The 144,179-nt window shown below is 41.8% G+C and overlaps 1 pseudogene; it reads right to left on the bottom strand.

Moving 5' to 3' along the window:
• Positions 1 to 40,091: 40,091 nt before the first annotated feature.
• On the bottom strand, positions 40,092 to 141,500 carry LOC141121974 (legumain-like; annotated as a pseudogene).
• Between the last annotated feature and the right edge of the window lie 2,679 nt (positions 141,501 to 144,179).

The raw sequence follows: 144,179 nt of genomic DNA, 5'->3' as shown, positions 1-144,179 counted from the left end.
ATTGATAGGAAGGGGTGAGTCATATTTAAATTAGGGGGTGCAAAAGTTTAGTCAGACCTCGGGCAGCACAAAACCTAAATACACCTCTGATTGCATGGGTAATGTTCCCTGGACAGCAGTTAGGGTCATTGTTCAAATCACATACAAATGGAGTGTACTAAGATAAAAAGCATCTCTAGCCACAGACACGAGTCCCACAGCTTTGTTCAAGTGAAAGTTCATCCCCAGATTAGAATTTATTATAATCCCGGCATGTAGCAGATTTAGGAGCAGAGATGCAGCTGCCTTCTTTTCCTTGGTATGAGGATTCCAGTGCAAGGCCATCATCAATGTATTCAAAAGCATTATGTGTCCATCCTCTATTCCATCCATTGTTTCCATAGCTCTTCCTGCAATCCACAAGATCCTGTTTACTCAGTGATTAGCTTTCCTGTCCTCTGCTTTATCTGGCATTCCAGAGAGCTTGTTGCACTGAAAGCAGAGCAAGAATTAGTTTCCTATGTATTGGAGAGAACGGTGCTCTCTCAAAGTGGAGAGAACGGTGCTCTCTCAAAGTGGAGAGAACGGTGCTCTCTCAAAGTGGAGAGAACGGTGCTCTCTCAAAGTGGAGAGAACGGTGCTCTCTCAAAGTGGAGAGAACGGTGCTCTCTCAAAGTGGAGAGAACGGTGCTCTCTCAAAGTGGAGAGAACGGTGCTCTCTCAAAGTGGAGAGAACGGTGCTCACCTGCCCTCTGCTTTATCTGGCATTCCAGAGAGCTTGTTGCGCTAAACGCCTAACATGATCCACAGTTTCCTATGTAATGGAGATAAAAGTGCACGGTCCAGTCCCGCTGATCCCGCTCTGGTGGATGCCCAAAGGAGCTCCTGGCAGTGCTGGTGGCGCCCAGCTCTTCCTAGTAGGTTTTCCATTATTATTGGTTGCGTATCCAATTGCCAGTACTGTATGGGTAATGTTCCCTGGACAGCAGTTATTAGGGTCATAGTACACACCATTTGTATATGATTTGAACAAAGCTAAAGAACATCTCTAGCCACAGACACGGGTCCCACAGCTTTGTTCAAGTGAAAGTTCATCCCCAGATGAGAATTTATTATAATCTCGGCATGTAGCAGATTTAGGAGCAGAGATGCAGCTGCCTTCTTTTCCTTGGTATGAGGATTCCAGTGCAAGTCCATCATCAATGATGTATTCAAAAGCATTATGCGTCCATCCTCTATTCCATCCATTGTTTCCATAGCTCTTCCTGCAATCCACAAGATCCTGTTTACTCCGTGATTAGCTTTCCTGTCCTGCTTTATCTGGCATTCCAGAGAACTTGTTGCACTGAAAGCAGAGCAAGAACTACAATTTCCTATGTAATAGAGATAAAAGTGCTCATCTAGTCATGTTAAGCCACTGCAAAAAGCCAGTCCAGTCCCGCTGATCCCGCTCTGGTGGATGCCCAAAGGAGCTCCTGGCAGTGCTGGTGGCTCCCAACGCTTCCTAGCCACACACCCTTCTAGGTCTGGTCAGTATTGTCATAGTACAGGCCGGGCACACTGTCACTATAAAGAAGGAAGATGCATCCAAGGATGACACAAATAATATTTATTTTATTTAACCAAACCACCAAGGATTATTATGAGGGTGTTGCTCGGATTAAAAGACATGGACAATATGCAGGAGAAAGGGCCCCCCCCCCACATTCTATATAGTGCAGAGAGAGAGATGGGGGGGGTGTTTCCGTGGGGTCACTGGCGATCATCTATAACCCCATACAGCGAGTCTGACCTGGAAGGGATTTGCAATAGTTTACAATTCTGGAAAAAAAAGCCAGGGTCATACACGGGAGCTCAAGCAGAGGTTGCTGGGGACAGGACAGAGGGAACCAGGAGACGGAATGAGCGGGTAGGAAGGGATCAGGCAGCAGGGTTGGGATCTGGGTCCAGGAACAGGAGACAATATGCAGGCTTCAGGAACACAGATCAGGGGCACATGGAGGAAATACCAAGGCGATGAGTAACAGCATGCACCAGGTTTAAATACACTTGCTGCAATCAGCATCAGGTGATTCTTGATTGCAGGAGATGCCAGCTTCTGACTGCTGAGAGACACCTACTGGTGGACACCGGAAATGCAGCCCATAGATCTGGGAGCCACAGTGCCACCAGCAGGTGAATCCTTTCCTGACAGTCCATTTCACTTAATTGCTGAAAAAAACTCTCCATGTTTTATTCCTCTGAGATGTGGAGGTTGTCACCAGAGGTGCAGGTACACCTGAGGGAGGTCTATCTGCTTAATGAATTTGATTCACCCCCCTGTAACAGATGTCATAAGACCCCCCCCCCCACAGGCTGACAGAATAGAATGCCAAGGATGATGGTGGGCAGTAATCCCGGGTCCAACCAGCCAACTTACCTTCTAGATTTGCACTCTTTCTGTATTTGTCCCAATCTACAACACATTGACCGGATCATACTCAGAATTAATGGTGGAAAGCAGCATGTTTTTTGTAAATGGTGGAAAGTTGTGCATAAATCTCATTAATTATTTGAAAATAAAAAGGGATCAGATGTAGGATGTTTTGCTTGCCTGAAGAAAAAGAGTTTGGCCTGCAATTAGTGTATGTAAAAAATATATTTTTCTTATTTGCTCCCTTCTGATGAAGATGTTCAACTTTTATTTACTTCCATTAAATTGTACCCCCTTCTGTTCTTGTTGCATTTGTACAGTGGGCAAAAAAGTATTTAGTCAGCCACCAATTGTGGAAGTTCTCCCACTTAAAAAGATGAGAGAGGCCTGTAATTGTCATCATAGGTATACCTCAACTATGAGAGACAAAATGTGGAAACAAATCCAAACAATCACATTGTCTGATTTTTCAAAGAATTGATTTGCAAATTATGGTGGAAAATAAGTATTTGGTCAATATGAAAAGTTCATCTCAATACTTTGACCTCTGTCATTGCCAACAAAGGATATATAATAAACGTTTTCTGTAAGTCTTCACAAGGTTGTCACACACTGTTGCTGGTATGTTGGCCCATTCCTCCATGCAGATCTCCTCTAGAGCAGTGATGTTTTGGGGCTGTCGCTGGGCAACACGGACTTTCAACTCCCTCCAAAGGTTTTCTATGGGGTTGAGATCTGGAGACCGGCTGATACACACAGGATCTGGTGCAGCTGTGCCTAGTAACCAATCAGCTTCTAGGTTTAAGTCCCCCGTTCACACTGGTGCAAATTGACAGTTCCAAATCGCATGACAAGTCGCACCCTATTGTCAGCAATGGAACTGTTTCAAATTGGTGTGACTGAAAAAAAAAAGGTTCCTGCATTTGTTTTTGTGATTGCAGGTGTGTCTTGTATAGATATCTGTGTATGAAGTTGCACAGATGTCAGGCAAATTCGAACCTGAAATCGCACTGACCTGCGGCTTTAAAATTGAAGTGAAGTAGCACGCTTTCAAAGTCGCATTCAGTGTGAACGGGGGGATTATTGTCAAAGCTTAACTGAGCAAGTTAGAAGATGATTGGTTACTCTGCAAAGCTGCATCAGCTTCTGGGGGGAGATTCACTAGAACTGGAGCATGGAAATCTGGCGCAGCTCTTCCCAGAAACCAATCGGCTTCCAGGTTTTATTGTCAAAACATAATTGTTAGAAGCTGATTGGCTACCATGCATGGCTACCCCAGATTCTGAGTGCTCCAGTTTTAGTAAATTCCATCCCCTCTGACCCCTGAACGTGAAAAGAGGCAGGGTTCATCCAATCAGCAACAGCCTAGGAGCCCCCCTTACCCGTAAATCTCACACTCCTGGGTACAGAAGTGCAAAAATAGAAATAACTTAAAAATAAGAGTTAAAATAACACAAAGTCCCCTCCTTCCCAAGATGTGGTTTTACAACCCACCATAAAAACCAATAAAATCTATTCATTATAACGGCTCCCAACCTGGGAGTGCATTCGGTATAACCAATCAGAGTGCACGGTGTGGGGGAGGGGAAGGGCCTGGATACAGAGGCCTCTATTCGGTGTACAGCTTCAACCCGCAGCTCCACAAACCCTTCACATTAGGTGACATTTCTTCTTCTTGGTGAAGGACGGAGTCTCCATACGATCGATTTCTTCTATGATTTTCAATAAAACCAGTTTCCTTTCCTGTAAAGGAAATATTGTGATGAGTTACTGAAAACTTTGTAGAGTAAACAAATTCCTCTTTCCAAATCTGCGATTATACATCACGATTAACCACTTCAACGCCGGACACCCCGCCCCCCCCCCCAAAAAAAAAACAAAACCTTTCAGGCTTAAGATGTATCTCCCTCATCACCCCCCACCCCATATCTTCCAGTCCTTAGATATGTCTGTCCTCATACATTCTAGGCCCTATGATTTCTTCTAATCCTTAGATGTGAGGCAAAATTCACAAGGCCTATCCCTAGTAGGCCACGTGACCTTGCCCTTAAACCAACCAATCCTAACCAGGCTCTCTGCCTGAAAAAACAGGCCATGTGCGTTTTGCCGCTAACTCCTATAAGCCATGTGACCTCACCTCAGGCCACTAAACCTAAACAAGGCTCCCTGCGTGCCTTGAAACTACCTCCTGCCATAATTCCATGAGGAAAGAGCAGACACACCCAAGGAAGGTCTATCTGCTTAATTTATTTGGTTCACACCCCCCTGCACAAGATCATAGAATAGAATAATGACCAAAAGAATCAATGAACTACGAGAATGCTCACCAGCACCCCCTCATATTTCATTGGGGACTGCAAGCTATCACCTGAACAGGCCGTCCATACTTGTAGTTTCTTCATTCAGAGAACTCTGAATGAATGTCTGGACCGTGTATATGGTGGGGTCAGTTTTCTTAAATCAAAATGTATTATATCAGCCAAGAGAGAGAATGACATAAAAAGGGTTAATCTGTGAAAGGGAGGGGCTATAGCTTAGTATGAATAGCTAATGAGGGAGAGGTCATGTGATTAGCAAGTGGGAAGGGCTGGAGCATATTCATTGATTGGTATTGGTCATGTGATGAGTGGGCAGGGTCAATGGTGACTATAGCTGGGTGGAGAGGAGAAGCAGTCAGCTATTTATGTGTTTGGGGGAGGGAGGTGTGCTGGTTAGGGTGATTATACTAACATACAATGACATTGAAGATGCTTGTGGGGAAAATCTTGTTTGATATGCAGAGATATAGAAGGATAGAGATTACTTTTATCTCAGTATAGGGAGAGAACCAACTTGTATATGAGTACAGGGAGATGTCTATATCAGAGACAGAGCTCAATCCAGGGAAATTATTCATAAATAGGACTTTGTTGTCTCTTCTGAGCTTCTAGAAATAGGAGAAGATCTAGAAAGTAAAGTGTTCTGTGTAGGGAGCCGCTGATACAAAAGTTGAAATACTTGGAAGGAAATCCTGAAGGAAATGTTACACAATTATGAATGGAACCTCCACCCAGTGTGTGTAGAGAGCTGTATGGGCCATGTGGTGGTGGGGGTGTGTGTCTATAGCGCTCTAAGTGCTGTGCAAGCTTTAATTTGCTTGAGGGTCCAGCCTTAAAGCGGTAGTAAACCCAGCCATAAAACAGTTTAATTTCCGGCACGTGCCGGAAATGCAGCACTCCTATTGGTTGTGCTCTCAACCAAACTGTCAAACCATCCAATGGCTGGTGTCATAATTGATCACATGTGCAGCATCATGGCAGTTGTAGATTAAACAGAGGCAAAGAATGGCGGCTTCCTTGGCTGAAAACAGGAGGGTTTACTTACACTTTAAAAATTCCACCTTGTATGAGGTTGGGTATTGAGGTATAGAAATTGATTTCTCTGCCCCCTTGTGCCTTCAGTATAAAAGTTATTTTGCATTCTAGTCAATCTGGATAATTGTTAAAACTGGAAACCAGAAATGAAGTCATTTCTGGTCTCATTTGCCTTTTCCATCAATAAATACAAAGCATCATCCTCATCACACCCCTCCCCCATACACACTGCAGGCAATAGTGATGGGTTTAGTCCTTAGCCTGGGGGGGGGGGGGTGGGGTGGGCTCATTAGCCCTCTGTGTGCTCCTAATTGCTCCCCTCTACTTCTCACCATCTCATTATATTGTGTCCAGCAGCTCCAATAATGTGCAATACACTTGGTGACCTCCCTCCTTTGTTAACAGTCATTGCTCCCTTTTATAATTGTACGGTGATAGAAAAAATGAAAGGTAAACCCTCATTAGTGTTTTGGTGTTAGAACACATCGGTGTCAGGGAATTCCTCCATCACCCATCACCAATGGACTGGAATGACATTATACAGACACTGGTAGCTTAGTCTAACTCGAGATGTTTCCCCGTCATGTCTAATGACCCTGGCCAATAATATATTCATGTTTTAATACTTTGTACCATCAGACACTCTTCACCTCAGGCATGTCCAGGTTCTGATATATTAAAGATAATCAGGATTTTATTATAACTATTATGGACCTTCAGCATAGTACACACACCCAAATATCTTCATCTGAATAGAGTAGTAGTTTGCCCTGCTCATGTGAAGGAGCCCTTAATTAGGACAATGTTCCTCCATTCACTAAACCTGATATTGGAAAGTAAGTGGTAAGCAATGCATCATATTACCATTCTGATTTCTTTTCCCAAAAATATTGTAGAGCCAAGGGGGTATGAAATATACCTGGGACATACAGGACACTTCTGTGTTCAGTACAGGCTTGATAATAAAGGTCCCCATCGCAGATGTGGAATATATGCAATGTACCTCTTTCCATTGTCTTTGGAAATGAACCAGCATTCTGGCCTTAACTTCTCCAATACAGACCCAGGTAACCAACCACAAAACGTGTGCACTCTGATCTCCCAACTCTGCCACCAGATGTCAAGGATGCATGCCCGTGGTAACTTAACTGGAGCAAGAACCTTGGTTTGGAGGTGGAAAGCTTATTATAGGAAATATAAAAAGTTATTACAGCCTGCAATACCACTGGCCACAGAGATTTGGGTGAGGACCTCTATCTGGCTGGACGCACACAGGCAGATATAAAGCTTGCATACAATCTGAGGAATCTCCGATGTGTTGTGGGATTTACTTGGCTGCTCCACAGCCCTTCAAGTGCATCAAACCATTCTGAGGTAGAATGCTTACATTATTACTTATCATACTGTCCACACACAGATCCCTGTCTGAGCATACACACACTGCCTGGCATCACACACCACTTGCACATTGGTTATGAAAGCTAACTTCTCTTTACCTGGGGGCCCTGATTGCAGTATGGGTACAATCATTGGCCCCCAGGATCAGAGGAAATTCAGCAGGATTGTAGAAAGCCACCTTCACATCATTCAACTCCTCTTCAGTTTGTGGAAAGTGGATGAAATGTGGACATAAGGGCAAGAATGGCATCGATGACCCGCATAAGCACCCTGGACACTTTTGGTTAGCTGATCCCAAGTATGTCAGAGGGGCTGTGGCAGCTTCCAAACCACAAGATGTAGAGGGTAGTCAGCAACTTCACCATCCCTGGTACTGCATGGCTTCAGGCTGTAGATGGTGCTTGTTTCTCCTCTGAGAATTGCTTCTCTCATCTAGTGGAAACTAGAATGGATATCTAAGTCCCACATGTTTTTCAAATAGGCAGAAGATGTGAAGAGTTGTGGTTGGTGAAGGCGACAGCAGCATGGGCTTCTGCCTCCCCTCGCTCCAGTACTTGATCTACTAAGGCTCCTGCTATTATGGATACTTCTAGCACCATGACATCCTTTATAAATCAGAGGATTCAGAGCCTCCACAACATTATGATGCTGCACCACCAGATAAGAAATGAACATGTGCAATAAGTATGGCCATGGTACGGGTGTGCACATTTTATGTTGCAGACCATTGATATATAAGGCCTGGTCCACACTTATGAAGATTGCAGTTTGCATATTCCAGGTGCATTTTGTGTTTTTTTTTTTTTTTTGTTTTTGGTTTTTTTTTTCAGTACACATTTTTCATCCATTGAAGTCTATGGAACCAAAAACCAGAAAAAAGTCCCTTGCCCATTTCCCAAAAATGCACAGATGGGAACGAGACCCATAGGAAACCATGTTAAATGGACTGTAGTGTGTCTTCTGCAAAACTGAAAATGCACTAAAAAAAATGCATAGGTGTGAACTGGGCCTAAGTGGAGTAATATCAGGCTAAAAGTGAAAAAAAAATTACATAGCAGACAGTGTCATTCACAAATCTACAGGCTCAATCTCCTTAACCACTTAAGGGCCGCCTCAAGTACATATACTGCAGGGCGGCCCTTAAGCACATAATCGTGTGTGTGCTCCCACTGTGATTTGATACAGCAGGAGCCAATCAGCGGGTTGAGCGCATCCATGCCACAATCGGGCTGAATGGCTCCCAGGATACCAAGGAATTGAGTCTGCCGTTGGCCGTCATCAAGTCCGTCCACTCGTTTGTGGAAAGGGGATACCTTTTTGGTCAAGTTCAAGAATGGCATCAATGTCCTGCATAACACTCTGGACACAGTTGGTTGACTCAGGCCACAGATAATGCCAGATAGGGTTTGGAAGGTGCCACATTTCAAAATGTAGAGAGTAGCTAGCAACCTCCCCATCCCTGGAACTGCATGGCTCTAGGCAGTAAATGCTGAAATTGTTCCCTCCTAATCTACGATGGCTATCAGAATCCTGCATGCTTTCTAAATAAGCACAATGTGTGAAGTGCTGAGGTTGGTGAAGGCGGGGCAGAGGAGCAAAAATGTGGGCCTCTACTTCTGCCTCAACTAACAGGGCTCCTGATACCAGGGATATTCTGCCTGCACAATATCCTCACAGCTCTAAGGATTCAGCTCACGGTGAATGCAGCTGCACACACATGCCATATGCACAGCAATTTACAGTATCTCCCAAAAATGAGTGCACACCTCACATTTAAAAAAAAATAAATTCTTTTCATGTGACAACACTGAAGAAATGACACTTTGCTACAATGTAAAGTAGTGAGTGTACAGCTTGTATAACAGTGTAAATGTCTAAACCGCTGGCAACAAAAGTTAATACACCCCTAAGTGAAAATGTCCAAATTGGACCAAAAGTGTCAATATTTTGTGTGGCCATTATTTACCAGCACTGCCTTAACCCTCTTGGGCATGGAGTTCTCCAGAGCTTCACAGGTTGTCACTGGAATCCTCTTCCACTCCTCCATGATGACATCACGGATCTGGTGGATGTTAGAGACCTTGCGCTCCTCCACCTTCTGTTTGAAGATCCCCCACAGATGCTCAATAGGGTTTAGGTCTGGAGACATGCTTGGCTAGTGCATCACCTTTACCCTCAGCTTCTTTAGCAAGGGAGTGGTCATCTTGGTGGTGTGTTTGGGGTCGTTATGTTGGAATACTGCCCTGCGGCCCAGTCTCTGAAGGGAGGGGATCATGGTCTGCTTTAGTATGTCACAGTACAGGTTGGCATTCATGGTTATCTCAATCAACTGTAGCTCCCCAGTGCTGGCAGAACTCATGCAGGCCCAGACCTTGGCACTCCCACCACCATCCTTGGCTGTAGGCAAGACACACTTGTCTTTGTACTCCTCACCTGGTTGCCGCCACACACGCTTGACACCATCTGAACCAAATAAGTTTATCTTGGTCTCATCAGACCACAGGACATGGTTCCAGCAATCCATGTCCTTAGTCTGATTGTCTTCAGCAAACTGTTTGTGGGCCTTCTTGTGGACCATCTTTAGAAGAGGCTTCCTTCTGGGACGACAGCCATGCAGACCAATTTGATGCAGTGTGTGGCGTATGGTCTGAGCACTGACAGGCTGACCCCCCCCCACCCCTTCAACCTCTGCAGCAATGCTGGCAGCACTCATATGTCTACATCCCAAAGTCAACCTCTGTATATGACGCTGAGCACGTGCACTCAACCTCTTTGGTTGACCATGGCCAGGTGTGTCCTGAACGGAACCTGCCCTGTTAAGCCGCTGTATGGTCTTGGCCACTGTGCTGCAGCTCAGTTTCAGGGACTTCGCAATCTTTTTTTAGCCTAGGACATCTTTTATGTAGAGCAACATTGCTTTTTTTTTTTGCCATGAGGTGCCATGTGGAACTTCCAGTGACCAGTATGAGAGAGTGAGAGCGAAAACACCAAATTTAACACACCTGCTCCACATTTACACCGGAGACCTTGTAACACGAACGAGTCACATGACACCGGGGAGGGGAAATGGCTAATTGGGCCCAATTTGGACATTTTCACTTAGGGGAGTACTGACTTTTGTTGCCAGCGGTTTAGACATTAATGGCTGCATGTTGAGTTATTTTGAGGGGACAGAAAATTTACACTGTTATACAAGCTGTACACTCACTGCTTTACATTGTAGCAAAGTGTCTTTTCTTCAGTGTTGTCACATGAAAAGATAGAAGAAAATATTTACACAAGGGGGGCCAGATCCACTGTGCAGATGCCCCCTGAATACTACATTGATTAAATGCCTATATACTAAAAAAAAAAAAAAGTATTAAATTATGAATCTATCAACTTACCACTCATCCTAAGGGGAAGAAAATGTAGTAATTCACTTTAAATCCCAAGCCAGACAGTCTCACACGGCTCCAAGGCAACTGCTCCGCTCAAAAGCCTCTGCAGAAGTGACCGAGGTTGGGGTGAGAACCAGCCATGTATTCAAAGTTCATGGCTTCCTCCAAGATTCATATTTATAATTCTGTGCTTTTAGCCTTCAGGTTATAGTTCTACAGATAAATGCAGAGTTATCTAATGAGCAATCACGTTTCGCTCTAATGCATTCCCCTAGAGGGATCGCCCGTATCGTATGTACTGGATGGAATCTTGTGGCCAATAGCAAGAAGTTGCCGGCACAAGCCTTACGATAGATGTGAGTGTGTGTATAGTCCCTGTCGGCCTACATCCCTCTGGTGTAATGTTCTAGAAAAATGACTAAAGATTCAAATGATTGTACCCTTTTGTAACTTGTCAATGACAATGTTGTCTGGAGGACCTTCCCATATAAGGAGCAGGTCATCTATAAACCGACCGTACCACCCAATGCAATCCATATGGGGGGGTTGAGAGATGAGGACAAAAACTTCTCCTCCCACCACCCCATATAGAGATTGGATAAGGAGGGATAGAAATTGGCTCCCGTAGAAGCCCCCTAATCTGCAGGTAACACATGATATGGGGGGGATACAGCGAAAGGCAACAATTAGGACATGATACAAATGCAAAGTAACGACTCCTACCCTGCGACAGCGAGCGAGACTTGATTGAAAAACCATGAATGAGCAACCGCAACACACTCTGTTCCGGAACAACAGACTCACAAATGCGAAGTGAGCTAAAGAGTCGGCCTGGTGACGTAACGAACCGCGCACTGGATCCGACAAAGCATAGGCGAGTGGGCTGCCTAAATATCGCCCCAGACTCCTCCCATAAACTCAGGGCACCTCTCTGGGGGGGGCTTGCTGATCTCGGGTTCCATAACATTTATACCATCAATGTATCCAAAGATTCCTCACTCCATACTGCAACGATGGAATTAAGATCTTTATTTCAATCATTATGTCCATAATATACTTACTATACATGTCTGTTACAGAACAACTGCAAAACCCACATTTTATTACACATGACAATAAATAGTAAAAGAGAAAATAACCCCCCCAAAAAAAAAAAAAAACATTTGTGCAGATATATCCAGCAGTTAGAGCTACATAAAGTCAGCAGTCTTCTAAAAAATTTTGATGTTCACGCAGGATTTTAGCATGTTCATTATCCATTTTCTGGAAAACATTTCGCACAATCCATTTTTTTTTTCTGCCGCTTGGAAACTCCAAGTTTTTTCGTCCCACCAAAACTTCCTTACCACTGTCATCATATTTTCTTTTTTTTTTCTTTTTTTTTTTTTGTCAGAGCCGGTTTACGGATCACATTATGATTGTGGCTTAATGCCGCCAATTTTGTTCTGGCATCCATTGAATCAAATTTATAATGAATTTGTTTAGGACGATATTTTAGAATCGTACTGTGATACGTTTCTATCACACCAGTTTGACAAAAAAAGTGAGATGTTTCTAATGTCCTTTTCTAATTTGGGATCCAAAACAATTGTGGATAATGCATGAAATGTAGGTGACTGTTGGATTAGTCAGGGAACCTTTTGGAGCATCCACATCAATCTCATCGTGCGAGCATTTGTGTTCTATATCTCCAATTTTCCATACATGAACATTTACTATATGATGTAATAAAGAATGCCAAAGTTCTTTAAAAACTTCCTCGTTTCCTTGACAAGCTCTACTACACCAATAAAAATGGTTTAGTATGGATCCAATCGAATACTTTTAGGTTTGATAGGTAGGGCCAAATAAAGGTCCCCTGTAGCAGATTCTTATGTCAAGTGTCTTTTGAAGTCAGCCAGCATTCCGGCAAGTTGTTGCCAAAACAAGCCTCAAAATTCTCCAATCTGGACACCACTAACCTCTCTAAAACACACTCTAATCTCCCACCAGATGTCAGGGATGAATGGTCCATGGCTATTTGCTGACTAGAGCATCCTTGTTTAGTGGAGAAGAGAGCTCTTGGGTTGCGAAGGTAAAATCAGTTATGAAAGTTATCAAAGCCTTCGAAATACAGCTGGCTGCCATTAGAGGAACTCCTCCAAAATCTATCTGGCTGGACACATCTTGCATACAATCTGATACTGAGATTGCTCAAGCTATTCTGTGTGCGATAGAATCCTTGTATTATGTCTTCTCCCACACACAGATCCCTGTCTGACAGATCTGCACTCCACACACTGACACTAATCTACATGCAATCAGCGGCCACACAATACAGATGAACAAATAATGTATACCGAGCCTCCAGACACTAATACAATGCACCAATCTCTCTAGGAGTATGCATTCTTAGCTTAGTGTTATGAAGGCACCCATTCATTTTAGGAGTTAAAATAGAGGTATGGTGAACATTAGTATACTTAACACAGAGGGTACGACAGTTAAAAAAAGGGCATCATGATGGCGTGAAGCAGATTCTCTCCAATGTGATATTTTGTGTGAAATTTGTATTACACCCCCCCACCCCCCCACCCCAGGGTCTCTGCTAGGGGGTTCTAAGTTATCTTCTACTGTTTTTAAACAAGAAGTGAGAGAAATAGGCTTGGTTCCTACATGGTTAGATTTTGTGTGGACTATTACAGGTACATTTTAGTTTCTTCACTGATAAATGGACTAAATGTTAATTTTAGTTACTGACACTCACAAGACTATAAGCCACAACAGTCTCAATACAAAATATTGCTTTACTAATACCCTGACCAAAATAAACATAAACCACGTAACTGCTCACATTACAAATATTTGCATTGTGTAATGCTAGGTCAATGTGTTTATTAACATGTAGTCAGGAGGATTATTTAGTGGGACTTTATGGGTGCCGGGAGAAGAGATTTCAACAGACATCAAGGTAAAAAATAAAATTCATATTTTATTCACCATATACAAAATTTAAAAATTATGTTGGCTAGACATAGTAACATGAAATGACATACAGCAGTACATATTAGATTGGAAGTAAACAGTCACTCAGTACTGTAATCCCTACATGTTTCGCCCAGTGGGGCTTCCTCAGGGGATATGTTGAGGGACCAAAGTGGATATGTAGCTGTATAAAATAAGATACAATTAGAAGCCATAAAAATATTCACAAAGAAATAGATTTATAGAAAGAAAGCATAAGCAGCTGTCCAAAGCTGATTTGTTTTTGGGGAATCAAGCCAGGTGTAGGAGAACGGACTTTGCTCTGTGCTGAAGAGGTCTAGTCTGGGTGGGCCCAGATGGAGGCCGTGAGATCTGTGGCTGCCATATAAGGAAAGGGGTTAGAGTGGAATGGGGAGGGAGGAAGGACGGTTGGAGGGGGAAAGAGAAGGTGAGGAATTGGGGAGGGAAAAAATGGGAGGTGGGGGAAGGGGGGAAAGAAAAAGGGGGAAGGAAAAGGGGATGGGAGGGAAAAAAGGGAAGAAGGGAGAGGACTGAGAGGGGAGGAAGGGGGGAGAAGAAAGGGGAAGGTGGGTGCAGGGGAAGGGGGATATGTGTTTGAAGGTGTGAGACCCCACTGGTGTGAGGAAAGGGGGTATGTGTTGAAGATATGAGACCCCAATAGGGTAGTGAGCAGAGTAGGAACATGCTGTATTGAAGGAGTAAAAATAGTGAGAATGGGCTAGGAGAGCAAAAGAAATACTTAGAGAGCCCGGCTATGTCTAAAGGAGAGCAAGGGCTGCCAGGTAATGATGTTTATCTAGTAGATTAAATATAATGATAGTAAGGGCTACAAGGAATGACTGCTGAGTGTGAAGAAGAACATGTATATAAACTATAGTAGGGTTGACACTAAAAGTTGTAGATGCTAGTTAGCAGATAAGAATATTAGTTGACCAGATTAAGGACAACCAAAGTCCCATTTACAGATCCTCTCCCCCATTTCAAAAGGGGGAAATTTGGAGATGGTAACAGGTGTTTAAAAGATATGGTTATTTGGCATAATGATCATCGCTACTTTGGAAAGTGAAAAAAAACAGTTGTTGACAGAGTTGTTGAGGCACGATTTCACATTCAGAAAAGTAGTAACCGCAAAGAAGAGATAATTAAATTTACCTTGTGTGGAAAGAGATCCCTGGAATGGCAGCCTGTCCGTGATCTGACCTGGTGTATAGTAAGGGTGTTTAAATATGCACGTACGTGCAAGACATGTGTCCGCCCGTATCCAATGAAAGAGAAGAGGCGGGGGAGCGGCGCGAAGAGCGTGTAAGGAGGAGTGTAGAAAACTACACTCCCCAGAAGGCAATGCGAGTTGTGTGGGGATAGGGAGGGGCGGGGGCTTGAGCAGCTGACATAGCCCAATTAAGTGGGCGCGCCTCTGTCCTCCGTCTCTGTTCACAAGATCGCAGTAATTGAAGTAGAAAAGTAGTGAGATAGATACAGGGGAGTGTAGGTGATGTGCTGAATCAAGTGAGTAGGGAAAGGGACAGAGTGAATGGGAGGGTAAATACATTGCTAAATCGATCTCCTCACTTGTATGAAAATGTTAAACATAAATGACAATTTGGAATTAGCATGGGGAAATTGATGGATGAGAGGGCAGACAGCTGTTGGACAATCGGCAAGCATAGATTATACAGTATATAGACAACACACTTTATATATTTTTTGTCTATATATTGTCTTACAGAAAAATAAACAAAAGTACGTACTACATTACAGTATATATATATCAGTACGGGGGAAATATATACAATGGTATTACATATACATAAATGAACAAGGTGCCATTCAATTGATACAAAGAAAAATGACAATTGTATGGGCAATAGGGGGGAGATAGGACAATGGGGAAGGGGAGGCAGATGATGGAGGAACAGGACGGGGAATGGGTGAGAAAAGGGGCAGGATGAGAGGGGGAAGGACGGAGGGGATATACTGACTCTAACTGGTGGAATAGGTAGACTACAATGAAGTCATAGAAAAGGCTTGAAACTACTTCAATTAGAGGCCAGATGGATACATGACCTCCAAGCCATGATCTATCCTGGCCTCAATGAAACAGAGTATGATCCACACTGCCTTCTCTGGCATTGAGGGGCAAATGGTCAAGAGCGGAAAATGAAATCATGGTATAAGCCTACATGTGTGCTAACGGCCGTTACCATTTTTCTTTTGGCAATGGGACCTACATGGTCACGGATCCTCTTGAAAAAGGGGCGTTTCGTTTTACCAATGTAGTAGCACCCACATTGGCACTGCATAATGCAAATTACACCGGGGGTTTGGCATGTCACTTTATGTCGAATAAAGTGAGTTGTGCCATTGGGAAGATGTATACCAGAACTGTTGCTGACAAACTTACATACATTGCAGCCCCCACAGGAAAAAGTTCCTGTCAAACGAGGGAATGAGGTGGGTGTTATATTATGGTGGCTGTGGACTAGCCTGTCCTTTTAGGGATTTGGTTCTCTTGAAAGTGATAACCGTGGTGGGGTTGGGTGTATTTATTACAGGATCTGTTGAATGTAAGGGCCAAGACTTTATAAGAATTGTACGGATTTGTTGATGCTGCCTACAGTACGGGGTGATAATTCTAATGCATTCGTTTGTTTTCCTATTTTGGTTGGAATAAATCAGAGAATTCCTATTTTGCCTTTGGGCTTTGTTGAAGGCTTTCTTTAGACAACTGTGGCCATATCCTCTATTATATAGTCTTGATTAAAGATTACAGGCTTCCCTATGGAAGTCTTCGTCGTTGGAACAGTTCCTTTTGTATACGAAGGTATTGGCTGTATGGTATACTTCACTTCAACGGGACCGGATGTGAACTGGTTGCGTGTAGAATGATATTGGCAGCTGACAGTTTACGGAAAAGAGAAGTACGCAAAGAGCCATCACTATTGAGAAAGATTTCAAGAGTTGACTTTGATAATGGTCACAGTTCATCGTAAACTTGAGGTTGTAGTGGTTGTTTCCAATGATGGTCATGAAGAGGTCCAATTTGTCCCTCGTGCCAGTCCAAAACATCAATATATTGTCGCTATATCGATGCCAGGTGGCAAAGTGCCCAAGTAGGGTGGGCAGATCGTCCCTGATGAATAGTTCCTTCTCCCACCCCCCCAGGTACAGGTTGGCATACGATGGGGCACAGCGTGTCCCCATTACAAGCCCCTGCACCTGGAGGTAGTGGGAGGATCCAAAAATAAACATTCCGTGTAAGAATGAATCTTAGGAGTTCAATGACAAATTTGTTATAGTTGGCTAATTTGCCTCTATCCTTTTAATTGACCTTCAGTGACTGCTAAACCTTTTTCGTGTGGGATGGTGTTGTAGAGGCTTTCTATGTTGATAGTCAATAATTATGTATTTGGGGGAAGGATGGCACCTTCAATATTTTTAAGCAAGTCCATTGTGTCCTTTTATATAGGAAGTGACTGACATAACATGTGGGTTAAGATATTGATCAATAAGACTACTAGCATTTTCAGTTAAGCACTCACACCCGGACATAATGGGTCTGCACGGTGGTGAGACTAAAGATTTATGAGTTTTTGGAAGGGCATAGAAGGTTGGAATTTTTGATATAAAGGAAATTCCAAGTATTTACATCGATGATGCCTTGACGGTGGGCTTTCGTGATAATGTTGTAGTATTCACTATTATAGTGATCAATCACAGTTTTGGTAATTGGCCTGTACCAATCTCTATTTTGCAAAATCTTTAAGCGCATAGCTTCATAAAATTTAACATCCATTATTTCCAAGTTTCCACCCTTAACGGCTGGTTTTATTATTATTGATGAGTTATTCTGCAAAAGAAGATAGTGCACGTTTTTGTTTAAGAGACAGATTATGAGATTTGGTTTCAAGCCATTTGATCTTTTCAATTTCCCGTGTGGTTTGTTGTACAAAAGCCCATATATTGGGATTATTGTTCAATAGTGGAAAATTGCAGGATTTTAGCTTAAGAAGAGGGGGGGGGGGGGGGCTGTAGCCTCCAAACTGTCCAAGGAGAATTCCTCGGAATCAGTATCGGTCCCACTACAGCCCTCCTCCCAAAGTTCCATAAGATTGTCTAATGCACGAAGTTCCTGTAGGGTATAGATGCCTGAGTCCGGACCATTGGTGCCAGGACCTTGGAGTGAATGAGTGGATTTGTCATACATGGTTTTAAACATAAGTCTGCGTTCAAATAAGTCAATGTCCTTGATGATAGTAAACTTATCCGCATGTCAGTCCCAGCTGGAGGACCTGGCTCTCCGCCTCAGGCAATTGCTGCGAAGACAAATTATTTCAAATTGTGTTGTTCCACTGTCTGTTGGGGCATAGCATCCGGAGACGGGCAGTGGTCCATCTCCTGTGCTTTCCCCAAAAAAACGGGAGCTAGTTTAGGATCAGAGTGTGAGGGGTTTGAAGAAGGGAACATAGTGTTCAAGGTGCCCACCTTGAAATGTTCGATGCCGGGCATGCGGATGGAGCTAACGTTGAGTCTGTAATTAAGGATGGTGCAAAAGTGCCTAGTGCAGTATTGTATAATGGGGGCTGTGACGATTGCGATTGTGTATTCATTTGTGGATCAGAGGGTCTGCAATTCTGTGTTGTTCCAAACATACGTTTAAAGGACTCTAGGGATTGACTATCGGGGTTACTTTTTCTCTTTTTAGTTATTCTGTCCTCAGATCACAGTAAGATGTAGACTGGCTAGAGGAAATTGAGGATGTGGAAGAGATGTTGGGAATTATATTTTCCTCATTTCGAGGTGCGTAAGTTCTCTTTCTAGGGAAGTGTTTGGGTTGTGTATGGGAATTACATTTGTAGGCAGAGCCACCCTCCTTGTGCCAAATATTCCCTCAGGAATTTAGATTCTTTACCTTTATTGATCTCGGATGTATATTTTTCAATGGTTTCCTTCACCTCCTTTTTTTTCTTTTTGGGCAAAGACAGGAGAAGTGGCTATCGAAGAGTGTTCGACAGCCCACTTCTGTATCTGCTCATCAAGCACAGAAATTTCATGTTCATATTAGGAGCAGAGGATGGCAATCATCTGAGAGGAGCAAGTCTGTAAGTTAGATTCCCACATTAATTTTAAATTATCATCAAATTTTTTGAGGTTAGGGAAAATTTGAATGTGTAACCCCCAGGGTGTGATGTTATGTTCAAGATATTTTTCAAAATATTTCTTATGCCAGAAAATCTGTACTTTTTTCCCTACCAGGTGTTGAAGCCTAGTAAAGGACCTGTCAAGGTCCTCTTCCTTTATACCAGAGGTTTGATGGGGTAGTTCTATTTTGGTCATCAAACCTTCCCACGCTTAACCACAAAAGTCTGCCATAGTATAGAGAGAAATCCAAGTAGACAAAGGAGAAAAGGGGTGGGAAAAAGGGGGAAGATGGGGAACACGCTATTAACCCTATACAAAACTTGATAACTACTATAACATTAATAAACTAATATATTCATTTTACCAAAAAGTTTGTAAGTTTCCAACATATTGTAGCAATATCACAACAAAATGAAAAGAATGAGAAGAATATTGAGGAGCAGTGTCACCAATCCAAAGAATTTTTTTTTTTTTTGGGGTTTATTAACATATTTTCCAAATATATTGTTTTAACTACACCAATATCCCTTTTGGATGTAAGGTGTCACATAGGACATTGTAAAATAATAGTTTGTAGTATTGCTGTTAAAACATAGTTATCTAATATTTAATAAACTAGAGGTGTAGAAGTACAAGAGCACCACCCAATGCACAGGAGGAGTAACAGGATAGTAAAAGTTACTACATTATGCAGCTGGGGGGGACATGATGATCTCATAATGTTATTCCATCAATGTATCGAAGGATTCCTCACTCCATCCTGCAACAATGGATTTATTATCTTTTAGTTCAATCATTATGTCCATAATATAATTACTATACATGCCTGCTACAGAACAACTGCAAAACCCACATTTTATTACATGTGACAAATAGTAAAATGGAGAAAAGACCCCCCCCCCCCCCCCCAAAAAAAAAAAAAAAAAAAAAACCCATGCATTTGTGCAGATATATCAAGCAGTTATAGAGGTACAGAAAAAAGTCAGCAGTCTTCTAAAAATGTTTACGTTCACGTAGGATATAAAGCTTGTACAAGTCCCAGAGTACATCCAATACATCTGTCTTCTACTCAGGTGACCAAAAATGATGATTAAATGATTTCCACCTCCTCTAATATTGAGGGAGATTAATTATCTTTTGATCTAGGAGACATGAGGCTCCATAATGGACACCATGCACTCAGTTATGTTACACGTACTACCATATTCCTGGACAGATTCTCTGGAGGCATTTCTGCTTTCCATGGTAGGTGGACGTATTTTAAAATGTCCAAAGCAGAACACCTCTGAGAGGCATTGAGGGCCAACATGTCCAAGAACATCTGCCTGGCTTCAATGGGGAATAGTCACCACTTTTCTGGATGCTAAGGTCAGATCCTTCTTCATTTGCCACCAAGCAAAGTTCTGATACACGAGATCATGACCCCCTGCTTTTCAGGGTAAGGACCCGGTCATAGATGTGTATACCATGACACCAAAGGCCCAGACGTCAATGCTCGGGTGCAGCAGCAACTTTTCCCCTTTGTTGTAGGGTGCACAATTCCGGAGCAGTGTACGGTATAAACCAGGACATAAAGGGTGCGATAGAGAAAAAGTAAGTATTTCTGCGCTGTGTCAACAATAATGCAAAGAAGAAAAAAATTATCATGAAATGGTATAACTTGGTCAATTACAAAAATGAATATAAAAGCCAAAGCATATAGCAACACATAAATAAGTGTCAGGATATATCTAGTAGTTACCAGTTCAGTTGTGTGTGCGGGGACCCTCTTTGTAACTTGGAGTCAAAAGACTAATTTTGTGCTCAGGAATTCTTTAGGAAGGGAATGTAATAACCTTTGACCAGCATTGATGGAAAGGTGTATCTGCTGCCAAAATCATATTTCTGGCAGATACTGTCATGATAACACTAAACATTTGGGGGGAAAGGAAAATATATTGGAACACACACCTCCCTATATATAAAAAAAATAAATGGTGTGTATACAACATGTCAAAAAGAGAGATACCGCAAAACAAGTTGGCTACTTCTATGCAATATGTATCCGCTTCTTCAGGGCTTACTTGCTTTGTAACTGACTCAGTATCTGTGTTCAGACAGAACATAAACATACATATCAGTAATTCTATACATTATAGACACAGCTGGAGGATTAACCTCCTGGAAATAATTTTGCCAGTCAACATATTGTTTGTATCCTTCATCATCAAGCATGGCCACCCGCCAAGGAAACTTCTGTGAGTAGGCAGTAGATGACAACACCAAATGCCCACATGTCAAGGCTGCCATCTACAGCCAGTCCATCTGAAATGGTCACGTTACACATCTCTGGGACCATGTAGGATTTGCTTCCACACCTTGCTCTAATAACTGTCCCTGTGACTTTAGTAAGGCCAAAGCCCGTGATCTTAACACAATGGCAGTCCTGGTCAAACACCAGAACATTTTCTGGCTTGAGATCCATGTGTACAAGTCCTTTCTCCAATATGAATTCCAGAGCACAGAGGTCTGCACAGCACACCTCTTTACTGCGTCTTCTGGATTTCCCACCTAGAAAAAAATGCAAAGACATAATAGATGGTAAGTACAGACTGGGAAAATCTCCCCCCAGTGGGGTTTTTCCGAAGCAAAGTTACAGTCATTAGAGTAGTATTAAAAAATGATTTTTATTGAAAAATTGACAACAATGCTTATACACATAAATGTTAATCTTTTGTTGGTTTCGTTGGTTGCCCTTTGAGTGCGGCACCTTGTTAGTCACATAGGGGTGGAGTATTCTCCCTGGGAGCCTGTGCTACACAAGGTACGGGATCATCTGATAGACTTTTAGAGGAATTCTGGTCTGGAGAGTGTCTACATACATCCTTTGTTGGTAACAATACCTCAGATATTCTATGTTTCCTTGTGAATACAAGGGACTTTATTTGTACATGTTTTGTGTGCTAATATGTTTAAACAATGTTACAGATAAACACGTGGTCGGTTCTGAAAGGAATACTTCTCTCTTTACTGCAGGATGTTAATTTATTCTCTGCAGGGTATTCAGTTATTCTGTAATGTTAATATATGAAATGCTAATAAATTATATTAGGTTACAGACCCTTGCTAGATTGTGTAATTTGGAAAATAGCCATATAATCAACAATTCTTAGTCAATAAAGCAATAAAAGGGATAGAGATCTACACCAACTGAAAAGTAATCCTCTTTCAATTGATTCACTACTATAGATTGGTAAAAAAAAAAAACAAAATAAAAATAAAAACTGTTCCTATGAGTTGCTGCACTAAACATATAATAATTAGACTGGGCAACTTCCTAATAAAATGGATCTGTCAATTCCCATTTTGCTATTAAATATATCCGATTTCACTTTTAATACTTGTAACTACAAAGCTTAACTCCACCAATCTGAGATTTGCTAACAAGAGTTCCATTATTGGCATACCTCCCAACTTTCGGAAATGAAAGGGAAGGACACATAGCGCAAAGTATGTTGGCATAGAACACACTCCTGCCATGCTTGCAACAACTTAGAGATTGGATGAAAGTTAATTAATTAGTACATTTTTGATAGAGAAATTTAACATCTGAAGAGCGAACTGAGCAGGACAGAAGGATTTGGTTCCAAAAAAGGGGTAATCCCTCTAAATGCAAAAAGTTGGGAGCTGTGCTGTGGATTGAGATTCCATGCCTTTAGTAAAAATAAAATCAGTGGAGGGATATAGTAGTGCAAAGAGTAATGACTACACACTACTAAAAAATACATATGGAATGTTATGACCCCTTTTTTTTCACCAAAAAGCTGCATACCTGAGAAGGTTGACCATATGTGATGTTCTTTCAGGTGCTCCATCACCTACCATATCTCATTAATCCAATATCTACTTCTGCATCAGCATGTAAAGAAAACTCATCATCAAACATGATTATACCCTCTACCATGTTGTCCTTCTGTGGCCCTGGAGTCGTCTCACACTGGGATATAGAGGCATCTATGGTCAAACGGTCAGGCGCGGAGCTGCAAGCTGACATGATGGAATCACTGCTGTGCGAGGAGTTCAGGTGGGAAGCCTCCAACAAGGGTTGATCAGATTGCACACCAGAATAACTTTTTATAGGATCCTTACCCTCTTGTTTGGGCATTCTACTTTCCAGCTTTCCCTCATGTATTTCAGCACTTGCATAGTTTGACTTGTTTAAAGTAAATTGTCCAAAAAAAAAAAATCACTGAACATCCTTTGCATCCCAGAGGGCACTTTGGTCAATGCTTCAGGAGGATTATCCATCTGGAAGTTTTGCCAGTCAACAAAATATTTACATTTTTCATAGTCTAGAATGGCATTCTCCCATGGAAGCTCCCCTGTAAGTAGACAATAGAGGACTACTCCAAACACCCACACATCAAAGCTGCCTTCCACAACCAAGCCATCTGAGATGTCAACTTTGCGCCTTTCTGGAGCCATGTAGAACATGGTGCCACACTCTAATCACTGTCATTTGGACCTTAGCAAGGCCAAAGTCTGAGATTGATGGAATGGCAGTCCAGGTCAAAAAGCCGCCTTTGAAGCCGCCATCAAGTGGATTGAGCACAACCCAAATGATCGTAGGCAATACATCACCACCCTAAGGTTTGAATGGCTTTGATACACACCAGGTATTTGATGAACAACGCGATGACGAACATCCACATACAGCACAACTGTAACGTACCTAGTGATGAGCCTAGAATGCAGAAGGATACCTCTCTTGCATCCCTGACTCGCGGATCCTGACAGTGGGAACAGGAGGCATGGGAGTCCAATGTAGCATGCGTGCCTGGCAGGAACAACAGCCGGTGGATGGATCAGGAAGTATTCAAGGAGCTGTAACTGGATCAACAGATCTTGGCAGCAGAAGACAGGAGCCAGCAGGAACCAGGGATCACACAGGAACAGGTGAGTTGCACTGGAGAAAGTGCACAGGAAGGTCGGGTAGGCCGGGTCAAACCAGACGATTGGTACAGGAACAAGTGCAGAAGAACAGAGTCACAGAGCAGGCCGGGTCGGTAACAGGTGGGCATGGATGGACCAGAGGATGAGGCAGATGCAGAGTCGTAGACAAGCCGGAGGTCAGAGGCAGGCAGGGAAGGTCACAGGTCAAGCCGGGTAAACACGAGATCAGATCAGGTCAACAGATGAGGCTCAGGAACGCTGTAGATCAGGCAGCAAGGTCTGAGGGGAGAGCTGTGTTTAAATAGCCCGCCTGGCGCCGGTAACCGTGCGTGCGCACGCTCCCATGCGCCTAGACGCAGTAGATGATGACACCAAACACCCACACGTCAAGGCTGAAATGGTCAGGTTAAACTCTGGGGCCATGTAGGATTTGCTTCCACACCTTGCTCTATCACTGTCCCTGTGACCTTAGTGAGGCCAAAGTCCGTGATCTTTACACAATAGCAGTCCTGGTCAAACACCAGAGCATTTTCTGGCTTGAGGTCCATGTGTACAAGTCCTTTCTCCGATATAAATTCCAGAGCACTGGAGATCTGCACAGCACACACCTTTTACTGCGTCTTCTGGAATTCCCACCTAGAACAAGTTCAAAAACATAATAGATGTTAAATACAATAAGGGAGAATATAAGGATAACAAAGATTCAGTTGAAGCATATATGTATGGCCATAAAGTATTGTATTTATTTATTTTAGGCTGGGGATAGATTTTATTGTTGAAGGTGTCCCCCCCTGGGAAACTTGCTTTGTCTTAATGACATTGCTTACCTAGACATTTTAAGAAAGTGATGGAAAATTCAAAATATTCCTTTTAACTCTATTTAATCCTTTAAAAAATAAAAATAAAGAAATGGCCATACCTAAAACTTAATGTACTTACATTTGTAAAAATCATGGAGAACCGATCTCCTCCAACAGGTGCCAGTTCTTGGGGAAAGACAAAGTAGTCAATGGTGGAGAAGAAGCCAAAACATCCGATGATATTTTGGTGAGGAGACAGTAAGTATGAAATACTGAATTCATGGAGAAAAGACCACTGACTGGTTCTGTCCTTATCCATAACTTTCATTGCCATTCTTTGACCTGTGAAAAAATGAAATAACTTAGATCAAGAACTAGAAATGTTAAATTGGTAATTTCTGTATGTTTTTAACTTGACAATATCTAACATTTATATAAGATATGCTCCTCCAAGATTGTGAATGTATCATGGACATTTAAAGCTAAACTTCAGCCTTACCAGCACTCACCTGTACAGGAACCTCTCCAGATAGAGCCCATGTCATTTCCTGACTAGAGGACATCCAGCATCATTAGCATGGTATCATCCCCAGGCTGACTGTTCCTAGCCCCTTCCTTTTATTCATTGGACTCAACATTACATGTGATCAATATTTCATTTTGATATTTGCATAACTCCTAAGAAACAGCCCAATGCTTAGGTCTCTAAATCATTTTTCCAACATGAATGTTTGAAACAACATTTTCTATTTATAGAGATGTAATAAATGTATGTATTGGGCCATATTTGCTCAATACATTTACCTGCTATTCTTTATTACGAGTGTTGCACAGTGATTCTACTATAATGCTCCTTTTATTTTAGACTAAGTCTATAATTAGTGACCTCTTGGAAAAAGCCTTTATCTTGCATATCAAATTTACATCCATATACATATTCATAGAGGATACTGAAATAGCGGCTAGATTAATTCACTCACCTGTTTCCTTGTCCTTCACCAAGAATACATTTCCATATCCACCTTTTCCAAGCTCCTCCTCAATGAGGAAGTACTCTTCAAAGTCTATCTGCTGTAGTCCTTGTGCATAGAAATAGACCATTTTATCCAGAAGACCTTCCACATTATGGTCAGAAGAGGCCATAGTATCCTGGAGAGCAAAACATTAAACTTGTTACAGTAATAAGCAAAAAAAATAACCTTTGTAAAGAAACTTTAGAAATGTGTCAAATATGAATATTGTTACCTGCAGTTATAAAACTATAAAAACAAAATGACTAATAGACCACCATATCTACATGTATAAGATTTGAGAATACATGTTGGACACTAAATAGAGATTGAACACAACAGAAATGCATTTAGTATAGCGAAAAGACCTTAAGCAAGTATCAAAAACAAAAAGGAAAAACCAAGACATATATAATACATAAATAGCAGGACATATCCAAGAGCTTCCATTTAAAGTGTGTGTGTGTGTGTGTGTGTGTGTGTGTGTGTGTGTGGGGGGGGGGGGGGGGGGGGGGCTCTCAAGAACTGGTTCAAAAGACTAATTTTATCTTTGTTACGTTCCTTTCCTGAAGGACACTTCAACATGTGGTGTATCTGCTGCCAGGAGCAGCTTGGTGACCTTTATATTTCTGGCAGACACTGCGGACACTTCTAGCTACCTAGAAATACATTTGGGATCCTTGTTAGATAAACAGAGGGAAATATCCCTTAGCTGGTGCAAGCTCCCCCTGTCGGTGGTAGGGAGAGTGAACTTAATAAAAATGATCTGGGCCCCACAATTGCTGTATATCTCTCAGAACTCCCCTATGTGGATCTCCAACAAATGGTTCAAAAGCGTGGATACCCAGATGCGGGATCTCATCTGGAAGCAAAAAGGAGCTAGAATCAGTTTAAATACCCTACAATATAGTAAGAATAGAGGGGGCCTGGCGGTACCACATGCCAAACTATATTTTCTGGCCTCCCAAATGCAGCAGATCACGGGGTGGGGAAGAGATGATGCCTTGGATGATCCTATTGTACGATTAGTAACCCGGGCCAACCCAGATTTGAAAGCCGGCTCTCATTTGGAAATTTATCTTCCCAGTCTGCCACCGACCGCCCCAATGGTGAGTCTCCTTAGAAAAGTGTGGGAGGCAGCCCGAGAGGCACTGAGGGTCGAGGGCCCCCTGGGATTCACCCCTCTGTGGAACAATCCAAGATACCCAGAACTTAATGAACTGGAGTGATCCGCCCTATGGAAATGCACGGGGATATGTTTTTTTTTTCCATAGATATAAGCAAGGGAATGTATTGAAATATTTTGCACAACTTTGCTCAGAATGTACACTCCCCACTAGATGTTTTTATTAATCTCTCCAACTCTGACATGCTTTACAGGCTCAGGGACAGATAACCTCCCTGACTGCGACTTCAAACCCACACCTAATGGAGCTAATTCAAGCGAAAGCCAGGAAGGGGCAGATTTCAAAAATGTACTCAGTACTGTTGTCTTCCACCCAGGACCATGCCTCGTTGAAATGTAGAGCTAAATGGGTCAAGGACATTGGTGAGATTGATGGTGATGAATGGGACATGGCATTTGATTCAATCCCTATGGTTTCTATTTCGGCCTCCCATAGGCTATTGCAACTGTTTATTCTCCATAGAACCGGACGCCAATGACACTATATACATGGGGCCTGAGGGATTCACCCCTATGTCCAAAATGTAAAACACAGCAAGGTGATTTCATTCATATGCTGGGGCGATGTCCAAAGCTCAACAGGTATTGGGCTGGGGTCACACATAATATCTCCCGGCTGGCACAGGTACTGGTGCCCTCCACCCCTCTTATGTCTATTGGGAGCGATTGATGAGATTTATCAGAGGTAAATGTACATTATGATTACTAGACTACTATACCTAGCTAGAAAGACATTGGATGGCACCTACTGTACCTACAGGGAAACAATAGATTGTATATAAACTCACTCCTGATTAGGGAACAACTGCCCTATCATCATAGAAATGCCGTGACCAAATTTGAAACTATCTGGCAGCCATGGCTGGCTGATCCAGCTCTCAACCCCCCCCCCCCACAGCTAGTAATGGATAGACTATTGCAACTCTAAAATTGCGAAAAGTAAATGGAGAGAAGGGGTTGGGGGAGAAGGGAGGAGAGAACAGTTAAATGTTTCAGTTTTTTTTATGTTAAATACTTGGTTTAGCAAAATCTGTTAGAAAAAAGAAAGAAAAAAGACTGTGTCCAGATTTTCAGGTTGTTCAACCAAGTGCTAAAAGTTTCCTTTTAACAGTTATGTAATGGTGCATTGCAACATATATGGTCACATTTGAAGAATGTATAGTATGTTTTTGACAGATTGTTGCTGTATTTGGCCCTGTCAATGTTTGCTATATACCTGTATGATTATTTGCTGCACCAACAAATAAAGTTTTGGTCAAAAAAAAAATGTTTGAAAGAACTGCTTTCGATGGGATCCTCATCCTTTTCTGAGGTTTCTCCTTTCCAGATTTCACCCATGTATTTTAGGACTTATACACTCTGACTTCTTTTAGTAGAGTCAATGGCCAACAGATCAATAAACATCCTTCGTATCCCAATGGGAACTTCTCTCCATGCTTCAGGAGGATTATCCACCTCAAAATTCTTCTGCCAGACAACAAAACTTTTAAATTCTTTGTCAGGGAGGGTGTCCTGCCATGGAAACTTCCCCGTGAGCAGAACGTAGATGGTGACACTAAACGCCCACACATCAAGGCTGCCATCTACAGCCAGTCCATCTGGAGGGGCAATTTCATACATCTCTGGAGCTCTGTAGGGTTTGCTGCCATGCTTGGATCTAATCACTGTCCCTGTGACCTTTGCCAGGCCAAAGTCTGTGAGCTTAATGGAATGGCACTCCTGATCAAACACTAAAACATTGTCTGGCTTCACATCGAGGTGTACTAGTCCTTTCTCCACTATGAATTCCAGAGCATTGGAGATATGAACAGCACATCTCTTTACCACATCTTGTGGAATTCCCACCTAAAAGAGAAAATAAAATAACTAAGACATCTGTTAACAAAAAAATACTTTAGATGTTAAATACAATAGAGACAATATAAGAAGAAATTCAGAATACGTATCCAGAAACAGTTAGGTTTTATGTATAACCATACTTTTTCTTAAGTTTTAGACTAGAGATGTATTATATTGCCATATGTACAGTATGTATATACCTGCCCCATATCCACTTTCATCAACTGTCCTGGGGACCACCATCATTCAGAGAAAGTGATGAAGTTGTCAGAACAAAAGGTAAGTGTAAATCCTCCAACATGGACACCTGTACTAATGTCAACCAAGAGAGCTTCCTCTCGCTTCTTGTTGCAATCCTTGGCACAGAAATTGAAGGGAAATTTCTCCAAAAGGAATGGAATGAGGTTTAACTGTTAACTCCTCATACTTTATGGCCAAATATGTTTTTCCAAGTTTTGTATAGTTATATCTTAACATACTTACATTTGGTACAATCAGAGACAACAGATCACCAAGAGGTGCCAGTTCCTGGGTAAAGACGAAGCAGTTGAAGGTGGTGAAGATGATCTCACAGCATTTGATGATGTTAGGATGAGAAGAAAGTAGGAACGAAATGGTGAACTCCCGTAGGAAGGACTCCCGGCTGGTTCTACTTTTATCCATGACTTTCAAAACCATTCTTTGACCTGTGTAAAAAAAATCAAGTTAGATTAAGAATAAAGAGAATTTTCGCTGGCAATTTTTTATGTTCATTTGAAAATCTCAAACATTGTAATAAGATCTGCTGCTTCCGGGTTGAGAATGTATTATGCTGCATTTGAAGCTAAACTTCAGCTTTACCAGCAATCAGCAGACAGTTGTACAGGAACCTCTGCGGTACTAAAATTTCTTAATACATTTTCACGTACACTGCAATTCTCACAATGTGCATTAGAAGCTTCAGCAAGCCAGACGGAGCCAACCTCATTTCCTGGCTGGAAGACGTTTAGCATCATATCCTCCCCAGTCTGACTGCTCCTAACTTATTCCTTTCATTCATTGGATTTCTGTTTGCTTTAGGCCCGTTTCACACTGATGTGACAATCGCTCCGACTTTGGATAATTTGTCACATTGGGCCCCATTATGTGCAATGGAGCTGTTCTAATTGATGCAAGTTGAATGAATAGATAAGGAAAAATGGATTTTAACGGCACGTATAGAAAAATTACAAAATATTTTAATAGTTCATATAAATTCCAGACATATACAGTATACATTTATAAAAACACATATTTTAGACATAGAAAAAAAAAAAAAAACATTGACCCATGGGGAATACCACTTGTGTACTTCCTGTGGGGCTATACTATTTGTATCGAAAAGGCCCACACTAAGATATAGCATTGACTGTTGGGTTTTCAAAGATCCTTAATAATTTAAAATTTGCTCAACATGTTTTGTGATTTATAGTTTTGTTATAGTTTCGCTTCTTCAGGAATTTATGTATTTCTGGTTAGAGAAATAAACTTCAATTAGGTTGAAATATTGGTGATAAGATGTACAATTGTTGTAATTCATACACATATGCATAACCATATAGACAGAATATATGAACTCACCACAAATGATGCTACAAAGGGTTTCAACGCTCGCCCATGCCAGCAGAACACAGCAGCAGACCCACCACCTCTCCAAAGGGAGAGGGAGACCACAAGAACAAGCGCCGAGACAGCCTGAAACCAGCACATAGGGTGGGGTATGGGGATGCACCAGATAGATATAAGTATAGAGTATACAAAAAATGTACAGCACGGCTGACCTCGGAAATAATTCCTATCCAAGATTTGCCAAAGTGTCCTCGGGCCTTTTTGTCCGTTTCCAATGCTCTCCGGCGCCCCCCGCCTCTAGCCTTATGCGGTATTGCATCCCATTGAAGTCAATGCAGAACAAATTATTTTTGTTTACATTGACTGCAATGGGAAAACTCGCTTTGATATGCAAGTACATTGGATTATGAGCATACTCCTGGAACGGATTATGCTCATAATCCGAGGTTCCACTGTATCATGTTTCAGTACAGCAGCAGACTCTTATCATTAACTCTTTGCATCCCTGGCTCAGCCTGCATGCCAGCCAGCTCTCTTCTTCACAGCAACAGGTGATTTCAGTGTTACAGCCTCTCCAACAGCTCCCCCTCCCATTGAGTGAAGAATGTGTAACTAAAGATGGCGCCTCCATCCGGAGCTACACCCAACATGAGAAAGGGACACCGGTACAGTGGGACTTTATGGGCGAACAAAAAGAAAATCCTATATCATAAAATATAATTTATTTAGAAATGGTTAAACATGTGGTGTGACCCAACACGACAACAGTTTATACAGTGCATTTTATGTGAAACAACAAAAAAGTTTACACATGATACATTATTTACAAATTCAAAATGAGCGTAAATTTCCTCCATTAGCCTGACATGTTTCAGGAAAATTATCCCTTCCTCAGAGGCATTTTTAGGAGAAGGTATAAATACATATAACATGGAATTGTAGAGGAATATTTTTAAAACCAACTTTGCATAGAAAAATAAGTTTGCCGCTGTTTTGCCCATCAAACTATGAGCCCTGTCTGGGCTCAGAACAGCCCTCACAAAGGTCCCCACGGGAAGACCACCACGGCGCAGCCACAGGAAAAACCTTTCAGCGGATGTGTAGACACTAGTAGCTGGGACGTTGTTGGTCCTGAGAGGCAACATTTTGCCTCTCAGGACCAACAACGTCCCAGCTACTTGTGAAATTCAATGTCAGATGTATTCATACCTTCTCCTAAAAACGCCTCCTGAGGAAGGGATAATTTTCCTGAAACATGTCTGGCTAATGGAGGAATTTAACGCTCATTTTGAATTTGTAAATAATGTATCATGTGTAAACTTCTTTTTGTTGTTTCACATAAAATGCACTGTATAAACTGTTGTCATGTTTGTCATCACACATGCGTTTTAACCATTTCTAAATAAATTATATTTTACGATATAATTTTCTTTTTGTTCGCCCACAAAGTTCCACTGTACCGGGGGGTGCTTGTGTCCCTTTCTGGGGTCCTTTATACAATAAATTTTTGGGATGTTGGCAACACTTTATTGAGAATAGAACAATTCTCTTTGTGGTTCACCACTTATGCACCCAACATGATGACTCCCAGATCCTGGAGGAAGTTCACCTTGCATGGACATGACCAATCAGAATCTACGAGTATCTAGATAACGCTTTGCTTATGATGCACTTGCCCAGGACGCTCCCCGCCCCCTATATAAACCCCCATGCACCCAGTAGCAATAAAGAGAGAGTATCATCAATCTGAGCATGGTCTCAGTGTGGTTCTTCTCATGCATGCACTAAATCATCTAGGCCTAATTAGGACGGGGGCAGATATTCACCACACGATTAGTCTGATCCAAAACATTGCCAGTGGACAAAGATAATTATACAAAAAAAAAAATATGTTGTTACAATGGAATGTTATCAAAGTATTAAGACAAATCATAGGACAGGAAAAGTTACAGAAAAGAAAAGAGAAATAAAATAATAGGGTAATGAAAATAGGACACACAGATCTACAAATCTCACATTACCATGCTTGCCGGGAGCCACACAGAGCTAAGAGAGAGCCAGGGGTGTGTATTCTGATATAGATATAAAGATTATTAAAATACACACACTTGTATTCCCCCCCCTCCTCACCTCCCTTCCATATGCTAAAACTGCTACATTGAGCCAATGGGGGTGGGGGGTGCTCTCATAAACTAGGACACCAGCTACCATTTTAGGACCAAGTTCTTCCTGTTCCCTTCACACCTCCTTTTGAAGTGACATTATTATGCTACTAAATGGTCAGAGAAGAGGCTTTTTACTCCAGATAAAATTCCACAGCTGGGTATGGTGTCTCTGTTTGATTCTAAACATGTTCTGAAATTATAGTCTTTGAAAGATCACTGTAAGTCACATTAATAATAATAGTCTCTATCCTTTTCAGGGCTTAAATTTCCACATGAGTTCCCCCCTGAAGATCATTCTTGAGCTTATGCCCTCCCTCAATGATTTTGTACCCAGGGCCGGTGCTACCACTAGGCAAACTACCACCGGTGTTCCTTCTGATGTGATTCTACATTTGAATGCAGCAATGATGCTGTGGAGTCCTCTACAGGGTTTGACCTCCTTTGATCTTCATAGTTAGGCACAGGCAGTCTAAATGCTCTATTCTCTTGAGCTCTTGAAAAAAAAAAAAACTGACCAGTTAAGTTTTTTTTATTAATGTATTCTAATCCAAAACAATGTATTTTGTGCAGAGGGCTAAATGTTAAACTTGAGGGTTTAAGCAAGAGAGGGGAAGAGGGAGGGGCGAGAGAGAGAAGGGGAGAAGGTGAGAGCGATGGGGCAGGGGAGAAAGAGAGGGTGAGAGAGATGTGGCAAGGTAAAAAGAGAGCAAGAGAGAGGGCGAGAGAGAGATGTGACAGCGTGTCAGACTGAGAGGGACATGAAAAACTGGACTTAAAAATCCCTTACCCCATCCCCTTTATATTACCCATTACCGCCCCCCTATACAAACTCAACTGCTTTGGCAATGCTCTAAATGTATTTGGTCCTGCCAATAAAACTTAATTGAATTGAGAAGGTGAAAGCAAGAAGGTGAGAGAGTGCAAGAGAGAAGGTGAGAGCAGGGCCGGTGCTACCAATAGGCAAACTAGGCAGCCGCCTAGGGCGCCCGGCCACTGGTGTTCCTTCTCTCTTCAGCAAGAAACTAAGTCTCAGCATCAGCAGACAGACGCCTGTTCTGTTCCACACAAGAGAAAAGTAAACGCAGAAAAAAACTAAAAAAAAAAAAAACACATTTGTGTAGATATATCTAGCAGTTATAGAGTTACAGAAAAAAAGTCAGCAGTCTTCTAAAATGTCTTGCGTTCATGTAGGACATAACGCTTGTACAAGTGCCAGAGTACATCCAACATATCCATCTCAATAGGTGATCAGAAGGGTGTTTAATGAGTCCCACCTCCTCCAATATTGAGGGAGATTATCTTTTGATCTAGAAGATATAAGGCAGCACTTGATGAGGCTCCATAATGGACACCATGCACTCAGTTATGTCACACGTATTACCGTATTCCTGGAAAGATTCTTTGGAGGCATTTCCACTTTCTATGGTAGGTGGACATATTTTAAAATGCCCAAAGCAGAACACCTCTCAGACATTGAGGGCCAACATGTCCCAGAACATTTGCCTGGCTTCAATGGAGAATTGTCACCACTTTCCTGGTGCCGAGGTCAGGTCCTTCTTCATTTTGCCACCAAGCAAATTCCTTTTTTACATGTGGTTGTGACCCCCTGCTTCTTTCCAGGGGAAGGACCTGGTCATAGCTGTGAATACCATGACACCAAAGGCCCAGACGTCAATGCTCGGGTGCAGCAGTAAATGTTCCTTTTTGTAAGTTTCACAGTTCCGGAGCTGTGTACAGTATAAACCAGGACATAAAGGGTGCGATAGATAAAAAGTAAGAATTTCTGCGCTATGTGTCAACAATAATACAAAGGAAACATAATCCCAGCAGCTGACACATAAGTAGTATAGTCAACTTAAAACATAGATGAGGGAAAAGGTGTAGCGCCCAGAGATAAAATGTCACATCGTTCAAAGTACAGATAGATAACAGTCCTAATATAAAATATTGTTTGATAATAGAAGATAGTCCATGGAGAATGTTATATTCTGGAGATCAAAAAAGCAATGTGTAGTGGAGGCCACCATCCCAGTGATCGTGTCCAGACAGATGAACCGTCACCAACAGTAAAATTGCACACTCAACACACTTATTGGCTGCTGTTTCAGCACCTAGAGAGATTCAAACACATGGAAACATCTCTAGAAGCATCACAGTGAGTCCTCAATGCCAGCAATACAGGACCGGATCAGACTGGGAATAAAAAAAAAAAAAACTGATACATGTGGTCATGAGCCCCTGCTTTCCAGGGGAAGTACCCGGTTATAGCTGTGAATATCATGACACCAAAGGCCCAGATGTCAATGCTTGAGTGCAGAAGCAACTGTTCCCCTTGTAGGCTGCACAGTTCCGGAGCTGTGTACGGTATAAACCAGAACATAAAGGGTGCTTGTGTTCCCCAGAGCATTGTCAGTCCAAAATCTGCCACTTTCACTTTATTACATTCAATGTCCATCAAAAGAATATTGTCCAACTTGATGTTCCGATGGACCATTCCTCTGCTGAAGATATAGTGAAGACTTTATGCACATTTAAGACACTGTCGGAAGAAAAATACAAAATTAGTCAATGGACACAAATATGGCGAAATGTTACCCAACATATGAACCTCATCTTATCTCTTGTTAAAAAAAGAAAGAGAAAACCTGCGCTATCAAGCAAAAAATTAATATAACTGCAGCTGCAACAAAACCACAAATATCAATGAGGTGAAAAATTACATACAAAAAAAAATTGTGCGCTTGCATTAGATATTTAAATCTATATTACTACATGATTATCATAAGTAGATAAACAAATAAACAACATCGAAGTTCATTGTGAGTGAATTAGAAAGTCGCTATGCTACAGAGCAAACAGCGACATGTAAGTCAAATACTAATATTGACCATTGCATACATATAAACCAACAATAAAGTTATAAACTGGTGTGCAAAAAAGAAAAAACAAAGGTTATTTCACCCAAGTGCAAAGTCATAAAGTTCAAAATTGCATCCTGAGTCGCAGGAAAAACGCATATCCAAAGTTCATGAATTGTATTCCTTAGTGTGCATAAAGGAATAAGGGGACGTGAAGGGACCTCCAACCACCAGTGGATCCAAAGGTTGATAAAAGATGTATCCTTACCAGACACGTTGGACCTCCTTTTATAGCAAGGTCTTAGAAGCATGCAGATTTAGCCCTCTGCAGGGACAGTAGATGTCAGCTCACCACACAGCTGGAGATGGTTCCGACACTTCCGCATTGATGTAAACACTCCCTCGTTTGGACTCGTAGGTAAAGAAGGGGAGAAAGAGAAAAAACTCCAATGGTATAGTATGTAAAAAAGGGGAATTTTATTGCCTCAGACAACTAGGCATCTTTAAAACATCCAAAACATAAAAGCTGGCAAAATATAAAAACAACAGAGACGCCCGTGCTAGGTTACATGGGGCTCTATGGCGATCTGGCGTACATGGCGTAGCCACGCCCTATCTCTTGTACAGGGAAACAAAACAAACATTATCTGAAAACACAAGGAGTAAAGTGTAAGTAAACTCCCCGATCAGTTTCAGCCAAGGAAGCTGCCATCTTTGCCTCTGTTTTATTCTACATCTGCCATGATGCTGCACATGTGATCAGTTATGACACCAGACATGGGATGGTTTGACAGTTTTTGGTTGAGAACACAATCAAGGGGAGTGTTATGCCGCGTACACACGAGCGGACTTTCTATCCTACTTGGTCCGGCACACTTTCCGACGGACTTTGTCCGCCAGGTGCGCCGGACTTTAAAACGGACGGACTTGCCCACACACGCCGGGACTTTCCGGCGGGCTAAGTCCGCCCGTCTTTCCGACGGACTTTCGCCGGAGTTCCGGCGGACTTTCAGAATGAACGGACTTGCCCACACACGGACAAGTCCGTTCATTTTGAACGTGACTCAGGTGCGACGGGACTAGAAAAGGATGTCAATCTTGCCGCTTTTATCGGCGAGATTGACACCTTACTAGCCCCGTCGCGGGGCATACCAGGCCCTTAGGTCTGGTATGGATTATAAAGGGGAACCCCGCTACGCCGAAAAAACGGCGTGGGGTCCCCCTAAAATCCATACCAGACCCCGATCCGAGCACGCAGCCTGGCCGGTCAGGAAAGGGGGTGGGGACGAGCGAGCGCCCCCCCCCTCCTGAACCGTACCAGGCCGCATGCCCTCAACATGGGGGTGGGTGCTTTGGGGGAGGGGGGCGCCCTGCGCCCCCCCCCCCCAAAGCACCTTGTCCCCATGTTGATGAGGACAAGGGCCTCTTCCCGACAACCCTGGCCGTTGGTTGTCGGGGTCTGCGGGCGGGGGCTTATCGGAATCTGGGAGCCCCCTTTAATAAGGGGGCCCCCAGATCCCGGCCCCCCACCCTATGTAAATGAGTATGGGGTACATGGTACCCCTACCCATTTACCTAGGAAAAAAGTGTAAGTAATAAAACACACTACACAGGTTTTTAAAATATTTTATTAAACAGCTCCGGGGGGGGGGATCTTCCTCCGGCTTCGGGGGTCTTCTTCCGGCTTCGGGGGTCCCTCCGCTTCATCTTCTCCCGGCGTCCGGTTGGTTCTTCTCCGCTCTCTTCTCCCGGTGTTCCTGTTCTTCGGCCGGCTCCTCTGCTGTCTTCAATTAGCTCTCTTGCCAGCAGAGGTCCGGACTTCTGGGCTTCTGGGCTTCTCTTCCCCAGATGTTGACACGACGCTCTCTCCTGCTGGACTGCTCTCCGAGGGCTGCGTTGTGACTTATATAGGTGGAGACCCCGCCCCCTTTTGATGTCACAGTCCCTGGGCATGCTGGGACTGTGACGTTTTAGGGGGCGTGGTCACTGGGTGATGTTGACCACGCCCCCTAAAACGTCACAGTCCCAGCATGCCCAGGGACTGTGACATCAAAAGGGGGCGGGGTCTCCACCTATATAAGTCACAACGCAGCCCTCGGAGAGCAGTCCAGCAGGAGAGAGCGTCGTGTCAACATCTGGGGAAGAGAAGCCCAGAAGCCCAGAAGCCCAGAAGTCCGGACCTCTGCTGGCAAGAGAGCTAATTGAAGACAGCAGAGGAGCCGGCCGAAGAACAGGAACACCGGGAGAAGAGAGCGGAGAAGAACCAACCGGACGCCGGGAGAAGATGAAGCGGAGGGACCCCCGAAGCCGGAAGAAGACCCCCGAAGCCGGAGGAAGATCCCCCCCCCCGGAGCTGTTTAATAAAATATTTTAAAAACCTGTGTAGTGTGTTTTATTACTTACACTTTTTTCCTAGGTAAATGGGTAGGGGTACCATGTACCCCATACTCATTTACATAGGGTGGGGGGCCGGGATCTGGGGGCCCCCTTATTAAAGGGGGCTCCCAGATTCCGATAAGCCCCCGCCCGCAGACCCCGACAACCAACGGCCAGGGTTGTCGGGAAGAGGCCCTTGTCCTCATCAACATGGGGACAAGGTGCTTTGGGGGGGGGGGGCGCAGGGCGCCCCCCTCCCCCAAAGCACCCACCCCCATGTTGAGGGCATGCGGCCTGGTACGGTTCAGGAGGGGGGGGGGGGCGCTCGCTCGTCCCCACCCCCTTTCCTGACCGGCCAGGCTGCGTGCTCGGATCGGGGTCTGGTATGGATTTTAGGGGGGACCCCACGCCGTTTTTTTCGGCGTAGGGGCTTCCCTTTATAATCCATACCAGACCTAAGGGCCTGGTATGCCCCGCGCTCGCCGCAATAGGAAAATGTGTTTTTCCTATTGCAGCGAGCGTGAGATGCAATACCCTGCCCTCGTGTTGTATCTGGTCCGTCGGACCAGCCTACACACGAGCGGGCTTTCCGTCGGACCAGCACACACACGAGCGGACTTTCCGCCCGAAACTGAGTCCGGCGGAAAGATTTAGAACTTTCTTCAAATCTAGGTCCGGCGGGCTTTTGGGAAAAAGTCCGCCGGAAAAGTCCGCCGGTGCCTACACACGGGCGGATTGTCCGGCACACTCTGGTCCGCCGGACCAAGTATGCCGGAAAGTCCGACCGTGTGTACGCGGCATTACATTTCTGGCACGTGATCCACCCCAGAATGCTTTTTCAGAGGGGCAGCAAGGTTTGCTACATGTGTAAACTCAAAGTAATACTATAGGTTCACGTTTAAAAAAAAAAAAAAGAAAATAAACAAACATACCATACTTGCCTCCACTGTGCAGTTCATTTTGCACAGAGTGGCCCCGATCCTCCTCTTCTGGGGTCCCAAAGTGGCTGTCACGGCTCCTCCCCGCAATAGATAACCCCTCTGGGAAGCTCTCTCCCAAGGGGTTACCTTGCGGGCGCGCTCCTGTGTCATGCACTCGGTGTGCATAGCCGCAGAGTGTATGACTCGGTCCCGGCAGCTGCATTATTGGATTTGAATGACAGCAGTGGGAGCCAATGGCTGCGCTGCTATCAATCTATCCAATGAAGAGCTGTGAGGAGAGTGACGTGGAATCGCGCCCATGGAAGTTTGGGGCTCAAGTAAGGAGTCTTGGGCTAGAACATGGGTAAAGTATAACCCTAATGTGGTGTTGCAGTGATTAAGAAAATGATCTATTAGCTGTGGGGGGCAGCTCCATATGATGACTGTCATCTATGTACCGGCCATAGTACCAACGCACTGAAAATCAGAAACGACCGAACAAGCATGGACTGAAAATCAGAACGCACTGAAAAACAGAGAAGAACCGACAAGCACGAGGCTGAAAAGCGTAAATCACCACTCATCAAACTCCTACTAACACGAGATAAACACCAGATTATCAGAAGGAGCCCAAAGGGTGGCACACGACTATTGAACTTCCTTTTTATCAGCTTGTTGTACGTCTTGTACGTCACTACGTTCATAATTGTTGGCCAACATTTATGTGACCATGTGTATGCAAGACAAGTTGGAGCCAGCCAACCCCCCCCTCGAACAAAATTCCACGGTTTTGTTGTCGGAAAGTCAAATCATGTGAACGAGGCTTTAGAGTAGAGATTAGGTTTGAGGCAGCAGCTTTAGAGAGGGTTAATCATCACCCATGCCCCCTTCTACTGGAATGGAGAAACGAAAAAGAACAGCGCCCTCTAAATGCAGTATACAGGCTGGTTTAATCGATAAAAAGGTTTTAAAAACACTCACAATAATGAAGAAACAATAGGCATGAATGATCATCTGCTCCCGATGGCCGGGTGAGAGTGGGGGGGTGTCCGTGAGATGTGGCGGTGTCTCTTGGATCCGCTCCTATGCCAGTCACACCGCTGGTACACTGTGCTGTCCGGTGAATAGGAGAGAGGATCGGTGGTTGACACTGCTCGCTGTAGCGGATGTCACTTCGGGGTCGGGTCAGCGGGAGGTGCTCGCATTCGGGACATGCGTGTCCCTTCCTCGGGCTTGGATGGTGGCTATCTTCAGTATGGGCATGTTATAGCCACAAAATACACTTGCAGACTATGGGTTGCAGGAAGTGGTCTAGGTAGATGGAGAAATAACTGGTGACACTCTCCGTAGCTGCCACTATTGGCCTGCCCGGAGGGTTGTTGGAATCTTTGTGCACTTTCGGGAGGTGGTAGAAATAAGGTCTTTTGTAGAAGTCATGCTTGAGAAAGGCAACTTCTGATTTGGTGATGATACTATCATCTGAAGCTCTTTGGATCAATTCATGTGCATCAAGTAGAAAATTGGGTAAAGGACAGATTTATTTCCTTCGTATTCTTACATCTGGTTCTAACTGTTTGTTTTTATATCATTTTTTATGTATTGTTTTTAACTATTGTGTTGTGTCACTGTTCACCATACAGTGGCAAAACACTATCCGTAAACCATTGTTACATTGCTTCATGATTTTAGATACTTGATTGTTGTAACCTGAGAGCGCCATATTGCCCTATTCCTACCCCTTCTACTGGAAGACTTTGTGTCGCCAGCTGTGTCAGTGCAGATTTTGGCAGACATTAATCATAGCATGTGATGCTCTCCAGTGAGTATCCAGATTCACAGAGTGTACAACTGTCTTATGGAGTATGAATACAGGGAGTTGTGCCAGTTAAAGCACTGGTTCTTGAAGTGCACAGTTGCTGTGGGGTAACATGATCAATCATCATTCATTTCAGTCTGATCAGTGAGAATCTCTTCTGCCAACTCATCAGACTCTGTCACCACAGGAGCAATTTTCTTCACTGATTCCTTGATCAAGGCTGTGGCCTTTTGTTGGGCCTTTATCATGGTCCGTACATCCCGGGCCTTAATAATTGTATACTGGCTCCAGGGTCATGTGAGGGACCACTGTTTTAGTGCTACCCTGGAACTGGCTCACCTTCATCTTGAAAATAGTCCAGTTTGCATACTGCATCACATGACTGGTATTGGTGTGTTGCTTTAACAGTATAAACTGTGTAGTGTCTCCTTGAACAGTTTCTCCATGTCTGAGTCCTCCATCCAGCTGATGCTGTAAAGATTGCTAAAGTATGTCTCGCTCCTTGCCATAACAGGCCTAAGCAGACTCTGTAGGGTTGGCGGATGTTTGTGGTGGCGTAAACCTTAATGTTGTTGGGGAGGCAATTCATCATGGACCCCAATTCACAGGCCTCAATGTATAGAACCATCTTTTTATACTGAATGGTCTGGTCTTGTTCAGTTCCTTCAGGGATGCCTTTCTTCTTGACAATTTGATAAGTGTGACACATATCAGCCTGATGTCTGTCGTTGTAACAGCCATTGAAGCCGGCCACCAGGACCACCCAGTGCTTCCCCCCCATCTTCTGGGTCATTGATGGGCATGGATGTGGTCAAGACAGCGAGGCTGAGGATTTGTGGCACTGGAAGCAGGCCATGAATTTGAGGTCATCAATGGGACCCAATGACCCATCTTCTGATCCATTGATGGGCATGGATGTTGCCAGGACAGCGAGTCTGATGATTTGTGGCACCAGAAGGTGCTGTCTGCAGTCCAGGTGTTATCACAGCGGTGAGACCACAGATTGTGACTTCTCAACAAAATACAAATGGAGACATGGATGGATGGGAGAGTTTTTCCTTTTGAATATTAAAAATGAATTCATGAATGTTTTTGAATTGTGGCGCTCAGATCCAGTGAAGATCTGCTTTAAGCAGGCCATAGACAAGGCAAAAACCAAATGAGAATTCATGTTGATAGTCAGATCATCATTAATCTTTTGCATCATTAGTGTGCTCACTACGATGTGCACTTTTTAGGCCGCAGCTGAAAGTGCGTAATCCAACATGTTGGCCTTATATTTGCAAAAGAATAATAGAGGGGGAGTTTGGGACTTTAAATGAAGCACACGGTCTGTGCCTCCATCCCTGGTTCAGGTACAAGAAAAAGGAAGGTGGAACTTTAAATGAGGCTATTGATTTATGGGGGTGAGATAATTAGAAAGTATATTTAATTGGCATATGGAGTCTGACAATACATAACAATGTTGCACATACTAGAAAAAGTTTAATATGTATACACACATACATGGTATTGACCTCATGAATGCATTGCATATACATGTCAAAGGGACGGCATATAAAATTGCCAAAAAGATCAATAAACATTCTTTGTATCCCAGCAGGAACCTTGTTCCATGCTTCTGGAGGATTAACCTCCTGGAAATCATTTTGCCAGTCAGCATACTTTTTTATATGCTTCATCATCAAGCATGGCCACCTGCCATGGAAACTCTTCTGTGAGTAGGCAGTAGATGATGACACCAAACACCCACACATCAAGGCTGCCATCTACAGCCAATCCATCTGAAATGGTCAAGTTAAATGTCTCTGGGGCCATGTAGGATTTGCTTCCACACCTTGCTCTAATCGCTGCCCCTGTGACCTTAGTGAGGCCAAAGTCTGTGATCTTAACACAATGAAAGTCCTGGTCAAACACCAGAGCATTTTATGGCTTGAGGTCCATGTGTACAAGTCCTTTCTCCGATATGAATTCCAGAGCACTGGAGATCTACACAGCACACACCTTTACTGCGTCTCTTGGAATTTTTAAACCTTCTGTAATGAGTTATTTATCTATATCTATATAGCTCTTTTAATTCTTAATGCAGATGAACAATGGGTAATCTTGTTTTCTTAAACAGAATTTTCCATTGTGCACTACTGTCCAGATTTTCAATTTAAAAATATAATTTTTATAACATTTACATTAATTTTAATGGAAAAGACTTGGCTTTTAGAATTTCTAAATTCAACAAAGATGATTATTTTATTTTTTAAATTTTATTTTTTAATACATACATTTGTTAAACATTTTAATATCAAATTAATACAATCTCTATAATTGAAAGAAGATTTGGTTTAAATGATCTATTTTCACTTTTTTTAGTTGTAGGCAGAAGATCAAACCCCCCCAAAAAAAAAAAAAACACTTTTGACTACTGATAGAATTTTCTGTCAGTGGTACGTTGTGTTAGTATGTATGTGTTAGTATAATAAACTAGCCCCCCCCAGCTTTAGTGGGTCACATAAGCTTAATACATAATTGTTGTTTAATGTGAAAAGATTCTTTCATGCAGCAGTAACAATGAACTGTTACCCAGAAATTATATTTTGAGATTACTATCTCTCAGATATGATTTGGGTTATATGAGAGTTCTTTGACCACAAGTGAAAGCTCTAACACAATAACAGAATGTTATTGGTAAGTAATACGAAAGTCTAAACTCATACACAGCAATCTATAGCCTATACAAAGGAAGACAATCTTAGGTTAAATAAAAGAATACAAAGTATATATATAACAAATAGGACAAGCCAGTATACCTTTCTAAGTGGTAAGAGATGTCCTGATATTTACCAGTGATGGTGTTGTGTATGGGCCCACTACAGACACATGATTCTGGCCTTCCCTGTGTGAACCTTAAAATAATAAAGCCCCATCTCTCATTGACTTGCACAGGACCACCCTGATTAGTGGAACAATGTTATCCCTCTCCTCGCTCTGGGCGTATCTCATTGAGAATTGGACAATTCTCCCATCCCCTTAATCTAGCATAGCTCAGCCCCTCACTAGCACCTCCTCTCTTGGGGAGAAAATTAATTTGAAGATTAATGAAAGAGCAGGTCATCACCTTCTCTTGAATGGAGCAAGTTCATAGCCGGGGCAAATTGTCCATTCCTGAACAGATGGCCATATTCTCTGCATATCAAACGTCTCTTTGAAGTGGATAAAAGGGTTGGTTAACAAAGTGGACTACAAGACTTTATCTAGCTAAATTACATCGGCCCGTCAGGTCTCCAATAAAGTATTTAACTCAAATGTCTTTCTGGCATCTGAATTTACGATGGGTAAATAGCAGAGCATCTCCCACATCACACACGTAACATTCCTGCATATCAAAAAGAAATTAAATTAATTTGGTTCTCAAACTAAAGCTTGCTACTCCTGTACATGTGTACAGATTACTATATAAACCCTTAATTAAAAAACAAAAAAAACAATTATAAATATAAAATATCCCAGTTGCTAATGGAGATTATCCATTAACTCCTCATAAGGCAACAGATGAGATGAGGCCACACTCGTGAGTAACTGTTTAATCTCCATTAGTGATTTAGGTTTCTCCCTCTCCCATATTAGAAGTCGGCCAAGATCTATCACCATGCCCGTCATAAAGAACAGTAACCCACACTGCAATATGAGGAGACGTTTTATTCCCATTTCCACACAGGTCCTAGTGGTGACTATGCTGGATTCCCCCATCATGTAAAAGTGAATTCAACCTTTTCCCTATCTTCACCGTATCATTACTAATTTGAATGATATGGGTATCTTTCCTTTCAAGCAGATTGAATGTTTACTGACAGGGTATACATTTTGATATCAAAATGGGGTATGTATGGTATAGGATCTGGGACATCAGGGGTACTCTTAATGATAAACTCTTCTGTCAACACTGGTATGGGGTTACTACAGTTTCCCTAATAATAGTGTACTCATTGGGAATGAAGCAAAAATTTGTATAGGATATTGGACACGACTGACACCCATAAAGAAATGTCTGGTGATTGGTAACGACACAGTACAGTCCATCCATGTGGTAGGTGACCTTTGTGCTTGGTGTTCTCCATTTTGTCAACTTCACGGGGCAGTTGGTGTCCATCTCACTTGGACTGGTTTCTTGAGGTGGTTGGCATGGACTTTCCAGTTGTGGGTCCCTTGCTTCTTTGTCTGTGGGATCCGGGTCATTGCTTAGACCACAGACTGGGGTGTCATTTTCAAACACATCACAACGATATAAGTACCTATTGTCTTTAACAGTGCAGGAGGCAGTGTGTGGTCCTTTCCATCACCCTTAAATGAGCATTTCGGGGATGTGCAACCTTTCCTTGTACACGTCGTTTGAGGTACCCGAGGGAGGGTATGGACGCCATTGTGTTAAAGTAGTCATCTTGTAGATGGAATTCTGGCAGCGACATGGTGAAGAACATATACATTAGGTCACGGTAGATACACAGTAACTGAGTCTTCCTGCAAGTATATGGCCCTCTATTTGGGTGTGGTGTCACTTTTCCCTAATATTTTGAATTGTGGAGACCGGCAAAGGTTCTCCAGAATGTACGTTCCTTCCACCACTAATAGTGCGAGTGCAATACCATTGGGTAAAGAGCTGTATATTTTAATATATCAGGGATTTTACCTGCTTAAATATCTCAGATGACATTAGTATCCTTTGTTAAATGCAGTGCATATTATTATTAGGCGGACACCGGACTGTCAGCAACAGACGGTTGTAGTTAGTTGTAAAAACAAAGCCAACAACTAAGGGATTGGGCGTCCCTTGTGAAAGTGCCTCTGCGGCTCTATGTGTCACCACGGTTTCCCCTCCTTTGCCACCGGTGGACCCTTACAGCCAGCATATGGTTCCTTAATTTGTTCCTTATTTATGACACGAGTTTAACCATAGACCAGAAACATTTTTCATCTGCCTGTATGTAAAATAATTCCCCTGAAGAAGGAATATACAAGTTTTGACAACGGTCTTTTCCGAAACATGTCGGGATATATTTTCTAGCCACCTACCCCCACTATACCCACTCTGACTGGGTTGGTCTTCTGGGGTCGATGGCACCGGGTGATATTATTTACTAATGCTCTGTATGGTATAACACTCAAATATTTGTAAAGATATTGAACACTTTTTGTATGTTTGTTCTGTCTCTTATACAAATATGGATAAATTTGTCTAATAATAAAGTTGGCATTGTTTATGCCTTTTACCATTATCTACTTTTTTTCACTTATATGCTGCCTTTAAAATCCAAAGGGGCATCCCCTTACATTAACTTTGTTGCATATATCTTCTTCATGTTTCCTATTTGTGTGATTTATACTGAAACTAATTGACCTGTGATCGCTGTTTCCTAAATTGCCCCATATTTCCACATCCATGATCAGGTCTGTATTGTTGGTAATCAGTAGATCCAGTAATGTTTTATTTCTAGTTGGTGCGTCTACCATCTGACCCATAAAATTGTCCTGCAAGACATTAAGGAACTGGCGAGCCTTAAATGAATATGCAGTTCCCTCCACCCAGTCTATGTCTGGATAATTAAAATCCCCCATTATGATAACACTTCCCATCCTTGCTGTTAATCCAAATTGTGATAGGAGATCTGTCTCCACATCCTCCCTCAGGTTAGGGGGCCTATAGCATACTCCTAGTATTATTTTCCCCTTAGCTTCATCCCTTTGGAGCTCTACCCATAAGGATTCCACCTCCTCCGTAGCTCCCTCAGTGATGTCATCTCTCACATTCACTTGTACATTATTCTTGATATATAGGCATACCCCTCCCCCCTTTTTTAACCTCTCTATCCTTGCAGTAAAGGGTATACCCTTGAATGTTTGCCAGCCAATCATGAGAGCTGTTGAACCAGGTCTCTGAAATTCCCACAAAATCCAAATCCTCCTCGTACAACAGTATCTCTAGTTCACCCATCTTGTCCGCCATGCTCCTGGCATTGGTGAACATGCCACATAGTTTAGACCGGTCGCATATTGTCCTCGTATTGGGTGTTTCGAGATTGCAACTAGGACTTGCTACTATACTTTGTGTTTTTGTGCTTTGGTCAACCTACCACTAATGCCCCCAATACTACCCTCTGGAATATCTTCCGCGCTGACTATCTCTACCTCTGGACCCCCCCCCCCCCCCATCGCCTAGTTTAAAAACCCCTCTAACTTTTTGACCATCTTCATTCCCAGCAGATCTGCACCCTCCTCATTTAGGTGCAGTCCGTCCCTTCTATAGTACCGGTTACCGACTGAGAAGTGGGCCCAGTCCTCCAGGAACCCAAGCCCCTCTTTACTACACCAGCTCTTCAGCCACTTGTTTACTTCCCTAATCTCCCTCTGCCTTTCTGGTGTGGCTTGATGTACCGGTAGTATTCCTGAGAATACTACCTTGGAGGTCCTTTTCCTCAATTTAGCTCCTAAGTCCCTGAAATCGTTCTTTAGGACACTCCATCTGCCTCTGACTTTGTCATTGGTGCCAACGTGCACCATGACAGGTGGGTCTTCCCCAGCCCCTCTCAGTAATCTGTCCACAAGATCCGTGATGTGCCAAACCCGAGCACCCCGGTAGACAACATACTGTTCGGCGCTTCAGGTCTTGGTTACAGATTGCCCTCTCTGTCCTTCTTAGAATTAAGTCCCCTACCACCAGAATCTGTCTTTCCTTTCCCTTTGCTGCCCCCCCACTCTCACTGGAGGAGTTCTTCCCCTGGCAGCTAGGAGAGTCCCTCAGCTCCAGCAGTGCTGGTCCCTGACTAGTTTCACCAATGTCACTCAATGGAGTGTACTTATTGGGATGCTCCAGTCCTGGATCAGACTCCTTGGCACTTCCCCCTCTACCTTTCCTGACTGTCACCCATCTACTTTTTGCTAGTGCCTGCACCTCTTTGTCTCCACCCGCCTCTGTGCTGGCCCCTGCCGGCCCCTACTGTGTACGTTCCTGGCTCTCCTTTAGTATGGAGGGACTTCTCAGTGCTGACAGTTGCTTCCCCAGATTCAGAACCTGGGCTTCCAGGGAAACAATGTGCTTACATTTTGCACAGCAGTATTTGCCCTCGATCGGATGATCAAGGAACGCATACATGCAGCAAGATGTACAAAGAGTCGCCTCTCCACACCCGCAGGGCATCGTACCTATTAAATTTAGTGAGGATTGGGGATTATACCCTGTCCAAATTACCTAACAGCTAGCTTCCTGGCACTAATACTCAAGACAATACACAGGTACACAACAAGACAATACACAGGTACTCGCAGACCTACGTGCACTTGCAATACACAAGTACACAATACACAAGTACTAATGATCCACACACACTACTCAGACAACACTCAGGTACTCACACCTACACAGGTACTATGACCCCTGTTATAACCTCCTGTTTTAACTCACCACTTAGACTGGTTCCACTTACATAGAGTTCCAACAGCCTCACAATTGAGCAGGTTGCATTAAGACACATGCAGGTTCTTTTGGTTCCTGAGGTTTTTTGCTTGGATGCTGGTTGTATTGCTCACAGCAATGTGTGTGACTGGGAGAGAGGTGTGACAGGTGCCCGTTATCTTCCTCTCTCTATAACGCTGATCTGCTGTCAGATTTGTGTGCAAAAGATATTTACCAAGCAAGCACTTGTCAACATCAGAATATGCTTGCATTGTTCACATCTCACATACTGGACTGATGACTTGACTTGTTACATGTGGTAGTCTGAACCTCCTCATGATATCTCCTTAAGTCATTTTACACATTGTAAATGCTCTGTCCCAATAATGATAAAAGAAATGTGTTCTCTGCAGAATCTTATCCAGAAAGGTTGGCTTTGCTCACTCAAAATATACCTTGAACCTCATTTCTTAATTTTCTGTCAATGAAAATGCTGCTACTTTGTTCATTAATATTTATGCAGCTGGACCCCAATGATTCTACAAGGCACTGTGTGCTTGGAAGTGACATATTGGTGGTCCACTCTCTTCTCGCATTCCTGCACAGTCATATTCTTGACTTCACCCCTGGTCTCTGCAGATTGAGCAAAAACGGGTAATAAAAGAACCAAGACACTCTGTAATCAAATATGATTATAACAGACTGAGGGTGTAATATAGCCACGTCTGTGTAAGATTAACGACAGTTGCTGACACCAATCAATAATGGGGGTGTACCTCTGAATTCATGCAGTATATAACAGGAAAACAAAAGAAAAAGTGAATTCATAAGTGAGGAACATGCAAGAGTCGAATTAAATAATGTTTATTGAAAAAGCTCACTATAAACACCAATCCAAAAAATATCCTGAAAACACAGGTACCATCACCATTAAAAAAGACAAGACAGTCATGTGCAGACACAGATGGCCACCTATCACATCCAGCCACTCGTATTAAACATATGAAGTCATTCAAAATATATAAACATGAATGGTTTAAAAGTAAGAGGTACAAAGCATTGCTGGAAGTCCTTATGGCATGAAGGAAGGACAGCAAATGATAAACAGTAAGAACTGATTAGGTGGTGGGTGATAACAGATCTGATCAACACTGTATAGAGCCCGGCTCCTCCAACTTCAGTTGCCTGCATCCTCCATCCACAACCTCCGGTCTCCAGTCTCGTGAGCCATCCCCGGCCTAGAGAGATCACGATCCTATAAGTCTGCACACACTTGTGCCCCGAGGCCGCTGCTGAGTCATCCATGCATCCCTCCATCTAGGGCCTCTCCACCACGGCCCTTTAACTCTCCCCCCCTCCCTGGGTTTTTTCTGCCCTCCAGATTACTATACAGTGTTGATCAGATCTGTTATCACCCACCACCTAATCAGTTCTTACTGTTTATCATTTGCTGTCCTTCCTTCATGCCATAAGGACTTCCAGCAATGCTTTGTACCTCTTACTTTGAAACCATTCATGTTTATATATTTTGAATGACTTCATATGTTTAATACGAGTGGCTGGATGTGATAGGTGGCCATCTGTGTCTGCACATGACTGTCTTGTCTTTTTTAATGGTGATGGTACCTGTGTTTTCAGGATATTTTTTGGATTGGTGTTTATAGTGAGCTTTTTCAAATAAACAGCATTTAATTATTTAATTCGACTCTTGCATGTTCCTCACTTATGAATTCACTTTTTCTTTTGTTTTCCTGTTGGTCTCTGCAGATGTTGAAGTACCAGAGCAGCTTCCCAGATAATATATAATATCTAACTTGACACCAATATGTAAGGATAAATCATCATTAAACATAATTGGTGCCTCTGACATGTTGTCCTCCTGTGGCTCTGGCTCATCATCTCAGTAATCTCAGACAGAGATTCAGAAGTGTTTGTGTTCAAAAAAGGAAGACGGCAAGGATCTGAGAGTTGATGTGATGGAAACTGCTCTGTGACGTGTTCAGGTGGGAAGCCAATGATCCCTCAGTCTGTGCAGACAAATATTAAACATACATATGTAGGTGATAACGTGTGTAAATGGGGTTAAAGAAAAGGATAATCCTGGCTGAAAACGACATGGCCAGGAAAATGAAGGGACATAGGTTAGTACTTTCAAAATATTAATTAACAAAATATATGGTGGAGGGAAGACTTCAGAAGGCCCGCTGATGGTGATTGCAGGGATACATTCTGGTAACTATAAAAATAAAAACCGAATGAATAAGGAAGGGAATGTAAATTGCTATTGTTCAACTGATTAATGAAAATGGGAAATAACTAAATAATAAAGTTTAATAGAAATTATCAAAAATAAATAAATTCTACAAAATAAATTGTCTCACCAAATGATGTAAGAATAAATGGGTAAAGCATTGTTTTTAAGGTTAATTGAATCTACAATAAGGAATAATCATATGGAACTGAGCAATGGTTATATAAACGGAACAGGGACATTACACAGTGTATGGCAGAGACTTACCAGTCACAAACACTGTCTGTTGAGTCTCACCCTCCGGCTCTGGCAGCTGAACTGCCAGATAAGCCGGCTATATCTGCCCTCCATCGTGTTGGCGTGTGACGTCACCAACATGATGCGGACGTGTGTACGCCTAAGCGCATGCGCAGGGAGCCGTGAGCCCGATAGACTACAAGCCCCAGAGTGCAGTGCGGCAATGGGAAGGTGCCGACCGACACACAGGCTGTAGGCTGGGCGAACGGCACACAGCCTAAACAGAGTCAGCAGCGCAATCGTAGGGCAGTAGCATGTAATAGAGGGAACGCTGTGAGGCGTGACCAGGAAGGGGCTCCTGACCTCCCGCTAGCGAGGCGTAGAATGGGCACAGAGTGAAATTCACAGTGTGCCCCAGGCGTCCGTGTGACTGCTATGTACCAAACCTGGGGGAGTGAGAGTAGGGAAAGCAGAGATAGACTGGGAAGGAAAATACATGATGGAGTAGACGATGAGCAGGGCATTCAGGACCACCCACAGCCTAAGCCCATCAATATGTCAAAACAACAGTGCACTCTCCAGTTGTATACCGTAATTTTTACAAAAAAATAAATAAAATACCATTTGAGTACACTACATGAAGAAGAAATAAATGAAAAATCAAAAATAAAAATCAAAAATATATATTGGAATGAAAAGAAAAAAACAAAACAAGAAATAGGTAGGAAAAGAGAGAGAGAATAGAAGAGGGGAAGGGAGAGGAGAAATTTCAATACCAAAATTATAAAAAAAGGCCCGACACTAAGCCTTTCATTAAATCCAGGGAATGTGGTCGCTCTGAGATCATATATCCAATGAAGGAAAAGCGTCTAGATCAGAAAAGTTGAAATACCAAATACAAGTACCATCATCCCAAATGTCTAGTGTAAAAACAAAGGGCAGGAGGTAGAGAGCGGCCGCAGTGAGCTGCTTCTGTCGGCCAGTATCTCAATACCCCATGCAAAAAAGACCGACCTCTGAAGGGGGGGGGGGGGGGGGGGGGACTATTGCGGTACTAGATATAATCAAGTATTCAGTAAAGAAAAGGTAGAAAAAAAGAGAATCATAATATAAAAAATTACATTTTAATAGAAAACATGATTAAAAGATTTTTTACAATGTCACATGCAGTTGTAATAAAAAACGGAAGCAGTAAATACAACCAGTAGGATTACAACCCATAGTGATATGGACCACAAATAGAGCTTGGATTCTCGACCGGTTTCGCGGTTTTGCACCGCTTCCTCAGGAGAGCAATATCTGTGATATGACATACAATAATTGTAATCAATACATAACACAAGAGATATATAACAAGGTTATCAATGCAGCAAAAGCATTAAACAATACATTAACAATACATACAGTTGGGTAACAAAGGGATGAGCTCACCCGTTCAAAGGCTCCTTAAGGGTGTGTAGGGCCCCAAGTGGTTCCCCCTGCGGCGGACACAGGGGATAGACAACAGCCTCTATGAGGGTAAATTTTTAGATGATGGAATTATATAAGTAAATAAGCTTAAGGAATAGGTAGGGATAGAGTAGGGGGGTGCCAATAGTGTGCCTATTAGAGTTAAACTCTAATAGGCACACTATTGGCACCCCCCTACTCTATCCCTACCTATTCCTTAAGCTTATTTACTTATATAATTCCATCATCTAAAAATTTACCCTCATAGAGGCTGTTGTCTATCCCCTGTGTCCGCCGCAGGGGGAACCACTTGGGGCCCTACACACCCTTAAGGAGCCTTTTGAACGGGTGAGCTCATCCCTTTGTTACCCAACTGTATGTATTGTTAATGTATTGTTTAATGCTTTTGCTGCATTGATAACCTTGTTATATATCTCTTGTGTTATGTATTGATTACAATTATTGTATGTCATATCACAGATATTGCTCTCCTGAGGAAGCGGTGCAAAACCGCGAAACCGGTCGAGAATCCAAGCTCTATTTGTGGTCCATATCACTATGGGTTGTAATCCTACTGGTTGTATTTACTGCTTCCGTTTTTTATTACAACTGCATGTGACATTGTAAAAAATCTTTTAATCATGTTTTCTATTAAAATGTAATTTTTTATATTATGATTCTCTTTTTTTCTACCTTTTCTTTACTGAATACTTGATTATATCTAGTACCGCAATAGTCCCCCCCCCCCCCCCCCCCCCCCTTCAGAGGTCGGTCTTTTTTGCATGGGGTATTGAGATACTGGCCGACAGAAGCAGCTCACTGCGGCCGCTCTCTACCTCCTGCCCTTTGTTTTATCATATATCCAATGGGCTTCAAGTTGGAGCAGGGTCCTGTCCACACTGCCCCCCCTTTCATTCGGTGGAACATCCTCCAATGCTAAAAATTTGATAGTATGGGGATTAAAGTCATGTTGAATACCAACATGTCTGCTAATAGCAGTATCCATCTTTCTTTTCTTTATAGGTTTAATGTGATCCCTTATGCGCTTAAAGAACTGTCGCTTAGTTTTTCCAATATAAAAACTGCCACAAAAACTTTGGGCTAAATAAATAACACCTGGCGTTTTGGCAGGTAATCCTGGATTTAGTAGAATGCCATTTCCCATTTAGGGAGTAGGAATCGAGATTTGTGGTCCACAAATTCACATACATCACAATGTCCACAGGGAGAAGCGCCCCTATTTGTTTCATTACTAATTGGAGGGATGTCATTGAAATGACATATTGACACCAATATGTAAGGATAATTCATCATTAAACATAATTGGTGCCTCTGACATGTTGTCCTCCTGTGGCTCTGGCTCATCATCTCAATCTGAGATCCAGAAGTGTTTGTGGTCAAAAAGGGAAGACGACAAGGAGCTGAGATTTGATGTGATAGAAACACTGCTCTGTGACGTGTTCAGCCAATGATCCCTCAGACTGTGCAGACAAATATCTTTTAATGGGATCCTCTTCTTCTTTCCAGCTTTCACTCGTGTATTTCAGGACTTTGGTACTTTGACTTCTTTTGGTGGAATCAATTGCCAAAAGCTCAATAAACAGCCTTTGTATCCCAGTGGGAAGCTTTCTCCATGCTTCAGGAGGCTTATCCATCTTGAAATTGTTTTTCCAGTCAACCAAAGGTTTATATGCTTCATCATCAAGGATGGCCATCTGCCATGAAAACTCCTCCATAAGTAGGCAGCAAATGATGACACCGAATGCCCACACATCGAGGATGTCATCTGCAACCAGTCCACCTGAAATGATCACATCATGCATTTCTGGGGGCATGTAGGATTTGCTGCAACACCTGGATGTTATCACTGTCCCTCTGACCTTAGCAAGGCCAAAGTCTGTGATCTTCACACACCGGCATTCCTTGTCAAATACCAAAACATTTTCTGTCTTCAAATCCATGTGTACAAGTCCTTTCTTGGTCTTAACCTTAGAGGCAAAGAAGTCGGCAAGCTCCTGGCACCAATTCTGTGACTCCTTAGGAGAGCAGAGCTGGTAGCTTCCGGGTGGGTTAACTCAGAAGAGATCTTAAAGAGTTCAGCCATGCTGTTTGATTCCTCCCTGATTCCTCCCTGATATGGGTCTTTTTAGCCTCTCTTATAGCCCTCTTATAAAAATAGAGGGCTTCCAAATGCAGCTTTTTATCATCTCCCAGATAGAACTTCCGCCAGTGTCTCTCCCTGGACCAAGCCCGCTGTTTGAGGAGCCTAAGCTCCTTTGTGAACCATTGCAGGCTCTTGCCCAGGGGACGGGGGTTGGATCTCATCCTACTGTGTGCTACCACATCAAGGGCCACTTCAACCAGCTCCTGGAAAATACTCGGCTTCTCTGCAGGGTCAGCCAGCTCAAAAAAGATTGACTGGTTGATATCCTTAGCCACAAGATTTCCAAATCTGTCTGGGCAGACTTATGATAGTTTTCTTGAGAGGACTTTAGGGCCAGTGCGATCCGGGATATGTGGAGATTTACAGACTGAAGGAAATAAACCTGTGAACCGACCAGGTCAACTCCCTGTGCGGCGCAAAGGTTGTCTGCAATCCACTTAAAGGAGCCAATCTAGCACATGGCCAGCAATGTGGGTAGTAGCTGTCACATGTTGCCAATACCCCAAAAACACCAGTTGAGGCTGGCCGTCCTGGCTTGCCCCCCCCCAAAGCACCCGCAAAGTCAGACAAAAATATCTGGAGTACTTTGCGGGTGGTGGGCCATTGGTATGCCAGCAAATGTTTGAGAAACATTTTGAAAATAAATTTTTATTTTAAACTGAAATATTATTTTATTTGATTTACTGCTTGTTTCTTTTAACTGTCTTCTAGGTTCTCCAATGGGCTTTTCTTTTTGGCCATTTTCTTAATTAGTGCAAACATAATTTATTTGATACATGAGGTGACAATCTCTTATTTAGCTAACTATTCTGTTGTGGGTCTGCTACACACACACATTGTTTTTGTTGTTAATGTATGTAATGCATTAATGATAAAAATAATCATCCTTTTCAGCACCATTAATTGTTTTGAGTGACTAAAATAGCCTCATTGGGGCAAATTTTAGAGCACTGTGTGGGTTATTTACTAAAAGCAAATCCACTTTGACTACAAATGCACTTATAGTGCAAAGTGAATTTTCCTTTAGTAAATAACCCCTATTGTCAGTGTAAACACCAACTTACTCCAAAAACTGGTATTTGAGCACTAAAAGTAGAAGCCACACATTGTTGAGGATAAAACATTTTACTCCGTGCACATTCACATGTGCGTTTTGAAAAGAATTTTTGAACAAAACAACATTTTTGTTTTTATGTTTGACTTTAGAAATATCGTTTTGTTTTTTTTTTTTTTTTGCTTAACCACTTCAATACTGGGCACTTATACACCTTCCTGACCAGACCAATTTTCAGCTTTCAGTGCTGTCAGTTTGAATGACAATTGCGCGGTCATCCAACACTGTACCCAAACTCAATTTATATCATTTTGTTCCCACAAATAGTTTTCTTTTGGTATTTCATCACCTTTTTTTTGCTAAACAAATAAAAAAAGACCGAAAATTAAAAAAAAGTAAGTTTTGCTTTTGTTATAAAATTTTGTAAATAAGTAAGTTTTCTCTTTCACCAAAAAGGCGGCACTGACAGGCAATGAGCGGGCACTGACGATGGGCACTGGTAGGCAGCACTGATGTGTGGCACTGGTGGCCACTGAAAGGCTGCAAAGATGGGTTCTTATGGTTGGCACTGATACGCATCCCTGGGGCACTGGCAGTGGTAGGCATTGTGAGTGGGCATTGATTGGCAGCTGCCTGGGCGCAGATTAGTATTTCCCTGGGGGTATAGGGGGCATACCTGGTGGTCCAGTGTGGATGGCTTCCCTGGTGGTCCTGGGTTGGATCCGAGGGGGGGGGGTCTGTGCTGATAAACAATCAGCACAGACCCCCCCTGTCAGGAGAGCAGCCGATCGGCTCTCCTCTCCTCTGATTGGACACGGCTGATCACATGGTAAAGAGTCAACCTCGGAGACTATTTACCTAGATCGGTGTTGCGGGGTGTCAAACTGCGCTCAATATCCTGCGGACGTCATATGACGCTCAATCAGGGTATTGAAACCACTTTGCCGCCACCATTCTGCTATATGGTAGACGGCAAGTGGTTAAACCAGCATGTTTCAAACCATAACGTACACAACTCAGGAACTTAAAAAGTTCAACTTTGAAAAAGTGAAGGCATAATCAGACAGAATCTTTGACCTGTGAAAAAAAATGAAATAACTTTGATCAAGAACTAGAAATGTTCAATTGGTAATTTCTGTATGTTTTTAACCACTTCCCGACCGGCGCACACCGATATACGTCGGCAGAATGGCACGGCTGGGCAAATGGACTTACAGGTACGTCCATTTGAATTCCCCACCGTGCCATTGCGTGCGTGCTGGCCGGGAGCTCCGTGAATCGGGTCGCGGGTCCCGCGGACTCGATCGCTGCGGGGATACCCGCGATCGCCTCACGGAGAGGACGAACGGGGAGATGCTGATGTAAACAGCATCTCCCCATTCTGCCTAGTGACAAGTGTCCCTGTCATTGGGAGCTGTGATCAGAGTAATGACACTGCTAGCCCATCCCCCCTACAGTTAGAATCACTCCCCTAGGACATACTTAACCCCTCCCCGCCCCCTAGTGGTTAACCCCTTCACTGCCAGTGTCATTTACACAGGAATCAGTGCATTTTTATAGCACTGATTGCTGTATAAATGACAATGGTCTAAAAAATGTGTCAAAAATGTCCGATGTGTCCGCCATAACGTCGCAGTCACAATAAAATCGCTGATCACCGCCATTACTAGTAAAAAAAAATATTAAAATGCCATAAAACTATCCCCTATTTTGTAAACGCTATAACTTTTGTGCAAACCAATCAAACGCTTATTGCGATTTTTACCAAAAATATGTAGAATACGATCGGCCTAAACTGAGGGGAAAAAAATGTTTTTTTATATATTTTTTGGGGGATATTTATTATAGCAAAATGTAAAAAATAATGCTTTTTTTTTTCAAAATTGTCGCTCTTATTTTGTTTATAGTGAAAAAAATAAAAATCGCAGAGGTGATCAAATACCACCAAAAGAAAGCTCTATTTGTGGGGAAAAAAGGACGTCAATTTTGTTTGAGAGCCACATCGCACGACCGCGCAATTTGTCAGTTAAAGCAAAGCAGTGCCGAATCGCTAAAAGTGCTCTGGTCAGGAAGGGGGTAAAATCTTCCGCGGCTGAAGCGGTTAACTTGACAATATCCAACGTTTTTATAAGATATGTTCCTCCCAGATTGTGAATGTATCATGCACGTTTAAAGCTAAACTTCAGCCTTACCAGCACTCACCTGTACAGATAGAGCCCATGTCATTTCCTGACTAGAGGACATCCAGCATCATTAGCATGGTATCATCCCCAGCCTGACTGTTCCTAGGCCCTTTTTCATTGGGCACAACATTACATGTGATCAATATCTCATTTTGATATTTGCATAACTGCTAAAAAACAGCCCAATGCTTAGGTCTCCAAAAAATTTTTTCAACATGAATATTTGAAACAACATTTTCTATTTATAGAGATGTAATAAATGTATGTATTGGGCCATATTTGCTCAATGCATTTACCTGCTATTCTTTATTACGAGTGTTGCACAGTGATTCTACTATAATGCTCCTTTTATTTTAGGGTAGGTCTACAATTAGCGACCTCTTATGGAAAAAGCCTTTATCTTGCAGATCGAATTTTTTATTATTATTATTATACAGGATTTATATAGCGCCAACAGTTTACGCAGCACTTTACAATATAAAAGGGAGACAATACAGTTATAATACAATAAGATACAGGAGGATTAAGAGGGCCCTGCTCAGAAGAGCTTACAATCTAATAGGTTGGGGCAGGTGGTACAAAAGGTTGTAACTGTGGGGAATGAGTTGATGGAAGTGGTAAAAGATTAGTTAGAGACGTTACAGGCTTTCCCGAAGGGATCGCCTGAAGGTAGCAAGAGTAGGGGATAGCCGGATAGATGGAGGTAGCGAGTTCCAGAGGATGGGAGAGGCTCTGGAGAAATCCTGGAGACTAGCATGAGAGGAGGAGAATGAGAGAGCTTGAGTAGGAGGTCTTGAGAAGAGCGGAGAGGACGATTTGGGTGATATCTGGAGACAAGATTGGTGATGTAGCTCGGGGCAGAGTTGTGAAGGGCTTTGTATGTTGTGGTTAGTATTTTGAATTTAATTCGCTGGGTGATTGGGAGCCAGTGTAGGGATTGGAGGAGAGGGGTGGTGGTCAGTGTAGGGATTGGAGGAGAGGGTTGGTAGACACTGAGCGGTTGGTAAGGTGGATAAGTCTGGTAGCAGCATTCATGATAGACTGAAGAGGGGAGGAGCCTATGGAGAGGCAGGCCAATGAGAAGGGAGTTGCAATAGTCAAGGCGAGAGACAACAAGGGAGTGAATGAGGAGCTTGGTGGTTTCATTTGTTAAAAAGGGGCAAATTTTAGAGATGTTACGGAGGGGAATTCTACAAACTTTTGACAGCGATCGGATTTGAGGCTGAAATGACAAGTCAGAGTCTAGGATTACACCTAGGACCCTGGTGTGTGGGGAGGGACTGATGGTTGCATTGTTGATTTTGATGGAAAAGTCGTGGAGGGGGGCACGGGCGGGGAATATTAATAGCTCAGTTTTAGAGAGATTTAGTTTACATCCATATACATATTCATAGATGATACTGAAATGGCGGCTAGATTAATTCACTCACCTGTTTGCTTGTCCTTCATCAAGAATCCATTTCCATATTCACCTTTTCCAAGCTCCTCCTTAATGAGGAAGTATTCTTCAGTCTCTCTGCTGTAGTGCATAGAAGGAGACCATTTTATCCAGAAGACCTTCCACATTATGGTCAACAGAGGCCATAGTGTCCTGGAGAGCAAAACATTAAAAAGTGTTACATTAATCAAAAAAAAGAATCTTTGAAAAGAAACTAAACAATGTTTAAAAGGCATAAGACCAATTAAGGTACAGAGAATTCCATAAAATACAGTGACAAATCACGATAAGAATACCATTTTTCTCAACATGTTTCGCTCAATGGAGCTTCTTCAGGAGGATTAGCACGTGGCATCATATTGTACTAGAAAACTGTTACCTGCAGTTATAAAGCTATAAAAACAAAATGCCTATAGACAACCATATCTACATGTATAAGATTTGAGAATACATGTTGGACACTAAATAGATTGAACATAACAGAAATGAATTTAGTACAGAATTAAATTTGGGACCCTTGTTGGATAAACAGAGGGAAAAATACCTTAGCTGGTGCAAGCTCCCCCTGTCGGTGGTAGGGAGAGTCAACTTAATAAAAATGATCTGGGCCCCACAATTGCTGTATATCTCTCAGAACTCCCCTATGTGGATCTCTAATAAGTTTCAAAAAAGTGGATACCCAGATGCGGGATCTCAACTGGAAGAGGAAAGGAGCTAGAATCAGTTTAAATACCCCACAATATAGTAATGATAGAGGGGGCCTGGTGGTACCACATCCGAAACTATATGTTCTGGCCTTCCAAATGCAGCAGATCATGGGGTGGGGAAGAGATGATGGCTTAGATGATCTTATTGCATGATTAGTAATCCGAGCCAACCCAGATTTGAAAGCCGGCTCTCATTTGGAAATTGATCTTCCCAGCCTGCCCCTGACCGCCCCAACGGTGGGTCTCCTTAAAAAAAGTGTGGGAGGCGGCCCGAGAGGCACTGAGAATTCACCCCTCTGTGAAACAATCCAAGATACCCAGATCTTAATAAACTGGAGGGATCCGCCCTATGGAAACGCAAGGGGATATGTATTTTTTCCACAGATATATGCAGGGAATGTATTGAAATCTTTTGCACAACTTTGCTCAGAATTTACACTCCCCACTAGATGTTTTTATCAATATCTCCAACTCTGACATGCTTTGCAGGCTCAGGGACAGATAACCTCCCTGACTGCGACTTCACTCCTGCACCTAACGGAGCTACTGTTGTCTTCCACCCAGGACCATACCTCGTTGAAATGTAGAGCTAAATGGGCTACGGACATTGGAGAGATTGATGGTGATCAATGGGACATGGCATTGGAATCAATCCCTATGGTTTCTATCTCGGCCTCCCATAGGCTATTGCAACTATTTATTCCGCATAGAACGCCAATGAAACTATATACATGGGGCCTGAGGGATTCACCCCTATGTCCAAAATGTAAAACACAACAAGGTGATTTCATTCACATGATGTGGCGATGTCCAAAGTTCAACAGGTATTGGGCTGAGGTCACACAGAATATCTCCCGGCTGGCACAGGTACTGGTGCCCCCCACCCCTCTGTTATGTCTATTGGGAGCGATTGATGAGGAGATTTATCAGAGGGAAAGGTACATTATGGATACTAGACTACTATACCTAGCTAGAAAGCTTATAGCTAGACATTGGGTGGCACCTACTGTACCTACAGGGGAACAATGGATTGTATATAAACTCCTGATTAGGGAACAACTGGACTGTCGTCATAGGAATGCCGTGAGCAAATTTGAAACCATCTGGCAGCCATGGCTGGCTGATCTGGCTCTCACCCCCACCCACAGCTAGTAATGGATAGACTATTGCAACTCTAAAAATGTGAAAAGAAAATGGAGAGGAGGTATCGGGGTACTCACCGAAGCCGAAATGCTGAGAGGGGCTTCCCTTGCAGCTAAGCGCACTCTACCTCTGGAGGTGGTACAGAGAGGCACGTGTCACCAGCAGGTCGATGGTTCTTGAGAAGAGGACTTCTGCAGTGTGGAGATGAGAAGCAGTGATCAATCCAGGCCCTAGGACTGGGGTAGAGGGCCCGGCTGGGGCTCTAACCCACACAGCTCAGAGGAAGCTGGGCAGAGAACTGAAGGTCAGACACAGGAACTCAGTGGCAGAAAGTCTGTGGTGCAGGCTGGGAAGCAACACTGGGAGCAGGTGGATAAGGAAGTCCTTAAAACAGGCCGGGAGTCAAACACAGGAGACAGTAGTCGGAGAAATCTTGAAGGTGAGCCAGAGGTCGTGCACTGGAGATGGATGGTAGAGGAGTCTGTTAGACAAGCCGGCAAGTTCTGTTTCTATTACTTCTCTGACAGGAGGGGTTGGGGAAGAAGGGAGGAGAAAACAGTTAAAGAAGACCAAAATTTTAACACCACATCCCAAATATATTATTAATAAAGAGAAATGGACTTTGAGTCAAATAAGCCTTGGGACTTTAATGGTGTGTTAATGTTGGAAAATTATCGATACCAAAGATATTATATAAAAGAGTAATCTTATTCAAACAATGTTTAAAAGGCATAAGACCAATTGAGGTACAGAGAATTCCATAAAATACAGTGACAAATCACGATAAGAATAAAATTTTTCTCAACATGTTTCACTCAATGGAGCTTCTTCAGGAGGATTAGCATGTGGCATCATATTGTACTAGAAATTACACAAAAAGACAAGTAATCAATTAAATACCAAAAAACGTTGATAAATATGCATTTTTCATCAACAAAAAGGAACTTTTTCATGTTGTATGTATTTTTATTTTTATTGTACATAAGGATATAAAAGCATAAAGCCTACGTTTAATATTCACTATCTACTTTATTGATTTATCATTTGATATATCATTTCTATTACCCATTACATATAAATCATATCTTTTACTGATTACATCCATATTGGTCCTTTCCTCGCCAGCAAGGACTTTTTCAACTTTGATCGCCTTTGTATTGTCTCTGCAAACGTTTGTGAGGCCTGATCTCCTAGGGGGAGGCAACCCATGGATTATACTCCTAACTATCTCCAGTCTCGAGTGCAACTCATTGAAATTAATATTTAGGTAAGGTTCACCCTTATATAGCAACCCAATACTCTGCTTTTAATATTAAACATGTTGAGAAAAGTGGTATTCTTATCGTGATTTGTCACTGTATTTTATGGAATTATCTGTGCCTCAATTGGTCTTATGCCTTTTAAACATTATTTGAATAAAATTTCTCTTTTATATAATATCTTTGGTATCGATAATTTTCGAATATTAACACACCATTAAAGTCCCGAGGCTTATTTGCCTCAAAGTCCATTTCTCTTTATTAATAGTTGAATGTTTCAGTTTTGATATGTTAAATACTTGGTTTAGCAAAATCTGTTAGCAAAAAGAAAGAAAGAAAAAAGACTTTTCAGGATGTCCAACCAAGTGCTAAAAGTTTGCTTTAACGGTTATGTAATGATGCATTGCAAAATATATGGTCATATTTGAAGATATGTATAGTATGTTTTTGACAGATTGTTACTGTATTTGGCCCTGTCAATGTTTGCTATATACCTGTATGATTCTTTGCTGCACCAACAAATAAAAAAGTTTTGGTTAAAAAAAAGAATGTTTGAAAGAACTGCTTTCAATGGGATCAAAACTTTTAAATTCTTCATCAGGGAGGGAGTCCTGCCATGGAAATTCCCCCGTGAGCAGAACGTAGATGGCGACACCAAACGCCCACACATCAAGGCTGCCATCTACAGCCAGTCCATCTGGAGGGGCAATTTCATACATCTCTGGAGCTCTGTAGGGTTTGCTGCCATGCTTGGATCTAATCACTGTAACTAATCAATGGAATGGCACCTCTGATCAAACATTAAAACATTGTCTGGCTTCACATCGAGGTGTACTAGTCCTTTCTCCACTATGAATTCCAGAGCATTGGAGATCTGAACAGCACATCTCTTTACCGCATCTTCTGGAATACCCACCTAAAAAGAGAAGATAAAATAAAATAGCTAAGACGTCTAACAAAAAAATACTTTAGATGTTAAATACAATAGAGAGAATATAAGAAGAAATTCAGAATACGTATCCAGAAACAGTTAAGGTATATGTATAACCATACTTTTTCTTAAGTTTTAGACTAGAGATGGATTATATTGCCATATGTATAGTATGTATATAACTGCCCCATATCCACTTTCATCAACTGTTCTGACAACTCCATCACTTTGTCTGAATGATGATGGTCCCCAGGACAAAAAGGTAAGTGTAAATCCTCCAACATGGACACCTGTACTAATGTCAACCAAGAGAGCTTCCTCTCACTTCCTGTTGCAATCTCTGGCACAGAAATTGAAGGGAAATTTCTCCAAAAGGAATGGAAAGAGGTTTAACTGTTAACTCCTCACTTTAAGGCCAAATATGTTTTTCCAAGTTTTGTATAGAGTTACTTATATCTTAACATACTTACATTTGGTACAATCAGAGAGAACAGATCACCAAGAGGTGCCAGTTCCTGGGTAAAGATGAAGCAGTTGAAGGTGGTGAAGATGATCTCACAGCATCCGATGATGTTGGAATAAGAAGAAAGTAGGAATGAAATGGTGAACTCCCGTAGGAAAGACTCCTGGCTGATTCTACTTTTATCCATAACTTACAAAGCCATTCTTCGACCTGTGAAAAAAAAATCAAGTTAGATTAAGAGTAAAGGGAATTTTAGCTGGCAATTTTTTTTATGTTCATTTGAAAATCTCAAACATTGTAATAATATCTGCTGCTTCCGGGTTGAGAATGTATTGTTAGGTTGCTCGTCTTCTCTTACTGGCCTAGGCTCTTGAGTTGGCTCAGTGGAGGACCTCGCCGGCGGTTAATCAATACACATACACACACCAGGTATGCTGAATGATTACAATGGTTTATTGAATGTTTTGCTGTTTTATGCTGTGCTTCTACAAGACTCTGCCCCATTTGGGGGCCAATCAAAATAGTACACATAAATGTTCATTAGCATATTAGTAATTTCTTAATCTTGTGATTTTCCATATATTAGTAATGTCTTCATCTTGTGACCTTAATGTTAACCTCTATAGTTCAAGCGGATACAGTTCAATGATTCCTTACTTTCTGTTAACGTCTGCTGACCATGAGGTGCCCAACCACAAGTTCCTAAAAAGCTAATTCTGACCTTTTCATACCCGGCAACAGTGTACAGAGATAAAAACCACAGACAGATGTTTCCTCAGATGAAGACATCAAACAGGAATAGACAGACAGGGTGATATTGCAATGAGATAATTCAGTTATTAAGTAATACTGTCATAAGACACATTCACTAGAATGCACCAAGATAATCTTTTAAATCACTAAGCAGATAAGCAATCCTGAACTTATATCCTCAGGGTAAAATCAATAATCAAAATCAATAACCAATAATGCAATGTATTATGGAATCTCCTTACAATCCTCCCTTTGACCATTCGATATCATCGAAATGGTCATTTCTACCTTTTCGCACCGCCTTAAGGATTCATATCCCCCGGCCTCATTTTCCTGGTTCTCGTACCATACCGTGGGATCCCTGGAAATGGAAGTCAGCTTCATGGTTTCGGAATGTGCTTCGCTACCCTTCTTGCAGAGGCATTTAAGTAACATGAAGCATGCATATAAAAATAATATGAAAAGCAGTATTGTAAAAATAGTCATTGCAGTGTTCTTTAACCATGAAGTGAGACCTCCTAAACTGAACCCTGTAGAGAAAGGGTCCCATGTTTTCCCAATATCCCTTGCATCCTGTTGTAGCTTATTTACCTCTTTTCTGTGTTGTGCAATAATGTCATAGTAATCAGGGATCTCGATACTTGTGTTATGTATCCAGGTACAGCATTCATAGTCCTCAGTAATTTCACAGAGGCCAGTGAGGGCTGCACTCATGCTTTCTATAGCCAAGTCATGTAACTCTAGTTGTTTTCTAATTGCTCTGGTTTCTAGATTTAATTTTGTGATGTCATCAGAGTCCTTTTCCAAGATCTCATCAATGATTGAGGTGTAGTTGTTTAGTTTCTTCATCAAATCTATTCCCCATCCTGTCCAGGAAGGAAACCAGGCCCAGGTCATATCTTTTTCTAGGAACATTTCTCTTTTTCCAAGATGTTTTAGAGGGTATCTTGGGTGGGTACTAGCTTTAAGTAGGTGTCCTTGTCCATTATCCCCCACTACTCCCATTACAGGAACTATTTTGGCAAGGTAACACCACCCCTGGGGTTCTTCAGGAATCCATGGGTAACAGAGCTTGCCACAACAGATGTAGGTTGTGTTACCTAATGCCAAGGGTCGTTGACTAACAATGGTCCTTGCACCCTTTGAATGACCAGATGCCATCAGCAGAGCTAGTAACTGTGCGACCGTGGAGTGGGAATTTGAATTAAAAAGGTCATAGATGGTAGCATTTATCACAGGGTCTGAGGTGCGAAAAAGTGAGTTATCGGTAAGGGAAGCCATGGAGACATTAAGTTTCGACCATTTGCACACCTCAGCTCCCCTGGAAATGTTTCCCAGTATGAAACACCAATCTGGAGCGTGGCTCCCGCCCACAATTTGAAAACTGAGGGGCTTGTTGGGACTTTTTCTTATGACATTGGCAAGAACTATAGGGGGGGTTCCATTCAGGAAAGGAGTGATGTTTAAGGGAATGGCCATCAATGGGATTCTGGCTGTACTAGGGTGGAGTTTGCTGCATATCCAACATTTCTCAAAGCCAGACTTTTGTGCATAACTGTACTTAAACTTTAACAACAACATTTTGTCAGTGAAACCTGAAGGGGGTTCAGTGCGGGGTATACTTCTTTTATATTTTAAACTAGGTGCTTTGGCTGTCTGGGTTTTTCCACATATTCCTTCTAGTAGCCCTAAATCTTCTGGATGGTACACACAATTTGTTATTAACCAAGTAGGTATGAATACTATCAGAATCAGACATGTCCAGAAGCATAATATTTTTCCTGACACAAAGGTAGAAATCATTTTGTCAGGTACTGTGTACAAAGTTCTGTTATTCGTTTCTTCCTGTTGGTGAGGGATTCGTCTCGTCGGTCCGAGAGATTTGTTTTATGCCTTCTTGAATGTCCTTCAAATCTGGTCGCTGTTCCTGGTCAGAGGAGTCTTGGGGTGCTGGAGGAGGGTCAGGGGTCTTTAACCGGCTGGCGTGGATCCAGGTGTTTCCTAGATCGGTCAGTACAGCAGTTCTGGAGACCTTCTCTATCTTCCAAGGTCCAGAGAAAATGGGTCCAACCCTCTTTTTGTGTGCCAGTTGTTTCACCAGTACTTTGTCTCCTGGGATGAAGGGATGAGTAGGTTCTGTTGAAAGAGGAGAAAAGGTGACAGAGACTTGTTCGTTCATACCCTGTAGCATACTTACCAGATTTTTCACGTACATTTCCTGTTGAGAATAGATGTTAATGTCAGTGTTTTGATCTAAGGAGGGCAGCTCTATGTTTGCAGGAACTCCCATCAAAATCTCAAAGGGCGAGAGTTTTGTTCTAGCATGTGGCGTTGTTCTGATCTGAAATAGGACAGAAGGAAGGTAATCCAACCATCCTTTCATGGTGCCCCCCGTAGCCTTTTTTAACTTGTCTTTAATGTTCCTATTCATTCTTTCCACTACTCCTGCACTTTGTGGGTGGTAAGGGATGTGCAATTTCCACTGTAAGCCTAGTAGCTTAGCTAAAGTCTGTGTAACAGAGGAGCTGAAGGCAGGCCCTCTGTCTGACCATATGGCCGTTGGTATTCCGAACCTACAAACCCAATGGTTCAGTATGCATTTGGCAGCAATTTTAGCAGTCTCACCTGTACACGGAATACCTTCAACCCAACCTGACCATTTGCATACGATCACGCAAAGGCATTTCAAATTGCCTTTTTGTTTGGGCATGTGTGTAAAGTCTATTTGCAAATCTGTTAGGGGACCCAGGGGTGGGGGCAGGTGGCCATGTAATCCATGATTTTTCCCTTGGACATTGTTTTGTGCACAGGTCAGACAACTACTGGTGAGGAGTTTTGCCTGTTTACTTAAGTTGTTTGTACAGAAAGACTTTGCGTATATGTTTGTTAGGGCGGTGGTACCTATATGTCCTGGACCATGGAGATAGGAGAGTATGAGAACACTGCTTGATTCTGGTATGCCCAATATCTTCCCCTCTTTTGACCAAAGACCTTCTTGGTCCTTGGTCAAGCCATCCTTAACCCAAAAAGAAACATCCTCTTCTGTAGCTAATCCCTGTATTTGTGCCACAACGGTTTTGAAGTTGGGTGATGTAAAATGTTCTTTGAAAAACATTGTTGTGGGGGCTGGCTGACCAATGTATAGGGCAGCGGCCTTTTTTGCTTCTCTGTCTGCCAGCGCGTTTCCTTTGGAAATTCTGCTGTTATCTGATGAATGTGCCTTTACTTTGATGACCGCTATCCGCTTTGGGAGAAGAATCGCTTGCAGGAGTGCTTTAATTTGTGTAGAGTTAGCAATTGGCTTGTTGTCAGCAGTTTTAAATCCTCTATTTGCCCATATTACACCATAGTCATGCGTGACCCCAAAAGCGTATCTACTATCTGTGTAGATGTTTACCTCCTGATCTGAGAAAAGTATGCAAGCTCTTGTGAGCGCCTCCAATTCTGCTACCTGTGCCGAGGAGGGTGGTAAGGCTTTTGCTTCCAATACCACGTCAGGGAGTTGGACAATGGCGTACCCTGTCAGGAATGTTGCATCGGAGGGGCGGGAGCAGCTGCCGTCTATGAAGACGTCCTGCACTCCTGGTATGGGAATGTCAGTGAGATCTGGGCGAGGGGTAGTTATTGCTGCAACCTGTTCAACACAATTGTGCTTCTGATCAGGGTCTCGTGGTAGCCTGAGCAAAGAATGTAAAAGACGGACAGTGGGATTACTTGGTGGTGCGTGTTTGAGGGTGAGGTTATCAGTATTCAGAAGTGTGATCTCATACCCACTAAGCCTCTGTGCCGTCATATGTTGTGTGTTCATGTTTTGCAGGAGGTGAGTTACTGAATGAGTGGTGTAGAGAGTCAGTTCATGGCCTAATACTGATTTGTTAGCCTCTTGAACTGCCATAGCACAAGCAGCAAGGTTTTGTAGACAAGATGGCATCCCTTGTACTTGGGTAGGCAACTTTTTTGAGAGATAGGAGACTGGTCGGTACCCGGTTCCATGTTGCTGTGTCAAAACCGCAGCAAAAGAATTTCCCGATACCACACAGTATAATTGAAAGGGTTTGCCATATTCTACCAATCCCAGGGCGGGGGCCTGAGTCAGACTTCGTAACAAGGCCTGAAAAGCACAGAGCCTTTCTGTTGTCCAATCTACTGTCTTTGGGGCGGTGGACACAGTAGCCTCCCTCAGAATGCCATCATAATATGAACAATCTGGGATCCATTGGCGGCAATATACGATTGCGCCCAAGAATGAGAGCAAAGTTGCTTTGTCTCTTGGAGGACTGAGAGCCTGCAGGGCTGCGGCACGTTTGGGGGATACCAGCCTGGTTCCCTCCTTCAGAATGCATCCCAGGTATTCTACCTGACTTTGACACCATTGTATTTTCTTCCGTGATGCTAGGTGGCCAGTCCTGGCCAGGTGATGTAACAGAGATGTGGAATCGACCGCACAATCTTCAGCAGATCAACTGCACAGGAGCAAGTCGTCCACATACTGTATTAGTACCGACCCGCGCTCAGCAGTCCATGACTTAATTGTCTCATTAAGGACCATGGAGAAGGCTGCCGGACTGTCCACATACCCCTGCGGTAATCTTGACCAGGTCAACTGTTTACCCCTCCATGAGAATGAAAACATGGGCAATACCCCATCATCGATCGGGATGCTAAAGAATGCATTCGCCAGGTCTACTACTGTGTAGCAAAGGGAATCAGCAGGTATTTTCAAAAAGATGAAAGAAATATCTGCTACCAAAGGTGGCAGAGGTATAACCTGCTTGTTGACGGCCCTTAGGTCCTGTACAAGCCTCCATTCCCCATTTGCCTTTTTCACAGGGTAGATTGGTGTATTCCAGGGGCTTATAATGTGTTTCAGAATCCCTTTTGCTATGTAATCATTGATTAATGGTGTGATGCCTTCAATTTTTTCAAGTGGCAGGGGGTATTGCTTGTGATATTGTACTTCGGCATCTGGACGCATTTGTGGTGTGTAAGGTGTACAGTTAATAAAACCTACACTCCCTTTGTTTTCTGCCCATATGGCATGTGTTTCTAAAGTGGGTGGCAATGCTGCAAAGAGTCCCCTGTAAGTGTGTCTTTTTGGAGCATGTAAATCACAGAACGGTGAGCTGGCAGTAAGGGAGCCCCCTCTGTCAAATTTAATGGTGATATTCAGTTTTGAGAGTAGGTCCCTCCCCATTAAAGATACTGGACAATCCACAAGGACAGCAAAACTCTGGGTACACAGTTCCTGTCCTTCTGGAGTGGCCACGGGCAATGGTGGAGTGATGGGGTGGGTAATTGATGTCCCATTTATACCAATAGAGTTTCCCTCAGTGCAGTGCGGTGTGTCATATATGGCATCATTCAAACTACTGAATGTAGCCCCTGAATCTAATAATAGACATATCAGGTGATTGTCTACCCGCAATAGTACCTGCGGGAGACTTTTCCACGATGAATTGTAACACACAAGGCTGAGGGACGGGACGTACTCTTGGCATCCCTATTGTGGTGTCCGCCGAGCGGATGGCCACTGCATCGGGATGCGTGGGGGTGGTCTATTAGGCTGAGGCTGGTATTGGGGTTGTGGTTGGGGTGGTTGGGGTTGTGGTGGGTGAGGATATCTGATATCCTGAAGGCGACGGGGGGTGGTGTTAAGATTCCTACCTCTTCCTCTCTGGGCGTTTGTTCTAATTCTGTAGGGACATTGGGACTTCCAGTGCCCCAGTTCCCCACAGTTAAAGCACCCCTGGTCTGGTGGGTAACCCTGGTCTGGGGGATAAGATTGCATTGGTGGATAAGGTTGCATTGTCATTATGTGGGTGGGCGGAGTCCCACCAGTTGGCAGAGTCTGGGTTGGTGTCAGGGAGGGAAAAATGCCACCCTTCTGCTCAAATACCCCTGATGTTTCTCGTGATCTAGCATCCTTCATAAATTCATCTGGTTGTTTTTCCGCCCACTTTGGATTAGTGAATTTAAGCAACTGCGTCACCTTCGTATCGCCACCGGCCATAATGGTGGTGGTGAACAACTGGGGGTTGGCGTTATCTACTGCTTTCCACAGACCATATACCCGGGTACAAAATTCATAGAATTTTTCCTTTTGTCCCTGTTTTGCTAGGATGAGTTCCTGAAGTGCGGATGAACCCTTGTATATAGTAGACCAGTGATTCCCCATACCTTTCCAAAAAGATACCCAATCTTTATTTTCTTCTATGTGAGCTGTCCATAAGGCATCTACGGGATGCTCTTCTGGACTGTCAGGGTCAATTATACTAAGGATCCCTGCTATATCTTCCTTATCCAGGCTCGTCCCTGCACTGTATTTTGCAAGGAAAGCGCCAGCCTCCCTAGGGCTTTTCTTTGGGCTGGGGCATAACTCTTTTATTTTTGACAGTGTGCCTAAAGGTAGGGGAATATGTATTATTGTTTCCCCTATATGCATGAGTGGTGCTTTAAAGGTGGCACCTAGACTTTCCTGTTCCATTTCTATCTCCGTTTCCTCAGTGGATGATTCACCCTGCTCTCCCTTCTCCCTTTCCTCCTGTGGGGGTTTCTGGCTTATGGCCGGTTTAGTTTGGCTTCTGAGTGTAGTGGATGGCTGTGAAATTATCTTTTCCTTAGCTTCCTTAATCCTTCTTGCCTCTTTCTCTAGTTTCTTCTCGTATGCCTCTCGTGTAACTTGTGCCTGATCAGCTGTCCCATATACCATGGTGGCCAATACTGCTGGATCCAAAGATGGATACAGCTGAAGACATGGACCCAATGTTCCATCTTCCTGTTTAACCATCACATAAGGGGGGGGTGGTGCCTCAGGTTGCTGGGATAGGGCGGGTGAGTTTACAGGTTTTGTTGTGGGGACTTTAGTTACATACTTTGTTTTATACTTGGCTAAGCATTTATTCCACGTTTTGTAACAATCTTTCATGTATTGGGTGTCTTCCCACTTCCCAGGTGGGTAAGAGTGCTTGTGCACCTGACACACCTTGCTCACTTCCTTCCAATCATCCTCTGAACAGGGACCTAATGGCCCCGGGTCATGTATTCCTAGCTGTTGGCACCTTTCCCTGACCTGTGTCCAAAAAGGTTCTACCTGTGGCCCCGGTAGTGTGTTTTTAACGTACTCATAGGGGGATGGGTTGGCCGTGGTCTGGGTTGCTGCAGAATTCCCCATCTAATAACCTTGGCAGGGTGTGTCTAGTACGGGGACAGAGATGAAAGCAACCTGTTTGTGCTATAATCTGTTCCCTGACTTGGGAATAAGTCCCCTCGTCTGTTATCGCTGTGGGGCTGATATAGCATTGAAGGTTATCCCTCAGTACTCGGTATAGGAAACCTCTCCTTGTGGTAGGATATACTCCCCTTGCACCAAGTCGGTATGAAAACCTGGTTGGTCTAGTGGTGAGCAGGATCCACGTCCTGTCCACACTAAGGAACAGTAAACCAAATGTGCAATGTGGACAAGCGGGCGCTATCTCACTACAATCGGGTTCCTGATTTATGTTGTTCATTTAGTGCATATATGTGTAATGCCTTAATAAAATCTTTCAAATCAATACAGTACTTTACATTCAGTTGTCATACACATATATGTTATACACTTATCTCTAATTCTCTAATTCTCTATACACTCTAAATACTTACGGTGGTACCTAAAAGAAAACAAGCAAAATCTTATATACAGTGGCCAAATAAAGTTACATTATATGAACATGTTATAATAAGTGCACTTTTCAATATTTTCCCCAAAAATTGGGCGTCCACTCAGCCACTCCTTATACTACGGGCGTATTCTATACTTCCCGAGTTTACATACACATATATATCTCTACTCAACACAGTCGGACCAACCTAGTCGGACTATTCAAAAACCTGCGAGCCCTTATTAACCCTCCAAGGGACCAGCCTAGTCCGTTGCGAAGGCACAGTTATGTAAATAGGTGGGTATACAAGGTTATTTGAACATGGCAAGCATCAACACCAATTACCAAAAAATAGGTAAAAAGGAGTAAAATGACTTACCTGTTCAAACACCCCACTTCTGGTACCAAAACTGTTAGGTTGCTCGTCTTCTCTTACTGGCCTAGGCTCTTGAGTTGGCTCAGTGGAGGACCTCGCCGGCGGTTAATCAATACACATACACACACCAGGTATGCTGAATGATTACAATGGTTTATTGAATGTTTTGCTGTTTTATGCTGCATTTAAAGCTAAACTTCAGCTTTACCAGCAATCAGCAGACAGTTGTACAGGAACCTCTGCTGTTCTGAAATTTCTTACTACATTTTCATGCACACTGCAATTCTCACAATGTGCATTAGAAGCTTCAGCAAGCCAGACAGAGCCAACCTCATTTACTGGCTGGAAGACATTTAGCATCATTAGCACCGTATCCTCCCCAGGCTGACTGCTCCTAACTCATTCCTTTCATTCATTGGGATTTCTGTTTGCTTTAGGCCCTGATGTGACAATCGCTCCGACTTTGGATAACTTGTCACATTGGACCCCATTATGTGCAATGGAACTGTTCTAATTGATGCAACTTGAGTTTTTCCTCCTTAGAAATAGGTTCCTGCACTACTTTTGGTCTGAATTTGGTATGACTTGCATTGACTTCTGCTAAAGAAGTCGCATGCAAGTCATCCTAAAGTGGCGCTGGGGTCCGACTTGGAAGTTGTGGGCAGTGTGAACCCGGGCTAAATCATTAGAATCAGCACCACATGTGATCTTGGACAGTCTGCATACAAATACAGCCTGTCTAGGTATTCACGTTCCTCCAGACAGATATGTACCCATTAAGACTTTGATATTTGCATAAATGTTCCAAGGAGTCAGACCAATACTTAGTTCCCTAAATAATTTTACCAACATGAATTCATATTTTAAGCTTTCTTAAATAAATGTGTAGAAGGTGTTAAAATTGTGATTATATTAATTCACTGACCTGTTTTCCTGTGGTTTGCCAGGATTCCTTTTCCAAAGCCTCCTTCTCCAAGTTCCTTCACAATGATGAAATGCTCCCGTATGTCTACCTGATGTAGTCTTTGTGAATGGAAGGAGACCATTCTGTCCAAAACACGTTTCACATCATGGGCTTTAGAGGCCATTGTGTCCTGGAGAGCAAAAAAAGAGAACTTGTTACATAGTTCAAAAATGTGTTTTCTGTTTAAGAAAAACAGACATTTGTCAAATATAATTAATGTCACCTGTAGTTATATGACTATAAATATGAAATGCTCAATAGACCTTCACATCTATATGAATAAAAAAAGGGGAAAAGGTTTGGATACTAAAGTGAGAGCTCAAACACAAATAAAATGCTTGGAGTACAGCTTGATGGCTTTAGATATTTAGATCTAATATCAAGCAAAGTTAAAACTTTATCAAGTTCAGAAACAAATGTAAAATCAAGACATATAGCAATACATAAATAGGATATACAGTATCCAATAGTTACCAGTTAAGTTGTGTGTAACTGGTAAAAATAATCATTTTATTCCCAATTATCCCCGGGCAAAGGACTGTAATACACATTGGGTTGCGACTAGTTCCCATCCTCCAGATTCATCTAGTCCAGTGATAGCGAACCTTGGCACCCCAGAGGTTTTGGAACTACATTTCCCATGATGCTCAACAACTCTGTAGTGTAGTTGAACATCATGGGAAATATAGTTCAAAAACATCTGGGGTGCCAAGGTTCGCCATCACTGACCTAGTCAATTCTGAGGATGGGAACTAGCTTGCTCAATGGGAACTGGCTAGTTCTAATCCCACAGAATAACCTTTTTTGCCCCCTAGTGGTCAGGTCAAGTATAAGGATGAGAACTAGACAGTTCACTTTGAAGCAGCTAGGTCCCATCCCGCTAAATGACCTTTCTTCATTATTACCATCCAGGTTATGTATAAGGATGGGAACTATACACTTCACTATGAAGGAGCTAGTTATTTTTTTATATATATATGTACCTTTTAAGTATTTGGATTATTAGTATAAGGGGATGTTAAGAGCAGACTTAGTGGTATTAACTTTACAATCCCTCATTATAGTTCTTCCACTCCAAAATACAAAGCCATGGTTTCCAGTAACTTACTAAATTTTAGAGAGGAAAGACTGAGAGGGAAGAGAAGGGTAAAGAGAAGGAGGGAAAAAAAGAGGTGGGGGATGGGAAGAGGGGAATAAAAGAGATAGGGTAGAGGTGGAGTAAGGGGTGAGAGGGTGGAAGAGGGAGGAAGGGAGAAAAGAGGATAGAAGAGGAGGAGGGGGGAAGAGATAGGGTAGAGGGGGAGGAAGGGAGGGGGGAAGAGATGGGTAGAGGTGGAGGAGAGAGGGGAAGAAAGGTGGTGGATAGTGGGGGTGTGTATAGGGGGTGATTTGTGAGGTGTGTGGGAAAGAGGGAGATGAAGGGGGAGAGGAAGACACTCGCCTTAAGAGCAACATGAATGATTATGCCCAGAGCTGAGTGGGGCTGGAGATGTGGGTAAAGTCACAGGGAAGGGATATTTGCGGACGGTTTTAATGAAGCCTTTGGTCAGTCTGTATGGGAATTAAATGAGAGACCCATCAAAGATTAAAAGAAAGTTTGTTAAAATGGGAAGGGATTGCATGAAACATAATTGTCACGCAGAAGCATCTCAGCATAGTGTGTGCTATTACTTACATAGATCTTAGAGCTTCTCAGTTTACCATCCGTCTGCACCCCAGTATCACCTGCTCTCTATCCAGAGTAGGGCTTATATATATGTGTGGGAAAAACATAAGTCAGAAGGGGACAGGTAAATGCCTGAGGTCACTCCTGACCACTTAAGGATCTGGAGGGGCGGGAGCGCGTACGGAATGTCATATGGCTTGGTGTGAGCATTACCCACACACCACACATCCAGCACCTCAATGAGGAGATGAGCCCACTCCCGCCCCTCCGAATCATTAAGGTCATGACAGACCTTTTGATCCGGGGTCGGGGGCAGCCTCAGGAATTTACCTGCCCCCTCCTGACTTTTATGTTTTTTTTTTACACACACACACACACACACACACACACACACACACACACACACACACACACACACACACACACACACACACACACACACACACACACACACACACGCCCTACTCTGGATAGATAGAGCGCAGGTGATCAACTATACTGGGGTGCAGACGGATGGTATAATGAGAAGCTCCAAGATCTATGTAAGTAATAGCACACACTATGCTGTGATGCTTCTGCGTGACAATTATGTTTCATGCAATCCCTTCCCCGTTTAACAAACTTTATCTTTTAATCTTTGATGGGTCTCTCATTTAATTCCCATACAGACTGACCAAAGGCTTCATTAAAACCATCTGCAAATACCCCTTCCCTGAGACTTTACCCACATCTCCAGCCCCACTCAGCTCTGGGCATAATCATTCATGCTGCTCCTAAGGTGAGTGTCTTCCTCTCCCCCTTTCATCTCCCTCTTTCCCACACACCTCACACATCACCACCTATACACATCCCCACCATCCACCACCTTTCTTCCCTTCCCTCCCTTCTCCACCTCTACCCTATCTATTTTCTCCCCCCCTCCTTCTCCTTCACCCCCCCCCCTCCTTTCCCACTCTCTCTGTCCACCCTCTTTCTTTCCCCCTCCCCCCCTTCCCTCTCTGCTTCTTCTTTCTCTTCCCACACAAGTTCCATAACATCCAGTCTTTCCCGTTTTTTAGATATAACAATCTCAAGCTCAACTTTGGTCAGTCTTTGATCTCAATTTATCAATAACCCTTGGGAACGTTCTGCTAGTCAGCGAGTTGTGTGGTCAATCCCCACGGGCTCCCCAGGTTTAAACTTCCATCAAGTTGGTCATTAACGTCTTAACCACTTGCCGACTGCCTAACGTAGATATATGTCGGCAGAATGGCACGGACAGGCAAAGCAACAAATTTGATAACCATTCTTCTTTTTTTGACTATAATTAATATATTATTGATATTCTGCTAGTTAATATGCAGAAATGATGCTGTTGTTAATAACACTTGTTTATGCATTATTATTACATTGTATGTACTTATGTATCCATACGAATTATCTTCGAAATCTGAGGCCCTGATGAAGCATGTCTTTAACCCGAAACGCATAGGCGGACTTCTCGGATCCTCCAACCAGGATAACAGCACCCTTGATAAGTCATACTGTAACAGTGGCTTTAAGCTGTCTGTCCTTTTAGATTTTATTATACAAATATGTTAAATACAATTTTATATATTTACTTTTGAATCGTGTATTTCTTAAAACCTACAGTATACATGTAAAGTCCCACCCCCATCCTCTTCCTTTTTTGTACCTACATTTACGGGATGGTATACATGTAGGGTTCAATCATCCCACATTCATCCCATGTACCCCCTGATCATATAAAGAATAAACATTAACTTCCAAATTATTGTTTGTAACCAAGTCAATGACATTGTTTCTTCGATGTAACACACCTGTCATTCTATTTAAGGCCAACGCATTGAAAATGGAACAATTTTTTGCATGTAAAACATTCCACCGTACTTCGGGATTGTTAATGTTACACAGACAGTGTTTTGTTAGCTGAATTCTTTTATTAATAATTGTATTTGCAATGGTTACTGTGTCATGGGGAAACATAGATTTTTTTTGCATTTGGAGGCAGCTAATGATGTGTTTTTGCATTTCCTCTTGGTGAAAGTGAATATGTTTTAAATCAAAACAATATTCAAGAGCTACTGCATTTGCTATGGCAAAAGCACCACAGTCATTTGTATCATCTTGTTTCTGGCAACAGACAAGGTCAAGGTACATGATCTTCTCCATAGAAGAGAGGGTCATATACTTTGAGAAGCTGTTTTCTAAGCGTTTCCGGGACTCTTGTCCATTTTTAAATGAGTCAAACACTGCCACATGTGTCCCTGAACTTTGGGAAAACCACCCAATGGGCACCTAAATGGTGAATTTGTAGTATAGATTGACTGACTGATATCGTGATTCTAGCACATGATTCAGTATCATGTATATAAATTGCCCTGAGATGGATGGAAATGCAGTGACTATCAAATATTGAAATATATTGATTACCTTATCGTCAAGCCACTCACAATTCCAAATTGCATTGTTATCACTATGAGTGAGTGTAATACTATTTATGGTAACCCATTTGCTCTCATTTTTATTTTTTTCTTCTACTGAGTCTTTAACAGTCTCCCAAACATCCAATTTCAGTAGCTCTACCTTCCTACCAAATGTTACAGAGCCTAGTTGTTGCAACCTTTATAGAAGTGGTACAACATTTTTAAGGCTTTCTTTTTTTTTTTTTTTTTTTTTTTTTTAGGTGGGTCTATTTAACGGGGGCCATGATCTGTGGGTATTTTGCTCAATGATTTTTCTAACAGAAAATCAATGGATGTTTCCAGTTCTGTGAGGTAGTCCTCATCTTTTAGTAAATAGAGTCTAGTAGACATTATAAAAATTATTGATGCGCTCTAAATGAAACTATCAACTTGTGTGCAACTCACTAAAAAAAAATCTGAATAACTCCAAACATCAAAAAATTAATCCTTATGATTGGTAAAAGCGTGATAATTACAATACTCATCAACTACCAGTTTAACCGCTAAGCCACCGCCCACCGTCATATGACGGCTGGACGAGGCTTCTATTGTTCTGGGAGGACGTCATATGACGTCCTCGCCTTCCGAGCCACTAGGGGGCGCGCGCGCGCCGCCGGCTGCGTCGCTCGGGACCCGGTGCGCGTGCCCGGCGGCCGCGATGTCCGCCGGGCACCCGCGATTGCCGGGTAACAGAGCAGGAGCGTGGATCTGTGTATGTAAACACAGATCCACGTCCTGTCAGAGAGGAAAGGAGACCGATGGCGTGTCCCTTGTACATAGGGACAGCGATCGGTCACCTCCCCCAGTCAGTCCCCTCCCCCCACAGTTAGAATCACCTCCTTAGGTAATACATTAACCCCTCGAGCGCCCCCTAGTGTTAACCCCTTCCCTGCCAGTCACATTTACACAGTAATCAATGCAATTTTATAGCATTGATCGCTGTATAAATGTGAATGGTCCCAAAAATGTGTCAAAAGTGTCCGATATGTCCGCCGCAATATCGCAGTCACAATAAAAATTGCAGATCGCCGCCATTACTAGTAAAAAATAAATAAATAATAAAAATGCTATAAATCTATCCCCTATTTTGTAGACGCTATAACTTTTGCGCAAACCAATCAATATACGCTTAGCGCAATTTTTTTTTACCAAAAATATGTAGAAGAATACGTATCGGCCTAAACTGAGGAAAAAATTTGTTAAAAAAAAAAAAAAAATTGGATATTTATTATAGCAAAAAGTAAAAAATATTGTGTTTTTTCAAAATTGTCCCTATTCTTTTGTTTATAGCGCAATAAATAAAAACCGCAGAGGTGATCAAATACCACCAAAAGAAAGCTCTATTTGTGGGGAAAAAATGATAAAAATTTCATTAGGGTACAGTGTAACATGACCGCGCAATTGTCATTCAAAGTGCGACAGCGCTGAAAACTGAAAAATGGCTTGGGCAGGAAGGGGGTGAAAGTGCCCTGTATTGAGGTGGTTAAAGAGTAGTGCATAATTAAGTTAAAATATAAATAAATAATAAATTGTGGCTGAAAGGATGGAATATTCCTCTGGCAAAAACAGTATTCACCCATTAGTCCATCAATCAATTAGAAATGCATTGAAAGGGTTAAGCTTGGTAAAGTTGATTTCCAGCCTGTTAGTTAACCTACAAACATAAATGCCTTCAAAGTATCTTTTCCAGGTTAAGAGTAAATATTTGATGGCTTGCGCTTGGTTTCACTTTCTTCTAATCTCAGTACAGACAATTCATGTGGAGAGAAAATAAAAGTATCATTGTACAATGATCAGATAAGAAGCACAGAAGAAAAAGTAACCACAAAGCGAAACACTCCCAAAGCCTTGCAAGAGTTTAGGCATGAATGGACAGCAGTCAGACACTGGAAGCGTGACTCCTCCAAAGCCGCTGCTGCTGTTCTCGTAACGCTTAACAGCACAGCTTGTCACTGGCTCCTCCCACGCATTATGTCACAGACCACGTGACTTTTGTCTGTGACATAACGCAAACTTTTGCGCAAACCAATCAATCAAATGCTTATTGTGATTTTTTTTTTTTTTTTTTTTACCAAAAATATGTAGAAGAATACATATTGGCCTAAACTGAAGAAAAAAAAAAATGTATACATTTTTTGGGGGGATATAGCAAAAAGTAAAAAAAAAAAAGCGTTTTTTCACAATTGTCACTATTTTTTTTGTTTATAGTGCAAAAAATAAAAAACGCAGAGGTGATCAAATACCACCAAAAGAAAACTATTTGTAGGGAAAAAAGGACATCAATTTTGTTTGGGAGCCACGTCGCACGACCGCGCAATTGTCAGTTAAAGGGACGCAGTGCCAAATCGCAAAAAGTGCTCTGGTCTTTGGCCAGCAAAATGGTCCGGGGCTTAAGTGGTTAATAATCTTAACTACAAGGCTTAGCCCCGCCATTCTGATGATGGCTTACAAAAGTTTTATATGTGTCATTGGCATACCTCCCAACTTTCTGAGATGAAAGGGAAGGACGCATAACACAAAGTATGTACGCCTAAAATGTGTCGGTGCCATGTTCGCAATAGTTTAATGGGTGGATGATAGATGTGCTATTTCACTATCAATAATGTTGTGGAGGAGTAAATTTCTTTAGAGATTCCCCAAGAAAGTCACATACCTGAGAAAAGTTGATCCTATGTGATGTTATTTCAGACGCGCCATCAGTCATCAATTCTTGGTTACCCAATGTCTACCTCGGCACTAATATGTAAGGAAAATTTCATCATGAAACATTATCAGTGCATCTGACATGTTGTCCTTCTGTGGCTCTTGAATGATCTCAGACTCAGATCCAGAAGTGTTTGTGGTCAGAAGGTAAGACAAGGAGCTGATTGATGATGAGATGGAAACACTGCTCTGTGACGTGTTCAGATGGGAAGCAGATGTTGCCTCAGACTGGACTGAAGAAATCCTTTCAATGGAATCCCCCTCCTCTTGTATTAAAGTCGACTCTGGAGTTTTTTCTTTCCAGCTTTCACTCAGGTATTTCAAGACTTCCGAAGTTTTACTTCTTTTGATGCGATCAATTGCCAAAAGATCAATAAACATTATTCTTTGTATTCCAGCAGGAACATTTTTCCATGTTTCTGGAGGATTAACCTCCTGGAAATCATTTTGCCAGTCAACATACTGTTTATATGTTTCATCATCAAGCATGGCCACCTGCCATGGAAACTCTTCTGTGAGTAGGCAGTAGATGATGACACCAAACACCCACATCTACAACCAGTCCATCTGAAATGGTCATGTTAAACTCTGGGGCCATGTAGGATTTGCTTCCACACCTTGCTCTAATCAATGTCCCTGTGACCTTAGTGAGGCCAAAGTCCGTGATCTTTACACAATAGCAGTCCTGGTCAAACACCAGAGCATTTTCTGGCTTGAGGTCCATGTGTACAAGTCCTTTCTCCGATATGAATACCAGAGCACTGGAGATCTGCACAGCACACCTTTACTGCGTCTTCTGGAATTCCCACCTAGAATAAGTTCAAAAACATAATAGATGTTAAATACAATAGGGGAGAATATAAAGATAACTAAAGATTCAGTTGAAGCATATATGTATGGCCATAAAGTATTGTATTTATTTATTTTAGGCTAGGGATAGATTTTATTGTTAAAGGTGTCACCCCCAGGGAAATTTGCTTTGTCTTAATGACTTTGGTTACCAAGACATTTAAAGAAAATGATGGAAAATGCAAAATAATTATTTTTAACTCTATTTAATCCTTTAAAAAATAAAAAAAAATAAATGGCCATAACTAAAACTTAATGTACTTACATTTGTAAAAATCATGGAGAACCGATCTCCAACAGGTGCCAGTTCCTGGGGAAAGACAAAGTAGTCAATGGTGGAAAAGAAGAAGCCAAAACATCCGATGATATTTTGGTGAGGAAACAGTAAGTATGAAATACTGAATTTATGGAGAAAAGACCACTGACTGGTTCTGTCCTTATCCATGACTTTCATTGCCATTCTTTGACCTGTGAAAAAAATGAAATAACTTAGATCAAGAACTAGAAATGTTCAATTGGTAATTTCTGTATGTTTTTAACTTGACAATATCCAAAATTTTTATAAGATATGCTCTTCCGAGATTGCAAATGTATCATGGACATTTAAAGCTAAACTTCAGCCTTACCAGCACTCACCTGTACAGGAACCTCTCCAGATAGAGCCCATGTCATTTCCTGACTAGAGGACATCCAGCATCATTAGCATGGTATTATCCCCAGGCTGACTGTTCCTAGCCCCTTCCTTTTATTCATTGGACTCAACATTACATGTGATCAATATTTTATTTTGATATTTGCATAACACCTCAGAAACAGCCCAATGCTTAGGTCTCTAAATCATTTTTCCAACATGAATATTTGAAACAAAATTTTCTATTTATAGAGATGTAATAAATGTATTTATTGGGCCATATTTGCTCAATGCATTTACCTGCTATTCTTTATTACGAGTGTTGCACAGTGATTCTACTATAATGCTCCTTTTATTTTAGAGTAAGTCTACAATTAGCGACCTCTTGGAAAAAGCCTTTATCTTGCAGATTTAATTTACATCCATATACATTCATAGAGGATACTGAAATGACGGCTAGATTAATTCACTCACCTGTTACCTTGTCCTTCACCAAGAATACATTTCCATATCCACCTTTTCCAAGCTCCTCCTCAATGAGGAAGTACTCTTCAAAGTCTATCTGCTGTAGGCCATAGTGTCCTGGAGAGCAAAACATTAAAACATGAAAAGAAACTTTAAAAATGTATCAAATATGAATACTGTTATCTGCAGTTATAAAACTATAAAAACAAAATGCCTAATAGACCTCCATATCTACATGTATAAGATTTGAGAATACACGTTGGACACTAAATAGAGATTGAACACAACAGAAATGTATTTAGTACAGCTAAAGGACCTTAAGCAAGTACCAAAAACAAAAAGGAAAAACCAAGACATATATTACATAAATAGCAGGATATATCCAATAGCTTCCAGTTCAGGTGTGTGTGTGGGGGGGGGGCCTCTCAAGAACTGGGTCAAAAGACTAATTTTATCTTTGTTATGTTCCGTTCTTGAAGGACACTTCAACATGTGGTGTATCTGCTGCCAGAAGCAGCTTGGTGACCTTTATATTTCTGGCAGACACTGCGGACACTTCTAGCTACCTAGAAATACATTTGGGACCCTTGTTAGATAGAGGGAAAAATCCCTTAGCTGGTGCAAGCTCCCCCTGTCGTGGTAGGGAGAGTGAACTTAATAAAAATGATCTGGGCCCCACAATTGCTTTATATTTCTCAGAACTCCCCTATGTGGATCTCTAACAAATGGTTCAAAAAAGTGTGGATACCCAGATGCAGGATCTCATCTGGAAGCGGAAAGGAGCTATAATCACTTTAAATACCCTACAATATAGTAAAGATAGAGGGGGGCCTGGTGGTACCACATGCCAAACTATATTTTCTGGCCTCCCAAATGCAACAGATCATGGGGTGGGGAAGAGTTGATGCCTTAGATGATCCTATTGTACGATTAGTAACCCGGGCCAACCTAGATTTGAAAGCCAGCTCTCATTTGGAAATGGATCTTTCCGACCGCCCCAACAGCGGGTCTCCTTAGAAAAGTGTGGGAGGCAGCCCGAGAGGCACTGAGGGTCGAGGGCCCCCCGGGAATTCACCCCTTTGTGGAATAATCCAAGATACCCAGAACGTAATAAACTGGAGTGATCCGCCCTATGCAAATGCAAGGTGATATGTATTTTTTTCCACAGATATAAGCAGGGAATGTATTGAAACCTTTTGCACAACTTTGCTCAGAATTTACACTCCCCACTAGATGTTTTTATCAATATCTCCAACTCTGACATGCTTTGCACGGTCAGGGACAGATAATCTCCCTGACTGTGACTTCACCCCCGCACCTAATGGAGCTACTTCAAGCGAACGCTAGGAAGGGGCAGATTTCAAAAATGTACTCAGTACTGTTGTCTTCCACCCAGGACCGTGCCTCATTGAAATGTAGCGCTAAATGGGTCACGGACATTGGAGAGAATGATGGTGATCAATGGGACATGGCATTGGAATCAATCCCTATGGTTTCTATCTCGGCCTCCCATACGCTATTGCAACTGTTTATTCTGCATAGAACCAGATGTCAATGACACTATATACATGGGGCCTGAGGGATTCACCCCTATGTCCAAAATGTAAAACACAGCAAGGTGATTTCATTCACATGCTGTGGTGATGTCCAAAGCTCAACAGGTAATGGGCTGAGGTCACAAAGAATATCTCCCGGCTGGTGCAGGTACTGGTGCCCCCCCACCCCTCTGTTATGTCTATTGGGAGCGATTGATGAGATTTATCAGAGGGAAATGTACATTATGATTACTAGACTACTTACTATACCTAGCTAGAAAGCTTATAGCTAGACATTGGGTGGCATCTAATGTACCTTCAGGGAATCAATGGATTGTATATAAACTCACTCCTGATTAGGGAACAACTGGCCTATAGTCATAGGAATGCTGTGACCAAATTTGAAACTATCTGGCAGCCATGGCTGGCTGATCCGGCTCTCGCCCCACACACACACACACACACACACACACACACACACACACACACACACACACACACACACCCACACCCACACCCACACCCACACACACACACACACACACACACACACACACACACACACACACACACACACACCCACACCCACACACACACACACCCACACCCACACCCCCCTACACCTAGTAATGGATAGATTATTGCAACTCTAAAAATGTGAAAAGTAAATGGAGAGGAGGGGTTGGGCGAGAAGGGAGGAGAAAACAGTGAAATGTTTCAGCTTTATTATGTTAAATACTTGGTTTAGCAAAATCTGTTAGCAAAAAGAAAAAAGTCTGGGTCCTGATTTTCAGGATGTTCAACCAAGTGCTCAAAGTTTGCTTTAACAGTTATGTAATGGTGCATTGAAACATATATGGTCACATTTGAAGATATGTAAAGTATGTTTTTGACAGATTGTTACTATATTTGGCCCTGTCAATGTTTGCTATATACCTGTATGATTATTTGCTGTGACAACAAATTAAAAAAGTTTTGGTTAAAAAAAAGAATGTTTGAAAGAACTGTTTTCAATGGGCTCCTCATCCTTTTCTGGGGTTTCTTCTTTCCAGATTTCACCCATGTATTTTAGGGCTTCGGCACTCTAACTTCTTTTAGTAGAGTCAATGGCCAACAGATCAATAAACATTCTTCGTATCCCAGTGGGAACTTCTCTCCATACTTCAAGAGGATTATCCACCTCCAGAATTCTTCTGCCAGACAACAAAACTTTAAAATTCTTCATCGTGAGGGAGGGTGTCCTACCATGGAAACTCTACCGTGAGCAGAACGTAGATGGCGACACCAAACGCCCACACATCAAGGCTGCCATCTACAGCCAGTCCATCTGGAGGGGCAATTTCATACATCTCTGGAGCTCTGTAGGGTTTGCTGCCACACTTGGATCTAATCACTGTCCCTGTGACCTTAGCCAGGCCAAAGTCTGTGAGCTTAATGGAATGGCACTCCTGATCAAACACTAAAACATTGTCTGGCTTCACATCGAGGTGTACTAGTTCTTTCTCCACTATGAATTCCAGAGCATTGGAGATATGAACAGCACATCTCTTTACCATATCTTCTGGAATTCCCACCTAAAAAGAGAAAATAAAATAACTAAGACGTCTGTTAACCAAAAAAAAAAATACTTTAGATGTTAAATACAATAGAGAAAATATGAGAAGAAATTCAGAATACGTATCCAGAAACAGTTAAGGTATATTAGAGATGGATTATATTGCCATATGTACAGTATGTATATACCTGACCCATATCCACTTTCATAAACTGTCCTGGGAACCATCATCATTCAAAGTGATGGAGTTGCCAGAATAAAAAGGTAAGTATAAATCCTCCAACATGGACACCTGTACTAATGTCAACCAAGAGAGCTTCCTCTCACTTCCTGTTGCAATCTTTGGCACATAAATTGAAGGGAAATTTCTCCAGAAGGACTGGAAGGAGGTTTAACTGTTAACCCCTCATATTTTATGGCCAAATATGTTTTTTCCAAGTTTCGTATAGAGTTACTTATCTTAACATACTTACATTTGGTACAATCAGAGACAACAGATCACCAAGAGGTGCCAGTTCCTGGGTAAAGACGAAGCATTTGAAGGTGGTGAAGATGATCTCACAGCATCCGATGATGTTGGGATGAGAAGAAAGTAGGAATGAAATGGTGAACTCCCGTAGGAAAGACTCCCGGCTGATTCTACTTTTATCCATAACTTTCAAAGCTATTCTTCGACCTGTGAAAAAAAAAATCAAGTTAGATTAGGAACAAAGAGTTTTTAGCTGGCAATTTTTTATGTTCATTTGAAAATCTCAAACATTGTAATAAGATCTGCTGCTTCCGAGTTGAGAATGTATTATGCTGCATTTAAAGCTAAACTTCAGCTTTACCAGCAATCAGCAGACAGTTGTACAGGAACCTCTGCTGTACTGAAATTTCTTACTACATTTTCACGCACACTGCAATTCTCAAAATGTGCATTAGAAGCTTCAGCAAGCCAAACAGAACCAACCTCATTTCCTGGCTGGAAGACGATTAGCATCATATCCTCACCAGCCTGACTGCTCCTAACTTATTCCTTTCATTCATTGGATTCCTGTTTGCTTTAGTTTCTCTGTCTTAGAAAAAGGTTCCTGCACTACTTTTGGTCTGACTTTGGTATGACTTGCATTGACTTCTGTTAAAGTCGTCGCATGCAAGTCGTGCTAAAGTCGGACCAAAAGTAATGCAGGATCCATGTTTTATCCATGATAACAAGGTTACCCCCTTTATCCGATGGCTTTATAACAATGTTTTTGTTGGAACTAAGATTGTGCAGTGCTTGTTAGAGGTTTTTTGATAAATTGGGCACCAAACCATGCTGCCAATTAGTGGACTCTATTTCCTTGGTGACTTGAATCACGAAGGCCCAAATATTTGAGTTCCCTTGAAGAATCGGGAATGATCTAAACTTTGGGTTTATAGGTTTTAGGTATACCAAAGGAAAAGCTATTAGGAGTGTTTAAAAAGTGTACAATATCCGTCAAAATCCTGACAGTTTCTAAAACCCAAACCCAGCTCGAATATCACATCTGTAACCTATTAAATCAATGACTCATTCATTCTAATTAAGGGAGAACTCTGCAGAGCTATATTTTTTTAAACTGAATTAAATTTTGAATATTAAGAATATAACATTCCCCTCTGAAGTATGAATAATAATAATACTCCATATTCCATTCATCATCATCCATGTCACAAACACTCTGTCTTTGATCTAATATTTTCAGATGTAATCTCATTAGTAACTGAGTTTGTAATTCCAAAACCCATTCTTCTTTTAAGCTTATTTTTCAATAAATCATCTCCTTTCCTGATTTAGTTTCTAATTTCATAAAATATTTTTTTCATTCTAAACATTAAACATAACTGGAATATAATGAATAACATAATAATAATAAAAAGAATAACATTAGGATGTGATAAAATATTTCCTGCTGCTGAGGTTATTGAAGTTTTTCCCCAAATTGATACACTATTACTGAATTTTTTCCACCAATTACTTCCTGAAAGTTCTGACCATTGATGTGATATCTCTTGCAAATGACCTTGTTCATGTTTAAACAATATTTCTGCATTCTGAAGTTCCTTAACCAAAGATATCAATAAACCTTTATTCTTCTGAATTACATTTGCCCGTTTTTCCCAAGGAAATTCATCTATCTGAGATATGTTGTATTGTGTGGGAAGAGCACTTACATTTTTCATAAGCATATTTGTTAAATTTGTTCTAAACCCATTAATAATACTTATTGCTGCAATGTCTCCTTTTATACAATACAAGCCTTGATTTAGGTTTTCTGTATTTGTACAAGAAGAGAAAAAAGTTTTAACCCTTTCTGTATCTGACATAATCTGAAAACAAAGCTTCTTTTTATCTACACGAGTAATTAATTCAGAAATTGTTTCAACTTTTTCTATTCTTGCTGAACATAATGTATGATTATGATAACAAGAATGAAAAATACTTTTGTCTTGATTAGGCAAACAGATAACTTTAGACTGAAATTGTAAACATGATGACAGATCCAATTGTTCTATTTCAGAATTTTCATTGTTAAATGCAAAATCTGTATACTGTAATTTATAGTATAATAATTGTCTATTGCTGACAGGTAATCCCAAGACAGTGATTGGAACCAACATTTGTTCTTGTCCTGCTATTGGAATCATAGAAGAACTATAACAAACATCCTGTTTGCATCCTATCCATTTATTTACCCATAAATCTGTATGATTTATAGCATATACATATAGCATATACATAACACAATTATTTTAAAATTAGTGGAATATTCAGTCTGGATCTCTAAGCATGCTCTGACTATATGAGAATGTTGTTCACTTGTCATTAAATCAAGAGTAATATTTTGAAGATGTAAAATAGATGGACCCATTATATTAGCTGTTTTAATAACCATTTTTTTCTAAAATTTCATTTAAATTTCTCTGTATTTTAATCCCGTTATAACCCACTAAACCAGCTGTTTCAAGATCAGACTTTAAAGTATTAATATCCATACTATTTGTTATACTCCCAATTGTGCCAATCCCTCCTAAAATACCTTCAACAATACCACGCTTATTTCTGTTATTATTTCTACTATTCTAAACCATCTCTCAATACACAAATCCATATTAACCAAATGCCCTTGACATTGTGGAAACCTTGTAGAAATTTTCTATTCTGAAACATTAAAGTTACACAATATAATGACAAACTTTCCCTCTCTCAAAAGAGTTCTGGATTGGAAATGGTTAATCTGAAATGGGTTTCCAGAAACGCTTTTCTTATCAACACATGCAGTTTTCCTAGGAGACATTACAACAACATTTGCCTTGGCACATTTCATCTGATAATTTCCTATTGATATGCAACATTCATATATACTAGTATCATTCAACGATACACTCATTTGTTGATAAACAAATGTATCATTGATCCAATTCACACTACCAAAAGTCCCTTTATGAATTATAATAGTAGAACTGTGAAGAAAACTTCCCAAAAATTCACTGTTCCTTTTTCCAAGTTAACAATGAATCTTGAGTTAAATATATTTCTGTTTTACACATCAAATGCAAACTATCTTTGTCTAAAATAATTTTTAAAGTTTGTGGGAAAATAAACATTTCTGGAAAAATCATGTTGACCACAGAAATACTAATTTTAACCCTTATTTGTGCCAATTGTCTTGTTACTTTAAAATCCTATGTTCTTACAACGTCCTCTCTTTCATCTCCAATTATATTTAAATATTCTGGATCTAATATTTTTGCAAAACTTTGTAATAGGTAATAATATTGATCTAAGGAATACATTATTTTCCCAGATCTTGACATAGTATTAGTAACATCTCCAGACCAAATTGTTGAATCATTACCTTTTAAAAATATAGACCAGAAACTCCTGCACAATATATTACATTCAATAGTTGCGGTTTTGTTTAGTCTATAAGATCCCTGCATTTTAACAAAATTTGTTTTGGATTCTATTTTAACGTTGACTTCATTATTATTGCTATGAATGAAATACAATTGCATACAGCAATTATATCCCTGTCCTACACATACAAATCTATACAAATCTTCTGTTCTTCTATTATTATCAACATATCTAAAATCATGATTTCTGTCATATGCATTAATATCAATAACACTCTCATTTTTGTCCTTTGTATTGATATTAGTGTTTTTATTGTTTTGCTCATCTGTATTGATATCTGTGTCTACATCTCTTTTGTTTCTGAATAATGTAAGGTCTTTGTTGTGTAATTGTTCAATCCTGTTAACCTCTGCCTAGCTGGAACAATTTGTGGTATATTTTACCACGGATAAAATTGTCACTAGGGAAAGGATGAATCCTGTGATGATGATGATAAGTTTTCTCTCTTTAAAACCTTTCTTTTGTTGAGCTGACATCTTTTCTTCTTTTTGAAATCCACAGTTTCTCCAGGTTAGATTTTTATAATTCCTGGAAAAAGAAATGCAGCATCATTATCTTGGATTCTAAAGTTTGCATTGATCAGTGTGTACCCATGTTTTTTGTTGTCTACATGCATTTTTCACTGAATTGAGGGGTCTTTGTACCTGTACCATTACCCCTTGAACATCCAAAATGTCAAATGGACCTTCCCAATTACTTTTCCACTTTTCCTGAAACTTTTTATCATGAGTTGACCTCCTTTCTCAAACTTAGAAATGTGTGGAGGGACCATTTTTTGCATACAAGTAGCTGCATGTGGCAAAATACTGTTCAAATTGTCCTGTAACATCTGCAACCATTTTGATTTCTCTATTGCCTCCCTTTGGGGTGTAGACAAAAGAGGTTCATGGGGAAACACAAGCGGCATTTTCCTTCCTGTCATTAATTCAAAAGCAGAATACTTTGTAGCAGCAGAAGCTGTGCTTCTTACACTCATTAAAATGAATGGAACAACATCAACCCAAGTATTTCCTTTGTCTAACATTTTTGCAATTCTAGATTCAATAGTCCAATTCATCCGTTCAACAATTCCTGCAGACTGTGGATGATATGGTACATGAAATCTCTGTTCTATTCCCAAAATTTTACACATTGCCTGCATGATTTTACTTGTAAAATGGGATCCTCTGTCACTACTGAGGTTTGCTGGTATACCCCAAACTGAAAAAACATGATTAATCAACATCCTAGCAGTTAAAGCATCATCTTTGCGTACTGGAAGAATCTCGATCCACTTTGAAAAAATGTCAACTAAAACCAATGCAAATCTGAATCCATTTTTTCCTGATGGTAATGGCCCTATATAATCTATTTGTATAGAAGACCAAGGTCCATCTGCTGGAGGAATTCTTTGTAAAGGAGGTTTCTGACCCTTTGGTCTAGGATTCACTTGTGCGCAAATCAGACAAGATTGAATTACACTGTCTACTGTCTCTTCCATTTTGTCCCAATAGAATTTCTCTTTAAGAATTTCAAGCAATTTTTGCTTACCAATGTGACCTAAACTGTCATGGTTGAATTTAGTGAATTCCACCTGTAGGTGTTGTGGTATAACAGGACACAAAAATCCATCATCCAAGTCATGACATAAGATCCCATTTTCATAAACAAAGGAAGATCCCATGTCACCCGATGAAGAAGAAAAGAGTGACGTGTCCCTCTTTTGTTCCTCGGAAAACTAAGGAAAATGTGTCTGTTTTCTTCACAACATTAATTGAAACCGTTTCAGGTTGAATTACTAACTCTCCATGCAAAGCTGCTTCCTTTGCTAACGTGTCTGCTGTTCTATTGCCTACAGGAAAGTCCAATGCCCTCACTAGACAATATAATGAGGACATAGCCGATGTGTAAGGGGAATGAAGCGACAAAACAAGTCTGCACATCCCATCCAAATCGCATAGAAACTCAGAAGGGAGTCAGCTTAGTAATCTGGGGCAAAACAAATATACAAACCTAGGTAAGGCACACATCGGTCGAATTGTTGATTAGCAAGCCAACCGGTGAGTGCCCTGGACGTCCGTGCAAGCAAACGATTTGAAGCAAATCATGTGCTTCACGTTGCATTAAAATTTGTCATTGTCATCCCCTCTCTCATGGGGGGGACATGTTCGAGAGCGAAATAGTGTATCTTGGAATCATCAAAATTATGGTCCCATATGGCGACTTATGGGCGTCTCCATCTTCTTTTTCAAAACCAAGGAGATATGGTCCCTGATGCGATGAAAAAAATGGCGTTTTGTTTTACCAATATAAAATGCATCACAGTCACATAATGGAAAAGTACGTGATTTCAGTTTATAGTCTTTGGGTAAGGACATTATTGGGGAAGGAACTAGTTTAGGAGAGGCAGCAGCCTGACCAGATTGAAGGTCAGCTTCTACATATTCAGTTTCATCTGTGTGTCCTTCATCCCATAATTCCATTAAATCTTCCAGAGCTTTAATGTCATTAACATTCATTTCTTTCCATAGAGCACCGCTTGGTTGCTGCATCTGAGTCAATGGCTATGGTTAATCATACAGAATTCGGAACATTCATTTACGTGAAAATAAATTTAAGGTCTTTAATGTTGTATGTTTAGCCCAAAAACTTACATTATGAGTGTTTAACACATCTAAGTTTTCAAAACTAGACCATGAATCTGCATCACCAAAATAATTATATTTAATTTTAATGACATGTCTTTCTTTTTAAGTCTACAAGTATGATGGGAATTGGAGCTGGGGGCTCAGAAACCCATTGAGTTTTAGTTCAGGTAAACATGGAGATGTCTTTAAAATTTATTTACAGTGGTTATTTTTAGCCCAAAAGCACCTCAGTGTGAAAGGGGTCTAAGGCTCCAACTCTCACATCCTCACACACTGTCACCTCTCTCAAGCTCTGGGTGACTGAGTCCCTCTTTGTGTCAATTTAAACACGTTGTGAAATGACACGTGATGCAGAGTTCATTGGTTTCCCTAACTCCTAATCAGTGTACCTCACACTCCATCATAATGTGTAAGCCTCTCACTGTCTCTGAGATATTGACTGAGAAACACACACTCCTTTTGGAGTAATCACACACGCAGTAGAGCCTTGTACACACCGTACAAATGTTGGCCAACCGAGTGTCTGATCTTTACCAAAAGGGCGTATGCCAGGAACTTGTCTTGCATACTAACGTTACATAATTGTCGTGCCACAATAGTGAACGTAGTGATGTATTACAAGGAATTTCAGCTCTTGAACGCCACCCTTCGGACAACAATTGTCAAACAGGAGCATACCAACGGCACAATTTTAGGACAACAGTCTGTCAGACAATCCCCTGCCAACAATCGAACCGTGTGTATGAGGCTTTAGACACACACTGTCTGCTACTCACTCTGTCATTTCACCTGTCACACTATGAGAGACAATAAAGCTTTGACAATAAAACATGGAAGATAATTGCCTTCTATGCAGAGCTAGACCGGAATCAAACACCCCATGGTGCATTTTTAGGAATACATTATTTTTACTAGTAAAAGAATCCCTGATAACGCAAGCTGGGTATTTCCTCCACAAACTGCTACCTTATGCTATAATAAATGTTGAATGTGATTACCCTATTTTCTAAATCTTTTGCCTTGCTTGCAAGGGGTTTTGGATGTAATCAAAGTTAAACCTGCTGTGGCTTCAAAGAGTGTTCAAACCCCTGTAGGCCGAGCTGAAGATTTGAATGAGCGGTGTGCAGCCCTCATGAACATGTCTAATGATGCCCTAACAAAGGACATAGGACTGATGCCTGTACAGAATCAGTAAGGTCAAATACATTTCTTTTATTTTACAAACTATTTAAACAAACAGAAAATGGACTTTATTATAAAAGCACAAACAATTGCCAACCTGTCCAGGAAAGGGCAAAATCCCCCCCCCCGTATTTTAAATGGGAGGAAAAAATTCCCTTTTGACCACCATATCAGACACAAAGGTCAGACTTTTGTTTTGTTGTCCCTGGAAGGCTGCAACATTTTTGAACAGGGTTAACAATGTCTTTGGCAGTTTGTGGAAATTAAGTCCCAGATGAAAGTTTCTTGTCGTCTTGCTCAGATGAAAGTCCATTCCAATTCAGCCACCATCAGGAAATCATCTGCATCTTCCTCAGGCTCTCTTCTGGTCTGCATCCTCCCATCATGCTCCACCTCTCGATGCTCAGTACCTGAAAAGAGTAAGAGACAAAGCAGATTATATGTTCCTTTCAACTGTGCCAAAAAACAAAGCTCACTGTGAGCACATTTCTCTATCTGCCCATTTCTAACTGCAAAACTATTGTAGGGTGCCCACTGTTGCCTAGAAACACTTTCACGGAAAGGCATTGACTGCCAACACAATGAATAAACTTGCATGTCTCTCCGTGCTGTCCTGGGAAGAACACAGGCCTGCTGTTGTCCAGTCTTCAAAGCATGGCACATTTTTGGGCAACAAACACTTAATGTGACGGAATTTACCATTCCCAATCACTTGCTTCCACTTCTATGCTGGTGTTGTAATCCCATCTATTTCCTCTCTAGGGAGCCCCACCGTAAGTAAATCAATACACGTGTCTCCTGGAGATCATAGGCCTTGCCTTTCTTGTATCTGACTCAACTCGGCCATTTTAGCTGATCAAATCCTCAGCTTCCCGCTAATGGGAAGTAACAGTGGCACACGTCCTACTTCTGCTTACAAGCTTCAGACCTATGTCCTTTTGTTAGGGCATCATTAGACTTGTTCATGAGGGGTGCACACTGCTCATTCAAATCTTCAGCTCGGCCTACAGGGATTTGAACATTTTTCAAAGCCACTGCAGGTTTAACTTTGATTACCCTACTTATTAAATCTTTTGCCTTGCTTGCAATTTCTTCCAAACACTTGGATGCTACTGCAAATTGCTTCTTCAGTAAATCTTTCTAATTCTGCCTTTTCCCTCTCTTCAGATTCAATATGTAGAGCATGCAGGAAGTGCAAACCAAACACAGCAACTGCCCGCAACATTAAGCTCTTTTTTGGAGGGTCAATCACACACTTAACTAGTTGATCACGGAGAGTGGGGGCTCTCCTATATATAAACCTTGGTCTTTTAGATAATACATTTTGGAGAAGTCTATCTGATTTTAAAATATGCCAGTGTCATATTATTTTCTCATTTTTTTGTGTTGGATATTATAATCCAGTACTATAGGTACTAAATCTTGTTGGCAAACAGATATCTTATCTTTAATTAAATCTCCCCTGTGCATATGTGTTACTTCCTCAATTTTCCCTTTTAATAAGTTCCTTGTCATATCCTTTCTGTACAAATCTTTCGCCAATCTTATTGGCCTGTAAGGAAATCCCCCTACATATGTACAATTGTGTCTGAGTAGCATAATCTTTCCTTTTGGAATATTGAACAGCCAATTTTTATGGCAACAACTTTTAATAGGTAGCTTTTACGATCAACGTTTTTAAAATTATTCTTGGTGACAAATTTGTCATTTACACGTGATATTTCCAAATCCAGGAAAGGGATGGTGTCCTCTTCAATTTGCCATGATAATTTAATATTCCTATCGTTGTTATTAAGGCAGTTGAAGAAATGGTGTAAATGATCACGGCCCCCTTTCCAAATCAAAAACACATCATCAATGTATCGTCTATAAAAAATAAGCTCTTCAGGTGGGTCAATAAAAATACTTTCTTCCTCCCATTTGGACATAAAAAAGTTATTCAACACTTGGGGCAAACTTTGCTCCCATGGCCACCCCTATTTTTTGTTGTTAATATTGCTGACGATACCATAAATAACTATGTTTAAGACAAAAATGCAGACCTTTGACAAGGAATCTTCTTTGCATACAGGGGAGTTTTGTAACTTTTCTAAGCTCCCATTTAGTGGCTTCACATGCCTGATAATGAACTATGATAGTATATACAGAGGAAATGTCTGCTGTCGCCATCAGCAGAGGTCCAGTGTCTGTTCTCTCTTCTAGGAGCTGTAGTATTTGTTTTGTGTCTTTTAAGATACGCTCTGGTCTTTTGTACTGCTAGTAGGAGATATCGATCTATATATTGGCCGATTCTGGCTGTTATAGATTCAATGCCATTTACAATTCAATGATACATCTCATCTGAGACGCCTTGGAAGTACTATATTAGCCTTAATATATTTATCAAAAGTATTGACATCCCACCAAAGGCTAACCTTCTTCTCCATATTGTGGCCAAGTTTTCTCATAAAATTTTCCAAATTGGCATTAGGTTTAGTGTCTTCGCTATTGAAGACTACATCTAAACTGACTTCTCTCTGTTCAATAAAAGTAAAAATATCCATGAGTGCAGCTGGAATAAAAGAGAGAGGATATATATAGAAAGATGTATAAATGGATGACTACCGCACTGTCAGAAAATATAAGAATATAAAGACCTAGGGGACACCGCAGCAAAAACCTGATAAACTGATCCTTGACAGCAAAGAAGGGAAATTAATAAATAGTGATGTTGCTCTGTGTGAATATAAATAACAAAGTGCGCAAAGTGTGATGATTAATAAAGAGTAACATTAACAGTGTACTGATAATAATAAAGCTTATAGCATAAAACAAATTATCAAGTAAGCAAAACTAGGTCACAAAAGTCTATGTGCAAAGTCAAGCAAAACTTAATCAAAATGGTGGAGAATTAAACCATGTGATCCAGAAGGAGTCTGTGACAGTTTAAAAAAAATATATTGCATACAAAGTTAATCCCTCCACCATAAAATGACAAATGGCCAGTGCTGAACAAATCTTCTGTGATGACACCTGTGTATATGCAAGCCTCTTGCCTTACTGCCGTAAGGTATACACCATGAAACAATCAGTCTTCAGTGATTTCCTCTTGATATAATAGCTGAATCCTTCTCAAGGTTCTTCTCCTAATTGGTTCCTTGCTCAGTCCAACTCAAAATGTCTCCAAAGTTGTCCGGCAGCTGCGGCACCTGCTCAGGCATGATGATAATCTAAAATAAATGTTTAATTTTGGTAAACACGTTTCACATTCATAATTTTGGTCTCTATAGAGCAGATGCACTCTGCATGTCTCCATCGTCCTTCCAAACAAATATTTCTTTCCCTGATCTTTAGGAGTGTTCATCTGCGGGAACAAACTAGATAAAAAAAAAAAAAAATGAAATAAATTCAAAAACTTCCTTTTTAAACAACAACTTTTTTCACGAGGCACACTTACCTCCCAGTTATTGTACAATTTAGATATATACTGTAAATTACATTAACCACTTAACAACCGGCCCATAGCCAAATGACGGCTACAGGGCGGTTGTTTAACTCTGGGAGGACGTCCAGGGACGTCCTCCCAGAATTCTGCTCTCGCGCGCCCCCTAGGGCGCGCACTCGAGAGCATCCGTGATCGCCGGGTCCACAGGACCCGGCGCATCACAGATCCCGGTAAATGGCCGCTGATCGCGGCCGTTTACCATGTGATCCTCTCCTCCCCCTCTCCTCTCCTCCTGTGTACCGATCGGTACACAGTGACCGAAGAGGCGGATGGATGGATGGCTGCAGCGTTGTGGGCTGCATCTGTAGTGCCCACAGCGCTGCACAGAGACATCCAGCCATCCATCCATCCATGCTCAGCCATCCCTACTACTTTACATGCCCTGCAATGCTGTGCAATACTCTGCAATTCCCTCTGCAATACCCCACAATACTCTGCCATACCCTGCAATACCCTGCAATACTCTGCCATACCCTGCAATACCCGGCCATACCCTGCAATACCCTGCAATACCCCGCAATACTCTGCCATACCCCGCAATACTCTGCCATACCCTGCAATACCCCGCAATACTCTGCCATACCCTGCAATACCCCGCAATACTCTGCCATACCCCGCAATACCCCGCAATACTCTGCCATACCCCGCAATACTCTGCCATACCCGCAATACTCTGCCATACCCTGCAATACCCCGCAATACTCTGCCATACCCTGCCATACCCCGCAATACTCTGCCATACCCCGCAATACTCTGCCATACCCTGCAATACCTCGCAATACTCTGCCATACCCTGCAATACCCCAAAATACTCTGCCATACCCCGCAATACTCTGCCATACCCTGGAATACCCCACAATACTCTGCCATACCCCACAATACTCTGCCATACCCTGCAATACCCCGAAATACTCTGCCATACCCTGCAATACCCCGAAATACTCTGCCATACCCTGCAATACCCTGAAATACCCCGCAATACTCTGCCATACCCCGCCATACCCCGCAATACTCTGCCATACCCTGCAATACCCCGCAATACTCTGCCATACCCTGCAATACCCCGCAATACTCTGCCATACCCTGGAATACCCCGCAATACTCTGCCATACCCTGCAATACCCCGCAATACTCTGCCATACCCTGCAATACCCCGCAATACTCTGCCATACCCTGCAATACCCCGCAATACTCTGCCATACCCTGGAATACCCCGCAATACTCTGCCATACCCTGCAATACCCTGAAATACCCTGAAATATCCCGCAATACCCAGCCATACTCTGCAATACCCAGCCATGCTCTGCAATACCCCACAAAAATCTGCAATACTCTGCCATAACCCGCAATACTCTGCCATAACCCGCCATACTCTGCAATACCCAGCCATACTCTGCAATACTCGGTGATACCCAGCCATACTCTGCCATACCCAGTCATACTCGGCGATACTCTGCAATACCCAGCCATGCTCAGCCGTACCCAGCCTCTGTATGTGGCCAGGCTGTGGAAGTCTCACACATGTGGTATTGCCATACTCAGTAGGAGTAGGAGAATCTATTTTGGGGTGTCATTTTTGGTATGTACATGTTATGTGTTAGAAATATTGTATAAATGGACAACTTTGTGTTAAAAAAAAAAAAAAGCGTTTTAACCACTTCCCGCCTTCCGTCATACGACGTCCTTGACTTTGTGCGGGGATATCTGAATGATGGGTGCAGCTACAGGCATCATTCAGATATCATCTTTTTCAGCCGGCGATTCCCTACACCATAAGAATGATCGTAGCAGCTGTTACACTGCTTGATCGTTCTTACGGGAGGCGAGAGGGGACGCCCCCCCCTCCCGCCGCCCTCCGGTGCTTCTACCGACTCACCGCTACGATCGAAGCCAGGATCTTTTTTTTTTTTTTTTTTTTTTTATTTCAGGAACAGCCTAGAGGTGAGATGTGGGGTCTTATTGACCCCATATCTCACTGTAAAGAGGACCTGTCATGCCATATTCCTATTACAAGGGATGTTTACATTCCTTGTAATAGGAATAAAAGTGATCAAAACATTTTTTTTTTTGGAAAAAAGTGTCAAACTAAAATAAATAAAGTAAAATGAACAATAAAAAAAAATATTTTTTAAAGCGCCCCTGTCCGTGTGCTCGCATGCAGAAGCGAACGCATACGTAAGTCCCGCCCACATATGAAAACGGTGTTCAAACCACACATGTGAGGTATCGCTGCGATCGGTAGAGCGAGAGCAATAAGTTTGGCCCTAGACCACCTCTGTAACTCAAAATTTGTAACCAGTAAAAAATTTTAAAGCGTCGCCTATGGGGATTTTTAAGTGGTGAAGTTTGGCGCCATTCCACAAGCGTGTGCAATTTCGAAAGGTGACATGTTAGGTATCTATTAACTCGGCGTAACTTCATCTTTCATATTATGCAAAAACATTGGGCTAACCTTACTGTTTTGTTTTTTTTTTAAAGCAAAAAACTGTTTTTTTTCCAAAAAAAATGCGTTCCAAAAATTGCTGCGCAAATATCGTGCGAGATAAAAAGTTGCAATGACCGCTATTGTATTCTCTAGGGTCTTTGCTAAAAAAACATATATAATGTTTTGGGGTTCTATGTAATTTTCTAGCAAATAAATGATGATTTTTACATGTAGGAGAGAAATGTCAGAATTGGCCTGGGTGCTCCAGAACGCCTGAAGGTGCTCCCCTGCATGTTGGGCCTCTGTATGTGGCCACGCTGTGTAAAAGTCTCACACATGTGGTATCGCCATACTCGGGAGTAATAGCAGAATGTGTTTTGGGGTGTAATTTGTGGTATGCATATGCTGTGTGTGAGAAATAACCTGCTAATATGACAATTTTGTGGAAAAAAAAAAAAGAAAAAAAAAAACTTGATTTTGCAAAGAATTGTGGGAAAAAATGACAACTTCAAAAAACTCATCATGCATCTTTCTAAATACCTTGAAATGTCTTCTTTCCAAAAAGGGGTCATTTGGGGGGTATTTGTACTTTTCTGGCATGTTAGGGTCTCAAGAAATGAGATAGGCCGTCAGTACTTCAGGTGTGATCAATTTTCAGATATTGGCACCATAGCTTGTGGACACTATAACTTTCACAAAGACCAAATAATATACACTAATTTGGGTTATTTTTACCAAAGATATGTAGCGGTATAAATTTTGGCCAAAATATATGAAGAAAAATTACTAATTTTCAAAATTTTATAACAGAAACGAAGAAAATTTTATTTTTTTACAGATTTTTCGGTCTTTTTTCTTTTATAGCGCAAAAAATAAAGAACCCAGCGGTGATTAAATACCACCAAAAGAAAGCTCTATTTGTGTGAAAAAAAGGACAAAAAATTCATATAGATACAGTGTTGCATGACTGAGTAATTGTCATTCAAAATGTGAGAGCACCAAAAGCTGAAAATTGGTCTGGTTATTAAGGGGGTTTAAGTGCCCAGTGGTCAAGTGGTTAACTTGCAAACTGAAGAAAATTAATATAAGCGGCGCTAACAGTGACACTATAATGTGATAGTGACCATGTGTTTAACCAACCTATATTATAAAATTTATAATATCACAAAAAAAATCACCCTGTGTCAATAAAGCATAAAGTCTATAGGTAGCTGAACACCGTGAATGATGTGCAGATTTCCTAAAGTATTCACCAAATCACACGTGTCAGTGATTCCTCCCCCTTCAGATTCAAAACTCACCGAACAATAATGCCTCACACTCTCGTGTTTTGGCAAATAAGCGTGATAAACCTTATACACAGGTTTAATCGAGTGATCCAATTTTCTTCCGTGTATGTACCAGTGCAATCCACATGTAAATGAAAAAATGCACAAATGGTGTAATAACGTAAAACCAGATTTAATAATCACTGTGTGTACTTCAAACATTACACTCACATAAAATCTCTTTAAACGAGTAAACTTCACAGCAACATCACATCAAATACTCCTGTGTAAACGCCCAACACCAGATGCATAAATGGTCACGGCGGACCCGAGGTGTGCGGATGAAGTTCTCACCACCACTTGCTAATCCTCGCTACTCGGGCTTGGATCCCCGCTCTCTGACTCACTCCAGTGCGTCCTACGTCACACGCTGTTTCAGATGGATGCCGTACAGCCACGCCCCGACATGTTTCGTCACACCTGACTTACTCATGGGATTGGCTGTACGGTACGGCAACTCCTCCTCTTATACCCCTTACGTCAGCTCCGGCTAAAGGATATGTAACTATCAGTTCCGCTCACCAGGTGTTCCCGCAGCCACAATACATCCCGTATTGAGTCAATCACAGTCTACAGGAGAGGCAAATACATCTGAACACACATTTCTGAATGTTACATAAGTATCGCCATATCCCGTTATCAGTGATATGCGCCAGATATCACCAAATTAGTTAAAATTAAACAATAAAATTTACAAATGATTGATTTACATTTGAGATATGTATTTAATCTATAGCAGTCTAATAATGAACCGATTAGTCCAGTCAATCTCAATATTATTAAAAAGATTCAAAAGAATTTATATATATATATATATATATATATATATATATATATATATTCCAATATAGCAATAATCTCATGCAAAGTGTTTATTACAACATACCAGAATTAATGTTATGTGTAGAGCACCATATAGGCATATAACATATAATTCAATTTAACCCTAGCATCTATAAGCATATATTTTTCCAAGATACACCTAACTGCATCGGACCCCCATCCCATATAACCTATGGGTACAAGGGCACAATACAGCGGGATGAATCTATATGTAAAATCAACATATACAGTGCACTCCACACTAAGTGCCCTCACTATCAAATCTTCAAAAACTTGTTACACTATGCTTCATAATACCCCCTAGAATAAAAATAAAACATAATATCACAATCTACCAAACGTATTCAGGATTCCTGAACATACAAATTATTGAACTTAAATTGTTTATAAACAGGTCCACCTCAATATTGAGGCCCCTGGGCAAGAGACATATCAAAAGGAATATCCATAGGGTCTCCCTCTGTGTGAAATCTCTGACCCTATTTGACCCCCTCCATGATGGATGCACGCAATCTATCCCACAAAACTGTGCCAAGGAAGGGTCCTGGTTAGGTTTCTCTTTGAAGTGTAGCGACATGCTATGATATTTAAATCTATTTTTTATATTCGTAAGATGTTCAGCTATACGGACCTTTTAGTAACCTTTTAGTTCTCCCTACATACAATAATCCGCATGGGCACCATAATAGGTACACAACATGCGAAGAATTGCAGGTAATGAATTCTTTTATCTCAAACGATTCCTGATCCGCATTAGTAACCCTTGACATACCTCTATTCGAGACTCTTACAGTCCTACAGCATACGCATTTTCTGCATGGATAAAAACCCTTTTAAATCAATGCTCAGTTTGTTGGCCAGGTGGATCCAGGATTTTTCTAACCACCCGGTCCCCAAAGTTGGGAGCATGCCTATAAATTTGGGTAGTGTGGGTAGAATTTCTCCTAAATGTCTGTCTCTACTCAAAATGTGCCAGTGTCTTTTGAAAATGGCTTTCCACATCCCTAAATTGAAAATGGAAGCCAGTTATAAACCTCAATTGGTGTTGGTCAGTCCCCCCTGATGATTCCTTCTTCTCAAAGCATTGATCTCTAGAAATATTAGCTACCTCCTGTATGGTTTTATCCAGCATTTGTTCTTGATAGCCTTTTTGTATAAATTTATCTTTCAAAACTTTAACCTGCATGTGATAGTCAGCCAGCTCAGTGCAATTCTGTCGCACTCTAAGTATTTGTCCCTTAGGAATATTTTGGATCCAAGTAGTATGATGTCTACTACTGATTGTCAAGTAGCTATTACGATCCCTTGGCTTAAAGTATATTTTGGTGATTAACCCATTCAATTTCTTTTCAATGGTTACATCAAGGAAGTTAGCAGTGGTGTCACTAATCTGATAATCTAATCTGATGTTGTTGGGATTGTTGTTCAGGATTTCCAAGAATTCAACCACCGACTCCTTCGATCCTTCCCCTGTATAAGTATGAGATCGTCTATGAAGAGATTTCGGTTTGGTTCAGCTGGATACCATTACAGCCAAATGGAGAATCAACCATTTTTTCATTGTCTTGATACATTTTTCGGCTTTTTGAAACATATTCAATTGCAAACTGATGTATCATTTTCTTCAATAATTCCTGAGCTACAAGTGGAATGTTGGGATCACAGTTCTGAGTAAGATCTTTCTTCTGAAAGAGTGCATTTAGGTAATTTTCAGCTTGGCATTCAATTTTCTCTGTGTTGAACTGCCCTGAGGTGTGGACTGTGCTGAACTAGCTGATCTAGAACTTCCATTGGGGTCTCCGTACACTGAACACATACCTATCCTCCCACTCTGCCATAAACAGGTTGGCGAGGCTGGGAGCAAATTTCGCTCCCATAGCCACGCCAACCTGCTGTGAGAAGAAAAACCCATACCATAAATAGTTATGGGACATGCAGAAGTCCAAAACATGTCCCAAGAACTGTTTCTGCATGTGGGGAATATCATCCCTCCTACTCAGCGCCCAATTTAATGCTAATAGCGCATCCTCATGCTGTATAATGGTGTTACAGTGAGGATGCGTCAGCAGTCACCAGATAAGTTTTTACGTCAGGGTCAATCACCACCATTTTCAAGTGCTGCAAAAGATCTGATGTATCTTTTTAAATAAGCCCTAGTTATTTTGACACTGGGCTGGGGGAATCTATCCAAATACTCTCCTAATCTTGCAATTATTGACCCGATACTATTCACGATTGGTCGTGCTGGTGGTACCTGTGTATTCTTATGAATTTTTGGTAGCGTATAGATCACTGGGATCCTACATGTGGACAGCACAAGATATCGTTTTTCTTTAGTATTTTAATGCGTTAATGTGGTGACCCCATTCAACCAATGCATTTAACTGTGACTTATACACTTCTGTTGGATCAGATCCCAATCTTTTATATGTGAGCCTATCCCCCAAAAGTTCCATGAGTTGGTTATGGTAAAAAGCTTTGTTCATAAGAACTACCCCACCCCCCTTATCCGCTGGTCGGATAATTATATTCTTCTTATCCTCCAGGGACTTCAATCCATCTCTAATGTATCCTGGGTTCACTCTCTTTTTTTTATGGGGAGTTCTTCAATATCTCTCAAGACCAAATGCTTAAATACTTCAATAAAATGGTTATTCGATAACTGAGGGTTGAAGATCGATTTATTTTTCAATCCGATATCTATTCTATTCACCACTCTATTGGCTCTAATCCCCGATTCTACAGGATGACTCAAGAAGTATTTTTTCATGTTTAAAGTTCTAATAAATTTGTTCATCCTCTTTCTTGGTGCACATTTCAGGCCCGACTGTAATATGTTCAATATTTTTTCATTCAACTCAACATCGCTAAGGTTGTATATCCCTGTACCTAAGTGTCCCTCATTCTTTTTCTTGGGTTGTTTGTTTCCCTGCACTACATCCCCTTCTTCTCTTTGGAAGGGTATGATATCTCTGTTTGGATATTGTGGTGGTCCATTTCTGTCTCCCCCTTGCGATTTACTGGGTATGTGTTCCTTCTTGGTGTTTCCTCTCCCCTTCCCCTCCTCCCACGTTGTCCCAAAAAAGGCTCCTATTGGTAATTTGCCCTATAATCTTCCTCAGCTAAAGGCTGATATCTATTATAAAGCGGCAAATAATTGCTAGATTCGGGCATAGGGGGAGGGTAATGATGCCATTGTTGATATTCCCGTTGGGGATAATCATCCGGTCCAGCACCCCCTCTCCTCTGTTGGAATGGGCGGGGTGATTGATAGTTGTAGTAATGTGGGTATCCCCCATTTACTGGTCTTTTTAATATTTATAATAATATTGAGATTGACTGGACTAATCGGTTCTTTATTAGACTGCTATAGATTGATTTACATTTGAGATATATGTATTTTATCATTTGTAAATTTTATTGTTTAATTTTAACTAATTTGGTGATATCTGGCGCATATCACTTATAACGGGATATGGCGATACTTATGTAACATTCAGAAATGTGTGTTCAGATGTATTTGCCTCTCCTGTAGACTGTGATCGACTCAATACGAGATGTATTGTGGCTGCGGGGACACCTGGTGAGCGGAACTGATAGTTACGTATCCTTTAGCCGGAGCTGACATAAGGGGTATAAGAGGAGGAGTTGCTGCACCGTACAGCCAATCCCATGAGTAAGTCAGGTGTGACAAAACATGTCGGGGCGTGGCTGTACGGCATCCATCTGAAACAGCGTGTGACGTAGGACGCGCTGGAGTGAGTCAGAGAGCGGGGATCCAAGCCCGAGTAGCGAGGATTAGCGAGTGGTGGTGAGAACTTCATCCGCACACCTCGGGTCCGCCGTGACCATTTATGCATTTGGTGTTGGGCGTTTACACAGGAGTATTTGATGTGATGTTGCTGTGAAGTTTGCTCGTTTTAAAGAGATTTTATGTGAGTGTAATGTTTGAAGTGCACACATTGATTATTAAATCTGGTTTTACATTATTACACTATTTGTGCATTTTTTCATTTTGTATGTGGATTGCACTGGTACATACACGGATGAAAATTGGATCACTCGTTTAAACCTGTGTATAAGGTTTATCACGCTTATTTGCCAAAACACGAGAGTGTGAGGCATTATTGTTCGGTGAGTTTTGAATCTGAAGGGAGAGGAATCACTGACACGTGTGATTTGGTGAATACTTTAGGAAACCTGCACATCATTCACGGTGTTCATCTACCTATGGACTTTATGCTTATGTTTTATTGACACAGGGTGATTTTTTTGTGATATTATAAATTTTATAATATAGGTTGGTAAAACGCATGGTCACTTTATCACATTATAGTGTCACTGTTAGCGCCGCTTATATTAATTTTCTTCAGTTTGCAAGTTAATATAATTTACAGTATGTTTGTTTATTTTTAAAGTGGCAGCTTTGGAGTTCATACACTTTGATATATATTTTTTTTAGCGCAGTGGTGGGAACCCAGGGAGGGCGCGATTATTTGCTTGTTTACCATTTTTTACAATTTAGATATATAAGCAATTTCAGCTCCCAGTGGGTCCATGACAAACATGAGCTGCTCAGTTATGACAATAATCTAAAATTTTTATTTTGGTAAACACGTTTCACATTCATAATTTGGTCTCTATGGAGCAGATGCACTCTGCAATGTCATAGGGTTAAAGTTGAATATCTATATACACACAAGGTTGACACCTGTCCAGGATTGATCAAGACATTTGTGGTTTAGAATTGTGTCCATTGTTATTATGAAGATGTAACCTAAGTTAGGTATTATGTCATTCAGATTTATACATTTTATGACTTTTGCTTAGTGTTCTGATTTTCCTTTAAAGATAAGGTAACAACCTTATATACATGAGAGAATGAAATAATAGAGTCCAATAACATGAGTAAAGAAAGGTAAACTTTGTGAATTAATAAATACTACTAAAATCCAGTGATGTCCAACGTTTACTGGACACAACCAAATCTCCTCGGGAAATAATATTCTGCGCAAACGGGTTTAAAGTGAGATAGTAATCAATTTGATAAATGTCATACTTATAGCTGTAATTGTGATAAGTAACCCACCTTTTCCAAGTTTGTGTATGTAGGGAATTTCTGCTTCTAAGACCACCCAGATAGGTTCAGGTAATGCAGGAAGACCTCCGTAGACTCCCAGGCCTGGAGATATCAATAAAGTGACACAGGAGACAGGTTTGCTTAGCCACCTAAAGATATCTAATTAGCAATGCTCAATGATACAGTATTTATGCATTTGAGATGATGGGAGGAGTTTTACTAAACTTATACATGTCATTGAAATGAAAATAGGTTCAGTTAATGTTTACCTATTAGCTGGTGTTATAAGACAAAATCTTGCATCACTTTCACTATAAGAGTATGTATTCTTAAACAGATGTTGAGGGAAGTATTTATCTTATCAAGAACAAACATAAGCTAGGACAAACTCCACATTTTAGCTATATTTAAATATATATGTAACCCTGAGTTAGACATGTTCTATAGATTACAGCTTAAAGATGATGTGGGTTTCAGTTGAAACTCATATTTGAGTTTTCTCAATTTTCCTGTAAAACATAAGATGGTGTCTTAGAATTAAAATGGAGTCCCTCATGATATGTGCTATGTTCTTTACAGTGTATTTGCCCATCAAACAACACACTACCAGCAACTGCACAAATTTGACGAACAGATTCCTGTGCAATATGAAATTAAAAATGATCACGCTGAACAAAAACAAAAAAATAAAAAAAAATAAACCACAAGCACACAGTTCACATAATACACACTTGCCTGCAGGTTTTTAATTATGTGAGGTAGGTATGCGTCATCTACCTGTATTTGAAACAAAACACATTCCCTATACTAACACAATTGATTTGGATACATTTTCACCAGTAGTCAAGTGTCTTACTTCATCTACCAGCCACTTTGTTGCTTGCAGTGTTTGAAATGAAGAGACATACAGCTTGTAAGGCCCTACAACAACTTCCACTGACTTGTCTTCTTTCAACAATAACATTTGAACTGGGGAGGGAAAGTAAACACATTTTGCATGAATATCAAACCTTTAAGAACTGGATAAAATGCAATGCCAAAGATTGGCAAGTTTTAAGCAAACCAGCCGGAATGGCCAAATGATGGCAAAGACCATACCAACAGGGCAAAGACAAATATGACCAACATGGTCAAAGTAGCAAAATAATGCAATAAAACTATGCCAAACAGTGACAACTTTACCCAAAATCTATAAAGGCCATACCAACAGGATGGGGTCAAACTCTCTAAAGCTACCTTTCTCTTCAATTGTTTGCACGACATTCCGTGAAGTATCTATTGAGGGCATAAAATTCAATATTAATGTTCAACTATATGTATAATAAACCATAAACTTTATATACTGCATGGAGGTTAAACAGAGTGACAAAATGTTAGAGAAACAAAAACATAAAATGATTCTCAGATTTATATATAAATTATATATCCTATGCAGATACGGGGTTTGCTTGTACCTCAATAGTGACCACCATGTTATCTTCCTGTACTTCTGCAGCATAACATATGAGAGGAGGCCTCTGTTGAGTGGTATTGGTACTGCTGCTGTGTCCTTTTTAGGTGTCTCCATAGATTGCTTATCACCTTCTTTCTTGCCCTAATTTTTTTGGCCTCGGGAAAGGCTTTATGTGGTCAACATTGTATTTGTTCTTTAGAAGAACTCCTTCAGAATTTAACAATGTGACTAGCTTCCCAGATATTGCCTGTATTGTGTAAGGGACATTGAAGTCTGGTTCTATCCTTCCACCTTTCCTGCTTTGTTTCCTCATGTTAAACAGCAGTACCTCTTGCCAGACGGTATAAATTAAGGTTTTTTTTTTTTATACTTTTTCGGTACTTTTTTTTTATCATAGGCCTCCTTTTGTCTGTTCTGAGACTTGGAGATATTTTCCTTCGTGGCTTTCACAATCTCCATTGCAGCTTTCTTCTCCTCCATGACGGAAACAGAACTAGTCTCATGTGGGAGAATGATGTGGGAAAGCTACATATATATATTTATATTTATATTTTAAGAGATTGAAATAAAAATGCAAATACATACAATAACCTGAAACTATTGAAAAAAATCTTAATGACAATTAACAAATGCAGGTGCACAACTTGACATAAAGCTGTATTGACTTCCTTATTGTAGGAAGTGAACAGCCTATACATTTCTACATAAGCCCTGCAGCCTTAAATTACTTCCACTGCAAGTGATAACTTTGCATATGTGAGCACAGAATTGCAGCACAGCTGTCGTACAGAAACTAACCAGCATTTCAACAGGAACTTCGGCGGGGAAAACTGCCTCCCTTCCATACATCAATGCAAATGGCGAAAATTTAGTGGTGGTTTGCATTTTTGACCGCAAAGAAAATGTTGCTTCCAAATATATATATCCCAATTATCCTACTTGTTAAGTATAAAAAAAAACAAATAAATGCAGTGCTGGCGATAGAACAAATACTACAACCGTGAATATAGTACTAGGTGAAAAGTGAACTGTGCGGTGACACTGTGATCATAAATACATAACACTTTTAACATACGTGCTAAACATATAAAAATATATAAAAAATGTATGTTGACAAAGAATATATACAATTGCTAATAAAGTGACAATGATTAACCACAGATATGTGCCATAAGCTGAACTACTGTGCAAATTGCTAGTAGCAATCCCACGAGACAGTATCACTTCTTCAGCCTATGCTGACAATCAGTCTCCTGATGTGCTGTAGTTCAAAAGGCAGAAATGATGGCTCTGGATCGTGGTAAATGGCATAAAAGCTTGGAGGTGTAGGCCGTCAATTTCAACCCAAAAAGCAAGGAGAAGTAATATGGTGAAGTACTATGGAGAAAGATATCACTTGCGCATAACAGCGCTATTCACAAGATTCAGGGTTGCAACCAGGCATTTCAGAAAAACTTCCGCGATCACTGCTGTAAGCATGTGCTCCACGGGAAACAGGAAGAAGCGTCACTGGTTTAAAATGTGAGCCGGATATTGTGTTGACGCGTTTCGCCCCTCCTCCAGGACATCATCAAAGACATAACATCCAGCCCACGGATGTTCAGATATATATAGTGTGTAAACTCCTCCCTAAAGGGGATGAAAGAAGTGACAGCCAATCAAGGCTAATGGATGTATATCACCCACGTTGTCCTGATTCATCATATCCTGTTGCAACACCAATAAACTTTATTGTTAAAAAACAACATGAACACAACATTCATGTTGTATATAGGTGAAACACTTAAAAACATAAAAATTTGATAAAAAATAAATGTACATATTAGTAGATAGGTCTCAATTCATCAACATGATTTGCCTAATAAGAATCCAAAATAGGATAAGCATATAAGAAAATAAAATAAAAATAAAGAAATAAAAATGAAAAAAAATATTTAAATAGGAAATAGAAAATGAAATTAATAATAATAATTAATAAAATAATAAAAATATAAAAATAAATGTAAAAATACTAATATGCATATAAACATATGAATGTGAGAAGATGGCCAATCGAAAAACAATAAGAATGACTTGACCCCTTCTAACTCCAAATCTAACAACTCCAACAAGAAAAATATAGTGCACGTTACATATCAAAAACCTTTACCAGGGGATCATGAGGAGAAGTATATGTTACCAGTTAGATAAAAAACAATTGAGATCTAACTCAATATTGAGGCTATAAGGATACAAAGTACGGAGCCTATGGATCCATTGAGTTTCGTTCTGGGAGATGGCTCTCTTGAGATTAGAGCCTCGCCAGTGATCCTGGTTAATAAACTGGGGTCCCTATTATGAAACAGCCTAAAGTGGTTTGAGAGACCATGATGTTTTATATATTTTTTTGATTCTGTTGACATGTTCTCTAAGTCTCACCCCTAACTGTCTGGTAGTCCTCCCCACATACTGTAGTTTGCACGGACAGGACAGCAAGTAAGTGACAATTTTTTTGATTACAAAGGATCTTCCTACAGACAAGGACCTAAAATGAGTTTTTTTTTTTTCTTTCGAAATTTAGAAATCCTACATATCATACATCTTCCACAGTTGAAGAACCCAGTTCGATCCAAAAAGGTACACCACTTCTTGGGTGGATTCACAACATTGTGTGCCAAATGTAGTCTAAGCGTAGGTGGTTTTGTGTAGATAAATTTGGGCTGAGTGGGTAGGATCTTCTTCAAATCCCCATCTTCCAATAATAGAGACCAATGTTCTTTAATCATTTTTTCAAAATCTCAATATTGTCTATTGAAGCCAGTCATAAATGTTATACCATAGTCATGTTGCTTTTTTGCTTTTAGGCTTGAATTGATCCTTCCTATCCATCTCACCAACAATCTTCTTGGTTTGTTCTAAATCTTCCAATTTATATCCCTTGGCTTGAAATCGTTCCAAAATGACATTGGCTTGGGAATTATACTCATCTTCTTTGCTGCAATTTCTACTGACCCTAAGCATTTGGCTTTTGGGAATGCCCCCCAGCCATCTCGGATGGTGACAGCTGGTTAGCGGAATGTGACCATTCCTGCCAACATCTTTGAAAAAAGTGCGTGTGCATAGCTTATCACCTTCTCTAAATACAGTGAGATCTAAAAAAAATTATCTCTCTGTAGCTGAAGCTCTCAGAGAAGGAGATACCAAAAAGATTGGCACTAATTTTCTTTAGAAATTCACAAAGATTCTGGTGATCCTGCCCAAAATATTAAAATGTCGTCAATGTATTTTGTAAAGTCTAAGCTCCGTTATATTGGTTTGATATATGGCTTGACTTTCCCAGAAACTCATGAAAATGTTGGCTACTGATGGGGCATACTTGGCCCCCATCACCACACCTTTTATTTGTCTGTAATATTATTTTTCGTGCCAGAAGAAATTGACTCATCGCCATACCAAGTGCTTTTAGAAGGAATTTTTTCTGTTTGGATTTGATGTTGGTACTTCCCAAAGCCCATTCGACAGCTTGAAGAGCATGCTTCTGCTGAATATTTGTATATAACGAGTTGACGTTGATACTCACCAACAAGCAATCACCATCTACTGTCATTGGGCTAATTAATTCAATTAAATCCTTACTATCTTTGGGGTAGGAAGGATATTTCTTAGTGAGTGGCTGCAAAAAATAATCCAAATATTCCCCAAACCTGGAGAACAACGATTCGATTCCACTGACTATAGGTCGGCCTGGAGGTTTCGATGAATTTTTATGTATTTTCGGTAACTGATAGATCACGGGTAATTGTGGAGCATCCGGGATCAAATATCTGGCCTCCTTCTTCAGAATTCCTTCTTCCTTAGCTGTTTTTATTAAGTTCTTTTAATTGGGCTTTGAATTTCTTTGTGGAATTACCTTTTAATTTTTCATATGTTTCTTGGTCACTAACCAGTCTATTCAGTTCTTCCAAGTAGTCTGTTTTGTTGAATATCACTTCCCCCCTTCCCCCCTTCCCCTTATCGGCTAATCTAATTACTATATACTTATTCTTCTCCAGTGTCTCCAAACCCTTCTCTAGGTCCCTCTTATAGCTTTTTGGTTGCACAGCAAGTCTATCCAAATCCCACTCAACCAAGGATTTGAAAACACCCACAAGATGGTTGTTGGTAATTTTGGGGTTAAAGATAGAATTATTCTTAAGGGAAGTATGTAAATACTCCTACTTGTTAAGTAGCCAAGGGGAAAGTGACCCAATATACAATATATTCAAATGGCCCTGATGGAAACAAAACTTGTACATAGGACATCATTAATTCAAACGACAATCAGATGGAGAAAACCTGAATAAGTTGTCCTGGGAACCCATAACAAATTCCTCCATAATTATTCTATGCGGTCACATACCATTACCTGAACAATTAACTCAACAAGACTAATGTCAGTCAGAAGGGGCTTCGGCGGGAGAAGAGGAGGCTCCTCAGGGTCAAGACGAGAGCAAGAAATATTCTTCATTCCTTCTCGCATCCACCCGAAGAGAAACCCTCTAAAAAGGGTCTGAAACTCAGGTGTTCGAGTCCAGGGGGTGAGGTCGCCCCAAGGTCCGCAATCCAAGGAGTTTCTCATTGTAGGAGGACCTTGTACCAATCCCCACCCCTCGGGTTCAGGTGAATCTTGTCCATATCTAAGAATTGGATCCTGGGGAATTTGCCCTGATGTTTATCAATAACATGTCTCCCAAGAGGGAGCTCCAGATTGGCCATTCACATAGAGGTTATGTGTCTAGAAGCTCGCTTATAGAATTTGTTTGGTTTTACCCAGGTAAAAATGTTGGCACTGACCTGTCAGGAGATAGCCCACCCCCTCAGTTTTACAATTGAAGAAATGATGAGGTTTGTACAACCGTCCATTGGGGAGTACTATATCCTGCCTGTTCATATATTGGCATATTGGACATCCACCACATGTAAATGTGCCCATCCTCTTGCAAGGGTCCTTGTGAAATTCACCCACAAACTCACTCTGGACCAAATGGTCCTTCAGTGAGGCTACACGTCGGTTTGTGATTGCTGGACTTTGTAATAATAGGGACTTAGGAAAAATTTCAGCAAGTTTTGGCATCTCTTATGTAAAGATCCTGCACTAACTGCTTGGTGTTGGTTACTATACGTAGTAATCATTCTGATGACCTGAGGGTCATCAGTCTTTCTCTTATTACCAAATAACTACTCACGCCTCACATGTCCATTGGCCCTCTTAAGGGCCTTCTTTAAACAGGTGTGAGAGCAACCTCTCACCAAGAGCCTGATCCTCAGGGTACTGGAATCCTGACTAGAGCAATCCCGTTTGAGTCTGAGGTATTGACTATACATGATTGTGCGGAGAAGGGGCTGAAGGTGTAAACTGGAGGCATGTAAAATTGTATTTCCTGCCGTTGACTTGCGATGGAGTCCACTCGAGAGACTTCATTTTTTTTTTGGTTATAGTAATGTCCAAAAAGGTAATACTAGCTAAACTAGGTTGAATGCATTCTCATTTATCGCAGAGATACATTCCTCCAGCTCCACCACAGAGCCCTCCCAGAGTTACAGGATATCATCTATGTAGTGGAACCAAGCCGCTACATAATGAGTGTGAGACTTGGCAGATTCATCAGCCAAAAACGACTGCTCCCATTCCCCCAGGTACAGGTTAGCGTACGATGGGGCACAGGATGTCCCTATCGCCACCCCCTGCACCTGGAGAAAATGGGAGCCGTCAAAGGAGAAGACATTATGGTAGAGTATAAATTCTAACGCCATAATGATGAATTCATTCAGCTTTCTGTAATCTCTGTGTTTGGGAGATCACATGTCTAATGGCAGCCAGTCCCAGATGGTGAGGGATAGAGCTATACAAAGCTTCTATATCAATGGCAACCAGTAGAGCATGTTGAGATATATGGAGACCTTCCAAACTCTGCAGGAGATGGATCGTGTCTCGCACATAAGATGGTAGGCTTACAACAAACTGTCTTTTAGGTATGTGTCCAGATACATGCTTAAATGTTCCATAATTGCACCATTCCCCAAAATTATTGGTCTCCCCGGTGGTGATAGTAGATCTTAATGGACCTTGGGGAGACAGTAGAAAGTGGGAATCCTTGGGTATTTAATACGTAAAAATTCCCAAGTGTCTTGATCAACGATACCATGAGCAAAGGCACCGCCGACCAAGGCATAGAACTGAACTTCAAATCGAGAAATACTCGCTCTCTAAATTGGTTTGTACCAATCTTGATTAGATAATTTATTTCACATTAGTTTGTATTGGTCATTAGACATTATTACAATGTTACCCCCTTTACCAGAAGGTTTGATTGTAAGGGAGTAAAATTTCTTTAGATTTTCTAGAGCGAGTTGTTCCAGTTGAGTCAAATTCCCTGAGGATTTATGTATTTTCAATTTTTTAATTTCGGCTGTTACCGAGGTAACAAAAGTCACCAAGTTTGTCTGGAGTTGTGCCCGCCCCATGGACTGCTTTCATGCGTCGGTGGGTGATTTCTGCAGGACGCCTCTCCATAATGCTTCTCCTTTTGGACTGGCTTTGTGGGGGGGCACCCGTGCAGTTAAAATCCAGAGTCATCCTCGTGGTTGCCGGCAGTTATCACACACCTTATGGCTGTCACGTAACCTCTGGTCTCCAATATAAGATCTTAGTATGCAGACTGGGTCTTTCTACTCTATATACGTCTCGCCTCCTGTTTGAAGGCTCCACGTGTTTACTATTGAATTGTTGCTATGCAACTACGGACCACTACGGTCTTTTGATGCAAATTTTCACACATGCGCTGTCAAACACAGAAGCCCATAGATGCCGGGCTGACGCTGTACGGAATGACGTCTGACGTAGAGACGGCATCGCATCACACACCACTCCCGGACCCACTTATAAAGCAGTATCAGATCCTATTGCTCTGCCACTGCACCGGTTGGCGGAGATGAGTCTTGCTCAACCAAATCTTGGACTTGGAGGACGCCACCTCTGCCTGACACTGTTTTCGGGAATTAGATTCTATTAAGGTATGCTGTGGCTCTATGAGCCTTTTAGTAAGTGACCCTTTCTTCCTTGCTCTTTTCGATACCATAGTTTGTGTCTGCTAATGGATATAATCCTACTGACAGGAACTGTGCTGCTCTCTCTTTGGCTACTACTGGATGTCTTTTCTGTCCTGATACAGACCATATCCTAAGTGACCCAGGAGGAAGATTTAAGGCCAACACCAGTAGGCATTTCTCTGGTCGCCACTAGTACCCGTCTCACCCTTAAAATGGATCTTTTGGAAGTAGAATATGTTTGCACAGACATATTGTAAACTGTGTTTGTAAGTTTGTTTGTTCAGTAAGAGATTACACACAGGTGAAGAGAGGTTTCTTTCGGACTTGGTATAGTTTAACTACTATTTAGGAGTAAACATCCTCTATCCCCATAATAGATCCTATACTGAGAAAAAGATCTTTGGAGATACGGTAGGGTGACACTCATATGTGCGGTCTCCGTTGGTGCCATTCTGGTGGACCAGTGTGGACGAGTGTGTACCCACTGTTTACATCTTTGTCCTTTGGACACCAGTGGTGTCTATTCGTGATGCCAGTGCTGCCATTGTCCCAGCAGTTTATTTTTATGGTGACCACTCTGGGTATGCTCTTTGTTATGGCATTATTATGCTGTATGTCCTATGTTTTGATGCAACTGATTAGAATTATTGTCTATACTGTTACTAATTAACATATTTGATGTTATTGTATATTTTGATCCCTTCCTGACATTTTCCCCTGACGAAGGGAAGCAATTAGCCCCGAAACGCATTGGGATGTTTGATACTTCATTAAAAATTTATCACCATCAACACCATTGTTTTTATTGGTTTGAATATTGATATTTATGTATACTAATTTGAATAAACTACTTTGTATAATTTCCTTACTCTGTTGCCGTTAAAGTCCCACTTATTTTGGGGGTACCCCTTTTTTTCTATCTGTTAAGAAAGCCATCCATCTTATTGCCCACATAGGTGAATAGAGGGAGGACTTGAGCCAGGCCTGCATTCCTTTGGCTCAAGTTTTTAGTGACCGCTCGGAAAGGGCCAATCACCGCCACTACCTGACTAATTATTGTCCACTCCTCCCTGCTTAGTGGTCTAGCTACACTGATATAACATGTTCATGTGACATGGCGTGTATTGGCTTTTATTGTTCCATAATTCTTTCATGCATCTCTAAACTCGAGTTCCAACGAGTGCCTATGTCTACCTTCAAGCGGTGCTGCGGAATGCCCGCCTTACTCTGCTCACGTCTGACTTTGTTACTGTATTTTTTACTTCAATGAAAATGGCCTGTTATCTTTTGACAGGAGTCTAATATAGCAGACAACTTTCCAGTGCTACTTTCGTCATCCACAGCAGATTTCACAACAAGATTCAGGGCACGTGCAGAGCAATGAATGCCAACACATCTGCCATCTCTCATGACCTTAAGCATGTTTGCTTCACCATCAGTCATTAGAAAGCCCATCTTTGGCCTTGTGCCTGCCTCCTCCCCATGCCACTCCGCCACCAGTTTCTGAAGTGCGTGTAAAATATTTTGTGCACTGTGCCGCTCGTCCGTAACTTCTGCGTGCAGAAAGAATGAGCAGCACCCCTGGTTGTGAGTTCCTGCTGCCCCAGCTACTGTGCTTCTTGCCCCTGATTTTTGTTTTGTTGGTTGCGATTCACTGGGCTGCCACCATTGCACCGTCTAAGATAAAAAGTCATGCTGGCCACTGGGGGCGCTCCACAAGTCTGAGGTGAAATGGACACACTGGCCAGCTGCTCTTTCAATAACTCAACACAGGAATTATACAAATTTTGTGATTGAAGGTAGTGAGGTGCAACCGCCTGCATAAGTTGTTTAAACGGATCTTTTTCAACTATAGTAAAGGGTGCTACCCTGACTGCTATAAATTTCCATATAAGATGGGTCATTTTATGTGACTGTTGCCAAGACACTCACATTGATTGTAAGCTGCTAAATTGTTGAAGCGTAGGCTGTTGCAAAGGAATGGGATGCCTAATATCAGCTGCATGAGAGGTCCCTTCATTCCCCTGCACCTTGTCCGGCCTTTTGATAGTAATGGCAGTAGTAGTGCTGCTGCTTCCTCTCTTTTTTACTAAGTGGAGGTGCAACTCCACTTTCCTCTCTCAGCAGCACTACTGTATGATTATTCAATGCCACATTGGTTAAATGCCCCAAAACTCTCCCACCACGGCTCGCTTTCCTGCCACATAATTTACATTTTGCTAGGCGTCCATTGCCAACTTAAACAAAATGTTCCCAAATTTTGAATCGGCAGCTGCCACTGGGCGGTGAAGAATGTGTACAATTTCTTCAGGCTGATGGAACTTGGTGGCCTAACAATGGTGGCAGTGGCACTACTTGAATAGATTGCAGAGCCGGAAAATGAGGGTAATGATGACACTTTCTTTTTGAGGGTGAGGAGGACTCGGGGAATCACAGAGAAGAGTAAGGAGGACTCACAGAACCAATATCCTCCTGATATTGGTGTACTTTGTAGTCCCTCATCCTCTAGATTAAAATCAAGTTCTCCTAAGTCAAGACATTCAAGGGTCGGACTCAAAAGGTATTTCTACTTCAGCAGCCTGTTCTGCCTGGTGCCTACTTGGATATACTAAAGTACTTGTATTGATAAAGCTGCTATCAGTTGTGATGTTGCCTGCTATTTTAAAATCTGGAGGCTGAGCTTTGCAGGAATGAAAATAAGTATGCGGCGCTAACTACCATACAAGAAAAAACACACACAATAACAACCTCTACAACAAGTGTGTTGTGACACAAAAATCAAGTGCAAAAAAATAAAGACAGACTCAAAAAGGGGCTGTCCTAGGCTGACAAGAATGGTGTGGAAGTGTTAAAACACTGTATACTGCAAATCTGCAATGAGAAATAATGCTAATAATTAAGTGCTATGGAAATAATATAAAATGCAATATCTATAAGGTGCAAATAGATAATGCAACTATACACATAAATTATAATAAATGTCCAAAATGTGCAAAACAAAGTGCAATATCCGTGAAACAATGTGATCCGACTCCAATGGAATGAAAAACACTCAGATCTTCATGTCATAGTTCATAAACAAATAAAAGTGCATGTGCAAGAAAAACAAGCCGTGTCCACTTCATCAAAACACTATCACCATCTGGAGTGCGCCACTCATTTCCACCAGGCTCTTACCTCTAGGAAAGACCCCTACGGGTCATGTTGAGCTTGATTAGGCAGTAGAAAACAGATTCCCCACAATTAAAAGATCTGCAGCAATCAACTCAGCAATCCCAGGATTTTTGGAGGGTGGCTTCGGTTTCCAGGCTCAGCAGATAAAGTGGGGGCATATAGTAAAGAAGAAGGGGGTGGCTCCATTGTGTAGTAATTAAAATGATTTATTCATGTAACTCACTAACTCTCGGTGGAGCTGCTGACTTAAGCGGGCTTGTTACCTTCACTCTCCATCCCTCTGTTGCACCGGGTCTAGGGTTCCGCTGATTTTACCTCTGGACGATACAAGCACCAACACTTGAGTACGTTTTCAATGCTTTATTGAACCAAGTAGCAGGAAAAAGGCAGGAGGAAAGCTGCAGGGAAGCTCGTATACCTTTCTTTAGGATTCTTGAGAACGTCCTTTTAAAGTTGAATATTGTAATCGGATGCGATCCCCTTGTGGGACACGATCTTTGCTCGCCTGGATAGGCCTCTCTCACTTGCCTAGCAGCCAGTACGTAGCACGAACAAAAGTCTCTGCCACAGATTTGCTTGAAATAAACCCATACAATCCTCTGCCACAGGATGTATTGGTTTTGCGGTGAATGTCAGACACAGTACTTGGACCTCTAAGCCAACCCGGCAGTACTATGCTGTAAAGCTACTTTAGGATGCGTCCTCCAACCGGGTCACCAGGCCACTCTCCAGACCAGCACTCTGCATGATCCTTCCATGACTGGTCCTCCCTGGTATCTTCTCGGTTGTCCAGCTTCTTCACTCTGGATAGACAGTTCAGGACCATTCCTCGGCTGCTGTGGTAGGCCCCAGACAGACTTCTGGACCCACCCACGCGCCGCAGTAGCGCGGGCCTCCGGAACAGAGGACCACGAGGTAGCACTCTAATGCATACCTGTCGGCCAGCAGGTGGCTGTAAAAACGACCCCTAAGCATGGCGTCTGTCCCATAAATACCCTCTCTCAGAATGCAACTCGGTGTTTCACCGAGTTGTCTCCAGGACAAAGGAGCACCCATACCCTTCGACACTTTGCCTTACCAACACCAGCCAATGGTAACAACGACATCCACCGGCTCAGTGTGGAACCACACGCAACGTCAGCCAAGCTGGAACAGAGGCAAATCTAACTTCCTCTAACGAGCAATTCACTGAATTTACCTATCAGATGGTAGATCGTAAATCTACCAGCGCTACATTCAGAACACACAAGTAGTAACTTATGTTAAAATTCTTGTAAAACGGCTGTAGAACGGGTAATTCCGGTCTTGCCCACGACCAGAAGTGACGACACCTGGCTTCCCCCTGATGTGTTGCATCACTGCTCACGTGACTTCAGCAAAGGGAGAAGTATCATCCATTATGCAATATTTCAGCTGTTTTTAAATGGTACTAATAATACATTATTTAACTTTTCTTTCTAATAAATAATAATAAAAAAAATTGTATCGGGAACAGAGAGGGATAGAGAGAGTATAACATGAAACAGAGATGTACCACCAATATCTAGTAGATGCTGGGCTGGCTAGTGGCTAACAACAACAAAAAAATTCTACAGTGCAGACAAAAATATAATAAAACCCCACAGTCCCACAAAAGGAAAACAAAATAGAACTGCAGGAATTCCTTAGAATAAGAAATAGAATAATCAATAATTTCTTTAATTAAGCTTACTACTATCGCTCTCTGTGTCACGAGAGATTGACTCACAAATCCAACAGCACCACACCCTGCCTGGAATGTAGTCTGACATAAGAGAAAAGGGAATAAGGGACAAGCACTTTCGCCAGAGATAACACAGAAATGGAGTAAGCTTAATTAGAAGTTAATAATCTATCTCACTTTGTGTCACAAGAAACTCAAAAATCCAATAAAACAGTGCCACCGACCCACCACACACAGTCTGACACAGAAAAACACACAAAGCGATAAGGGACAAGCTCATTAGCCAGAATAGCACACTAACACTACCTATCTGAAAATTGAATGAATCCAAATATATCCAAAAAGAATATGAATGCATTCAGCAATTATTTCTTTATATTTAGCAATAAGATTTTCGATCTTTCTGACAATTCTTTTTGGTGTGCATTTGTCAAGAGAGTCTCTTTTTAGTTCATTCGGATGCTTCCAAATGAACGGATATGCAGAGTTTTCATCCAAAAACACATTTGTAATAAAACAAATTGCACATGTCTAATGTAGGCATAGAACACCCCCCGCCACACTTGATATAGTTTAGAGCAGCCTTTCTCAACATCTTTAAAGTGTAGTTCCACCCACATGTTTCACTCCTCACCATGCAGCACTAAAGTGCATCCTTAAAATTGACAATTTATTTTCTGTTCACTTCCTTGATTTAAGCCTATATCTATTTTTACTTCCTTCTCTAGGGGGCCGCAGACTATCATTTCTGACTTATACATTGGCTCCTGAGAGATCTTGGTAAGCTTGGCAAGGCACTGTTCTAGTAACATTTAACATTGGCATCTATGGAAATATTTGGTAAGCTTGGCATGGCAAGCTGAGCAAGATTTGCACTGCACATGCGCAAGATCGGCCGGTGCATGCTCCATAGCCAGCATGCACGGAATCCAGGAAGGAGGACACTCAGGCTTCAGATGCCCACACTGGAGATGGCTGTGCAGAAACTTCACAAAGTAAGAAAACAATGCTGTACAGATAGAAAACTTGGCATAGTTTACAGCATACCTTTGTTACATTGCACGAGGCATGAATATTCTAGGGGTATTTTTTTATCTTAAAAGTCATATTTCGGCCGGAACTCCGCTTTAACATGAAGAAACCCTTGAATTAACATTCCAGGCTGTTGGAACTCCTGCTGATAATTGTGTATAACTACAGCTCATAGTATATTAATGTGATGGTCACTAGGAAGGATGCCCCTTACATTTGTGGTCATTGGCAAGAATCCCTCTATACAGATAGCTAAAAAGATCATTGGTGTCAGTGGTTACTCATCTGAGAGACAGAAGTTGCTAATTACACAAGGAACCCATAGCAACCACTGGAGGAATCCTAGGGTTCCTCTGACCCCCTGGTTGAGAGATGGGATGAAAGGTTTAGTGGGTTACAATATCCAAGGTAGTTAGTACATTTTTATAGAGATCTAAACATCTGAAGAGAGGCAACTAATAAGACCAGAGGGACTTGGTTCCAATAAAAGGGTAGTCCCTTTAAATGAGGAAAGTTGGGAACTGTACTCCTGGATGTAGGTGTCATGCCTTTAGTAAAAATAAAATTGGTGGTGGATGTGTTGGTGAAAAGAGTAATGACTACACACTTTTTTTTTTTTTTTCTCCCCACACTGGAATTGGATCGCATGGCTGTTCTCACCCATTCCATCAGATTTTTTTGGCCGATTCCACAGTTCACACTGCGATCTGGGGTGTCATTAACATTGTATTAACACTCGCAGTGGATCACAGAAGGTGGTGTGAACTACCTGTGGTAGAGATGCGACGCGGGAACCGGCGCTGGATCTCGCATTGCTACAATGTGAACCCAGACCCGGGAAAACTCAGACTGATGGAAATTCACAAGCTCAGAAAGCATGTCCCAGTTGCTGTCATTGTTCAAGCTGCTTCTTCAAGTGTTTGAGTTTTTACTCTGACTGTAAACTCTCCTCCATGTTAGCCTTCTGTATGTGTCCATGGGCACATGTATATTGGAGTTGGTAATGGTGCTGGCCGGTATGTGGATGGAGCAGGGGGATGATAAATATGTATTTTTTTAATTTGGAAAATGGGGGGGGTTGATGATACATGGAGCAGGGTAGCAAGTAAAGGACTAAATGAAAGTCATGACCCCAGTTCTCCTCTCCACTTGCCACTTTGCTCACAAGCCCATCTAGGATATGAGGAAATAAACATGCCTTGCCATTGTACATTTTTCAGCTGAAGCCTAACATAAGGGGTTGATTTACTGAAGGCAAATCCACTCTGCACTGCAAGTGCACTTGCTGTAGATCTGAGGGTGAGCTCTTCTGGTTTTATCATCCAATCATGTGCAAGCAAAAATGCAGTTTTTTATTTTCCTTGCATGTCCCCCTCAGATCTACAGTGACTACACTTCCAAGTGGCTTTGCGTTTGGTAAATAACCCCCAAGGTCTACTAGTTTTTCATAGCTCTGTGCTTGAGACCTGTCCTTGATACCACTCTTTTGCACTTGCATTGTTGCTACTGGAGGAGTCATTTCTCTTCGTTCTGGGACAGGTAAAGATCATGGGAGCTGTTGGCCATTGATGGAACAATTGGTGGTTGCTCCTGGCTTTCATGTAACACGAGCAAAAGATCAAATTCTGCATGCTCCTCTTCCTCCTCCACTGGTTCCCAGGAGCTTTGGGTTGTAAAATTAGAAAGATGCTTTAGAACATCTGCACTCTTTAGAAAATTATTCACACTTTCATATGATGGCACATAAGAAATCAAGGGTCTTCTCATTCACATCTGCTGCTGGAGTGTTTGTTGTCTGGCCACTTCACAACTCCCTCAGTTGTCTCCTGTCGCATGTATATGCATCTTTTAGACTTTTGTTTTATTACTTTCACAAAAAAAAAAAAGCCAACAACCAAGTTCAATATATAAATTTATATCCAATGAAACAAAATAAAGAAAACTGCTACCTTTACCACGCTCGGTGGCCATAACTGAGGCAGAGACTTGAAGGCAACTTCTATCACACGGGATGCCCTTTGGGAACTATGTATACATGGAGAATGAAGCTATATAATTAGTGGGGGATCCCCTGATTAATCCAGACATTGCCACATTAGTTGACCATCAGCACTTCCTATTTACAAGTCACTATCAATCGCTCTAAAGCTTTTTGTGTGAGGTGGTCTCACAGATTGATCTAGAAGCTACGTGACGATACTTCTCCCCTCATCCCCAGCTGTGCTGCGGAATTTATTCTCTGCTTTTTCTCTTTTTGTCTATAAAACTAACACGTCATAAGCTCCTGGAGAAATGTCTTTTGAATATGCGCAACATGTAGAGCTGCATTAAGACATTCCGCCTCTTTCACTCATACACTAAATCACCAAGTATTGGAGAGTGACCTGTTTGGTCCCTCATTTTCAGTATATTACTGTATATGTTACGTAGGTGGTGTGTTGTTTGCTTCAAGGCATATTTGTGACTAGACAATTAATTTTAATGTAATTGTCTTGTATGTTTTTTTTGTAATAAATAAACTTTTAATTCATACTTGTGTTATGCCTATAAAGTCCATCTGCAAACTTGTTCTTTTTAAAATTGAATTTATCGGAACGTGGCACTATATACTTCTCGTATCCAAAGCACCTCTCTGTGGTGATACCATCCCCAATCATCCAAAATAAAGAAAGATCCAATCATGCCGTCATTCATTTACAGCACCCGCTGTCACAATTAAAAAAAAAAATGCGGCTGAGCGGGGCTCCACCCACCCGGCCATGTCATCCATTCACAGAGTGCAGTGAATGGAAAAAAAATACAACTACCGTCATCCATTGTGGATGTTGCCTTGTAGTTCTCAATGAACTAACAGGGTGATAGTGAGCGCTCTAGTAGTTCATTGATCCTTCCTGTGATTCTGTAATTGCCTGCCCATATGAGGTACAAGCAGACAGATACACTGACAGTCTGCAGGAGCCTTGTATTGCACCCATCATATTCTGATCGCAGGTGCAATGCTACAGGCTCCTAATTAAAAAAAAAAGTTTATAAATGCACATTTGTTTTACCTACAAAAGATGTGCATGTATTTTTTTTATAAACTTTTTGGATCAGAAACTCAAAGGAACCAGGCAGAAGAGGAGCAGTGCCTCCTATTAGACATCCACACACCCTTCCATGTCTGGTCAGTGATGTCATAGTACACGCCGGGCACACTGTCACCAATGATGATGATAATTTTATTTCACACTGGGGCGGTTTTCAGACGTATTAGTGCTAGAAAAAGCCTCCTAAATTGCACCTGAAAACTGCTTCCCATTCATTTTAGTGTGACATTAGGAAAAGTCCTACAAGCAGCATCTTTGGAGCTGTATTTAGTGCTCCCAAAACGCCCTGCACATTGAAATTAATGGGCAGCGCTTCCAATGCGCCTGAAAAGAGCTTTGAAAGTGCTGCAAAACTGGACTTTTTTACCTTTTTTCTTTTAAGGTAAAAAGAGCCCCACTAGTGGCTGAAAAGCACCACAAAAATGAGCGGCACTTTAGCGCTAATGTTTGGGCGCTGCAGCGTGAAAGTACTATTAATGATCAAGGATTAATATTGTGTTGCTTGGGTAAACAGACTATGTTTATATGGTGAAAATATATATATACCCAGACTCTAGGGGTTATTTACAAAAGGCCAATCCACTGTGCACTTGGAAGTTCAGTCGCTGTAGATCCGAGGGGGACATGCAAGGAAAATAAAAAACACCATTTTGGCTTGCACATGATTGGATGATAAAAACAGCAGAGCTTCCCCCTCAGATCTAAAGCAAGTGCACTTGTAGTGTAAAGTGGATTTGCCTTTCGTAAATAACCACCCCGCATGTGTTGATTTACTAAAACTGAAGAGTACACAATCTGGAGCAGCTGTGCAGGGAAGCCAATAGGCTTCTAACTTTCAGCTTGTTCAATTAAAGCTTTGACAAAAAAGAAAAAAACCTGGAAGCCGATTGGTTTCTATGCAGAGCTGCACCAGATTTTGCATGCTCCAGTTTTAGTGAATCCCTCTGTGTCTGCAAAGAGAAAGATGGGGGTCTCTGCGGGGTCACTGGTGGGCATCTCACACAGCATACACAGACTCTGACCTGGTAGCAATTTACAATAGTTTACAATTCTGAAATCTCTTTTGTCCCTCTCACTAAAATGCTGTAAAATCCTCTCCATGTTTTATTTCTTTGAGATGTAGAAGATCACCAGAGGTGGAGACACACCTGAGGAAGGTCTATCTGATTAATGAATGTGGATCACCCCGCCCGTACCAGGTGTGACATAAGACCCTTCCCCCACACAGGATCACAGAATAGAACACCGAGGATAATCCAGGAGTCCAACCAGCCAACTTACTCTAAACTTCTAGATTTGCCGTCTTCATGTATTTGTCCCGATCTACAACCCATTACCCCCGATCTACAACCCATTACCCCCGATCTACAACCCATTACCCCCGATCTACAACCCATTACCCCCGATCTACAACCCATTACCCCCGATCTACAACCCATTACCCCCGATCTACAACCCATTACCCCCGATCTACAACCCATCACCCCCGATCTACAACCCATCACCCCCGATCTACAACCCATCACCCCCGATCATACTGGAAGTAATGGTGGGAAGAAGCATGATTCTCATGAATTGGTTGAAAATAAAAAGCGATCAGCAGGAAGTTTTGCTCACCAGAAGAACATGAATTTGGGTTCTGAATTGGCACACAAAATGTTGCACAGAACTAATGTAATAACAGAACAAGCCGCCTAAGATACTTGCAGGGAAAGCCACATAATGATTAACCACTTCCCGACTGGCGCACGCCGATGAACGTCGGCAGAATGGCACGGCTGGGCAAATGGAATTACAGGTACGTCCATTTGAATTCCCCGCCTTGCCATTGCGTGCGCGCGCCGGCCGGGAGCTCCGTGAGTCAGGTCGCGGAACCCGCAGACTCGATCGCCGTAGGGATACCCGCTTCGCCTCACGGAGAGGACTAACGGGGAGATGCTGATGTAAACAGCATCTCCCCGTTCTGCCTAGTGACAAGTGTCACTGATCTCAGCTCCCAGTCATCGGGAGCAGTGATCAGCGTAGTGACACACACCAGCCCAACTCCCCTAGGACACACTTAACCCCTCCCCGCCCCCTAGTGGTTAACCCCTTCACTGCCAGTGTCATTTACACAGTAATCTGTGCATTTTTAATCACACTGATTGCTGTATAAATGACAATGGTCCCAAAAATGTCTGCCATAACGTTGCAGTCACAATAAAAATCGCTGATCGCCACCATTACTAGTAAAAAAAAAAAATATTAATAAAAATACCATAAAACTATCCCCTATTTTGTAAATGCTATAACTTTTGCGCAAACCAAACGCTTATTGTGATTTTTGTTTTTTTACCAAAAATATGTAGAAGAATACGATCGGCCTAAACTGAGGAAAAAAATGTTTTTTTATATATTTTTGGGGGATATTTATTATAGCAAAATGTAAAAAAAAATGCATTTTTTTCAAAATTGTCGCTCTTCTTTTGTTTATAGCGCAAAAAATAAAAATCGCAGAGGTGATCAAATACCACTAAAAGAAAGCTATATTTGTTTGAAAAAAAGGATGTAAATTTTGTTTGAGAGCCACGTCGCACGACCGCGCAATTGTCAGTTAAATCAATGCAGTGCAGAATCGCAAAAAGTGCTCTGGTCAGGAAGGGGGTAAAATCTTCTGGAGCTGAAGCAGTTAAAGGATAAGTTCACCTTTTAAGAAATAAAAAAAAAAAAAATAAATACACTTTTTTTTTTTTTTTTTTTACTTGCAGAAAAAGTGCATTTATAAATTTTTTACTTGGGATCATCAGATCTCTGGTACAATGTCAGGCTCCTGCAGACTGTCAGTGTAGAAACTGCATGTATTGCAGATATGGGGAGACATTTCATTCCAGGAAGAATCAATGAACTACAAGGATGCTCACCAGCGCCCCCCTCATATTGCATTGGGAACTACAAGCCGTCATCTGAAAAGGCTTTCCATACGTGTAGTCTATTCATTCACAGAACTCTGAACGGCTGGGCCGTGTATATGGGAGGGGCAGTTTTCTTAGATTAAGATTTTATAAATCATCTGAGAGAGCGAAAGAGTGACATAAAAGGGTTAATCTGAAAGGGAGGAGCTATAGCTCAGTATGAATAGTTAATGAGGGGTCATGTGATTAGTTAGTGGGAAGGGCTGGAGCACATTCATTGGTTGGTATTGGTCATGTGATGAGTGGGCGGGGTCAGTGCTGACTATATCTGGGTGGAGAGGAGAAGCAGTCAGCCATTTGTGTGTTGGGAGGGAGAGGTGTGGTGGAGGGGGGATAATACTGAAATACAATGACATTGAAGCTGCTTGTAGGGAAAAATCTTGATATATTAGCACAGAGTTAGAGAGACAGAGATGACCTTTATCTCAGTATAGGGAGATTTCTATATCAGAGACAGAGCTCAGTCCAGGGAAATCATTTATAAATAGGACTTAGTTGTCTCTTATGAGCTTCTAGAAATAAGAGAAGATCCATAAAGTCCAGTGTTCTGTGTAGGGAGTCGCTAATACAAAAGTTGTATTTGGAAGGAGATCCTGAAAGAAATGTTCTGGTGAATGTAACAATCACCCAGTGTGTGTATAGAGCTCTATGGGCTGTGCAAACTCTAATTTGGTTGAGGGTCCAGCCTCAAAAAGCAATCCACCTTGTATGAAGTTGGGGATTGAGGAAAAGATTTTTTTTTTTTTTTTTTTTTTTTCTCCCTCTTGTATTTTTGCAATAACGGTGCAGCAATGCCTCCAGTATACAATTTCCTTTACATTCTGGTCAGAGTAATTCTTAAAACTGTAAACCAGACATGAATGAAGTAAATTTTTTGGTCTCATTGGCCTTTTCAAGCAGTAAATACAAAGCAATGTCATCAGAATACGCACTGCAGGCTCTTCCCATATAGTGATTGGTTTTATCCTCAGCTGGGTGATGGGCTCATTACCCCCCTGTGTGCTCCTAATTGCCCCCCCCCCCGCTTCTCATTGATCCCTGCCCCCTCTACTTCTCACCATCATATCATTATATTGTGTCCAGGAGCTCCAATAATGTGGAATACACTTGGTGACATCACCTCTTTGGTAACATTGCTTCCTTATAATTTAATAATTGTATGGGGTAGAAAAATTAGGTCCCTTATTAGTGTTGGTGTCAGATATAATACATTGGTGTCAGGAATTGCTCCGTCACGATCACCAATGGAGTGAAATCACTTGATACAGACACTGAAAGTTTAGTCTCCCCGGTCTTAAGATGTCTCATCACCATGTCTAATGACCCCAGCCAACAATATATTTATTACTTTGTACCATCAGACACTCAACAATTCAGGGCACATGTCCAGGTTCTGATCTATTGAAGGTACACAGAATTTTATTATAACTATTATGGAACTTCATCATACTACACACACCCAAATATGTTCTAAATAGAGTAGTAGTTTGCCCCACCTGTGAGAGTCCTGACCTAGGACAATATTCATCCAGTCTCCAAAACTGATAAAGTAAAATAAATGGTAAGGAATGCAGCATTGTATTCACCATTCTCATTTTTTCCCCTGACTATCAATGTACAGCCCAGGGGGTATGGAATATACCTAGTACATACAGGACACGTCTGTTCAGTACAAACCAGGGCACAGAAAATATACAATGCAGAACAGTGGAAGGCAGACTTTCCCATTCATATACTATATATATCACCCAAAAAGTTAATTACAACCCGTAAAAGCTCAACCTCATTACAACCCGTAAAAGCTCAACCTCATTACAACCCGTAAAAGCTCAACCTCATTACAACCCGTAAAAGCTCAACCTCATTACAACCCGTAAAAGCTCAACCTCATTACAACCCGTAAAAGCTCAACCTCATTACAACCCGTAAAAGCTCAACCTCATTACAACCCGTAAAAGCTCAACCTCATTACAACCCGTAAAAGCTCAACCTCATTACAACCCGTAAAAGCTCAACCTCATTACAACCCGTAAAAGCTCAACCATCCCTTACAGAAACAATGGTTATCCAACACCCAGAGCGGGTGAGAGGAAACCTTTTAGGCTTGGTAGGTAGGAACCAATAAGTCTTCCCATCGCAGATGTGGAATATATGCAGTGTATCTCTTTCCATTGTGTGTCTTTGGAAATCAACCAGCATTCTGGCAAATTATCAAAGGAGCCTCAAATTCTCCAATACAGACCCAGGTAACAACCACAACACATGCACACTCTAATCTCCCACCAGATGTCAAGGATGCACACCCATGGTAACCTAATACCTGGAGCAAGATCCTTGATAGGAGGTGAAAAGTTTATTATAGGGAATATAAAACCAACTGCCAAAGTTATTACAGCCTGCAATATCACTGGTCACAGATAGAGGCCCTCACCCGAATCTATCTGGCTGGACACATACAGGAAGATATAAATCTTGCATACAGTCTAAGGAATCTCAGAAATATGTGGGATTTACTTGGCTGCCGCTTGTGAATATGAAAGTCCACTTCTCTTTACCTGGGGGCCCTGATTGCAGCATGCATACAATCAGTGGCCCCCCAGGATCAGAGGACATTCAGCAGGCTGGTAGAAAGACTCCTTCACATCATTCCACTCATCTTCAGTTTGTGCAAAGTGGATAAACCTGTGGCACAGGGGCAAGAATAGAATTAATGACCTGCATCAGCACTCTGGACACAGTTGATTAGTTGATCCCAAGTATAGGGCCAGTGGTAGTTTTGGAAGCTGCCACGCCCCAAGATGTAAAGGGAAACCAGCAACTTCACCATCCCTGGTACTGTGTGGCTTCAGGCTGTAGATGGTGCACATTTCTCCTCAGAGCCCATACATGTACATAATTGCTACTCTCCAAGCGGAATTTAGAATGGAGTCCCGCATGTTTTCCAAATAGGCTTGAGATGTGAAGTGACGTGGTTGATGGAAGGCAACAGCAGCATAGGCTGCTTCTTCCAATACTTCATCTGCAAAGACTCCTGCTACTATAGTGACCCCTAGCACCATGACATCCTTATAAATCAGAGGATAGGATTCAGAGCCTCAACATCGTTATGCTGCACCCCTTTAATTCACAGGTTCTCATGAAGTTCACAGATAGGAAGTGAAAATGTGCACTCGGGCAATAAGTACAGCCATGACACATATGTGCGGCAGACCATTGCTCTATAAGTGGAGTAATATCAGGCTAAAAGTAAAAAAAATGGGTACATAGCAAACATTATTGTCATTCTCAAATCTACAGGCTTTCTCCTTAAAGGGTTCACATACACAAACATTTGACAGCTGTTCTCACCCCCCTTCTCTCTCAAAAATGAGCAACATTTTTCCCCTTTTCCTTGACTTAGTAAAGCCCCAACTAAACTATAGACTGGATAAGGATTACATGCTTGTCAGTTCTTTATTTCCATCTGTGTCCTTATTAGTGAGGTCAAAGTTGGTAGGTTGTGGGCAATGCAAGGCGTGAGCTGCTTTCCATAATTACTAATGTGTGAATACATAAGTACATGTAAAGTATTGGGCTATCAGCTTAGTTTGGGTGGCATATCCAACCTTGGTTATGTGACTTCTGGGGATCAGCAGTTGATGGACCTCTGGCTCCCTCTCCTGTCAGATCCCAAGAATTATTCCTCGCAAGGCAGATGCTATGTACGATGCAACATGATGATCCTGGTGGCTTCATCCCTGGGGAAGCAGATAAACCATATCTTATGACCAAATATGGTCTCTGCATGTTCTTAGCTTCTCTGCATGTTCTTTGTTGTACCTGAGCTACTGCTTGCCCTGGAGGTGCCCAATTGCAGCCATCAACCATGTCAGCTGTGGGTAACCTGCATTCCATAGAAAAGAAAACAAAACTGATACTGGTTTTGATTTACTGGGACCTTAGTGCCCACCAAACATGTTTATGTGTCAGGTCTATTTACAAACGTGGTCATATCTAGCTAGGGAATGCTCTTGTAAATCTTTCAATAAAAATGTAAATTTTCATTCTGCTAAGTCACCATTAACTGTCTATATGTTTCCACTTCATGTTCACATGTGCAGGAAATGGTGCCACAAAAGATCAACATGAAATGTGCCAGCTAAAACACCCAAAACTTTACCAACAAGCCAACCTTAGGGCATTTGTCTGATCTTAAACTGTCAGAATAGTCCGGTCTGCCTGAAGATGTTGGCGTTGTGATACAACCCTGGGCAACCTGTTTTAGCACTCAGGATGTGCTGCCTGGCATCACATAGAGTTTAGACATTGAGTGAATGGTACTGCTTGAGGTTCCGAAAACAATTTTCTTTGCCTGGGGGCCTGATTATGGCATAGGTGCAATCAATAGCCCCAGGATACCAAGGAACTGATTCTGTCAATAGCCACTGTCAAGTCCATTCACTTGTCTGCAGTTTGTGGAAAACGGATATATTTTTGCTCAAGTTCAAGAATGGCATCAATGATGTGCAATGAACACTCTGGACACAGTTGTTTTAACGTAGGCCACAGATAATGCCAGAGGGAGTTTGGTAGGAGCCACATTCCAAGATGTTGCAGGTATCTAGCAACCTCCCCATCCCTGGAACTGTATGGCTCTGGGCAGTAGATGGTGCAATCTTGTCTTCCTGAGGCTTTATGTAAAATCTACAATGGATATCAGAATCCTACATGCTTTCTAATAAAGCACAATGTGAGAAGTGCTGTGGTTGGTCAAGGCGGGGCAGAGGAGCAACAATGTGGACCTCTTCTGTCTCATCTGACAGGGCTCCTGATACCAGGAAAATCCCTGCCAGCACAATGTCCTCATAGCTGTAAGGATCCAGCTCCTGGTGAATGCAGCGGCACAAAAACGCAATAAGCACAGCAATTTACATATCCTGTTATGTGAAATGGGTGATTTTTTTTTTTTCTTTTTTTTTCTTTTTCCCGCTTCCTCTTGTTTGGCTTATCTATTGGAGCAATGTTTTTTTGTGGTAGTCTTGCACATTGAATGCCAATGAATTATTATATACAAGGGCATGACATAGTTTTTTTTAGTTGAGGTTTCACAGAGACAACTGTTCTTTATCAATATGATAAAGAACATGATGAACTCTGTGCAGTTTTGTTATGATCCAATGCAGATAGTTGTCTTCTACCAACCATGTCATCACCTGAAGAATCAACTTTTGGGTCAGTATTTTAAAGTGCTGCTGGTGTAAATGTTTTCATCTGTAAGACAGAGTGAGAGATGTTTTAGATCCCACAAGGTATTAGATCATGCATATGATGTCTTTAGTCCGTTTTAAAGAGTGATGTTCCATCTTACAACAATTTCTTTGTCTTTAGTGAGCAGCAGGTGGCTTCATTTGTTGTCATAGAGCACATCGGTGTATATTGAGTACATGGAAACCAAAGAATTTCTTTTTTTCTACAAGAATTTCCAGTTTTTTTTTTTTTTGTTTTTGACACCTGTGTTAGTCTCCTGAGTTAATAGGTGATCATAAGGGGTTATGTCATTACCACCTCAGCTTCAATAGAAAGTGAGGTTGTCTTATGATCTGGAAGAGGACACAAGGCAGCACTTGCTGAAGCTCCGGAATGGACATAATTTGCCCTTCATGCCATATGTATTACTGTACTCCTAGTTAGGTTTTCTGGAAAATGGACATATTTTACAATGTCCATGGCAGAGCACTTGGGGGCATTGAGGGCCAATGTGTCCCACAACATTTGCCTGGCTTCAAGAGAAATTTCTTCTTTTTTTTTTTTTTTTTTTTTTTTTTTTAATTTCTCATGTATGAAAAGCCTGTGAAATACCCCTGCTCATATGGTGATATTGGAGCCTCCCGGTCCAGGGAGTTGATAAATTCATTCAATGGCATGCTGTTATTTGATGGTTCCTCATAAATTGATTCAGATGGCACGCATGACTTTCTTCCCTCTAACTGTGCCCGGTCGATTGGTCTTGAACGGATGGCTCCTGATGTCACTGACTAGATGTGTTTCGGCCCTCTTGGTCTTTCCACAGAAGCCTAACTAAGAGGTTATGGAGGTCAGGGTCCATACCCTCCTCACAATCGGGCTCCATATAAATAATTTTCATCTTTATTTGTTCCCAGTTGTCAGTCCTGGTGATGAAGGGATGTTTGCCAAACACCATCTCGTATACTATGACTCCAAGGGAGAAATAGTTAACCATGCTGAAATCAATTTCTTGCAAGACTTCTGGGGCCATGTAGATTGGTGTCCCTATAATTCCATTAATTCTCTTAGACTCGGTGACTCCCTTCACTGACAATCCAAAATCTGCAACTCTGGCGTGGCCAGAATTGTCTAAGAGGACGTTTTCTGGCTTCAGATCTCTGTGAACGATCTCTCTGGCATGCAGGAATTGCAGGCCGCAAATAATTTCCGCTGTTAGGTTTCTTAAGGTGTCCAGCAGAAGTGGAGCTGAATATCTTATCCGGTCGGCGAGATCTCCTTCGCTCAGATACTCCATAACAAAGGCCAGGTGATTCTTTGTTTGGAAAGATCCATATATATATGGGTGATGTATGGGCACTCTCTGCCTTCTTCCAGTATGCATCTTTCTGTGAGCGGTAGGTAGGGTCCAGATCTCAGTAGTTCTCTCTTTGAGATGAACTTCACCGCCAGCTTTTAGTCAGTGGCTGGATGGATGGCCAACACCACTTTCCCAAAGCTCCCCTCTCCAAGAACCTTATGGAAGGTGAAGGTTTCCACATATAGTTTCCTGATACTGCTGGATGGGACCAGTTCAGATGTCTTCTTGTTCATGGTAGGGATGGATGCAGGTGGACTCTGCACAGTCATTTTGGCTCCAAGATATGAAGGGACCAGAGGTGGTGACTCACTCATTTTGCAGTTTGGAGGTTGTTGTTGCTTTATAAAGTTGGCAAATGCTGCCCAAGATTTGTGTTCAACCTCACCATTAGAAGGAGTGAGTGAATTTTGCTGGTTCTCAATAACTGTATGCAGTTTCATCTCACTGGTGGATGGAGCCTGTGGGTTTTCACCCTCCACGATGTCCAAAGAGATGATACTTTGCTGGTCCTCCATTGCTGTCCAATTTAATTATACTCCCACTGGTGGTGGTAGCCAATGGAGTTTTCTCACTGTCCTTTGTGGATGGGATGACTGGATATTGATGGCCTTCCACAGTCAGAGATACTATGGTTGCCTCAACCTCACTGGTGGATGGAACCAGTGCAGTTTGCTTACCCTCAATGGTAGATGGGGAGACTGCACTTGGTAGGTCCTCCACAGTCATAGCCAGTGTTGCCTTGTCACTGGTGGATGGAACCAGTGGGTTGTTCTCCCCCTTCAAGGTGGGGGAGGTGACACTGGGAGATGATGGATCATATTCTCCTTCTGGGTGTCTGTCAGGGTTTTAGGTAAATACAGGGGCAGATGGTGTTAAGAACTGCCCTGAACCCCCGCCTGATACCCTTACACACCCCCCAACGAGGGGCTGTGGGCTGTGCGGGGGGCTGGTTTTCTGATGAGGTTGCAACCATTTTTGATTGCATATTTGGGTCAAATTCTTTTTGACTTGCCACCAAGCAAAGTCCATATTCATTGGGTCACAACCCTCTGCTTTACAGGGCATGGACCCAGTACTAGCGCAGTGTACACCATGATGCCAAAGTTCCACAAATCAATTGTTCTCCTTTTTTGTTTTGGGCTGTGCAATTCAGGAGATGTGTATGGCATGAACCGAGACATGGTGCTTTCGTACATTGGAGCCTTGTGAGTCCAAAATCTGCCACTTTGATCCATCAGCAGAATATTGTGCCAATAAACCATGGGACTGCAGGCCACAAAACCCCCACCACCCATAAACACTATTAATACTAATAAAGAAGACGCTTTACACAAGAAATGGCTGTGCTACTTTGATTTACCAATTAAAACATAAATCATTGCAAGAAAATTTTAATTCAAATAACAATAAGAACAGGTTCACTAACTTCCTTGCTCAGTTATTGGAACTTGAGTGTATATATAGAGAAAAGCAAGGCCCTCCGCTGTGTGCTGCCAATCAAAAAGCTGACCTGATGGGGAATTAGTCTGCCAGTTTCCCATCAGGCTCTGCTGCATTGCAATATATGGGTATGTACACCTAATATACATAGTTAGATATAGTTTGGTAGAAAATAGACACAAGTCCATCTAGTTCAACCAATAATAAAGGGAAAATAATATCCTACAATCTTATATGCACAATCTTATACCCACAGTTGATCCAGAGGAAGGCAAAAAATCCCAGCAAAGCATGATCCAATTTGTTCCAGCGGGGGGAAAAAATTCATTCCTGATCCGCCGAGAGCCAATTAGATATCCCCTGGATCAAGTTTACTTATAAATGTTAATTACAGAAAAGCAGGAATTGGTAGGTGTATAGCAAAAATACCCGGTCTGCCCAATCCAATATAGAATGACAGAAACAAGAACCTAGTGCTAAGGGCACAGTAAACCCCTTGTGGATCTTTTAATATGCAGACCAGGTAAATAAGTAAAATTTTAGTAAATTTTATTCCATTTAAACAACAGTGAAACATAAGAACAATATATGACATTGTGTAAAAATAAGATACATAATACCCAAGATATCGCAACTGTATGTTGAACAGGCTACCCATGGAGAACAGACGGGCTAGCAATGTTGCATACTGGCGTAGACACCTTACATGTTTCGGCCCAAATATAGTCCTTCAGAGGTTTTTGTCACATGGGTAGCAAAAATTCTACAATATATACATTATATATTAGTATTATAGTAACAATATATGAAAAATCAGAACATACGTACATTTATCTGTTTATATAATTGCTAAAAGTTGTACAGCTGTAATTAAAAAAAAAAAAAAAAAAATGTATATACAAATGCTGTAAGTATCAAAACTACAGAATGGTTGTTGGTCCCACAGATCGCAAAGTGTGACACAGGTAGACCCCAGGATGGAAACAGGGAAAACGTCTGTCATCCATCACTTGGTCCTTCGGCATAGTGACGCGTGGCGTGAGCCCGCCCTTAAGGCGGAGTTGCATCCCACCACCAATGCACGTGCGGCCTTCCGTGCTTTAAATGAAGTGCAAGCAGGAAGGGAACCAGCGGTAGAGACTGCAGGTCCCAAAGCCAAACTTGTGTCCAGAGCGGCCCCCTAAGTATAGGGGTTCGACAGTGGACCCACGCACGCCGGACAGCAAAACAAAGTCCCCAACAACCCCACATGTCCCCCGTGGGGGTCATAGTAACACTTCTGGTACATGGGCACACAAAACCATTGCACAGTTGTTGCTGGTTGTTGAAAAGCTGAGGGATGACACCTAGAGGTAACACCATGGAATTGGAGAGGGCACCCAGATAAGAAATACAATACATGATTGAGGAATGCATAGTACCTAGAGTAAATGATCCACTACTATTTGATAACCAAATAGCAAGCATCAATGTGAAAAGGAGACCCCGTTTTCTAATGAAATAGTATACAGAAGAAAAAATAAAATAGTACAGGCAATTACAGTATGGTACTTATAGATCTAATTAACATACACCTGATTAGAATCCTGATGGGTAAGGTTTGAAATTGAAAGCCTCATTGAGGTATGGTGGCTTTTAGCTGGAAAATCCATCTACGTGTACCTAATAAATGTTAGTACCCAGTTATATATGTACATTTAGGAAATAATCCAGGCATTTTTTAAAGTAATGCACACTGTTTCTACTAATACTTACCCAGACCTTTTTAAGTCATTATGCAATGCCCACCTTTACAGGACTAGTGATGCCATAGGTCCTGCAGGTTGGAGGGGGGGGGGGGGGCGGGCGTAACATTGCCCCACTATTTGCTGTTGCCCCATTTGCTTTGTCCTTCCTTTCTTCTACCTGTAAACCATTTATTAATATATAGGCACTCCCCTCCCCCTCTTCCACCCTCCTTGTCCCTCCCATACAAGGAATACCCCTGGATAGTAGCCAGTCGTGTGAGCTGTCAAACCAAGTTTCTGATATTCCCACAGTCTAAATCCTCCTCATGTAACAACAGCTCCAGGTTCCTCCATTTTGCTAGCTAGGCTCCTGGCATTTTGTGTACATTCCTCTCAGTTTTGTACAATTGCATATTATTTTCTCCTTTGTTTTCTGAGTTTGAGATTATGATTTACTAACTCATTCACCCATGGATTAGGTATTATGCATATATTATCACTAATGCCCATATTAGTGCCCTCTGACCTTTGCTCACTGCTGGCTTTCACTTCCTCTGAACCCTCAGCCCACCACCTAGTTTAAAAGCCCCTTAATCTTTTTGGCTTTCCTCTTCCCCAACAGAGCTGCATCCCATCCCTACTAAAGAGCAGGTAACCAACTTCGGTCAGCCCAGTTCTCCAGGAACTCGAAACCATCCTTCCTACACCCATTTCTCAGTCACTTGCCAAGTTCCCTAAGCTCCTGCTGACTCTCTGGAGTGGCTCAAGGCACAATATTATTTCTGAGAAAACCACTTTGGAGGTTCTTTTCTTCAATGTAGCTCCTAAGTCCCATACATTTTTAAGGATCCTCCACCTTCCTTTTTAACTTTGTCATTGGTACCAGTATTTACCATGACAGCTGGGTCCTCCACAGCCCCACCCAGCAATCTGTCCATCCGGTCCACAATGTGCCAAACTTGAGTGCCCGGTAAACATACTGTTCAGCAATCACTGTCTTTGTGACAGATTGCCCTCTCTGTCCTTCTAATGATTGAGTCCTCTACCACTGGTACCTGTCTAACCTTGCTTTTGTCCTTCCTTCCCTCCTTGCTGTAGCAGTCATTCCATTAGCAGCTGCTCCAGCAATGCCACCCGAGCTGATATCTCCAACATCACACAACTTAACATATTTTGTTGGGATGTACCAACTCAGGGCTAGCCTTTCTAAAGCTCTAATCTCTAGCCCTCCTAACTGTCACCCAATTACCTACCTTTTGACTCCTGTACCTCCATATCTCCACCCCTCTCTCTACTGGCCCCCTCCAGCACTTGCTGGGTAATGTTCAAGCACCTTTACATGTTGATGCTTCTCAGTTTTGCCACCTGATATTCTAGATCCAGGATCTGGGCTTCCAGAAAAACGGCTAGATGATGTGGTTCCTTACCAAATGGCTAGCCTTATTGGCAGCATCTCTCGACAGAAACCAATGTTTCCTCACTGTATAAGATCTGTCCATGGCGTCCGTCTTCTTCTTGGCGGTCTCAAGGCAACTAACATGTCATAGCCTTACTAGCTATCATAATTTATATATAAGATTATCGTTGTGTAGCCAACTTCCTCTCTAAACTCTGTTTTCCAGACAGGCTCTCTTTCAGCAAACAATGCGTGAGTATGCCTTCCAACGCCCAGTTCAATCATCTCTATGATTTGTTGTGCCTGCTTCATATTACTTGCACATTGTGTGTGACACTAAGAGGTACCACAGTGAGTGGAATCCCCGTATTGCTTCCCTAGGTGTGTGATTGATGCTTTGGGATGCTTTGGCAGATGCTGCAAATAGGAGAGATCATGACCCCCTGGATAATTTCACTGCTTATGTTTTCATCAATAAGACAGGAGAGAGAGGCGCCTCTAAGTGCAGAATTAGTAGCTGTTTATTTCCCCAAACAAGATTAAAAACACTTACAAAATCTGGCGAATTAAAAAGCGTGTAGTCATTGATAATGCAAATGGTCCTGCAGGCGGATGGGTCCCCGGCATGTAAAGACTCACAAATTGTGTCCTGTGCTGTACCAAAAACATAGAGCTACCTGTAAGTTGATGAATGATTACACACACCGAGTTTATGATGGACAGAGATCCCGGAAGTGATGTCAGCAGTGAGACTGACTGAATTTTTTTTAAATGTAACTGCCTACTTCCAAAACGTAAATTGAAGTAAAACACATAGCCAAGTAGTATTCTACACATTTTTTTTTTTTTTTTTTTTTTTTTTTTTATTGTGCATTAAAAAAAGAAAACAAATCAAATTAGACATGCTATCTGCCAATAGAACTTAACCAAAAAGTGCATTCTATGCATCCAAAAATATAAAAAATATACCAAGTCAAATCATTATTCAACTAAAAAAATAATGTCCAAAGCAATACCACCAAGGCAATAATAAATAACACGTTATCTCCTCAACATGTCTAGTTGACCAATGGCCTTTCAGAAACGAACTGAAAAGCACAAAATGAAAAGCGCTAATCAACACTCATCAAACTTTTACTAACATGAAATTAGCAGAATGAGCCCAAAGGGTGGCACTAAAGAGCTGAAAAACTATGTAGTACGTCAGTTTGTTGGCCGACAATTCCTTGCTGTTTTTGCATGCAAGACAAGTTTGGGCCAACGCCCTTCGGACAAAAGTCCACAGCTTTGTTGGCCAACAATCCGATCATGTGTACAAGGCTTTAGACTGGCTTCTGTGTGCAGTGCAGCAGGAGGATGTCTACCGGGGGTCTGCAATGCAGGGTCTGAGTGTCCCGGGACTCCCAGGTCCCCTGGGTTGTCTCTGGTGTCTGCTCGCCTGAGATCGCACCTACTAAGGGGCTATGCAGTATGTACCATGGCGTTTTTAATCTATATCAGGGCACACTATTTTCACACTGTTTTCAGGGTGAAAAAGTGCATGTTATACGCCAATAAATAGATCAGTGCAATGGAACTAAAGCCCTGTAGCACCCTTCCCAGCATTCTTGAAAAAAATGCCTGCAACATTCTGACCACATCACCGGCTACTATCTCATAGGAGACCTTTCCCAGTCCCAGAATAAGTACAGTAAGCAATTTAGCCATGCCAGGTATTGCATGACTCCACTGGATGGTGGTCTCTGACACGACACGCAGCCTTGACTGACGTACAGAAGGAGACTGAACTTTTGCAGCGCTTCAGCCTAAGTAAAGCCATCTAGAAGTGTGTTCTGAAAAATGCCTTGGAGCCATGAAGACCACTCTTCTCCTCCTAACACGTCTTATTAGGAGGTTGAATTGCTGGAAATTGTATTCAAACAACTCCATGGCTGATTTTTGCACTAAAACCAATCGCCCTCAGAGGATCAGGAAATACCGCTTGTGATACCGCCAGCAAAACACAAGTGGTAAATATTGTAGGTTTTTTTTCCGTATGTGAATTTAACTTAAAAGCTTACCGCATGATTTCTTCCAATATTAACACATTTTTCATTAAAGGGGTTGTTAAGGTTCGCGTTTTTTCACCTTAAAGCATCCTATGCATTGTGGTGAAAAAACATCTGACAATACCTGAGCCCGTTCACCTGCTGCGCTCGCCCCCGATGTCCTCTTCGCTGCTCAGCCTGGCCGTTGATTGGCTAGAGTGGATGGATTGAAAGCAACGCAGCCATTGGCTCGCGTGCTGTCAATAACATCTAATGATGTGGCACGCCGGGGGCGGGGCCGAGTGATACAGTGAGCGGCTATAGCCACGGGCTGTATCCCGGGAGTATGCCCGCAAGAACTAACTACCATGCGAGAGAGCTCTCATGAAGGTGGTTAGTTCTTGCAGGGAGGAGCGGAGACAGCTGCCGAGGAACCCCAAAAGACCAGGTTCAGGGCCACTCTGTGCAAAACGAGCTGCACAGTGGAGAGATAGATCTATATTTCTATATCTATCTATCTATTTTTTTTTTATTTGCCTTTACAACCCCTTTTAATTACCACAGAATTGTGTGGTGTTTTTTTTTGTGAATTTGATTTTTTTTACCTTGTGATAATTTATGCAAATGAGTCATGTGACCTTATTATCACACGTAGTAACCTTTTTAGTGAATTAACCCTTATATGATTCTTCGTGGCACTTGGCTGGTACTCGGCATATAGGCCTCCAGGGTAGGTATGTAGGTTTTCTGTAGCCATCATACCACAGCTGATTTATTCCATTCTTGTAGATCTCAGTCATCATATGCTCTCTAACAAAACCAAAAACATTTGTTTGTGGGACTTTTGAAAGAGTGGTGCTCATTAATAGGTACAACAAGGTTATATAAAAGTACAAATTTTATTAGAATTTAACAACATGCCTGACCTTTTGAATATTTGGCATACCCCTTTTCTGTGTTTTTTTTTTTAAATTGATGTATAGAGAGCATAGAGACTGCAGCTTCAGCAATACAACAGTGTTTTATTAATTTGTCTGATATTCAGAATGTACTTTGGTGAACAATTCAATTTTATTCTGCTTTTTTTTATATGCAGATATATACTGTTACTTGTACCGATTTTCTTTGTTAAATTCTAATACCATTTGTACTTTTATAAAACTTTGTTGTACCTATTAGTGAGCACCACTCTTTCAAAAGTCCCACGGGCAAATGTTTCTTTGGTTTAGTTAGACAGTTTTTTGGGTCTGAATGCTGCTCATGTCTGAATATATAGTGACTTTCTCTTCATCTGCTCCCTCCCCTTGACATGCTGTAATCTCCAACCTTCTACAGAGTGTAGTTGGACAGGTAGAACCATTGCTCAAATGTCATACAAGTGCCACACTGGTTGAATTTGTTGCAGTTCTGATCCTTCGCCAGGTAATTGTGTACTTGCAGTTCACACCCTTTATGCTGTTTTCACAAAAAAAAATGCCCTCCAAGGAAACGCCCAACCTGGAGAGCCTTTAAATAGTAACATTAGAACATATCTAACAGAGTATACAGGTTTACCAATTCCTTTATCAAGGCTTTGGCCTCCTTTAGGCCCTTTATCCTGGTCAGTACATCCTGGGCCTCAACAGCATCATTGGTAGCCAGGAACTTCCTCTTTAGGATGGCCAAGGGAACTATTTGGGCTGGGGATCAGGTCCATATTGTGTACCTGCTCCAGGGTCAATGTGAGGGGCCACTGTTTTAGCTCTACCCTGGAACTGGCTCACCTTAATCTTGGAAATAGTCCGGTTTCCATACTGCATCACATGACTGGTATTGGTGTGTTGCTTTACCAGTAAAAACTGTTTGTGTAGTGTCTCCTTGGACAGATCATCCACGTCTGATTCCTCTATCCAGCTGACACTGTAAAGATAGCAGAGGTTTGTTTGTTACTTCTTACCATAATGAAAAGCATAAGAGGTCTAGAACCATCTTTTTTGTACTTCTTCTTGTTGTCATACATGTACTGAATGGTCTTGTTCAGTTCCTTGAAGTGGAGGTCATCACTGGGAAAACGAGCAGACCTAGAGCTCCGTGATTAGTGAAGTACATTAAGATATGGTTCTCACTCTTAATCACCTCCCCAGATCCCTTTCCCTTCAGCGCTTCTGCATCACCTTAGAACTGCCGTTAGGAATTTGTCAAGAGTGAGGAACTTATTTGTGTTTTCCTTCAGCACTCCCGCATACACGTCTTCTCTGCTGGTATGGTTTATAATGATTTCTGTGGTTGGATTCTCTTCATTATCTGCAATATCGTCGTACATCACCACCACAATCTGCTCTTCAGGGATGCCTTTCTTCTTGACAATTTGATAAAAGTGGCACACTTCAGCCTGATGTCTGTAGTTGTACCAGTCATTGGAGCCGGCCACCAGGACCACCTAGTGCTTCCCCCTATTTTCCAGGTCATTGATGGGCATGGATGTGGCCAGGACAGCGAGGCTGATGATTTGTGTCACTGGAAGCATCTTGGATTATGTAACAGGACCCTGCTTCCCTCCGGTGGTCTGTGGTCCAGGTTTTATCATGGTGATGAGACCACAGATTGTGACTGCTCAAAAAAATAAAAATGTAGACATGGATGGGGGAGTTTGCTTTGTATACATAGTTGTTTCTTTTATTATTGCATATCAGCAAGTAAAAACAGTGGCTAACGTGTTTTGGCGAATAGCCTTGATCACAGGCTATATATAGCCACCACACACGCTTGACATCATCTGAACCAAATAAGTTTATCTTGGTCTCATCAGACCACGGGACATGGTTCCAGTAATGAATGTCCTTAGTCTGCTTGTCTTCAGCAAACTGTTTGCAGGCTGTCCTGTGCATCATTTTTAGAAGAGGCTTCCTTCTGGGATGACAGCCATGCAACCAATTTGATGTAGTGTGCGGCATATGGTCTGAGCACTGACAGGCTGACCCCCCACCCCTTCAACCTCTGCAGCAACCTCAAACACTATTGCACCCTGTCCTGCATCCTTCCCAGCTGCCAGCAGAGTCACCCAGTGCACGGTGAAAGATAGGTAACATCCCTGTCCATGCCTGCTGGACCATGAGTCAGCGGTAATATGCACCTTACCGCTGACCGCCCTGTCCAGCGAGGCATGGACATTGCCTTCCATATACTGGTAGGGAGCCGGAATCGCCTTCCGTGAAAAAAAGTGGCGTTTGGGAACCTGCCACTGAGCTACCGCACATTCCACAAATTCACGGAAGGGGGGCAGAGTCTACCAACTGAAAAGGCAGCAGTTGAAGTGCTAGCAATTTAGCCAAGCTAGCTCTCAACCGCTGGGCACGTGGATGGCTGGGTGGAAACTTCTTTCGGCGGTGCAGCAGCTGGGGCAGGGAAATTTGCCTGCTAGAATCGGACGTTGGTGTACCGGTAGCAGATTGCCCACAAGTACTTGGCAGTGGCACACCTAATTCTACACCTTCATTCCTCTCAGTGCAGGTTTCTGAGAGGACTGAAGGTATAGTGGGGTTGGAGATCCCGGCTGATGAAGAGAGCAAGGATAGGTACGCCTTGTTCTTTGTTGTGGGTCTTTTAGGTAGTGTTGCCAATGGGCTACATGGGGAGCTCGGCATATGTCTAATTTTAAGCATGTGGTACCCAAGCGCTTGCTGTCTAGTCCATGCTTGATACACTTCAGACATATGTTGCAAATAGCAATGGTGCAATCTGCTGCACATGTCTCAAAAAAGCACAGACCAAAGAACTTTTGGAATAACATGCAGAGTCACCAGCACCCTGCACTTGCGGAGCTCTGCGGTGTGATGCAGTTGGTTGCCCTTAAGCTGGCCCCTGGAGGGCATCCTGCCTCGTTGGAGATGTGCCTCCTCCTCCCTCGCACCCACGTAGAGTCAGTGAGCTCATCATCCCCTCCCTCCTTGTCACTGGAGCAAACCTGGCAGTATGCTGCAGCTGGGGGAACATGACTGCCAGTTTGTTGTCCCTCTTGGGCAACCCCTCTCTTTGGGCTCACGTTACTGCCTTCCTCAAGCTGGGTAACATCATCGGAGCCTTCATAACGCTGCACATCCCTCTGCAGCATGTACCCAACACTGTGGTCGAACAGTTCGGGGGACTCCTCCGGTGGGGCTAGGGAAGGAGTAACTGATGATGACCTCGAGGCCAAGGAATAGGCCGCTTTGGCACCTGCATTGGCAGCTAAGGTAGTGTGGGGGACAGAGGATGAGGACGGCTTGGTCATCCACTCTACCAACTCTTCGGCATGTTGTGGCTCAACAATGCCAGCTGCCGAGAAAAAGGACAAGTGTGCCCCACGGCCACGTACTGAGGATGCACTGTGTCTACGACCAGCACTGTTGCCTCTAGACACAGAGCCTGCTTGCCCTCTTTTATTGGCCTGTGACTGTCTGCCTCTCCTTGTTGGCCATCCAGACATACTGTCTTTGATGTATTGGAATAGGTACACAAGGAATGGCCTGCAGTGAGATGTAGCTGCACAAAGCTGGGATGTGTGTGTGTGTGTGTTTTATACTGCAGCTAGCTGAATCGCCTACCCACCTGTAGTAGTATTAAGAAGAAAACAGGAATTGTCTGCAGTTAGTTTTAGTTGCACACTGCACAGGATACAGTACACTAACTGAAAATACTGCAGCTGCCTGCCTGTAAGAGTATATTAGTGAAGCACTAACCCCCAAAGGAGCTGCAGAATAGATTTGGGATTACCGTTACCATCTTCACAGTGTTCATCATAGGGGTCCCATAGTAGATATTCAATTGAAGACGCTGGCTCCAACACTTAATCCTTTTTCCAAGTTTTATTGAAGAAACAAAATATGCAATAGAGGGTAGAATTCCAGGCGGCCTTATATAGTGTGGGTTGTGTACTAAATCCCCTGCGGCATAATTGGCCAAAGCCACCCTGCCTTTGGCCAATTATGGCTCTCCATTCTTACCGCGCTGTGATTGGCCAAAGCATGTGGGTCATAGTGCATGCTTGGCCAATCATTAGTCAGCAATGCACTGCGATGCAACAGTGAATTATGGGCCGTGATGCGCCACTTGAATTTGGCGCGAACGGCCCATAATGTTTGTAATTCAACGAACGGTCGATGTTCGAGTCGAACTTATGTTCGAGACGAACTCGAAGCTCATCCCTACACCTCACATACATACAGGA

The sequence above is a fragment of the Aquarana catesbeiana genome, linkage group LG01, assembly GCF_042186555.1.
Source record: "Aquarana catesbeiana isolate 2022-GZ linkage group LG01, ASM4218655v1, whole genome shotgun sequence".
Lineage (NCBI taxonomy): Eukaryota > Metazoa > Chordata > Amphibia > Anura > Ranidae > Aquarana > Aquarana catesbeiana.
Note: the sequence above shows the minus strand (reverse complement) of the source record. Positions and strands in the feature narration are given on the sequence as shown.